The sequence below is a fragment of the Acipenser ruthenus genome, chromosome 15 (assembly GCF_902713425.1).
Source record: "Acipenser ruthenus chromosome 15, fAciRut3.2 maternal haplotype, whole genome shotgun sequence".
Classification (NCBI taxonomy): domain Eukaryota; kingdom Metazoa; phylum Chordata; class Actinopteri; order Acipenseriformes; family Acipenseridae; genus Acipenser; species Acipenser ruthenus.
Genome location: NC_081203.1, coordinates 1228028 through 1332408, shown reverse-complemented (window position 1 = coordinate 1332408; position 104381 = coordinate 1228028). Strand labels below are relative to the sequence as shown.

The following is a 104381-nucleotide window of genomic DNA, read 5'->3' as shown; positions in this document are numbered from 1 at the left end:
GTAAATGAACACAGGAAACCATGACTGCAAAATACTTTGCTTGAGGAAGAGTATCTACTGGACAAGCACAGCAAACATACTACAGTTTGTTGCCACTTCAAAACAAAAACCAAACAAAACAATATATACGTTTCAACAGACGTCCTTCTTATTATGTTAACAGCAAGGAGGGTCGAATCAAAACACTACTGAAAATGATTCACAGTGATAGCAGATTGATGCTTATTAATTATAAACCCGCCAGATACTACTGAAAACAACAACCACAAAATAAAATAACTGAACGCTAGTTCTTGAAAGAAATGTAAAATAAATATATAAAAAACTTCAAACACGAATTGGAGGAACATTCTAGCAACTTCTTCAGTCCTTTCCATCAATTCATTTAAATGCAAAACCAAGAGAAACTGAAAAAACAAAGCTTCTCCTGATGCTAAAATGCTCAATTTACTGACAGGCAAATGGCTTCATGCTGCCACTTAATCTCATTTCTTGCATAATGCCCTCTAATTAGCATATCAAAGTGAATTAATACTTCTAGGGCATTAGCAATGGGAAAATCTGCTCCAGGCCCACAATAGCAGTTAGGAGAGTGCCAAGAAAATCCTCAGCAACCCAGCAAACACTTTGCATTGCAAAACGCTCTACTTACTCCCTCTGAACGCTTTCTTGTGTTTTTTTGGTTGTTTTTTTTTTTAAAACCACACAACGTTTGCTACTGTTCTGTTTAAAAAAAGAAATTAAAAAGAAAGAAAGAAAGAAAGAAAGAAAGAAAAAGTTCTCCCGGTACCACAAGTTAGCAGACTTCTTAGTTGGAGGCCAAGTGAAATAGCCTGACTGCTATTTTGCAAAAGCATTTTTTTTACTCTAGAAAGTTTATTTATAGTAAAACAAATATGGAAATTATAACATTTTTTTTTCTAATTCTCCACTCATTAAGTTCTCCAGTTAAAAAGATATGTTGTTTCTGTTCCTGCAGGTAAAAGCACTGCATGCCTTGGTCACCTAATACCCTGGAGCTGTTAAGCTGTTCGTACACTGCAGAGAAGCTGCGCTCCAAGTGAAATTAGCACTTCATTTCCGAATCACAAATGCTACATAACATTTTTACACAGTCAGAATCATAATGGCACTACAATTAAGCTGTCAAAAAGCATCTAAGAATCGCGCTTGCTCTTTAATCGAAGATAGCGAGTGTTTTTCTTTTTTTTTTTTTTATTTTGCTTCGCAAAGATGTACAAGCGAAACATTTTTTTGTTCTTTTTTTTTTTTTTTCCCGCTGTTACTATTTACATGGTTGCCAAACAAACATTTCAGTTTCAATTTACTGTTTAGGAATTTAAGCCGTCATTAAACTAAACAAAACACAACACTGGTTTGTCTCTAATCCTCTTCCAGTTTTTTTTTTTTTTTTCTGGGGAGGGGGTTTATATTTATTGAAAGTATTAGTGCCTGAAAGGATGACAATCATTCATAAAGAATTAGATTGATGCGATTGTCACTCCTTTCCCTTTTGAAGTCAACGCTGGGAGTTGAAAAGCATTTTTGAAAATCAGTCAGGATAAACATTCACCTAGTGCCAAAGACTTCTCCGGTTTATGAGGTAAAGAAGTGATATTTATGTCAAGCTTAATAAAGTTCAATAAAGGTGAAGGACTGTCCCACTCCAAAGCATGATCAATCACACAAATCTGTATTGAATTTTTCCCCTCTTCATTTTGAGTTTGTCATTTTTAATACCAACTAATGCAGTCCAGAGACTTCCGTTTCACCCGAGTCTGTACAGAATAATTACCAGCATATATTATTTTACCATTTCTATAATCAACCTAACACACAAAATAATATAGTTGCCCAAAATATATTGCAGTTTTAGGTTTTGCATTTTTTATCCTAGTTATACCATTATTTTAAAAAAGCCAAAGCTTTATAGATACACAATAAGCCTTGTAATTATGAATGAGCCATGATGTAAATACATAGAGTGTATACAGTATGCAGCTTTTCATATATGGAATAATAATGGTGTCTATACAGCTGCAGATCTAAATAGTCATAAAAAATAATTTAAATAACTTTCCTGTGTTTTTTAAAAAATTTTACAGACAGAAATAGACTAATATGGACTGTTGTATGTTTGGCAAATCCCATATATTTTACAATACATTGTTTCATAGATTAATTATACTGTACATTTAGTGATCCATAATATACTGGACTATCTGAACCCATTTATACTATTACACTATGTTTTTGTATTGCAATATATTTGTGTTTCCAGAAAGGTTAAAGAACTGATAATGCATGAACATGGACAAGAGGTCAGTATCGACACACTCCCACACTCCCTCCCAGGGTTTTGTAAGAGGAAGGTGTATTATCAGGTGCATCGCTTATCACCTGTATAAGAGGATGTCATTCAACAGAGTCGCTGAGAAAACAAACACAGCTTTACTCTCATAGTGCAAATCTACTCAATAAACACAAAGAGTGCAAACACTGTTTTACTGGGCTCTCAAAAAAAAAAAAAAAAAAAAATCAGGAAGGTCAGTTCGTAACCCCTCGCTCGTTCGATAGGGTTTAGCATTACTGGGGTTAAACCAAAAGGTGATAAATTTAACAGATTATCAGTGGGGAAAAAAAATAAAACGTGTTTGTTCTTTCAATAAAGCTCCTGAACACACTGTGTCAAAGGGATTACCACAGCTTACAAACAGCTCGTCTGGTCTCCAATCGTAAACAAGTGCATTTAAATAATGAGCAAGCCTACGGACTGAATGCACATGCATATTAAATACATTTCTTAATATAATAAGGCATATGTGTGTGTATGTGTGTGTGTGTATGTGTGTGTGTGTGTGCGTGCGTGCGTGCGTGCGTGCGTGCGTGTGTGTGTGTGTGTGTGCGTGCGTGCGTGCGTGTGCGTGTGCGTGCGTGCGTGCGTGCGTGCGTGTGTGTGTGTGTGTGCAGATAATGAATGCATTTGTTTATGTCGGTGTCTGTCAGTGAATAAACAGAATGGATTTTCTCTGACCTGATTTCTAATTCTACCAGACATTAAAGCTTGAAGGCCCTAAACACGGCCATGCCAGCTCTAGCTCTGCACAGCGTTATTGTGAGTTATTCTACTGGACAGGCTGAATTCACAATGTTTTACTGTTTAAGAGTTTCTTCGTATTTTTCATAATAACTTCTATATAAGTACCATTATGAAATGTAAGGAAATGTGATGATGCTACTTACTTAAAAACATTTAACATACTACAGTTTAAAATGAGCTTTATAACCCCCACCACCATTCAAAATAACATCAGTTTATAAAACATTGTTTCAATTAAACGTCCAATCAATGTCTTAAAATGCAGTGGGAAAACAATATGAAATGCATTACTGTACACACATTTTAAATATATATTATATTTTATATAACCCCATCTCCAAAACAGCAGCTTCATTTTTTTTTTTTTTAAAGATCCTCTTTTTTTTTGTTACATTTTTGTTTCGCTTCTCTGTGCTACAGCAGAGCTTGCATACGACACTCATAACCTCCTTCTGCTGCAGGCAGCATCAGGAGTGACATTGTGGCACAGATAGGGAAAACGCAAGTGTGCCGGAGGTAAAGGGAATGCACACAAACCGGAACGCCAACAAGGTGTGGATTTGAATAAAAGTCCAAGAATACGAATTAAAAAAATAAACGACAATAAGAATATAGTACAACGGTCCTCAGTGACAGGAATCTCATCTGAGTATAAAACTGGAAATGACTGTGGGGCACACGGCATGCAGATTCTGCAGGCTGTCACCCGGGGCTAACACATTTAGGGATCATTTTCCTCTCTCCTCGACAGACATAAAGAACACCTCAAGCAGGCCGAGCAGCTCCTTCTCCTCTCCCCCTCTGGACACCTCCCGCAGTCGAGAAGTTCATTAAGTTTTATGATCTTCCCCGAGTCACTTCGGCTTACAAGCCTCACAAGACCACAAATCTGGCAAGCCCATCATGTGGGCCATTAGGAAGAGACAGTGAATGAATGGCATTTAGGGGTTGTGGTCTGTGATGGCAATATATCTTGCTTTGTTTGACAGCTGTCATATACATATACATGTATGTATGTATGTATATTTATTTTTTACAGTGGGTCTTTAATAAGTAATACAAGAAAACATGCCTCCTGCCAGAAAAGCATTGTTGGTCCTCTTTGTTATTGTCAGATCTTGACCTGTGCGAGGCTGACAGGAGGAGGTCTTTGAAAATCAGACTTTTCTTTGTCACAGTAATTCACCTGAACAGTCTGGCTTACAAACAAACAGAAGCAAAGCGGCCATGCTGTCGCGCAGGCCTGAGTGGCACCCTGGTTATTACTTTACATTCAGAACGAAAACATCATTTCACAGCATGTGTAACAGTATTCTGGCTACGTAATGATAAAACACTACAGTATGTTAAAACGCCATTCAAACTATTTAGAAAATACATAGGAGATGTGACTACACTGTATGCTTGCTGAGCATCCACATTTTTCTTTGTTATTTTCCTCTAATGCATAACAGCATAGCCAGACCACTTTGCAATCAGTCATTAAACAGCATTCAATTGCTTGTTCACATCAACAATATATATATATATATATATATATATATATATATATATATATATATATATATATATATATTGATATATTTAGATATATATAATATTGTAATCATTCAAAACATTCTGCTACCTTGTGTTTGCATAAAAAAATGGTTTGTTAAAAAACACACAAAAAAAACTATAATTCCTCATTTTTCCTTTACACTTCAGTGCTATAGTTGTCCTAAAATACAACCTGCAACCTTATGCAATACGTTCTACAACCAAGCAACTCTCCAAGCCCGACTAATTAACTTTATTCCTTCTACACCTCTGCGACATCCCTCTATAAAAACGTAGCCGACAGCCCAGTAAATGAAAAAAAAACACTTTCTCGAAATAATGTAAACTTAAAACAAGAGTCAACTGCCAAAATCCATATTTAAAACCTCCTATTTTAAACACGTTGGATTCCGTTGCAACACTCTGGGCAGGCTTCAAACCAGCAAGACTGCTCTGTTTGCACTGAACTCACCTCTTGAACTGGAGCTGGCGTGCGTTTCCAAACAAAAACGCTGTGGGTTGAGCCCACACTGTAAACCGACTTATCTCAATCCGCATTTTCCTTTCCTCCAGAAATTAAGGAAACGTTTTTTTTTGTTTTCTCTCAACAGTTTGAAATATACAAGTGGTCGGTACAGTGGTGTTTTCGATTCTGTGGAGGCATTCGGACGTGCAACGCTCTGCTCATTTCACCAACTCTGTACTTTTTAAGGGAGGAAAATGCCAGCTGTTGTTAGGGTGAAAGATATATCCATGTATATTAGCATCGCCCGCATAATGAGGACCTCAATGAAGAATCGGACTCGGATACAGTAACGCATGTTAATCCCTAGTGGCTTCACCATCTTTAAATCTCAAGACCTCGTTCCCCTGATTTCTGATATCATGCTGTTTAGACGCATGCAATTCTCACATAATCGATAGTGCCCATCGTCTCGGTATCAAATACTATAATTGATCCCATGTATCCATAACACATACAAAAAACTAAAAGGAAACAGAAATTTAAAAATCCACTGTAGATAGCCCTTACTAAAAAAAAAAAAAAACGCTGAAGTGCTTCATATATTATTGCTGTATAACCTATATTTGTAATGTGTGTCAACAGGCCCTGTGCTATTGTTAAATAACTCAAGAGGCATTCATAAACATTAACTATGAAATCAATATATTACACCCTATTAGTCAGCTCTTTTTAAGATCCTAAACAAAACAGTTAACTTTTTTATCTTTTCACATAGCATTGCTGTTTTCTTAAGGGTTTGTTTGTTTGGACGTTTTTTAATTAAGCTTAAATCTATACTTTAAAACATTAGGGAATTTTCTGCTACACGGCAATGTAGCTAAAAACGATAAAATCAGCAAATTAACAATCTATTTACTGGACAGTTTAAAGAAGAAAAAAAATATTGCCATACTTTTCGAAACAAAAACAAATACTCGGTATAAAATATTTACTGATGCTATGATGACCAGTGTAGTTTATATTTAAACACTATATTTCAATACTTTATTTCAGAATTGCATTAAATATATGTACGTGTTTCCATATACTTTATATGAACTTACCGCTCTGTAAATGATGCTTTGTGTGTGTGTGTGTCTTTTCCGGATTTATCATCGCTTATCTCTTATGTGATTGCATAGAGAAACCCTATCCGCATAACTCTCAATTCTGAGCTCCCAGCTCGTAGTACATACAATACTGCCTAATTTACCCAAAGAAATAGAGGCACCTACACAACAACTTCGGTGTGACAACCGACAATGGGGAAACGCTCACACAAAATCCAAGTCTCCAAGTGCAAGGGTCTGCAACGCGAGTTTGCAATCATCTTGATTTCCAGCGGCACAAGCGCGGATCATTTATATTAAAGATGATCTGCCTGGTGTATATTTGCTTTTAATTCGTTTTATTTTGACGACACATTTGTGCGGCTATGCAGTTGGGAGACAGGGGCAGATAGGGCAACAAAAGACTGCTTTAGCTAAAGAACAGATGCCAATCTTGATCCTTTAAGAAAACGGACGTACAAGGATCTGTACATCTTGGGGCTACCGTGGGAGCTGCTGTTGCTGCCCCAACAACGTTATCGCCTAGGGGAGATTCCCCAACAGGATGATGCACGACTGTGTTCATCCTCAGTTTCATTGCACAGTGCGCTTATCAGTTGTAAAATGTACTTTAACTGTATTAGGCTTGCTAAGGGGAGAAGGAGGTGTTGCGTTCAGATCAAAGATGGCGGTGCACAAGCCATTTCAAATGAAGCACGAGAAGTAACAGTGATGTATTTTTTTTTTTTTTTAGTTAGCATTGCAATGAAGGTTAAACCAGACTTACCTGTTTTCTCTTTGATTTCGCATAGCACGCTGAACAATGCTGGCTTCATTCTGTGACAGTTGAGTCCGTGTTTCCTGTACCGTGAAGAAGGCAAACAAAAATATAACGATAGCACATTATATAATATTTGTTTTATTATAAGCAATTAAACATAATGCTGTAATTAAGTAACATGGCGTGTTTTATCTTATCTAGTTACGTGTATAGTGATTGTAAACACGTCTCTATTGCTGTTATAAACATTGCATGCGCTCATAAAAACGTGTGAGAATATTGTTGACAAGATATAATTCATAAATACTTCCAGTTTCCCCATACAGTTTAGTTTCAAAAGAAAAATCTGGATTTAAATACCGAATAGTATTCAATTTAAATAATAGTTTAGCAACTTTTACTATAACAAAAAAAGCCACCGGCATCAACGCTTTGAATACAAACAGAGTTGCAATATAGCAAATGACTGAATAAACACCGCAACTTGTGTAATTGAACTTCACATTACAGTTCAACGATACTGCAATCAATTCGCAATTCATTTTGACGCTGGGTGATATTAATATTCAGTGTTTGAGCAAGCGGAATAAGCTACACTCTGTCCGGTTTATTTTGAGCCACATGTTCGAATGCATCCGCCCGCTGGTTGGGAAAAATATATAAACTATTATGATGGGAGCTGGTAAGCGGTTACATTATTCTTATCATAGCTTAAAGACATTTGTTAAAAAGAGGATACGCGTTTGATTATTCCTCAACACACAACAGACTGTTACGAGAAAGAAAATAGAAACATGAATTGAGTCTAGATAGAATATCTATCCGTGTGAAATTACTGTTTTTTTAAAGACAAGTATCAGTAGCATTTATTATTATTATTACTGTTAATATTATTAATGATAGCTATTAATTAATAATAGTAATAATAACAGTATTAAGACTAGTATTAATAACAATGATAAAGTGCGATGTGTGTGTGTGTGTGTGTGTGTGTGTGTATTTTGTAGAAGAAACCAACTTTGCTTGCGCCTCGTCCAGGCTTTGGTCGGTGATGGTCATAATCTGGTGAAGAATATCTCCGATGTCCTGCTTTCTTCCATCGCCGTCTGCACCTTCGTGTCCGTGGGGAGGAGGTAGTGCCATGCCCCCTTGGACCGAGTGGCAAGCCAGGCTTACGCCCGCAAGAGTCTGCATGATCCGGGCTTGCTCGTCCATCCTTTGCCGCAAGACAATCAATGTACTTTTACAAATCTCACAAAGCGAAAGGATCGTCCACAAAAAAAAAAAAAAAAAAACAATTAAAAAATTAAAATCACATACAGAGAAAAAACAAAAAATCTGTACGCGCAAAAATGTCCAAAACAAAGATAATAATAATAATAATAATAATAATAATAATAATAATAATAATAATAATAATAATAATAATAATAATAATAATTGCGTGTGCTGCAATCGGGTTCTTGCAAATCGTCCTCGTTATAAAATACAATGTATCACAGGTATTACTGGTACTGTAGAGGTGTAGCACAGTCGCACTTAATTTCGTGCACTCTGTCTATTTCTGATCCTGTTGAAATCTTCCTGCAAATTTGTCTCTTTTTTTATGATTTGACGTCTTGGATGTGCCGGCTATTGATCCTTGTAGCTTTCTTGGTATGTTTGTAATCTTCTGGCAATTCTTTCTCCCCGTGAAAATCTTCTTCCAAACTTGTCCAAATCCTCATTAAATCAGCAGGATGCGAAAAAAAAAAATGCAAAGCTGCAGGGGAACAGATTACACACTATCTCTCTCCCGCTATAATGCTATAGAAATAATACATACAAAAATAGAAAGCAAAAACTTAAATTACTATTATTATTATTATTATTATTATTTAACCACAAAAGTTTTGAGTTTCTTTTTTGGAGGGGAAAAAGCAAACACACACAAAAAAAAAGATGACAAAAAAATAATAATAATTGCAAAAAATAAATTAATTACACCGCTCTAAAGCAATGTGCGAAAAAATACCTGCTTGCTGAAATTTATGAGCTCAAGTCCTGACTGTGTGTGTGTGTTTTATGGTGTTTGATGCCCGCTGTGGTGAGCGATTGACAGCGTGCCAACGCCACTCAGTCAATGCAGACGTGTCAGAGCGATAGGAGGAGAGAAGGACAAGAAATAAAACTCAGAAATGCACGCCCGCCCACCAGAGGAGGGGCTTCGACCAAAGCACTAATCCTCTTAGAAAATCACCAAAAATACCAAATAAATTCAAAACATAAAGTACGCGCGTGTAGTTCCCCCCTCTATATTCCGGCTACCTGGGCGTACAGTAAAAATGACATTAAGGCAGTCACATTTACAATAAAAAATAGGTCTGCTACACACATAAAGACGAGTTTTTATAGTGCTTAATACAAAACTGATAATGAATAGCGCTTGCTCGCAGCTTTTCAAGACATGGTGCGCGGACTCTCTACCTAGCCTTGATCGCAGTGGGCAGGCAAAGCCGGTTTGTAATAGTCACATCAACACCTGCTCCCATCCAATCTGAGCCAGGTATGTAGAGATTGATGGGTCAGTTACCCTACCAGCGCGCCGCTTGGAGGAATTGATCCCGCCCTCTAGATGACAACCTCCAGCATGGTCGGCCAGGCTCAGTGAGACTTCTTATTGGCCGTTGCCACGGGTGACATCAGCGACACACACACAGGTGGGCGGCGCTACTGGGTCCCCGCTCTGCTCTGTAGTTGCTATGGCAGCAGGCGAGTTGAAAGCAGCGCGGTGTTCGGTGTTCCCTTTTTTCTCTCAGCTTATAAAGTCGTCTCTCTTCCATTGTAGAAGAATATAAAATATATATTTGTATCTTTTGCATGACTGAATGCGTTGTTATTCTAATGCATATGTGGCAATAGAATACAGTTTTCAAAGCCGTGGTTTTAACTGGAACCTCCGAAGTGTGTAAACTACTCAATTTGAAAGCATTGACTTGCTGCTTGCAACCTGACTTCGGAGACCTTGCAACACCGCTTTTTTAAAAAAAAATTGCTACAGGTGACGGCCAGTATACAGTAGACGTTTACTTAAAGCAAAACAATAGTAACAAGTGACTGAAATGCATGCGCTGTTGTGTTATATACTATGGGGACAGGAGCAGCAAGACTGAAAGAAACAACCTTTTTTTTCCTGAGAATTTGCAATGCATATAATAAAATAGACATTAATAAACTTGTTACTTCGCTAAAGTAAAAAAAAAAAAAAAAAAAAAATCGGTTTGTATTTGTGATGAATTGCGATAGAAAATAATAATACTTATTTTAAAAAAGATATATACTGTGTTACAATCAGGGATGCTTGTTATCCTTACCTGTATTTCCAGTAAAATAAAAAATAAAATGATCACAGCTTTTAATCATGAGCAATAAATAGTGGGGTGTTTCAAGTCTTCAAAAAAATAATAATTTACTTAATTAATTAAAATAAAAATGTTAGGCGAAATATATATTTTGAAAGTAATCAGGTGCAGTTCTGCAAGTATATAAGCACAGACCGGTATAGTGAGAATATAAACAATGCCGGCACCAATTCACATATCGTGGTGCATGAATCGATTCCAAAACCCTGCAGGCACTCTATCATGACACACTGTTACGCGGGAAGTAGCATTTGATAATTACATAGCAAATGATCACATATGCATGGAATCAGATCTTGTTGAAAAAATAAAATCTATTAAGAGAAACGCAGTACACATTTTTTTTTTGCAAGTCCATTAAATGCCCCACCCCCATTTCCCTTGACCTAAGAGGTTGCAATACGTTTAATAGATACAACATTTAAACCTTTTGTGTAAACTGGGCTACACCGTTTAATCGAAAAGCAATGCCTTTACCGGACAGGGCATGTTTGGTTTAATGTTTAGTTTAAGATTCTTAGTATAGTTTACAGTGTAACAGTTTAAACCTTTACAGACTTATTTATGTGCAAAAATAAAACTGTAAAGCGTTTAAAGATTAACTATAGCAACTATAAACTAAAGGCAATCTGCTGCTTTTGTGGGAAACATATTGTGCCCCTGTATTTAACAGCACTCAGTACAACCCGATCGGTGCTGTAAGCATGTCACAGCTCTGCCTCTGGTTATTCACTGAACAACAATACAGGTCTTTTGTGGAGGTCAAACAGCCCTCGGCTCACCCTGGTGGCTTCTAATTTACCTGAATGTCTGTAAACAACACATGGCAGGTGAATTCATCTTTAAAACGCTGCGTACTCACCAAGATACATAGATGCGAGCGCACTTAAAATATTAGGGATTTATATTGATTCGACTGTTCAGACATTGATTAAACGGCGTGGCACGTTGTTTGGACTATGTATTAGTCTATTTTTTGTCTTTACAAGGTTCCCCTGGCCCGGGCAAGAATAACGCATTTCTCCGTTCCTTGTATTTGTCACATTACACGAACACAGGCAACGAGAGAAAGAGAGTTTTTTTAATGTATTTTTTTTTTATCAGACCATCAATGCAGATTCATACTTTATAACCCTCCCCTCACTTGGGACGGTTGCGTGTTGTTTGTTTCTTAATTGATTGACTGTATCACTAATCTGGAAATATGTTTCAAAACCAGCGGAATACACTCAATTGAAATTGCGTAGCAGAGGTATGCGGGCGAGCGGCACGCAGGGGGACTGGAAGAGCCACTTAATTTGGTTTTCGCCGCCTTCTGCTTTTAATGAGACTGGCTGTTTGAGACTGCAGTTGGAAAGAAAAATATAATAATAAAATGAGCTATTTCATAGCAGTAATTTACAGAATGTTGAATATTGCAACAATATCTATCTATGATAGATAGATAGATAGATAGATAGATAGATATACATTACACTTTATGTAAAATAAATTATTTTCAATAAGTACCAGAATTAATTAGCTCTCTCTGTGGGCTGGCTCCATCATAGGAATGACTCCTAAATCAAGAATGAAACTATATGAAAACAATTTTCTTAAATTAAAAATTAAAAATAAAATGAAAGCACACACTACCATGGCTACAAATCATGGTCTAGTAGTATGTTTTTTTCTTTTTTCTTTTCAAACTTAATGTCTGAGAAATAAATAACCTAATTAACTGTTGCCCTGCGTTTCGGTATTTTTGAGTTTTCTATCCTGTTGTAAATAAAAACACTGTACTGTTTTTCTGTGTGGTTTCATCAGTGCGCGTTTCATTAGTTGAAAGTGCATCAACATATAGTATTTCATCATAAAACTGTGAAACGCAACGCAAAAAAAAATAATTTACTATTGAAGAAAGTGAAACCAAGTAACTACGGTAGCAACTTTTCATCACCCCACCAAATAAAACAAACATTGCGATTGGTCCGCCTAGGAAAGCGTCGCTCAATGACTTTCTACTGCATTCTGTTCCGATAGTCCACTCCCCTCAAACACACAGCACCCGCCTTCAGAATGCACGATGGCTTTTTCCATTGGTCCGCTCTAGTGTCAATCTAAATACTCTCCCCCCATCCACTGGCTGCCAATCAAAGAATTGTGCGCTTACTATTGGCCGCATCGCGTACCTGTCACAGCTGTGGCCTTCCACTTCCGCTGTCAAGGTAAGCCAATGAGAGAGGTGCAGATAGACCGAAAAAGAGGAAATAGGTTTTTTTATGGAGTTTAACAGCTAAACTGGTAGTGCAAATAAATTGTTGTGTCGGGGATATGCACAGCTGATACCGTGTCCCTCTCTCTGCTTGCTCCCTGCCTTGGACAAGGCATGCGATACGGTATGTGGAACAAAATAATAAGGAAACTGGCACACATACACACGCACCCTTTACACTAGAGCAAGGCCTTTCTACTGTCTAGGGTCTAACTGTACATCAATTTTATGAGGGGTATGTAGCACATTCAGATGTCCTTAAGTCAATGTATATTATATCGGGATCTTCTCTTTTTTACCAGTTTCTTTAATCAATGCGTACAGTTTTAATGTGCAACGTGCATAATGTAATAATGTACTAATGCCACGAATGTAAAGAAAAAAACGTAAACCTGTTATCAATTTTTAAACAAATGCTTGTCTGCCAATTTCAGGAATACGCTTTATTGTATTCTGGTTAATGTTAAGCTGTGTGTTTGCTGCTCCTTATCTGGGCCCTTATAAAACTGTTTCAACACGATGCAGGCAAGTGTATCACTACTAACTCCCTTTATTAATCGTTCCTGTAAAAGCTTCCGTTTCAAGGGTAAATAAGAAGACGATGATGGTGCGGGTAAAACTGACTCGCTGATGATGCGCATCATTTTGGACAGGGCTGTGTGACCTACACTGATCGAAACCAGAGAGAGAGGACCTTTTGCGGGGTATAATAATATGCTGTTTACGGAAACGATGGAACTAAACTGAAAGCGTTATGGTAGGATTGTACGAGCAAAGAAAGAGACACAGTGATGACAAGTCGGACCGTACTGAATTGATATTAATGATATCAAGTAGTATTGCCAAGTGGCCCCCATCATCCCGGGGCCCTTTAAAGACAGGTCAGGGTTTTTCAACTCGCTTCTCTAACCGCAAATGAATTGTTTTTGTATTGAGCATGTAGCCTGATCTGTCGCTAAAGGAATTGAACTGTGCTGCTGACGAGTCACTAAAACAAAGCACACACCTGTCCGGACGAATTACTTCCTGTGAGGGTCGTTTCCATTGAACAGACTACAGTTGTTTGTCTGATTGACAGAATTCCACTGTTTTGCTTGGTTTCAAGTTGGCACTGTGTAATGTACCTGGTGTTAAGACACATGCATAGGACTGGAAAAAGCACTCTAACTTGGTGTCGTTCACTCTTAAGATCTTGGAGCTGAAATAGTAACTGTCTACGTGTTTTATTTTCATCTGCTGTGTTTTAAGATGGTTCCGAATGCAATGGGCACGGCTTGCACAGCCTTATGGAGAAATTTAATTAAAACCAGCTCTGCTGCTCAATGCACAGACCTTCACAAGATAGATAGAGGTTTACTTAACAGTTTATGTCAGATAGACGTCTGTCCACAGCCGCCTATTAAAAGCTTGATGAGTCTTGTTTCCCTTCGAGACTTCCAGGGATGGAGATAAGGCTCCTGTTGCATAGCAGTTTGGTCCATTCCTGGTTTTACTATGAGTTTAATAAGACACAGCTGTGTTACCCAGGCACTGTGGATAATCAAGTAGTAAAACCTGGAATGCATGAAATTGATATGCAATAGGGGTCTGATTTTCATCCTTGAAGACCCCTCAAACTTTTAGGGCACTTCTAAAAATGGTTAAACGGTAAAGCTATTATACTCTGTCGCATACTGACAAATAATAATTCTGATCCACTTCTGTAACAGTAGTCTAAGCGCATTGCAGTACCCCGCTAAAACATGTTTGAGCTCAAGTACTTAAACATGACCGACTATTGTGAAAGCACACATTTCTGTCCTAGCGCCTCAACCAAAAATAAAAAATAAATAAATCAGTGCTTTGAACTTGTATTCAATAAAAATCTCCTTTTTTTGAATGCATATGGTAGGGATTATATGGGTTTTTTTTTTAACATAAATATGAAGTGACCTGATTCTAGTTTTGTATTTAATTTTAGTTGAAACTAGCATGAGCTGTCAGTGAAACAGCCTTTGTAGTTTTTTATGTTTTTTTTTTTAAGATGTAGTTTTTATAATGCAGTAAGTGCATCTTTTCCAGCGTTCTCTGCTTTATTTAGAACGAGGGATCTCAAGTTCTCAAACTAAAGACACGTGTCTGATGTAAAATGAAATCCAGCATCTATGAAGAAATCAAACACTAAAGCTGAAAGTTATTTTCTCTTTATTTTTTTCTTTATTTTTTTCCCCCATCACTACTAATAAAGTGAAGTCTTTGAAGCCAGCTCAGACTGTCAAGTACTTCCATACTATGCTGAAATGGGAAAAGACAACACTTTGTCAGCTGTGTAAATTGATATTGCACTTTTTGCAGTGACAGCTGAAAAGACCCACAGGTGTCAAATAAAGCAATGACTGTGTTGTCATATTTTATTTAGGCATCCCTCTGCAAAGCCGTAATTACCTAATTAGCTTGTTAATTAGGAGAGATTAGCATTCGTCTGTACTGATAGAATGCTTTGCACAGGCATCACGGCTTGAATTTATGTTTAAAGTCATGAAGTTTCAGTGCATTTTCCTAACACCCTTCCTTAGAGAGAGAGAGAGAGAGAGAGAGAGAGAGAGAGACAGAGCCCCTAGGAGGCTAGGCTGATGATAACAATGGGAACTTGTAATATCGGATCATGTCGCTAATATCGCACACCAACTGTTTAATAATGCAATTATTTCCATTACTGGGTGCTACCTCCGGGATCAGTTTCCCAAACGTCCCAACATTGATCATGATACCAATAGACAGTAGATCAAATCTCTGTTCTTCATTACTGAGAAAGAACAAAGTTAAAAACAAATGCTTTGATTTTTTTTTTCTAGCCCTAGGGATACAAAGTTCCTCTCCCTTTTTAAAGGCCTGCTTGCCACCATGCCAACCTGTAAGCCAAAAATGGAATGCTCTGGTCTTGCGACTACATGCAGCAGTTGGAGGTCATGCATTACATTATCAAGTTGTAGATCTATATTTAAAAAAAAATATAGAGGATAGCTTTTTATTTTTTTTTATAAACGCTCTACTGTATGCATTATAAAATAGATACATAGATAGGAGCCATTTATTCTCTTGATCGCAGTGGCTCTGGATGGCTATTATGAAAGCTGTTTTGTCAACACTGATTGTCGTTCAAACGTCAGGAGCATGCTTTAGCAGCAGTTTCAGTGGGGGTTGCAGTAAGGGTTTTGACACTTGCAAGTGTTTTTTTTCTGTTTTATTAGCAGCGTGTATCTGGTGGTTATTTCCTCTGAGGTCCTCTAGATTACCCGTCAATGGGGATGCTAGGGTACTCCTTAAATCTTTGCAGCTACAGACGCCTGTCACAATTATTTACACTGTTATTTACTGTTATTGTTGGAATACAGTACAGTACGTGGGGGGTGGGGGTGGGGGAACAGTATTAAAGACAGCCTGTACTATAGTGTCTATACTGACCACTCTATTAAAAACAGTATTAAAGACAGCCTGTACTATAGTGTCTATACTGACCACTCTATTAAAAACAGTATTAAAGACAGCCTGTACTATAGTGTCTATACTGACCACTCTATTAAACAAAGTATTAAAGACAGCCTGTACTATAGTGTCTATGCTGACCACTCTATTAAAAACAGTATTAAAGACAGCCTGTACTATAGTGTCTATACTGACCACTCTATTAAACACAGTATTAAAGACAGCCTGTACTATAGTGTCTATGCTGACCACTCTGTTAACTCTTGTGCAGTATATTCTTCTCATGTAAGTTATTTATACTGTAAAAAAACAAAACTACTTTACGGTCCCTTGAGTGGTCAAACACGTTTGACTGTATTTTGGAAGGATGGGTGGATCGGGGAGGGGGAGAGTAAATTCTATAATCAGTATTAACACACTTCTGGACTGATATTTGCAGGTAAGGAATGCACAGTAACATCGCAGACATGCTCTTGCATTGCACTGTCTGTGATACATCCTGTGTGAGGTTTGGCGACTCTGATGTTTTGCGAGACGGGGACTATCTCCTGTTTCCGATGAAGACTTGAGGAAATGAGCTGAAGCATCCTGGAGATTCTAACCAAGTTAGGGCCAATATGTTTTTCTCTCTGTGGCCTGTCATCATTATATGATAACATTTGGCTTGAAAGAAACCCGTTGCTTCTGGTATTTCAGTTGCGTTCAATTTCTATTGAAGGATACATGGTGGTAAATCCTTGCGGCCGCGAGGTAAAAATAAACACAAGCTGGACTTGGTGTAGCGTTAGTGTGCCACTCTAATAGCTGCTGCTTCAAGTCCGAATACACCCAGGCAAAATGTAAAAGTCCTGCATCTGTTAGAGCATGTTGTTAACTCTCCCGGCAGACATTAAGTCATTTCAAGTACAATAATAGCGTGGGAGGTAAATTAACAGACCATTAGCAATGTTCTAAATGCACAATTAGCATGCCGACATTTATATGACACATTGATGGGGCAGCAATCATTTTTGATTGGGAGTTTGTAGACATACTTTCCTTTTTTTTTTTTTTTAAAGGACCCTTCAGTGGGTAGCTTGTTTTAACAGGTTCTGAGCTGTGACTCCCTTCGTGTCCGAGAGCAGGGAGAGTGATTTAGTGTGTGGGGGGGGTGGGGAGAGAGATTGAGTATCTGGACTGGCCTATGTAACTGTAAAAGGGAGTCTGGGTTATTGTAACCCCATTCACGTCCCAGTTAACTATGCTATGCTGCTGTGCGAGTGACATGGGCAGGGATGGAAATAAGACCTCTGTTGCATAGCAGTTTGATCCATTCCTGGTTTCACTAGGAGTTTAATAAGACACACCTGAGCTTGTTACCTATACACTGCGGCTAATCAAGCTCATTTTAAAACCTAGATTGGTAGAAACTGCTACACAATAGAGGTCTTATTTCCATCTCTGAGGTATATCACAGAAGAGTGGTAATAAAAGTGAGAAACTATATATATATCAAATTTTATTTGTATATAGCTGTGTTAAAAATCAGTATTATCTGTCGCTTTGGCTATTTTTCCATGTGAACTGATTTGGAAGGAGTCTTCATCACTTGAGAACGTATGGAAAAGCATGCACAGGGTCCCATGTATGATTTCTAATTACGTTGTGACCATTTTTAATAGAGAAGGCGCGAGTCTTGCAGCACTCTTTGATTGGGGAAACTGCATGCGTTGATGTTGGGAGAAAGAGGAGTCCCATCTGTCAGGCTTAAATAAGGATAAGCCTCCAGGTGCATTGGATTTATTTTTTTTAAATACCAGAGGATTTCAAAGTGTAAAGTAATAGTGCTTTCCAAACGTACATAAACATCTTGTGAAAGCCTGGGAAGGGGTTGTGGTGGGATGAGGGGGGGAGGGGGGGCAGTGTTTGTAAGTTCTTCTCCCAGAAGGTGCTGCCTGTCCTCCAGATGTTGCAGTGACTGCAAATTAATCACAGGCTGCTGGCCTTGGTGCAATGAGAAGCTTCAGACCTGAGTGATTGTCAGCATTTCCTGTGTTAGAAAGAAAGAAAGAAAGAAAGAAATCTTCGGAGAAATGTTCGCTTTACCTGTTTGTTATTAATGGAGCTCCTCAAAATGTTCACAGTTTAATTTCAATGAGAAGGACAAGGTACCATCAAATCCATGCAGGTCTATGTGTAAAATACAAAATAAATAAAAAAAAGAATGGTGTGATTCAAAGCAAAGGTAATCTTTGACTAATTCTGTTAATAGTCAGGGAAGCATAAGTTTAGATAAGAAAAATCTCATCTAAACTCTTATCTAAGATCCCCAGCGACAAAGATGTACAATAGTGGAAGCACTGTGTTAGTCGCATGTACTGTTTTTTAATTTATCTAGATAACTGGTCAAGAAATTGTATTAAAAAACGTGATCTCTGAATCCACTTGCTTATTATTTTAATGAACTGTTCTACTTTTTAGGTACGTCGAAAGGAGGTGGCAGAAGTTAAAAGATTCAGCAAAACCTCATTAAAGCTTTTACCTTTGCCGTTTTATGCAGGAGGGCACGCATTGTACAAAATGGAGAAGAGAAAATAACCCAGGCGCAGAGAAGAAGCAGCAGCAGCAGCAGCAGCAGCAGCAGCAGCTGATTGATTGAGAGAATGGCCTTTCTGGACAACCCGGCCATCATCCTGGCCCACATCCGGCAGTCGCACGTCACGAGCGACGACACGGGCATGTGCGAGATGGTGCTGATCGACCACGACGTGGACCTGGAGAAGCGCCTGCCTTCCTCGGTGACGGGCAGCGCCGGCTCAGAAACGCAGGGCGAGGGCGGGGACCCTCAGGGCTGCGACCTCTCCCAGTCCGTCGACATTACCTCAAGCTGGGACTTCGGGATCCGCAGGCGATCAAACACGGGTAACTTGACGTTCACGCTCCCTGTGTCTCCTGAATCTGCATAGCACCTCTCACTGCTTTCGGGGGGTGTTCGCTTGCTGATGCACTCTGTGGGTGACGGGATCATTAGCAAAGGGGTACTTTTTAGGTTGATTTGTTTTTGGCACTTTTTTACGCACTGTATTAGTATTGATTGAACCCTTTCATCCCTAGAAAAGGCTACAATTGGCTTTACTGGTTCTCGTCTTCTGCAGTACTCTTTATGCACACTGGAAACCATTTGTGCACATTTCAAATGATGACGATAAACCTCCAGGCTGACAGAAACAAAAATAAATAAATAAATAAAGCTGACAAATGAAGTCTCAGGGTTTGAAACTGTCCCTTGCCCTGCACCCAGTCCTGTGTCTGAGAACCTCTGGTTTAGGTACATTATTGGAATGACCAGGTGCCGGCGAGTTTGCTGAATCGGGCCACCGGCACAGTAAACCTGCTGTCAACTGATCACACTTATCACAGCACGAATAAGTTGCACCCGAGTCTATCGGTTTACTAACAGGAGTTGTTCATGCAGCTATAAGGGAGGAACAGTTGATTTAACGTCAGACTCCTAGCTCTTGATTATTTCAAAAATATACTTAACTGAGTTTCAAGCCGTGGTGGGACGTTTAAAAAAGGTGCTCCTTCAGAAAGGGTTGCACAGGGTGAACAGGGTTTCAGTTTGGTGCATAGTGGTTGGCAGCGTAGGTTTTTTTCTTCCTCTGGTGTCCGGTTTCTTGGCTGTTCTGCAGCAATCAATAAATAGTCTTTTTCACAATTGTTTGAGAAATGCAAAATGCAGTGATTGTCTCTCCAGGATGTCAAGACAGAGCTGAAAGATCAGGGACGGTCCTCAAGCCTGAGGGGTGGGTGAGAGGTACGCTGGTATTGTACACTGTGAGTAGGGCTGGACTTTTTTCACGGTCTAACAATAGGTATGTCAAGATGTTTCACGATTTTAAAAGTAATGTTTATCAAAGCAGGACAAAATTGCGTTGTCGCATTCAAAAAATCATTTTCTCTAGAGTTATTGTACAACAAATGTTCCTAAATATTTAAATGCTTACCTGAAAAACAGTAGATGCTAAATTGAATTTTTTTTTTCTTTTTATGTCCACCTTTTAAAGGCATTCTATTTTCACGATCAGTGAATTAGCAAAAACTAAAAAAAACACAAGAATAAATGTAAAAATAACAACAGACATGTGAACTGTCCTCTCCTTGTACTGGACAAAGCGATCTTTAGCAGAAATATGTCCTGTCTTTGATGCAGCTGGTGTCTTTTCCATTGAAGACATTTGAAAGAAATCGTGCAGCTCTATGCAGTGTGTGTTCAATCATTTACCGGAAGCAAACTAAACCAGCTGCCTGGTTCCTAAATGCAGTGTAACTGGTAGTGCGTCGATTAGGCAAATGTTAGCTGTGTGATTTTATTTATATATATATATATATATATTACACTATTCTTTCAAAAATTGAATATTTTACTGCAATGGGTACATTTCACGGAAATCTTGACAACCGTGAAAAAATACAGCCTTAACTGTGATCAATGATACATGTGTACTGTAGGGTCCGCAGAGACACCTCTGGTCTGCAGCTGTGCAGGAAAAGAGTTGGGATACTGCAATTCGGGTCGGTTCATTTTGCTGTCAATGAGTCGATGTGATGCACTACAATTCTTAAGAGGCTTCTAGACTGTTTGCGTTGTAATGTGGATTTCTTACAAAAACATAAACTATTGTCTATGCTGTATTTAATGCCATCAACGAGTGAATAATATAATGTTGCAAAACTTTTAATTTCCCTAACATTTTTTTTTTTTGCAAACAGAGTATGGTATCCAGTTTAAAAATAAATAACATCTGTGTAAATAAATAAATATATATATATATATATGTATATGTATGTGTGTGTGTGTATATATATATATATATATATATATATATATATATATATATATATATATATATATATATTCTTTGCAGATATTCAGCACTTCAAAAGCTACTAAAGAAAACAAGCAAGCAATCCAATACCATGTGATTATCAGGCTATGGGATCTTGAATGTTTTCCATGCTCTGTTCTTGACCCCTGAAGTTTAACAGAACGCATTTTTTACGACCACTTTTCTGATGATTAAAGTTTCCAGGAGTGACTCTTGCGCGAATATATTTCATGCAAAGGTCATCTTACTTGGCTGCTAATCACTGTATCCTGAATGTCTCTGGTTTCGATATTTTAGAGCGGCTCTATTGACATAATGCCAGATGTGACACAGTAATTCAGATTACCGCGATGGTCAGCTGATAAATAGTATCATAAATTGTTGACAAAACAATTTGTCATGTATTATGTTTCTGGTAGGTTGTAGTACTTTATCAAATCAAGTAATCTGCAGCATAATCTATAAATCAGAAACCTGTTGAGTTGCTTTCAGTCCTTAAGTCTTCAAAGACTGGCTAAGAGTAAGACCCATTTAGTGAGAATAAGATGAACCCTTTTCTCTGCTGTTTTTCACAGTGGGAGACTTGCAACAGGGAGATGCAGCTTGTATATTTAATACATTGCCAGGGATGCAGCTTGATTAGCAGATTACAAATAATGTGAGCCCATTTACCCCAAACTGTGTACACATCAAAGCTTCTGTATACACCCCTAGAATAGCCCTTATACTCGTATCTCCTTGCTGTGGTTTTCAAATGAGTTCCATTAGAAAACCTGAAACGTTATTATTAATTATGAAAAAATGATATGACACTTGGTGGGTTAAGATTTTGTGTGTGTATTTATTTATTTTAATTTATTTATTTACTTTTTACATTATTTAAAAAGCGATTCCACTGAAAGATTAGTTTCCCCTTTCTTTTAAAACCATTTCCATAAAGTTGCATTTTTTTATTATTTATTTCTCTATCTGAAAATTAATTTGAGTCACTTGTGCATTAGCATTTCTCTAGGACCATTAATAATGATTTACACATCGAAACATCCTATTCATCACAGGGAGGTTTACATTTTAATATTCTCCCCTGTGTTAATATTATCTTTATGATAGATCTACAAATGGTTTATGATTTTTAATGTCAATAGTAAATCATGATCAAGAAAAGGGGGGGGGCAGGCATATTTGTGTAGACATCACTTTTTCTTCCTGTTTTATTGTTTAGAAGTCTGAAAGTCTTTGGGTACTGTGTTTCGTGTCATATGGCATGGAAGTGGTGGGTTTCGGAATCAAAAGGTAACATGCGGGCATTCCCTGCCAAATCAGCTAGTCCAGACATGCCGTTACTGTAAGTCACCACCACAATATGGTCAGGGATTGTCAATTAGTTCACTGCTATCATCCCATTCCACCAAACCCCCAAAAATGCAGGTTTAAATGAGGTAACAGTGTGTGAGTGGGAAAGGGTGAATCTGAATAAAAAGTAACTGTCCGACCGAAAAATTGAAATTCTCACACCCAAAGGTTTTCATGCAAGTAGGTATATAAAGGATATAAATGACGAATCTTGAGGTTCTGATAAATTTGCACGCTACTGTATGTGACGAGTAACTCAACCCGATTCTTTTTTTTTTAAGGGTTTAAATCTGTGTCTTAACATGCTGATATTTGCCCCTTGTTTCTGACGTCTGCGTGGCACACGCTGCAGAAGAGCAGGGTGACCAGCTGCTCTGACCTTCCTGCCTGCTGTGTCACTACAGTAGATTCTTCAGAGGCATCAATGAATGAATGAGTGTTTTCTGAGGTCTCGCTGAACAGAGACAGGCGACCAAGCTTGCTGTTCGCTGCTCTGAAGAATCCTTGCGATGTCGACGGGGAAGGATGTCAGAAAATAGAAACCAAAGTGTGTGAAATCCCCCCCAGTACTGTGCTATTCCCCGCAGACATCGCACTCTGCAATATGTTGTTTACAATGATCCAGTAAGGTAACCGTCATCTGGATGTTAGTCTGAAGACAAACTGAGTCTGAATGTGAACTATGCAGCGGGATAGGTACAGGCTACGCTAGTGCGCGTGGACTTCCTATGATCAGTCTTTTTCTTTTTTTTGCAGCTCAAAGACTCGAAAGGCTTAGAAAAGAGAGGCAGAACCAGATCAAATGTAAAAACATTCAGTGGAAGGAAAGGAACACTTCACAATCAGGTATGTGTTTTACTCCTTGTCTGCTGTGTTTGCTTTTGCTTTGGTTTCAAAGTGTTAGTTTTGATTTATTCTGGAAACTCCCCAAAAGGAGCTGAGAGATGCAGGGCTCATGTTTGGCAACACAGAACAAGACATGTGGATTTCTCATTACAAAAGTAAAATAAAATAAATAAACTGGTCTCCAAATGCCAAACATTCTTGAAAAGGTAAATATAACAAACACTAGGAAATAAATATTTATAAAATGTTCCCCCAGAAGCCCTTTTGTCCCTCAACAACAGCCAATTTATCCAACTTGGTTTAGTAATTTTGGATTGTTGTTCCGAAGTTCTGAGATTATGAAATACCACCATAAGCTATTACAACAAGAAGCTTGCCCAGCACTGTCTGTCATCACTGTGAGTACACCAGAACCAAATCCAATCCACAATTAATTCAACAGATACATTGTGACATTTTTAGCACTTCTAGAACAATAATCACAATTAATACTGAAGATTGAAAATCAAAAGAGGAAAACTAGCGAAGAGCCACGTACAATACCTGGCCGTCTTTTCTGTGTTTTTGGTCACTTAAGAGGTTTTTTCCTGTTTTGATCTGCTCTGCAGTAGAGGACTTGGGCACGCTGTTTGAGAAGAAGGACTTCAAGGACAGGCCAGCGAGCTACGGGAAGCAGTCAACGCTGTCACTGCGTCTGGAACAGTGCCCACAGCAGCTCAACAACCCTTTCAATGAGTATTCCAAATTCGACGGCAAGGTGGGTGAAACGGAGAGAAGCAGACACGCTGTCACAGCCTGGCTGGAGCCTCTGTGCTCTAGGGTATGTGCAAAACACAACACAGCACAGCACAGCACAGCACAGCACAGCACAGCACAGCACAGCACGCTCCCTGCTGAATATCTCTCCTTACTAGCGCCACGTTGAAACGTCCCGAATGCCAGAATACAACTGATAATATCACTAGGGTTGTATCCCACATTGCTTGACAACAATCACGTTTATCAGTGGTACATCTGTCACCATTCTGCCCGTATGAAGTGATATTAAAAGGGTTTAGCTGTAAGGAAACACTTCGTTCCTTGGTAAGAATAGAGACGGTCCTCATAGGAGCCCTGCATTCACCTCGTCTTCCTTCTGGCACTCTTAGTTTTCTGCAAATACCCTAACAGGCACAGTGCTGTACTGTAATGTTTTCCAGTTGCTGTGACCAAAATGACTTGCAAAAAGTTTTTGATATTGTGTGTGTCGTTTTTTTTTAGGCTCCGCTCCACATAAGTTATTTTTAAATTTCAATGTATTTTGTCACATGAACATTTTCTGATTTGCCATACGAAGCATTTATTCAACCAGCTGTGCATTTGTCATCATTAGCGCACTTGCTCCAGCTTCTGAAAATAAGACGACATCTGTTTCTTTTGTGTATAAATGTGTTTTTAAACGGCACGATTCAGCTCTGTGAATAGACTGTCACGTTTCTATCTTCATAACACATAGGCACAATAAAATAATAACAGTCAAAAAGAATAATGCAAGAAGTAACGCTGTCTGTCTACATTGAAACATGTACAAAATGAATGAATAGACATTGCGGTCTATTGAATTGATGTAAATGGGGGGAGCATCTAATTACTGAATGTCTGACAATGTATTTGAGTATCTTCGGTTGATTTACATAATAAGTATGGTCCTAATTGCAGTGCATATTTGAACAGTGGCAGTATTTAGACCTGACGTTGTTCAGATCAATTTGATTTTACCCTGTTTTCTCTTTCCTGTAATCTTAAAATAGTAAAATACGGTTCAATAAAAGACCTACTGCAACAGGTATCAAGTACTGTTCTCTGTCCAGATTCAATACAGTCGCGGAAATGGAATTCTGCATGCTGCTGATTGCTTCTTAGCCCGTGGCCTGACCTTTACAGTGTGTTGTAGCTGGCCAGGCCAGTTCGCTTTGTTCCCGATAATTACCTTCTCTGTGTTAAAATGAGGAGCATAAACCTGACATCGACCCATCAGCATCTCCATGTGAAGCTGCTGTCTGACTCTTAGAAGTGTAGGTCCCAGCAATAGAGAGGAAAAGAGAAGGCACTCTGTACTCTCTCAATCAGCTGCTTGTACCCAGAGGGCAAGAGATATACTGATGACATGGCTGTTCTGGCAGGCACAACATGACCGAGAAAATGTGTGCTAGTGTATGAGAGTTTTAGAACCAGTTTTAATGAGGGGGCTACAGCAGAATGAAGGAGATTGGTGGGTGAGGGCATTTTTTTTTTTTTTTTTTTTAAGGAGTGCTAATTGCTTTGCTGTTAATTTTCATAAGTGTTGATAGAAGCAGTTCCTTTTTAAATTAAACTTTGTTTTTAAATGTTATCTGGGGAAATATTCTGCAATGCCAGACCCCGCAGTCGAAATTAATATGAATGCTGTGGCAATTAACGCTTAGTGGTTCATCGCCTTCAACTGCATTCTGGGACGCCTCGTGCCTTAGCTACGCTGCCTGCAGATGGCTCTTGTTTAAGATGACATGATTGTGTAATATGAGGATGAATGTGTTTCAAGCATATGAATCTTTGGGATATCTTTTATGAGAGCTGGAATAATTGAAGATGTTTCCCATCTGTGGCACGTCGTGGTCTTTGTTTCCGTGGTGGTGCTTTGCTCAGAATAAGATTCCTCAAACGAAGCAGCGTTGGTAGGAGCAATAGAAGTAGTCATAGTCTTCATAGTATCGCCTTTATGGTGTACATCTAACAGACAATTAAAACTAGGTTAATGTTCTGCATTTGACACAGTAGCGTTACAAAATGGGAATAGGTTTACAAAGGTCAGATTTAAACATATTAGAAAATAATTGTAAAAGGTTGTAAAAGTTGTGTTTTTTTGTTTTTTTTTAAGCATACAGTTTCGTCACCCTAAATCTCAAAAATGATGTATGTTGCTGATCGCAAAATGCATCAGTGTGCGGGTGGGCTTATCTTCATAAAATAACAAGATAGCCAAGAATTTGTCTATTGATGTAAAAATAAATAAAGCTCTTCTCCACTGGTAACTCGGGTGAGACGTGGTCGGAGTGTGGACGTGTGTGCTTTTAACAGGCAGTTGTGTGTTTTATTGCTGTGTTTACGGGAGTGCTCTGTGTATCAGAATGCTGCAGACTGCGTGGAGTCGTGCCCTGGTGTTGTGCCTGTGCAGCGACCGGCAGATTGCATTATAAGGTTTTATCCGGTAAGGAAATACTGTAAATAAAAAAAAATAAAAAAAACGTCTCTCCATGGCTTCAAGGGCTGTCACTTCGGAGCTGTGTGCCGACGTCAGAAAGCATTAAAAGTGTGTTGCTACTTGAGGTTCCAGGTACAGCTTTTGAAGCTGTGAGTGAGTGGGGCTCATCTTGGCACTTTTTCTCCAGCCTGTCTGTTTGCATGACTCTTGTTCCTCGAGGGTCTTTGCTTTATTTGCTAGGTGTTTTCCAGAAGGATTTAACACCTCTTTCAGGGACCGTTTCTGTTTTAAAAGCAGCCGGGAACCCTTCAGACCCAGAGATGAGAAAGCAAACTCAGAACAAGGTGGGGGGGCGGGGGAAAAGCGCAGTAAATCCTGAAGGTTGTGTGCTGTTTTCTTGTACGAGGAAACGGTGGATTACTGAGATTGTAGGTACATTGGCTTTTCGAACATAAACTAGAGCACCCCTAATAGTGCACAGTGGAATGGAATTCAACATGACATTTTGTGGGATATACAGCATGCTATCTTTCTAGTGCAAAGATCACTAGAACTATTCTGCTCATAATTTTCTGCACAGATATAATGCATAGAAGGCCTGTCAGCTGAAACAGGGCTACAGTGCTTGTGCCTGTACGTCATGGCTGCCTGCATATCACATCTACATACATCTAAGAGCCGCTTATCTGGTTGTGATTAAACTCGCTGATTTGTGTTTTGTACAGCACTGTGCTTTTATTTTCTGGAGACTCCGCGGAACGGTAAACTGAAACATTTGGTCTGTGGCAAAGCATAAGTTGGAAGACAACAGCTTAACGTGATTTTGTTCTGTAGGATTTAGTTGCAATTCATTTTAATTGTGTGCATGACGTTTAAAAAGTATTAGTGTCAGATAGAGATTCATTGCGGCGCTTTGATTTAAGGCTGGTGTTACAGGAAGCAGGCATGTGCTCTGGCAGATGTTTACAGAAGGCTCTGTCGTTTCTGACAGCAGTTAAAAAGTACGGTTGTGGTAATCAAATTGTGGCGCACCCAAGTCCGATGCAAGAACCAGATCGAATTAAACTAGATTTAAGATTTATGTGCGCAGCAGTTGCTGACTTAAAACTTCACTCGTTTTTTTTTTTTTTTTTTTTTTTAATCCATTTAAAACAATGCAAGGTACTGTACAGTTACACCAGGAATAGTTAAACGGCATTTACTTTGCATTGTTGTTATTTTTTAAACTACTTTTAAAAGCATTTGGTAAGAGCTGCTGTTTTGTCAACATGAAGACGGTACGATGACTACTTCTGTTGCCACTACCAATGTTTATATTTCTTTATTTTAAAGTAGTGTTAAGGGTGTGTGTTTTTAGGAAGCTGTTTCTAAATTTTAATCAGGTGTGCGAATTGTTTAGAGTTTAAACATTTAAATATTAGCCAAGTGTTAATTGTTTATCGTTAAAAAAACCAACAGAAAAAACACCTTAGTATTTACATAGCAATAAGTGTACAATGTAAGCCGATTTTTATGTTTATTCACAGTCTTTTGCAAATACAATTAAGTACTGTAAACTAACTTTCTTCTACGTAAATACATTTAAAATTTAAAAATGCATGATGCCTTTTCTCATTGGTAACAAACATTCCTGCTATGTTCACGGGTAAACATTTAAATGTGTTTAATGCTAAAGGTTAAACGTTTAGGGTATTAAACGGAATCTGTCACCCCTAATGCCAATACGTTATTAAAAAGGTTTTTAACCACAACACCGTCTACTCCGAAGATTAGGGGGAAAAAACACCACTCGCCCCTAATAAATTAACATCTGACTATTTGAGATTGTGTAATTCAGAAAGGTTAAGTCTTATTCTTGCAAGTTTGTTTATATACATATACATATACATCATAGACCTTTCTGGGTGATTGCAGACACAAAGGAATACTATGGCTGATAACTGCAGTACACCTTACAGTCGTGCTCTGCACATCCAGCTTTGCTATGCAAAGAAAAAGACGTTCTTGAAAAGCGGGTTTTCAGGAGGAGGAGACACCGGGATTGTCACTTTGAAAAAGTCGTCGACATAAATAGGACTGTTGCCCATGAATACATTTTTTTTTGTGTGTCAATGTTGCTACTCTGGCAGATCCTTCCTTCATTAAAGGTTCAGCATTAAATTAAACGAGAACCAGTTTCCAATAGTAATTAACTTGAGTATATCGGGAGGCCATTATTCACGTTATAGTAACCTTTTAATAGCTCGGTGTGTAACTTCACTGCAGGTAATGACTTTAAAGAGCACTTATTAAAAGAGAAATGGTAATGAGCTTTAATAAAACTGAGCAACTTGGAAATGAAGAACCGTTTTCGATGGGAAAGGACGTAGGGGTTCCACTCTTGCTATTCCATTAAAGGCACCGATAACTCTTTTTCAAGTCTCCTATATGTGGATGAAGTTAACATTAACAGTGATTGAGAACAGATAATTGTGAAGGGAAAATGAATCTTGCCACATTCAGGATGCAATCTCTTTGGAAGGACTCAGCTAAATACAATAAAGGATTTTTAATTACACAGTTCCACAGACAGTACCAAAGGATACTACGGTATTTGAATTTCAGATGTTACAGATCCTGGTCTTGGACATGCGTATCTCTGTGGGTTATTCAAGGGAATGAACTGAGGTGGAAGCTATAGACTCGGTAATCTGTGGGGTTTTTAAATCCTCGACACATTTAAAACAGCCCTCACTTACTGAAATGATTCTTATTAATTATGTCTTTAGAGAGGTGCTGTGTAACGACCCAGATTAATTGTTAGCCTTTTGAATGGTTTTTACATTTTCTCTACTGTAATTCGTACAGTATGTTGGTTGAATTAACCATATATGATGAAGGAGGTGCATAACGCCCCAAAGTTATGTTTTGAAATTGACTTCCAATGAATGCACTATTTTTATTTATTTATTTATTTATTTTCTCTCTTTCATTTGCTTATTTGAATAACTCTACCGTGCACACCTCAGTGCTGGTCTTCTATTAGGGGACAGATAACTCGACTCAAAACAGCCGGCACTGAAACTGTTTAAACAGCATACTTTTAGTATTCCTTTAAAATGACTTCATGCAGAAAGAGTGATAATAATCTAAGAACAACGCACTGTTTAAAAATATCTAAAAATATATATATTGTAGAGTCAAGATGCGCGTTCAAATGGAACAGAAGAATAGATCCGAGTCCAAACTAACGCAGTTTAAGGTGGAAAAATAAAAAAAGAGGGAAAAATATCCAGGACTGTTAAATTATTAAATAGTGGGGGGTGTGATTTAAATGATTGCTTCTGTAATTACGAACAGTACCAAGAAAACAGGGAGGGGGTCACTTTTGCCTACAATGTTTAATAAGAAAAAACCCAAAGAAGCGACACAGCCTGCTTGTTTCAATTGCAGTGACTTGAAATGTATTTGCTTACGATTGTAAGTCGCCCTGGATAAGGGCGTCTGCTAAGAAATAAATAATAATAATAATAATAATAATAGCCCTTTGCGGGGGAAACTATTATTCTAAACCTGTAGCTGACAGGTATACCTACTTCACTACTACCATATGATACGCTGAGACTTTGTAGACCGACAAACTGTGTCCCCCCCTCCCCTCCACCTCTTAATTAATGACAGGCAAGGTAATACATCTCTGGAAACACTGAGTTCTGTTACACAAAGCTCGTTGTCTCAGGCCTCTTATCAGGCCTGTCTTTTTTGCAGTAACTGCACTTAAGGAAACTTGTAATTTTCTCAAAGAAGCTGACAGTGACAGAATTAAAAATGAAGGTCCCCCCCCTCTGAAAAGCCAGTTCATTACAAATTAACAGCGGCCCTAGCAAAAGCAGCGGGCTAAGGCGTGTCAAGTAGAGATATGGATAAAGAAACCCGGCATTTCAAACTGTCAGAGCCGGGAGCCGAAGCCGTGCTTGGAACAAATTAATCACAGCGTGTCAAACGCAAAAGTTGCATGAAGTGAACACATCGGGTTCTAGCACGTCCATCTGAGTGTGCTTTTACCTGCTTATTACTGCTAACCATCTGCACTCTCTTTAATGTAAAGATATCATTAAATTGCAGAGGGGAAAGGGCATATTATAAATATCCTTGCATGTGTTTAAGAGCTGCTTGGAATGTATTTGTTCAGACGTGGTAAGTGTGGCACCTGCCCTGTGTGTGTGTGCGCGTGTGTGCGTGTGTTTTTATGTATAGATTCATTTTTTTTATTTTATTTTTATTTACCGCTTGCATTTCTCTTTTCCATCAAATCTGTCTGTGCTTTCCTCTTTTTAAGTGTGTGTGTTTTTTTTTATTATTTTTTCTCCTTCACTTCTAATTCTTTTTTTCTGTGATATATTTATTTACAGTAATATGATCAACTTGACCTTTTTTTAATAGTCTGAAAAATGTAATGAACACTTTTTTTTTTTAATTCAGTAGAAAACAGTGGAAACTTTAGCTGAACAAACGAAGCAAAATACAGAACATGATTGGAAAGAGTAATGGTGCTTTTATTTTCTGCTGGTTTCAAGGTGTACAAGGCACAAGAACAGTCCCTTTTCTTAAATTGATTTAAAAAAAAAAATCCCCTCTATACAGGATAATTTAGTTAATAATTAAAGATATATTATAATATGTACTGTTGAGTGTCTTTGACAGTTAAGGAAAAGCAGGAGCAGCCTGGGTGAGCTGGGTTAAGTGAAAGGCTTTCCACATCTGAGACCTGAACGCTTAAATGCTGTAGCCATGCTTTGTGCAGTAAGCTGAGACAATTTAGAAGTGACATAGGAACAAAAAAATAAATAAACACATCGTAATAATGATGTCATACCTTTCCTTGGGGAAGCTCTGAACGGGACACAGCGCGAGCTGCAGATAATGTTTTTAACGCAGTGCTTGCAGTAGATGTAGCAGGAATGATGTGTGTTTCTCCCCCCCTCCTTTTCTTTCCATTCAGAGTGTTCCTACATGGTGGCAATGTCAGAGCTGGTTTTCAGTGAGGCTAGCTGCTGTGTTTGATGTGTTGGTGGTTATTCACTGTAGCTGTATCAGTTTACCTGAAGGTTAAGTCAGCATGTTTACACTTTGCTGTGAACCTGAACTCCAGGAAACTGTGGAGAAGGAGAAGCTTTCTAGATAATCTGGGGAAACAGCAGAGAAATGCTTTCTTTCTTTCTTTCTTTTTTTTTGTTTCTTTCACATTGTCTCCACTCAGGCCATCAAAAAGATTTGATTTATGTTCTTATTGCCAAATATCTGTTTTGTAAGAACAAAAATGTAGTCGGTATTAAACCTCTGAATCATTGTAAAGTTTACTTTAAAACTTCAGACATTTCAATGACATTTTTACGGTGCAATAAAAATACCACCAAAAAAAAAAAAATGACAATCTGCACGACCTAATGGTGTAATGAAATATACAAATATTTGTAATTTGTGTCTCCATGGTTTCTGAAAGAGCTTTTTAAATACAGACACGTTCATCCATTTATGCTGTAATACAGTAAGCATCGAACAACTGGTGAGTACTGCATTCTGGAAAACATGTACAAATATATATATTTCATAACTGATTTGATGTGCAACAAAAGAGACCTCAAGTCAGTGAGGGCCATGTGTGTCTCCTGTCTCCTCTCTCCTGTCTCTCCTCTCCTCTATAGTAGTCAAGGACGTTTTCAGGTCCTTTCTAATGTTAAGCTGTGTGTTTCAGTCCCTGATCCTCCATTCCTTTCCCGCTTGCCTCTTTTGGGGAGCGCGACAATAATTAAATGGAACATCTTCTCCGAGCAGCTGGAGTGGAGTTCCAGCTGACTGCAGCACCTGTGAGCGCTGTGGCCCAGCCTCGGGGGCCCCACGGTGCAGCACCGAGCCCCCCGTTTCCACGCCGGAGAGGCGACCGGCATCTCAAGGCACCGTGCGGCTGCTCCGGCCCTTCTGTGTGCTTCTGATGGTGATGGAGCCTGGGAGTGCCTTTCCAGACCAATTAAAGGGATGATTTGTGAAACGCCAGCTATTTATTTAATTAATCACCAACACAGAGCCATAAAACCCATCATTTCAAAAAAAAAAAAATTCTTGTTCGTTTGCCATGTGCTTAATAGATTACGGCGCATTAAAGAAGTGACACAGTGATGTATTTACAATATTGTACCGAAAGCTGGCAAACTTCCCCATATTTTAAGCCTGTCATTCCAGCCATTGAGTGTCGTCAGCAGGAATACAGCATTACAAATTATCTCCGATATTTATTAGCGCTGCTTATGTTTTTTTTTTTTTAAATGCATTATGTTTCAGGTTGTTTAATTTGATTTAAGTGGTAAGTGTACAAATAAAAATTCACAAATACTGTATGCAAGCCCTGGTTTTTATTAACGGGAGAATGCGCTGGTAAAAGATGACTTTTTTTTTTTAAATGGGGCTGGTGTGCACTAATTCTACAGCAGACCATTAACAAAAACTATCGGCAAAAAACGTTGTATGTGTGACATCCAAAGCATTCATTGTTAGTCCCTACAATGCTGCAGCAGTTGCATCATCGTTGCTGAAAGATTTTTCCTGCCTGTACCTCCCTGAATGTTTATAGAAATTCAGAGCTACTGAAGCCAGTCGCTGCAATCCAGTAGTCCTTTAAACTCTTATTTTTTTTTTCCTGCTTGAAAATCTTTCAATTTTCGGTCAGTAATCGGTGATAGACAAACAACAGTGTGAAAATGTTACACCACTGTGTGCATTAATTTAGCATTTAAACAACTTCTAAAAAAGTATTGTGCATGTTACCATTTGTGGCTATGTGTTCCTTTTCTCTTACTATTTTTAAAATGAATTTCATGTGTGGCCTATTAAAGTCATTAATTAAATTAGTCAATCACTAATTTGCCTATTTTGACAATTTTACAAGATTTTCAATTAAAGTGGTTTTGATTTATATATGCACAACAAATCAAAACGGAAGCAATGAGGTGTTCTAATAAAATTTGCACACTGCTGTATGTATTTTTTTTTTTAATAATAATAATTTGTATTGTTGTCTTCGGGGTGTGTTTTAACAGTATAAACCGCATCGGAGCAGAATACTGTATATTAATCCTGGTGTATCCTCCCAGGGGCGATTTTTATTCACCTACTTATTAACTTTAATAAAAATACAATGAAAAAACATCCACATGTTTATAATTGAGGGAGGGTGGCATTCATATTTGTTGCTGTTTCATTAAAATGGAACCTTTTTTTTTTTTCTTGACAAAGAGTTGTGTTTTACAAGATAAACGATCTCCCTGTTTGCGCTGGCTGTCTCCGTAGATAAGTGTTTTGAAATGCACTAATAGAAGTGCAACAGCTATTTATTTGTAAATTTAAGAATGCATTATGCCAGTCTCGCTCCCAGGTGTACAACGCATACCACATTACCCGTGTCTGTGCCACAAGATCGCTTCTTCAGAGGAATGAGAAAGAGACGCCAAGAGCAAAGAGTAGAAGTGAGCTAGCTCCATGTGATGGCAGTCTGAGGGGCTGTGAATAAAATCTGCATTATTGAAGCTGGAGCTGAAAGAAAAAACACAGGGCATCAAATTAACTGTTGTCTTGATTCAGGCAAAATGATACTTATTTTTTGCATTGCCTTGTATGTGGATGGATGCATGGGCAAGAGTTTAAAGAGCATCGCAGTCCGTTTTTATTGTAAGGCTCAATGTATTGCTCCCTCATTATTGCACCTTTTGATAATTGTTATTTCACTGTTAGGCCACGCTGACAATCAATTGTAGAAGTCTTGTTTTCCCCCGATAAGGAATTACTTTACTGTTTTCAATATTTCACCGTAAAAAAAAATAAAAATAATAATTATAAACGTGGAAGTCAAATAGTGAAATAAATCTACAGGTATGTATCAGGTTGTTGCTCTCCAGAGTTTCAGTAGGTATAATTTAATTTTAAACAATCAGACACTCAGTTAGTAGACCGAAAAATAGAGACAGGGGGCAGATGTCTGTGTTTTCCTGCTAATGCTTTTGTATAGAAAAAAAAACAAAAAAAAAACACTTAACAAACGATAAAATCTCATTCGCATTAGGGAAAGTGGATCTGTTTCGTATTTGCATAAATGATCTGCATTGCTTGCTGGCAAGCTTATTTTCTCATTGCGGATTACCAGTCGTTATCCTGTTGTCTGAACTGTGTGACTTGCACAGGGTAACAGAATTAAGATTTCTATCTTTTTCTTTTTAATTTGCTGTTCCGTGTTTAATTTCAAAGAGGGACGTATCTTACCTGTTCAAAACCACGATACTGTAGTTGACCCCCTCTTATTGCCTAGATCAGGGGTGCCCAATCCTGGTCCTGGAGGGCCGATGCCCTCCTGGTTTTTGTTCAAACTGTACACTAAATTGATTAATTGGACCAATTAAGCTTCTAATAAGGGCATGATTGGTCCAATTAAGTAATTTACGGCACAGTTGCAACAAAAGCCAGGAGGGACATCGGCCCTCCAGGACCAGGATTGGGCACCCCTGGCCTAGATGAATAGATTAATAATTTTTTTTTTTTTTTTTAACAATTATTTGTATTCATTCTCCAATATTCTCCCAGTTTTCTCATGTCCAATTATTATTCAAGCTCCAAAACGAGTGCCGTCAGCCGTTTGCTTTTTTTTCAAGTCCATTGTGCAGCCATAACCAGAACTTCGGAGGACCATGCAGTTCTGAATTGCGTACAGGCAGGCCCGCAGGCTCCCGGCTAGCCACAGGGGTCGCTGGTGTGCAGTGAGCCAAGGACTCCCCAGCCGACCTAACCCCTACCCCGCCTGGGTAGTGCTTGGCCAATTGTGCGCCGCCCCCTGGGTCTGCAGTGGCATAGTTTGGATTTGAACTGGCGATCTCCAAGCTTATAGGGCTATCCGTCCCAGAGTGCCTTTACTGGATGCGCCACTCGGGAGCCCCCAGTGGATTCATTGTTTATTACAACACACGTAAAATATGGGTTAAAAAACACAGCTCCTCTCTATGTTACTTTAGTGTATTCGCTGATCATTTTAAAAACCTGGATTTGATTTCCTTACTGTTCTGCAAGAAATGTTTTCTTTTTTCGGGGGTGGGGGGGTTTGTCGGTGACCTTTTAAAACCGCAGCAATATGCACTGATTATATAGGAAGTGTTTTTGTTTTTCTTTCTTTCTCTCCCAGGCTCAGGGTATTGATTGAATCCTTTTTAGCATTTACAGTCCCGCAGATGTCTGGAGCAGTACTTGCAGATTACATTCTCCAGCTCTGCCGGTCTAGTCGTTGTCTTCCGTGCTGTATAATTAAGCTGTACATTAGAAGGAGGGGTGGAATAAAACATGAGTATGTAAATGCAGCCTGGAGCTGATGTTCTAGTGATTATTACAATGCAGATAAAGCATTTCTCATAACTGCCTGTGCCTACTGGAGCCTCCGAAAACATCTGGGCCTTTTTAATTGAAAAATAGCATGGTGCTCTACAGTGGTGGCGTTCACGCTAAGTGAAGTCAACAATTAAGACACAAATATAATTGATACAATTGCATTACGTTCCTATTTGTGTTCCAGTTAGCTGAAACATTTATGCATCATTATTTATGGGCAGAGCGAGAGAGGGGGAAATGGCGAAGAGGTGTTTTTTGTGTTCTTAAAAATAATAAATACATCATTTCAAAGAGAAGTGTAATGCATGCATAAATAACTATTGTGAGGTAGAGGGCTATTAGAAATTGTATTTGTTTTTTTAAGCTGTGTAAACATTAGAGAGAAAAAAAATGTTACAGTGGACAAGATTCACTAAGCATTTATTTACTCAAGGAGGTTACTTACATACAAGGCTGGTTAAAATGTGAAGACACATAAAACACTGCTAAATTATATTCTGTACAGAACTGGAGATATTTCACTGAGATGGGTTATACTCTGGGTATGTTAATCCGGCTTAAAGGCGTCATCTTGAGGGGGGCTGATTTAACATTCGGAATGTAAGAACATTCACTGTTTCTTTACGGCTTTAACAGAGTCCTGTATATTGCTAACTTAAACAAAAAAATATATAATTCACCAAAGAGGATAGGACAGGAGCGTGGGAAGTGGGAAGGTGGTTCTGACGGTGTTCTCAAAGATGTAGTTGGTTGTGAAGTCTCTTTCTTCAGTTCCTTTTTCCATGCAGTGAGGGGCTCATGCTATTTTAATGCAGATTCTTTATAAACACATACCGCTGTGTCTTGCCGTTATATATATTTCATTGTGCCACCTTTTAAGGGAAGAGTTCAGTGTTGTCTGCCTGGAGGGAATGTGTTTTTTTCAGAAGAGGAAGGTTCAAGTTATAATCCTTTTGCTTCTCTGCTCGTGTTTTAGCAGTGCCTGCCCTATATTTCACTATCCCCAGTGACCATGCTTCTGTAGCACTCAGCATTTTGCTGAATAGTCTCCCGACGACCTCTATTTTATGTGTTAGATACTCTGTCAAACTGGCCCCCCAGTATTACTTAAAGCTTTCCAGGTTGGGCTCCTAGTGGGGCCGACAAAGTGTACCATTGATTGATGATTATTATTATTATTATTATTATTATTATTATTATTATTATTTTCATCAAACATCCCACAACTAATAGTTAAATAAATGATCTCCTTTTAAAATAAAATGTCAGATTTGTTTCTTGTTTCGTACAGGGGCTCCATTGTGTCCTACCTACCTGTATTTCGCACGCTGTTTATGTTCTGTATGACTAGTGTTCTTTACACTTATGTGGCAGATGTTCTGTTTAGGTGAGCAGATGTAGCCTGTGCTTTCACCTTGTCTGGATAGTTACAGTTCTCCACTCTTTGATCTTCTGATGACCACTGAAACGAAGTTCAGGCTTTGTATATGTTTTTTTTTTTTATAACGTTCTTTAGTAACTCCAAAGAGCTTGCTGCTGGTAGGAGTGTTTGATAGATAATGATATTACAGCTTGATGGATAATGATATTACCCTTTTGTGATTTACGATTTATTCCCCCCCCCCCCCCAGCTTCCCTGCCAAGTAGGCTTTTCATCCCATCAGTGTATTTAATCGTCTCTGGACTGGCTTCAAAATGCTGAATATTATGTTATTTTTTTATTTTATTTAAGGTAAAAAAAAAAAAAAGCTTCAATTACTTTGGTAATTTAAGAGAGTGTTAATGACTATATGGTAACCTTTCCCTTTCGTATATCATCCCGTAATGGAGAAAAGGGTGGCTTTTTCCAGTACGCCTTCATTAAAAACATTCGATTAAATCTGAATATGACGCCATGTACTGATGAAATTAATAGAGTTTGAGGATGCGTAATTCATCCTTACGGTGTTAAAATCCTCCTGGAACATTAACGGCATTGATTTTGTTATATAAATATGATTTAATAAGACAGAGGTCCTTAAAAACTGTGTCTGAATGGTAAAAACGTTCAGCCGGAATCCACTGGCACTGATGCTGCATCATTAGTATAGAATCTGACATTAACATTACAGATCACTGTACAGTCTGAATTATTTATATACTAAATAGCCCCTTAATACGTCTGCTTTATATTAAAGGGAAAAACAAACCCATTTAGCTTTTCACCTCCGCAGAGAGAGGGGCAGGGTGACACAGGACGGTGAAACTGCATTAGAGTCAAATACAAGTCGTGAACCAAGCTGTAATTACAGTGTGTAATGCATTGTAGGCATTGGTAGTACCCAGGCCACTGTCTGTTACCCTTCCCCATTTTTGAAGGGTATTAATGCGATTATGGGCCCTATTCACAAAGCTGTAAAGACTTTGTTTTTAAGAAATGTTTTTAAGGACTGATTTTTGTCTTAGATTTAAAAAATGCTTTGAGAAATTAAGAATTAACTAAGATATTTAGGTCGGAGAATGGAGATCTATCACTGCTTTAGATCAGTATTGATTGTACTGTGTTATCAATAAAGAGGTAGACACAGTATCAGTTTTAATGTCAGACTGGGGAGTGTGGAGATGGTACAAACTTGTGCAACAATATTTATTTCTGATTAATAGGTCACCCATAAAGCTCTAATTAATTAACTGAATCAGACATTTAAAAAAAAAAAAAAAAAGCATCAATCAAATTGTAACCCTTTATTTATTTATTTATTTATTTTTTTTAATTACAGATTCAATTTCCAGTGAGTATACTGCTCCATTCATTGCACAAACTTTGGTTTCATGCCCCTGCTAATAAATCAGTTGAATTGAGCTCTTGACTTAATAGTGATCATCTCTCGGATGTCTTGTCTTCTCAAAAAACAGCAAGGCTGGGAGAGCAGAGCCGTGTTCCTCTTCCCTGCAGCTGTTACCTGCCAAGGCGAATGCCAGTCTTCTATGGCACTGCATGGCTCTTAATTAGCAGGTTTCATTCAGCGCGGTGACAATTTACCTGTCGTAGCCAAGGCAGCCAGCTAACTGCGGATAGGGTGAAATAGTTTCAGAATCGGTCGGCCAGATTGGAGGTGACTTTAAAAAAATATATATATATACACTGTATATATATAATGTATTAACAATAAGTATATTACAAAATATACCTTGTTGACAGGTATTCCCTGCCGCGATTCATTTGAAAAAAGGATTTTACTATTTTACTTGGCCGATTCTAGTAACTTTACTAAGCTTGTTAAGGCCATATTTAATAAAAACATCTCTGGTTTATTGGCACGGCTTGTTTTTTTAATAATTATTTTTCTGCTGTGACAAGCTAATAAGCCCCTTTCAGTTGCGTTTCAGTAGTGCTGTACGTGGTTTCTAAACACAGCTGCCCCTGGTTGTATGTTTGGGGTAATGTTATTTCTTGAAAGGATGGTTCATGATGAATGAAAAATTCCTTTTCTCTCTATTTTATGATGATAAAAATGTTGTGACACCAGTTTAAAACCGTCAGCATTTATTGGCATAAAACACATATTTTCAAATTGGCACTCGTAGGATAGTAATTATGTCTCTGTCTCCTATCTATGTGAATGGGGTCTGTTTTAATGATAAGCAGTATTTTAATTGTTTTCAGAAAATATGATGGAAATCTAACCCCAAGTTTTTTGCCCCATTGTTCACATTTATTAGATCATGTGTATGCACTGGAAGTCTGCATAGCATACATAGTCACTTCTAGCTGATTTCTAAATGATCTATCATAAATGTTCCGTGTGCATATGAGGCTGGATTTAGGAACCAATTTTCTTGATGTTGGTTCATTATTATTGGAGTGTTGCTGTGTGTTGCTGCTATGCACATTCCACGACGTTGAGAAAGACGTCCAGTCGAACACGTGGCTCGCTGTTTAACAGATGTGGATGTTATATGCATGTTCATCAAGTACCGTGTTCTCATTTTCTTGCTGTTTTCTTTTTCCCCCGACAGGGCCATGTTGGTACAACATCAACCAAAAAAATTGACGTCTACCTCTCAATGCAGTCGGGCCAGGAGAAGCTGCACCCGATGACTGTGGTGACGATGGCCAACGCCAGAGTGCAGGACCTGATCGGGCTGATCTGCTGGCAGTACACCAGCGAGGGACGGGAGCCCAAGCTGAAGTAAGACAAAGAACCGCTGCCTTCCCTCCATTCTTTAATTAACTCCTATTTAAAAAAAAAAAAAATGTATTGATGTTAATGTTACAAAATGAGAAACAAACACCTTGAGACGGCTCAGGAGAACTCTGATTATGTTGCTGAGCTGTTCGGGTTCCGGTTCTGTCAAATTTAACAGAGGTTTTTACCTCTCAAAAAAAAAAATTAGGAGTTAATTATACTGGCGTAAACGCTTTGAAAATATGGCTCTCTGTCTAATTGTTCAGCTTTTTTATTTCAAGTGATGGGTCATTCCAGCTTCAGTGGAACATGAGCTGCCAGAGTTTGGAGACACCTGCTTTCCGTGGCTGTTGAGCTTTCCTTCATTTTTTTTCATCTTAATTCCGCACCTCTCGGCTGAAGACACTCTGGACCGTGTTATTGAACCCTTGCTGTGTGGGCCTGTGACTCATAACCCAGATCTCGTGTAGCTTTGACTTGATGGATGTGCTCTGCAGCTTTTGTCTTTTAACAGCTCACTAGAATTTCATTTCTTTAAGTATTTAAAAAAAAAAAAAAAACCTGTAGAGAGAGAGACACACAGAGAGAGGGCAAGAACGATCCATTAAGCTTTTCATTTACTTGTTTGTTCTTTTTATTTTATTTCACGAGTTGGGTCCCGGTTTAGACGCTTGCAATAATCAATTTGTTTGTAATGCAGTCGGCAAACCGCAGAAGCAATTCAATAAGTACACATCATTTAGACTTGTGTACAACGAGTACCAAACATCGGCATGATTCGCAATAAAACCCAAACGCGAACCAAACGGTGATAATATATAAATGAAAAGAAAGGATAGCAGTGACACTTCACCGGCTAGGGGCCTGTTAAATGGAGCTGCCTTTTTCACACTGACAATCTACCTATAATATTGCATTATACTCTGTCTTTCTTATTGTAGTTTTAGCTTTATCGTGATACAAAGCCTTGTGTTTTTACTTTGCTGTTTTAGATTATGGATTTCTTGTGTCCCAATGCAGATGGTCCGTGAGGAGATAGAAAAATGAAAAGCAACTTTAACCGGAATGGTACATGGAAGGCGAGCTCCCAGTTTCCCTTTCATGTCATTTCACATGCACAAGCATTCTTATCGAAAGCACAACACACATGTAAACTGTGGCTCCCATCTATTGACAAACTACCACGTGAATTGTTGTCCTTTACATTTCAGTGGTCGATGATGCGTCGTACGATGTGCCTTCATCGATTGCAGTGCACAGGTAGAAAATTCAGATTGGTGCACCAACTCCTCAGATCTGTCAACAGATTTGAAAAATGAATTATCACCTTTTGATGGCTCTCAGGCCACTTTAGGTGACACGTTACTGGGGTTGCCTGTAATAGACACAGCTGCTGTCCTGCACAGTAGATGAGGGGCACACTTCTTGGCACGGAGATGAGCGAGTGGTCCCCAACCCCCCCCCCCCCCCCCCCCCCAAAACTGCTGCACCTCCTCGGGTGCCAACAATGTGGCAAGGACTGGCTGCTCAGACACAGGCATTAGCGGGAAGTGGCCAAGGGGAATCCTGCAGCAGATGTGGCGCATTGCTCCCAGAGACTGGAGAAGCCGCTGTTATTGTTGGCCCCGGCTTCTCCACTTTCCAGAACTGTTCCATGAATCAGATGGCAAGAGGGCCGGCAGCTTGCGGCTCCCAGCTCCTTTCCAACTGCTAGTTTTAAAATCTTGCCATAAATCAGAGGGAAGGGATCTTAGTTAGATTTATCGATGCTGAGCCTTGTAAACAAATATTGAAATAAGCACTAATGCACATGGTGCAATAAGCTTTTAAAATGTTTTTGTGCCATTTATCATTCTTTTGTTTTGTTTTTTCTTTCTTTCTTTGGCTGGTCAGAAGAGTGCGCTATAAAAAATGTTTTAATAGACAAAACAGAAGGTCATAAAATTGATTTAATTTTTAAATTTAATAAATATCCTTCTTTCTTTCTTCATCACCAGAATACCGATGCTAACGAAATTGAGTAAAATGATGTTGCTTTTAATTATCGAAAGCTGACCTGCAAAGTTTTCCAGTTGCTCACCTCAATCTGGACTTTTTTATCTGGGATTCAAACACGTTAGCCCCAGTCCTGGTGCCTATAGGATTATTGACCAATTAATTATCGTGAATATCCCACTTTCATGTGTCTGGTTAATTGGTTGAAATGTTTTATTCCACTGGGTTTTTTTTGTGTTTTTTTTCCATTACACACCCTTGACCGTCATGTATCCAGTATTTACAGCTTGAACCTTTAGCTGCACTAAAAACTTAAGGAAATTTATAGTGACACATGCGATCAGATTACTTTCCTGTAAGTCCCCCTTTTAGAAAATTTACAGTTTACATTAATATTAATGCACCATTATTACCTGCTTCATTTAATAAATAACTGCTGTCGTGACGGCGCAAGTATAGATCACTTGGATTGAGCACTCTTAAACAAAACCAGCCTTATTGGAAACGCTTGCAAGTTAATTGGGGAAAATTTCAAATCAGGTAGTCGGCAAAATAACTCATTGTCACATCCAATCAATAGACTTTGTAAATCAACTCATTTAATGTATAAATGATCTATAAAGATCAAGCGACCAATTAAACAATTAGCATACATTTTGCAATTAATTAATTTTGCCATCAATCACGTAATTAAAGTTCGAAATGTAAACTGCCGAGTTTGGATACAGTCTGGCAATACTTCATGCCTTTGGAACGCTGTTCTGACAAGGCTAGATTTACAGTGTTAAAAAGCACTGCAATTATAGGGAAAAACTCTGTGGATGGAGTTAAGAGCTCCAAGTTGAAGGTCTTTTACTTGCCAGCTTTAGTGCTTTTAAAGGGGCAAGTGTGTCGTATTGGGAGATCTGGAATTATCGGAAAATCTGACAAAAGTATAAGGTGAACAAGTCTGAGTGCCTTATAGAGCAGCGCCCTCCGCAGCTGCCTCAAGTTCCAAACGGCTTCTCCCTGCTGCTGCGGGCTCGAGAGGGTGAAGGTGTGATGCTTTAGCACTTGCTTACCTTTTCCTGACTGTCAGAAGAGGGACGGTTAACCAGAGCTGACAAGAAGGCTGACGATGCATCCTGATCAGGGCCTCCCTGCCAAGGGAACTGCAGATCTGCGTAATTGTAGTAATTATGCCACAGCAGGGCAGACCCGCAGTGGCACGCCGCTCATTCACGCTTTGGTATCTGTGCAGAATATTTCTTAACCCCCTCTGGTTCAGCTCAAGTATGACATGTGTTGTTCAACACAAGACCTGCCCATAGGTTCATAAAAGATTATTTGCTTCGAACAGGGCTTGAAACGCCGGTTTGCGGGAGTATTTTAATTAACATGAAGTTTGAGAAGCATCTGCATCCTGTTTTACAGTGGTCCCTCATTTTAACATGCGAGTTCCACCTTCTACTGAGAGGACAAGTGCAAGGTGACGTGGCCATGCTTCCCTTATAACCGCTGCTGTGCCGTAAAAAACTTTCATTCAAACGAGAGAATGTGCTGTGATCAGGGAGACACTGCTTAACTACAGAGAGTAAGAGGTTTTCTGCAAACAGTAGCCAGACCACTGATCTCACAAGTAGACCAGAAGTATCACTGGCACAGTCAAGTAGTCCACCTCACTACTTCTATACACATAATGAGGACACATGCAACTAGCGGACTAAAACGGACGTTTTTTAAAACATTTTCATAGCATTAACTTAAAGTAATTGTCAAACTGAACTGTCAACAAAGCAGGCTACCTGGTGTGTGTTAGTTCAGGTTTTAAAATTAGATGGCAGCGAGTTCCTTGTACCGTCAGCCCATTTCACTTAAAAGCCAGTGGGAACGGTGCCAGAGGATGCTGCTGGCACATAATCTCGTCAACGGCATAGCCTGTCTTCTCTTTTATATTCAGCAAAAACTCTTCCTAAACTGAGGCATATGCCAAAGGTGGTTGGGGGGAGCTGAGGATGAATCACAGGACCCTGACTCTGTGGGTTTGTACTAATACCATAGGAGTTGGCGCGGTCAGGGGGGTATCATCACTAATTGTCCAATCAGGATTGTCCATCGGGAGGTCTTTGTGCAGGACTCAGCTGACCACATTTCAGTGTGATGTGTTCTCTCTCTCTCTGTCTCTGTCTCTCTGTTTCTCTCTTGCTCTCTCTTTACCTTTTCTTTGTTTTGTTTTATTATTTGCAGTGAGAATGTAAACGCTTACTGCCTCCACATTGCCGAGGATGACGGGGAAGTGGACACAGACTTTCCTCCGCTCGACTCCAACGAACCCATTCACAAGTTTGGCTTCAGCACCCTGGCGCTGGTGGAGAAGTACTCCTCACCTGGGCTGGCAGCAAAACAGTCGCTCTTTGTTCGAATGTAAGAGCTCGGGGTAACCCATTTATTTATTTATTCATTAAACCCTTATTTCCAGGTATGTGTGTGTCTGTGGGTATATATGTTATATGTTGTGTGTATGTATAAAATATACAACCAATGGGTTACAGCAAGAAAAAATAGAACATAAATAAGAATTTCTAACTCTCTTAGTTTATAAATGCTGTAGTTTAGACCTGATAGAAATGTGGTTGTAATGTAATTTCTGGTGTAAATAAGGCAGCTAAGGGGATATTTAAATATGATACATATTGCTGTAATGTGCATATGGATCAGGAAGAACAGTAAGTATAGCAACTACAACAACAACTCAATTATTTGGTATTGGTTTGATTGTTGGTATGTATTTGTATTGGCAGGTGTTGATGTGCATTCATGACACAGCTGTACAACAGCCATGAGCACACACAGTGAATAACATAGATAAATAAAACTTTTTTTAAAAAGAGTTCGAATTATGAGTGTTATTTTTTTTTTTTTTTAAATAAGTGTTTTTGAAAAGCCACAGTATAGCTGCACAGAATAATAACATCATGTCGTAATAAAGATCCTAGCTGGAACTAAACTAAGCTAAGCAGCAGCTACTTAGAATAGCATGATTACTGCAAACCAACTTGACTATTTCAAATAAACTATTTGGAATGAAGAGAGGGAGAGGGAGAGGGAGGGAGTGCAGTATACACTGTTTGGGATGAGAAACGTTAGGGAATCATTAACCTGTCTCGAAAAAAACACAGTCATTTTCTTTTCTGATTTTGAAAGGGGAATTAGGGGGTCTAAAAATAAATGAGAAATGTGTCTGTCATCTGCTATTAATGCAAGCAAGGAAGTTACAAGCATTTGTTCCCTCCTGTAAACATTTATCACTTCAGCAGAGATTATTAAAATGCAGATGTCTGTCACAGGCAAATATATATGTTGGATTATTGTTAAAATTTTAAAATCTGACTTGGTTTCCTTTCTGGCAGAAGGGCCTGTCTGGAGAGATACTGTTTTTAAATTACAGAAATCTTGATTTTTATTTAGGACATGTTGTAAAAGTGCAAAAGATTTTATTTTTTATTTATTTTTAGGGTATGTCTGTTTCAGTGCCTGAGGAATATGTGAATTACTCAACGTCAAACAAATAGACCACAAAAAAAGGAGCCTTTTAATATCTTAATCATTTTTTGTCTGTGGTGATTGATCATTTTGCACTAAAAGGTTTTCTCTTTTATTCCCCATCATTAAAATTTGATGCATTTTACATTTGCTATGTCTGCGATCAATTATGAAAATGTATTTGAATCCCCGTAGCTGTTTTATAAGAATGGTGGTGTTAGCAAATATGCGTTGCTTCTGTCAACCATCTCATATATGAAAAGTGGAGGCTCTGAAGAGCAATTGGTAGCTATTGTTCACTTTTAAATATAACATTTCAATTTAGAGGAGAGTAAAAAAAAAACTTTGCAAACTTTCTACCTCTCTAATGGTTGCCTGAAAGGAGGAAAATGATTTTATAAACCAGTTTTAAAAGCGTTGTTTATGTATGTATGTATGTATGTATGTATGTGTATGTGTGTAATATATATATATATATATATATATATATATATATATATATATATATATATATATATATATATATATATATATATATATATATATATATATATATATATATAAAATGTATGTGATGGACTAGAATTCCTTTCTTTTGACGTTGGCCACAAAGCATTTGACCTCTGGCCTCTGGCCATTAAGATTTGTCTACGAACTACCGACACCCGCTACTATTACATTTCAGACACACTGATTCTTGGCATATGTCAAGAAATGCAGCATTTTGTTCATCCTTTCTTTCTTTCTTTCTTTCTTTCTTTCTTTCTTTCTCCTGCTCGTTCAAACCATTCCCAGCTCCTACAGCTTTGATCCTCTGAACTGACAGTCAAAAGTCTGGCTTGGGATTCCTGTTCAGCAGGACATGTTGGAGGAAAATCTGCTTGGGAAACTTTGCACAGTGCATCTCATGCCAATGCAAACTGTCAGCCACTTGAGTTTGTAAGCAATGCCCAGCGGCAGTCGTTTGGAACCAACTCCTAGAGTGTGTGTGTGTTTTTTTTTTTTTTAATCTTTTTCTTTCTAGGCCCATAGCTACGTGCGGCGGCCTCCTTTCGGTTGTCATGACTGGTAAACAATTAAGTTTGAGGCGGGAGAGGGACCTCATTATCCCCCACCTGTGCCCAGCTGGAAAGGGAGGGTCGAGATAAAGCCATTAGCTGTCTTTCTACTGGCACCGCAAAGAGTTCAAATACATCTGTGTCTTATTTTCTTTTCTGGCACAATCAGTCGAGCGAGCTAAGCAGGCATGACCGAATTTGGCAAGTTCCAAGGACTCTGGCAAAGTTACACAAGGAGAAGGCAGAGAGACGGGTAGTTTTGGCTTCTCGTTGCCCATTAGTTTTGCTGAGCTTCGTTATTGGAAAGCGTCTGTTTAGCATAAAGGAAGCCATTTGGTCGCTGTACTAAAGGTAATTAAGAAAACAAAAAAACACCACCGACAACAATGTACTCTGATGCGTTTTCGCATTCGTCAAGATAAATTAAAACAGATTGTGAAGCTCATGTAATTGCAGCCCGTCAGACAGTGATGCAGAGCCTGCCTCTGCGGAGAAGCCACCAATCCCAAAGCGCAGATACACGTTCCTAATTGGAAGCTGGGATCTTCCGTACGCGCAGTGGCAGCTCATAGTCCTTTAGGAAGTGCACTCTGCAGGAGTCGTTATTGGGGTACAGGACGAGAACAAAAAAAAATGTGTACTAAAAATGCACTGAACTTTGAGATTTTTAAGTCCCAAGTCCTGATGACTGGCCCAAGTTGCAAATGACTTGAATCATCACTCTGAAGCACAAGATTTGTAAGCTTTAACCTCACCTCCAACAGCATTAGCCATTATACCCTGTTTCCGTGGGCAACATGTCGTCCCATTTATTTAATTTGTTTAAGGTGTACATAAAAGAGCATTAGAGGTAGAAACGGAACCAAGCGGGCCGGAGTTAGTCAGAGAGCTCAGCTGGCATAGCACCTTGGTTTTAGGCAGGAGAGGCTGGCATGGAAACACCGGCTGGGCAGGACGTGGGTTTCTCTCACAGAAGAAATGCCTCGTAAATGAGAACACCCAGCCATAAATTCTAAACCCTCGCTCCTAAATCCTGAACTAATAAAGAAGTGGAACTTTGAGAACACTTTGTTCCAACATTCTCCGGAGTGCAAACTAAATAGAGCTCTTTGTTGGATTTCAGAACTAAACTCCAGGGAGACGGGACAGTCTGGGCGACTTCGAGAAACACTGGATGAATATTTCGCTTCTTTAACCTTTGTGCCGCCAGTCTTCTAGACAACCGCAGGCCCACATTGCTGGAGACCCCTACTTCCTGCTCGTACATGCAGATTGCATGGCGGGTTTCACCTGCTTATAGAACCCACTATTTCTTTTTTCTCATGAACAATAGCCCAGCGTAAAACACGTCATCGCGTTTTTTGCCTAATGATGCCAATTTTTAACAAACTTCTCTTGTAATGATCACTACAACACACGCACTCTGCTTTACCCGTACGTTTATTCACAGTAACGTATTACTCATAAAGCATTGGACTAGTAGCCTGTGGGATTGTTTTATAACCAGCATTGCATTATAAAGAGAGGATGCATCCTATTAAAAAGAAATAGAGGAGGAAAAAAAAGGTTAACCGCGTCCCGTGTCACGCACGGTTGTGTCGCCAGAGGGTTTTTGTTTGTATTACAATTTGCCCGCCACGGCTAAATAAATGGTTTGTTTTGAAGCTACCCATCCGTGGGTGGGGGGCCCTTTTTGTTTTTGTATATTTATTTTACTTTTACCTTCAGCGTTCTGTTTTCATATTCCTCCCATGAACCTTGCCACCCTAGCGCAGACGCCAAGGCTGTAAAGGAAGATGGAAAGCCAGGCTCCCTCAGAATGATCACTATCATTAACATTCAAGGTGGGTTCACTTATCATTCCTGACTGCAGAGACATGGTAGCCATTATGAGACGTCCGCAGGTGTAGCACGATGATACATATTGCGTTGTGCCACAACGGATTTATGTATTGGGTAACAAAAGGAAAGTCTAATGAAAAAACACAGAAGGCAAGCCTTTATTTCCTGCGCCGCTCAAGTTCTCAGTAATGCCTTACAATGAAAAGTGCCAGGGAATTCCTTTATTTGCAGTAACCCTGTCACTCTGCTAGCTTTATTGAGAGCCACATTAAACCAGCCGGGACTGTGCTGTTATCGCTGCCTGATTTTCTTTTAAAGCCCTGCAATCTGCATCAGTAGCAGGGAGCTGTAAACCAGAACTATTGTGATGGCTGAAGTCATGTATTCTGTACATGCATGTGTATTTACATTGATTGATGTACTCGCTGTACAGTGTAATAGTCTTACAGTTCGTGTGTGTGTGTGTGTGTGCTGCATGTGCTGTGTGCATTCTAAGTTTCTGCTGGGCTGTGAATTTTAATAGGAGTCACCAGGTAACATAAACTGTTTTCTGTTTGGAGGCACTGAGATTGAGTATACTTGCTAGTGGTGCATTTACAGCTGTGGCCAAAAGTTTTGCATCACCCTGTAGAATTGACACATTTTGCTTTCACAGTCGAATGAAACCTGCTGAAATAATGTTACGTTAACATATTGAATTACATACCGCTTTGTAGTTTTCCATATACTTAATGAAAAACTGACAAAAATTGAAAAATTTGACATTTTGAAATATAACATGAAATACTGTACTACTATTATGGCTTTTGCAATGTAATGTTATAGTTTTGTTTTTTGTTTTTTTTATATTACATGATGATAAATAAAAGATCAAAATTATGTTCATTATATATTTGTTTGTTTTAAAATTCTCAATACAAACATTCTAGGTGATGCAAAACCTTTGGCCATAGCTGTCATCCCAGCTGTTGATTTCTCAAACGGTTCTCAACCTCATGAAAATCCAAATAAAATTCCACCCCTGACCCCTCATCTCTCCCTGTTTAATTTGACCTCTCTTTGCAGTACTGGGGATCTCTTTTTATCCCCATTTTTCAGGCAGTAACCTAATTCTCTAAACAAACCCCTCGATTCTGCTCCTCCTCAGTGGGCCGTTGTATAAATAGAAAGCATAATGATCTGGAGCGAGGTATCGTCATTTATCTTGGCTCACGAGGAGAGACCACAATCAAGTCTTTACTCACATGTTGCTGTAAGGTTAGTGGCACGTTCCTGGCAACTTGCAGAAAACTAAAGCAAAGCATTGACTCCAGTGGTCATTCTGGTCTCCCGATCTCCTAAAGATATTTCTTTAAGTGGTACGTATCCGAGAGGGATATAACTATAAGACTCCCATTGCAGAACGCTTTGATCCAGTCCATGCTTTACAATGAGCTTACCACTGTGGACTTGTTAACCAAAATTAGGTGTTTCTAATCAAGCTCACAGTAAAGCACAGAGCCGTGCTGATTTGCATTTGGAGCTATAGAGCATTTCCGCTCCTATACTAATTCTGTCCTCCTGCATGCATGTTTATTTATCTACATGTATGCACCTGAACAGCTACAGAAGAATATTGTATACATTTATTTATTTATTTATTTGTTTGTTTGTTTGTTTCTCGAGAGGGTTAATTCTTCCCTGATGGCTGGACAGCCTGATGCCAGCAATCTGAAATGCAGCACAGCGTTCCCCCCTCCTGCATTTGAAATAACAGCCTCCCCACCCCCACAAACGTGAATAGTCGGACAGTTTCTTTCAGATTAGGTGGGTTTGCATGAGGGCAGCTTGCAGCTCCTGCTAGTCGGTTGTTGTGGTGTTAATTTATATTAAAGAGCTTTGTGAAGCTCTTGTTAATTATAGCTGCTAATCGGGTTTCAGAAGGGTTTCCTTGCCAGCGATTACTGGCGCTCCGCGACGAGAGTGGCACAAACAGCTTTCAAAGAAAAATCTCGGAGCCTCCAGTTATGCCATGGCCGGCGTGCGGTAGATTTCACTTTGGCTCGGAACCAAAAATCCTGCGTTTTTTAACCACTGGTTTTCTCATTCCGGCTGCCAGCTTCCAGAGCGCTCTGCCATCCTGCAGCAGACCTTAAAACACATTGTATCCCAATAAAACAGCTGGCACATTGGCTTGGGATGCGGTCTTGAGGAGAACTGGGAAGAGGAAAATCACTTAAGAGGAAACCATTTCTTTCTTTGTGTGTTTGTTTTGCTATGTCATTGTTTCAACAGGCAATTTACAATACAGTACATTTTAATACGCATATTGGTTAAAGAAGAATATAATACAGTACCTGCAGCAGATTGTTCTTGAAAGCCAGCTACTATAACCATGAAAAACTCTTTCTTTCTGCTATACAGTGCTTAATTATTTTGTGTTTAATTATTCATACAGCTGAGATCAGAGTATAATTTACTATAGGCTCAAGTAAGGAGCGTTGTCCATATGTGTTGTACTGTGGAGGTATAATGGGGGCACTCCTGTCACCATTTGTCCCTTTAGAAAGTTGTCATTATTATATATATATATATATATATATATATATATATAATTTTATTTTTAGAGCTGGGGTTTGTGCAGTAAACTCTCATACCCCAGTCTGGGACGAGCTCCGTCTCCCGAGGTAGAGTGGTCTGGATCCAGCTGTGATTCACTGATAGAATGTGCCGTGGAGTTCTACTGACAGGCCCTGGGCAGCTGCTCGCTCAGAAGGAATTGACCAGGTTCAAATGGACTGGCTGACTGGCTGGCTGGCTGGCTGGCTGGCTGGCTGGCTGGCTGGCTGGCTGGCTGACTAACTGGATGAATTTAGGCTGCTTGGCCGTGAATTGCTTGCTGATGTGCAGGCTGGCAGGGGTACCCCTAAACGTATTTGGACAGAGCAGTGTTAAAACCAGCCAAGCTGGTAAGTTAGGTTTCACATTCAGAGCGCTGGCAAAAAGTGTTAGTTAATTACTTCTGTTAATTGTCCAGCATGGCAGAGGTTTGCAATCCAGATCATCTAGGTCTGCTAACAGTTCATCATGTTTTTTTTTGTTTTTTTTTATAAACTCCATAGGTTTTTTTCCTGGTAAAACAATGAACGAATTAATGAATGATTGAATAGAAGAATGATTAATTCACACATCAGCTGCCCTTGTAGTTTTTTATACACAGACCCTTTTGAGATTCCAGACCTCATAACGGTTGACAACAGCAGTTACAAATACAACACATCATGCAGACAGCTAGCAACACCAAACACAGGCCAAATCAACGCTGTAGATCTGTTTAATTACAGCAGCCAGGCTCAGCAAGCACATGGTCTGTTAAGTTTGTCAGGGTTGTAGCTGGGAGAGCATTAAAGATTGAAGGTGCACAATCAGGAAATGCCCTACTCCGACCCTGTCCAGTCTTTACTGTAGCTCCAGGTTGAACTAAAAACCTGGTACTGTTTGCCTGTGGAATGGAGTTGATAACTGCAGTAGCTGACAATGCAGTGGAGTTATCAACATGAAGTACCTTCAATCTCATGCTTCACGCTCACTGCCTTTCGTCATGATCAGTTATTTACCCAGTGGGTCCACATGCAGCGTTTCCACAGGGATTCTACCTGGACTGTGTCCTGCCAGGTTAATCGTGTCTGGTACTGAGTCAAGGTGGTAAGGTGCAGGCCTAGCATAAACTTTTCTCTTGGAAGATTATAAATGAGATCGTGATCTTCTGGTCCACAGAAGCGGTTGCAAAGTTTCCAAAGGCTATGTCTGTATCTGATGCATTCCTGGTGTCTAACGCAGCGAAAACTTCCTGGTTTCTTCTGTCTTGTCAGCGGCTCTTGATGTGTAACAAAAGCTTCTGAAGCATCTTGGCGTGTTATAAATACTTTAAAAAAATGTATCTTCTTAACATTTTCTTTTTTTTTTTCCCCCGCAACTTGCGTAGAAATGCTGCCCAGGGTTTCTCCCTGATTCCAGTGGACAGCATGAAGGTCACCATGAAAGAGATCCTCCAGAAAGCTCTGAAGAAGAGGAAAGGATCGCAGAAGGGTTCAGGTAAGGAGTCTTGTTTGGAAAGGCAAACCCTGAGCCTAACTTCTGACCACTCTTTCAGTGTGCTATTCAAACAAGCTGAGTTTTGTCTCGGTACTCAGGGTTATATTTATAATACTTTGCATTGGTTTAAAAATATATATAGCGCTGCTAAAAAGCATTTGGGAGGCAATTCATTTTTGGATTTGCATAATACTAATCCCACTGTTTAGTTTGATAAATGCAGCTGTCATTGTCCAGCGCTTGGACCTTCTTGCAGGGATGGCAAACAGACCCATTGGGTAGCGCTTTGAGCTATTTCAGGCTTTACAACGAGTCTCATTGGTCAAACCAGAGCCAATGACTGACTGATATGACTAATTAGGATCTCGGTAAAGCCATGAATGGGCCAAACTGCTGTGCAATGGGAGTCTTGCTGTTTTGTACTAGGCTGGATATAAAGAGTATGCTTCTGTTTGGGTGCAATCAGGCATAGGCTGCAGTGTTTGAGTGGCACAGAGATGGAGACTTGATTTTAAATGGCATCTGTAATCTGGGCCTTCACAAAGGTTAATGGTAGATGTACATAAGCAAGCATTAAATATTGTCTGGACGGATCGGAGAGGTGGGAGGGGAATGAGATCCATAATAATTAGACACTGTCAAGAGTAAAAAACATTTCTATTATCTGTAAGCTGATAAAAGCTGAAGTTTTATTAAAAGTTGGAGGTGAGGATAAGGCACAGAAGGACACTGATAGAGCTGTCTCAAGGCCATATTTCCAGCCAATGATAAGACTCTGCAAAGGGAGGGGAAAAAAATTGTTGAGCCGTGCAGCCGAGGCAATAAAAATCAGATTCGCATAGAGAAAAAAAAAAAAAAAAAGCAGAAACGGAGAAGTCGGCTGGGGGCAGGAACAGGATGAGACCTGCAAGCGTCTGCAAGCAATTTGGCCGTCTGCCAGAAGCCATTGTTCACCCTCAGCTGTGGCAGTACAGTCCAGATGTGCCAGTGACACGTTTCGGATTTTGCCAGCTGACTGCGCCGTTTGATAACCCGCTCTCTGGATGCCCATCACCGGCCGCAGAGATGGAATTAAATGATGATGATCTTCCCACAAGTTGGGAGAGGAAACAATGCATATAAATCTTGATTTCATCCCAGCGTGAGAAGTCTTTATCCATCATTACTCATAATGAACAAGTCGTTAGCCGCGATGAATGGCGCTCTGGGTACCCTTTCACCAGCATTGCTTTTGTTCACTTTTCGGGTGACTCTACGCCCTTTCTGGGGGTCAAATACACCCCCCCACCCCCCCCCCCTTAAAACCGACAGATAGCGCCTTTGTTGTGTCTGGGGTCATCTTTAAACACCAGTTATTTTTTTTATCCAGATGGTTTTGTGTGTGTTGGTTGTGCATGAGTCCCTTTTGAACAGGTTCTGTGCACTTCTGCAGTACTAACAGAGTTCCGTCTTTTTAGACTTCCACACGATTGTACTTGTTTTGTATGTTAATCTGAAGAGAGGCTGGCTTTCTGATGGTAAGACTACTTTTTCTCTCTCTCTCTCTGTCTATCTCTAATTTCTAAGAGGTAATATTTCAAGGCTGCTGTGTTTTATATACACTTCTCACTTAATAAGATTGCCTTACGTTATCGCCGTGGCTGAAGAGAACGCATGACTGGTTTACTGAATTTGCCAGTAAATTGTATTGTAAAAAATAAATAAATAAAGTAACTCCTATTTCAAAACATAAACCGTTTCTTGAGTGCCTTTGATTGTGAAACTCGGTTTGACTAAAAGCTTCTTAAAGAATGTAATGGTATGTCTGCCCTCAGGCTGTGAAACGCAGATCCTGGGCCTCGGGCATACAATTTGAATGAAACAATTCTTAAAAGAGAGACCCGGTTTGGTCTGTGAATCTGTGTGTGTGTGTGTTTTGTGTATCAGATGCTAATTTCTCAGCAGCGCTTCTGGAGTTTGTATGAAGTACAGTTTGACTGCAACTGGTAATAACTTCCCACTGCTGTCGTGGAAGAAAGCACTGAACGCAGATCAATAAAACCTGGGCAGTGGAGCCCCCAAAAGAGTGTCAAGGCATCACCGGCTTGAAATTGAGGTTCCAATATTCGACATTAAAAACCACCCGGTGCGACTCGGTTCAGTTGCATTTATTTTCCTACTGTAAGAGCATTCAAATACTGTATATGTATGCAAATTGTGAAATTATATATATATATACACAAACATGAAAAATCATAATGATATTTCCCTTTGCTGAAAACATGTTTCTGTTTAAAGACTGGTTTAATTTTGAATTGATCAACATTTTTAATGAACGGATGAATACATAATTTTTTGCATTGCAGCAGTCGTTGGACGCATCAAGCCCAGAAAATCTGACTAGACACCGGTTGAGAAAAAAATAAAAAGTGTGTTTTAATAAACAGCGTTGCATGGTGCTTGTAACCCTTGTGTTATGAACCTCGAGTTTTTATTGCACTGTCACACATCATTTTGCTTGCCTTCAGCTTAATTGCACCCGTCACAGATCCACTCTTTAACTTGACCTAATAAGGAATTATGCGCTAATCTGATAAATCAATACTTTTATTCTGTAATTAATCAATTCTAAAAAACTGACAGCTGATTGTCGCCCCATCGCTAGAATGCATCCAGATGTATTTGTTTAAGATCTCTTGTCCTCTGGATGTCCTGCGAGTTCCTTCTCATCCCCGAGTCGTCGTATTTGCTGTTGGGAAGAGAGCCCCTTGGATTATTTGCAGAAAGGACAAACACCCATTACGGCGCGCGTGTCAGCTTCATAAACAACACTAATCCCACTGAGGACATCAGTAGGGGGTTAATGGAAGCACTGCATCACTGTTTGCCACATGGCCCGTGCTCACGACTTGAAGAAAGTTTACCTGAACAGAGAGAGAGAGAGAGGACCAGCTTCTAGGAGTCTTTGCCCTCTAGCAGGAGGTGAATGTGAACAGGGATGAAAGTTGTAAAGACAAATGTAAAATTACACAGGTTGGATAAATCAGGAGATCTCTAGAAGGGGGCGGGGGGGGGGGGGTCGCTTTTTCAATGGCTGCAGATCTTAATGACAGCCTAAAACTTGTAAGCCTCCTCTATCGCGGACCTCATTCAAATGTATTGTATTTAGTGAAGCTATAAGGAGGAATACACGCCAGTGGGATTAATATAGTTCAGAGAGTACTGGGTTTAGATCTGTGTTTAAAGTGTACTCCAGTGATGATATAACATGTTGTACTTTTTGTCCTGTACAGTACGAGGGAGGAGGTTCTGCTGAAAGCACTTTGCCATTTTCTGGTATGATTTTAAACAGTATGAAAAGTCTGTGTTAAATACTGCATTGATTTAAATCGGAAGTTAAGAAATGGGAATCGGTATGGATCGGTGCTTTTCGCTGGCCGATCACGAGTCCTGGAATCACTAGTTGGCTGTCCAGTAGAGCAAGTTCCCTTGTGTTTTATGTACAGTGGCGCAATTTTCGTGAAAAGTTGGACGCAGAACTAGGCAACAAACAGAACGGTCTGAGACTGCCCCTTGAGTATTATGTAATGACAAGAAGGCGGCAGATCTTGGTAATATGGAACCACTTTAGAAACGTTCTTAAAAGACTCTTTCAGAAAGAAAACTCAATTTAAATGTTCTGTTTTTACTGACATCAAGTTTGGCGACGACATCAATAATAAACAGCACACCATCCTAATATGATGCCAGGCTCCATGAAAAAAAAATAAAAGCTGGTACAGCTAGCCTAATTATAACGGTCGACATGGCATGCAGGGCTTGAAAGATCAACATCCGCATACCAGAAGGGTTAAAGTGTTGTGAACATCTGGACTGGAAACCACCAAGTCATGTTTATCCACTCACCCCTTCAAAGCCTGCATCTGTGTAATCTGTGCTGGGGCACACTCGGCCTGTAGCAGCTGCCTCATGAAGATTTCATATCGGCTCCCGTTAGCATTCGTTTAAAGGAATCTGGTTCTGCAGGCCAGCCAACCGGTGTACTGTACACTACACTGATTCGTCTTGCCTATGGTAGCCTCTTCGGATTCTTGTTACTGCATAACCCTTAATATCAATCTGTTTAGATGGGTCCTGGGCATATAGAACTACGGCAGTCTCTTCAGCGTAGCGTAGGAAAAAAACATTAACTTTCTGTCAAGTTTTTTTTTTTTTTTTGGCCTATATTTTAAAGTCCATGTGAACTTTTTTTAGTTGTTTCTTTCTCTATCTGTCAGTAACATCTGCTGAGTGGTATTTGGCCCCTGGGTGCAGGAAAGATGAGGTTTGCTGCACTAAACGATCAATCAGGTAGCAGTTTCTTAGTAGAAAAAGAAGATTCATCTCCTGGTTCTGCTCTACCTTCTACCTTCCCTGAACCTGCGCAACAACCTTCCCTGTTAAACATCAGAGGCAAAGTCAGCACCCCTGTTGGGGCATTTGAAGGTGGAAGGTGGATGTTTCCTTTGGGGAAAGCCAAGGGAATGCATTAGGGATTGAATCTACAAGGCCCAGCTCACCTTTTACAGCTCTAAAGGAAAACCTGTTCCGTGGGTCTGTGACAGTACTGAATGGAGAGGGCAGGGTAAAGAGATTTGTAATGCATCATGTGAAGCTTGTTACCACGCAGGATAAAAAAGGCAAGGATGTTCTTCAGATTTAACATGCGGTGAAAATGTGATCCAAAGGCAAGTGGAGCACAGTAGCCTGGGCTGTGAGGACCAGAGGATCGCACAGAGCAGCTAGGAGAGCTGGAACAGCGTAGCGTCTGATGTCACTGTGCTCTGTGTTCATCACAGCAAGGCTAACCGTGTTGGGAAGACCAGACAGCAACACTCAAGTCTGGTTTCCAGAAGCTGTATTCTGTCAGGGTGTGCATTTTTGGGCGGTGTGTCAGTAAGTCGTCTGTGGTGCTATTGTGTGGATTCAGTCATTTATAACAGGGTGTTTGGGAGCCTCGCATGCTTTCTCAGTACAATTTTAACGGTTTTATTTGACCTGTTATTTTACTTGGAAGTAACTTGAGATTTGAAAAAACTTGTTTACGACTTGGAGTCGTGGAATGGTGGTTGGAATTATTATTTATTTCTTAGCAGACGCCTTTACCTAGGGCGATACAGTTGTATACAAAAAATACATGTCAAGAATTACTGAAAAATTAAAAGCAAGCTATAAAATACAATGACTTCGGAATGTATGGAATGTATTCTAGATGCTTCGATGTTGAGTTAGATTTAGGAGTTAGATTTTTATATATATTTTATTTTTTATTTTTTATTATTTAGCAGTCGTCCTTATCCAGGGCGACTTACAATTGTTACAAGATATCACATTATTTTTTACATACAATTGCATTATTTTTTTACACATTATTTTTACATACAATTACCCATTTATACAGTTGGGTTTTTACTGGAGCAATCTAGGTAAAGTACCTTGCTCAAAGGTACAGCAGCAGTGTCCCCCACCTGGGATTAAACCCACAACCCTCCGGTCAAGAGTCCAGAGCCCTGACCACTACTCCACCCTGCTACCCTACATTGCTACTGTTATAACATTTAAGCACCTGGTGTCATTGCAAAATCAAAATCTGCAGTTGCAACACCTAACCCCCAGGGGCACTGTGTGCTATGCAAAAAATACTATTAAGAGTAAATGTAAACATACATACATACATACATACATACATATACATACTGTGGTGCATATCCGCTGTCTTGTTGGTCCTGTCTTTGTACAGTGTGTGTTTTTATTACAGCATACATCAGAGTCTATATAGATACGCAGATACCATTTTATAGCTCTGAAAGCCGGTCAAAACAAGATCAATACTGTCACTTACATTACACAAAGAGCCAGATAACATCTTGCTGGTGGAAAAACATAATACTAAAAGATAACCAGCAAGCTGGAGACGAAGGCTGCATCACAGAGGTCTGAAGAGACATCCCCTGAATGCCTTGGAGACTGTGTGCATATGGATCTGGTTTAGGTAGCTGGCTGTTAAACACACGGACAGCACTGTCACATTTCACTGCAGCATGGTACAAAGAAAAACAATGATCTTAAGCAGAACTGCCTGTGCACATTAAACTGTGCTGTAATGATGCCTTCACAAAACGCCAGACTTGTGTGTGTATATATTTTTTTAAACGGCAGACAACCTTTGAAAATGTCTAATAGAACATGATGATTATTGAGATCATTGAGCTGTAACAATTCAAAGGCATGACCTTTATTTTCCGCAGACCTTCCTGGCTTTTAGTGGCTGGCTGGCGGGCTGGCGGGCAGGCGGGCGGGGGGGGGGGCGCTGGTTGTGTGCTGTTTTTTAAGAATGACGATGACGAATACCTTGGGTTTAAATGGAAACAGCTGCTGTGGAGCAACATTAGGGCCCCTTCTTGCTGTCAGGACTGAGGATTTTAATTTTTTTAAAATTGTGTGAAGTTTCAGCAGAAAATGGTTGCAGGAACCGTCTCCAAACCTCGCTTGAGCTGCAGATTAGGCTACAGCCTGCAGGAAGCCAGAGAAGAAACTGAAAACCATTTCCAAGAAATTGCTAAGATATGACAAGACCAAGACCAAAGGCGTGAATATTATTTTAAAGTTGTTTTACTCCTACCCCACGTTCTCTCACCAAATAGCCCACTTAAGACCTTTTGAAATGATCTCATTTGACGTAATCTCTATAATTGACCATTTATATCTACAGACACAAAGAAAATAAGGGTAATTGTAAACTCAACTGGAACAACTTATCAAATCGTCCCCTTATCCTGCCGAGGATCGTAACAAAGACATGGTTAAAGATGAACATTGTGCTAATAGGCCCTAATGCAGCTGTTTGCCGAGCACTCTCTGTGTGTGGAACCTGTGTCTGTCGGATGTTGACTCTTCGTATTGATGCATTCAGCTGCTGTTAGGGGTAAGGTCTGACCTGGGTGCTGGAAGCGGGGATGGAATTAAGACCCTCGTTGCATAGCAGTTGATTCCATTCCAGGTTTTGTTGTGCTCTTCCATTAGTCACTGTGTATAGGCGTTTGTGTCTTTAATTCAGCTCACCGTAAAATCTGGGAGGGGTAAAAGTGGTAATACTATATAAAATCATTGCAAAAATGTTTCATGCTTTGTTTTAATATGTTAAGAGGGGCCCGTACACGTGCATTTATACATACAGTACCGCTGGCTGAGGGCAAGGACATCGTAGCTACAAAAAAAACACTGAAAAAATGCTCATATCACAAGACTAACATTTGTTGTTAGTTGCAGTGTCTCAGCCAACTATTCACATTCATATTCTCTCAAGTGGCTGTTTCTTAAAGAGAACCAGACAGATTGACTTTTTTTTTTTTTTTTGACTCTCATACACAGATCTATAAACCCTCTGTTTGTAAAGAAGGAGCTTCACGTACAGCTCTAGAGCGACAGCATTTTTATGTGCGTTCATCACACGGGTCTCTTTACAGATTCCCCCGGCGCTCGTCTACATGTTTGACAGCTTTGTCTGTAAACAGGTGTCTCCTAATTTTGCTCCGTGCCTCCTTGGATTGCACATTTGAAATCTGATGAAGGCTCTCTCGTCTTTGGACTCGATCCCAGCAGATGCTCCAGTGTTCTATCCCGTTCAGCTTAGCTTCTGTCACCTGCTGCGTGTCTTGGAGCTAGGCTCTCGGTATCTCCAAGTCACATGCTGTTTGCACAAAGAGAGACCTGGATTCAGAGTCGGCAGTGCAAGCGGTTTGCAGCTGTTGACATTTAAGAAAATGCTGAGAAAAAAAAAAACAGCCTTTTTTAATATATTTTTATGAGCTTACTGTTGTAAATGTAATAATAAAAAAAAAAAAAAAAAAAAAAAAAAAACACATTTACAGTTCATAATTTACTGCAGGTCTTGCAACAACAGAAAATATTCCTTTCCACTTCTAACTGTGGATAACCGAGACCCAAAGAAATCAACTGTTAAGTTTTAAGAAATGGTAATAACCAATGGAAAACAATGTATATTGTATTAGAATGTACACAGTGTTGCATGAGGTTCTATTAAGGATGAGGATGTTTTTAATAACCAATGCAATATTGTTTAACAGTAAGATATGTGATGACTGACAACATATGACCAGTATGGGGCAGGTGTCCTTTGAAGTCATGTTGTCGTGTTTTAAAATCTGAGTTTGAGGCTTGTGAACGGTTGCTACAGGAGTGTCATTTCTTCTAGGATACCCATGAAATTGATAACTCTCCATGGGTTGATACACTGTTGTACCAGACATTGCTAAATTAACAAAATAGCAGGCATGTGCTCCAGTTTAGAATACGCATTCATAAGAGGACCTTCATGAAAAAAAAAAAAAAAATCTGTAAAACGCTAACAAACCAACCAAGGGGAGGACTGAATGACTTTCTTCCCCACAAATAGGGCTAACTTAGTTGATCTCAGGTGATCGCTCCAATTTAGTTAAGATTTTTATCCATTAAGAGAGGGCTGAATGATGGTGATTTGGTTGAGACTGTGTCTGTAGAAAATTGAATCGTTGATAAAAACCCTGTTATCAAAGGGGGCTAACTTTCTCATTTACATTTAGATGACTATTGATTATTTATTTACTCGGTGAAGTGGGATTCTTCTCCAATCTTATCTCTCTCGTCTGCGCTTGTCACCTGAAAAGAGATAAGAGCTCCCTGACATCGCTCTGAGAGAACTGCATTTTGTACTAGAGATGCAACTTCCAAAGGGGCTTTTTTTTTTTTTTTTTTTACTCTGGTTTTTGACGGAAAAGGAAAGTTTTCAAAATCAAAAGTGACGGCTCATGTGTTGAGAAGCTTTTCTGAAAGACTCTCAATTTGGCCCGGGGTAACGAGAGAGATTGTCTGTCCAGTAATGGTCAAGGCCCTTTCTGGAGAGCGCATTCGTCTAAATTGTCTAAATCTGTCTTGGAAATGGGCTATTTTTTTTAATCATCTAATGAAAGTGACTTTCTGTGAGTATCCTGTAAAATAAAGGCTGTGGGTAATGTTTTCATAGTGTCAGCCCTTTACTCTGTGTGTGTGTGTGTGTGTGGAGACCAGAAGTGTAGTTCATGTTGCAGTAACACCTTTTGTGTAAATGGGCTGCCCTTATTTAATTTGTTATATAAAACATCATCCTCCTCTTGCCTTTCCGTGATGATTTGATAGAGGGCTTAGAAGATGCTCAGTTGGAAAGTGCTTTTGAAGTCTCAAACTCAAACGAGGAGACAACCCAATGGGCCTTTCTGGACATCAGACTTCCCAGATTCCCTGAAGGAATCTTATTTTGGGGTTGGTTATCATTGAGAAATGCTCACGTTCGAAATTTCAAACAACCTTAATCGCAGGGAAAAAAAAAAGCAATAGGGCTGGAATTAGCACAAAAAAACAAAAACATTTGCAATTCTAAAACCAATAGGAAGCAACTTGAGACAACTCACAAGCCCCTATGTTAAATATCCGAGTTGTTGGGTTTTTTTCAGATTGTTCTATCTTTTATTGGCTGCATTTTTATTTAATTGTACTAATACCCATTTGGAGTGTGATAGCTTTGAGAATCTAGCCTGTAGTGTCTTATGTTGACACCACTAAGGGGGCTAGACATATTGTGTTTTAAAATCTAAAAGGTCTTGACATTCCTGGCCTGCAAGCAGTATCTTAAGTGCACCTCTATTTTGGTGCCAGCACGCCTTCGTTTTTAAATGATTGCCTTTTGTAACAATCCTTTTCTTTGGAAACAAAGAGGGGATTCTGTTTATCGTTGTTCCCCATTGACAGGTCAGGTAGGATTTTACAAAACGCACACGCATCCGTCTGCAGAGGGGGGTGTCTGTATAAAGAGGGGGAAAACGAATCACAATGGAGGTTATCATTAATGCCCACTCAAGAAGACAATCCACTCCACTTAGAAAGGTCACGCATGCCCTAGTAATATGTCAGCCTAACAAAGTGCAATCAAAAGACAAATACCGGCTTCGAAGCTTGATGACTACCTTACATTTCTGCCCAGAATAATTCACCCCTCACAAGTGCACACTGCACAATAACAATAATTACTGTAATTTGATGCCAGATCTGTCTGAATGCAGCTTGATAGCTTAATAGCCTCCCCCTGCAAGTAATCTGTGATGCATGGTCTTAATGTTCCACTTTCAGTGCTTTTCTTTTAGGAAGATCAGATACATACCAAGCCCCCAGTCTCGTGCATAAGAGAGGAGACACAAACCCAGTTGGGCAGCCTGCTGCCTGTTCTCGTAGCAAGCCCTAAAAGGCTCCCAGATGCTCAACAAAAATATAAATAAATGAACACAAGTTTGGAGCACTGCCCTGTTTCCAGGACAAGTGGTATGGAGGGAGGCTCTTTGTGCTGGGGCCCGATGCATTGGGAGCCTTTCAGATAGGCCTTGCCACATCTCTTCAGTTCTTTTGATTTGAACATGTTAAGATCTCCAGAGGTAGCTCCTGTCAGTTTTATTTTTTTATTTTGCTTCAGAGTAGACTTTCCATATTTCAGCAGGGGGCGCCTTCCCCAGCTGTGTGCTGCAAGAGCTTCCACAGCCAGCGGGATTCAAGCCCTGGGCCTTCGAGGTGTGCAGTGCTGCAGGAGTCCTTTCGAAGGTGAACCAAAGTGTTTGATAGAGAAGTTGGGTTACGCAGGAAATTCTGATCTGGTGGGAAAAGAAAGGAAGCATCCACCAGGTGGTGCTATGCACTAGGCAGAAAGGATTTACTGATTTAAGGGATCACATAGTAATGCCCAGTAGCAGGAAGTTTGATTTTGGTGTTAGAGGGGATTGGCTTGATCATGGCAATGAAGGATCTCCATTCCTCCTTGATTTCGTGAGTGGGATGCATTTTAGATTGGGGATAAAAATAGGGATGCAGATAATGAGACCATTTTAAATTTATAAATGTTAACATGTTTTCAAAATTGAAAACCCAGCACAGAGTTCAAAGGGCATTTATGTGCCCTTTTTTTTCCCCCTTCAAAATGACGGGCAATATATACACCTGCAACAAGAAGAAGAGCCGTCCTGGCAATGACAATGTAACACAGAGACGCAGCCGGAAAGGTCGTTCACGTTTCACCATTTTTCATTGTTAGCTCGTCAGTCATTAGCCTACTTGAACATCTGGAACGCCACTGTAGTGTAGGAAATATGGACCCTACATTCAGCAGTGCTGCATTTTATTAGCCCAGCTGAAAATCAGCATCTTGTTTCCCCAGAAGGTTTGTTCTGGCTCACGTCACCGGGTTGACTGTTTTGTTGAATCTACACTGATTTATACTACAGCCACCTGGAATTAGTCACACGTACCGGTAGTGAAGTTTCTTAAGGACACAATGGAGCTCGTCTGTATTGACGCCTCAGCTCAGTTCAGCTGGGCACCCTTAATCACTTATTGCGCAGAACCCTTTTTGCTCAGTATTTATCTTGGCTTAGTGTAGTGCGTTGTTTTCACTGTTGTTCTAATATACATAAAGTAAAACTAGCAATGTCACTTGCGAGAAACAACATGAATGCCTATTTTCCTTTGCGGAGGCTCTTTGGAATTCTACATGTATCTTCAGAACCACTTATCCAGTTGTGATGAAACTTGACTGGGGCATTCACTAGCGACAGTATGAGAGTCTATGATGGCAATTGAACACATGCATACTCCTGGTGTACTGCAAGGTCCTGACAGCTCTGACTCTCTGGAGTTCTGAGGTGTATGTTCCTGTGTATGAGGCTTTGTTTATACACAAATGCAATGCAAGATTAATAATAAGGATACAAAAACAACAGTTTTTGATATGATGCCAAATGATGCCCAATTTCTGTCACTGCGGTGTAGTGTTGCTTTTTTTCACTCTCCCAGTGACTGTCAGACTCCTCCCTGCTGTATCTTTTGAAGGCCGTTTCATCGCATCTCCAATCCACTGCTTTTTGTTATTTGCAGCCCCATGAGCTCCAGCTAGGCCTTTTTTTAAAACAAGTTCTTACACAGATTAAAAAAAGCAATAACTGCTGTGTAGGTTTCCCCCCCTGGAGGGTTCAACAGCATTTCAGTTCCTTGCATAGAGGTCATGTACCTTTTATAGGTTTCCATGACATTTTGGAAACTTATTTACAAAAGGGTAAACACTGCCCAGAGACTTTGCCTTTCTTATTATTATTTATTTAATTTTTTTGAAAGGGGGGGAGCGAAACATTTTACATGTTGTTTTTTTTTTCCCCCATTGGCTCATACGCATATTTCTGTAAATTCTGTAATAATAATTAAAAGCGTTGATGGGTACATGCTTAGAATGACGTCTGCAATCAGAGCTGTCATTTAAAAATAATACGTATTGATTTCTAAAGACAGTTGGTATTCAATTATATATCCAGATATAATGCAATGTTCCAGGAGCTGGTCTCCCTGGAGTTCTTTGCTAATTCAGTCTCTTGGGGTGGACGCTGCTACTTCGATAAAAAATGGTATAGCTGATGGCACGAAAACCACGTAGAACTCGTGTTTAGCTAATGATACTAAATGGTGTTAGGTAGCCGGGTTCTTTGCAGTGCATGCAAAATAAATGTGCTTTGGTTTCATTGCAGGTTATCAAAATGTTGTGCCTTGAAGAAAATTGAATATAAATGTTTTATAACGGCATGTTACATCCGTACCTTTAATTAAAAAGCAAAAAGAAAAGAAATGAATAAAAAACAATAAATAAATAATATAAGATTTGATACAAAATATTACCTGTGAAACTGTACTGTACTTTTTAAAGCCCTGTGTTTTTCATACAAAAATGAAAAATGAAAATAACTGAATGGTTACATTCAGGGTGAGTTAACTTTCCCTATATATTTATATATATATATATATATATATATATATATATATATATATATATATATATAGTTTTGTACAGGACATACAGCCAAGGTTAGGCCATTCAGTTTGATCTAGTACTAATGATATGATTTTCAAAAACTGTTGCTATTCTACACCCTTACATATACAAATATGACAAGACGGTTTCTGCAATATCCCATATCCCCTCGTTTCAGTTTAAAAAGCCTTTTTTTATTAACCTAATTTAACTTCAAAATTCGTGACTTGTGTTTTCGTCTCACATCAGATTGTGTCTTTTTTTTTTTTTTTTTCCTACATAATTACGTCTGGATTCTTTTGAGAGCCGGTGAGGTCAGAAAAAATGCTTCCCATTTCCATTGAAAAGGCTCCCTTTTTAAACTGAGTGAATCTAATTGGGCTCCCAGTTACAGCCCTTTTAATACTAGTCCCTGCTGACCTTGACTTGCACAAAGGGGAGCTGAATAGGAAACCGGGAACGTTTGCAAACAGCTAAAACTCTCCCGTTGTAATTTGTGATCAAAAAGAGCAGCCAGACAGGGCAGGCTTGTGTGGAATGAGCCTTGTGCCCGCATTAGTGTTGCCCTTGGTCATAATGAGAGTACTGCATGCCTGCAAGCAGGGGTTCAGCTTTCAGCTTTGAGACATAAAGAGGATTGCTTTTAACAAGCTGTCCTGCTCTGAGCAGGACATGCATTCTAATAGCGGAGCACTTTCAGGACATCATGAATCACTGCAGTTTAAACACATACAGACGTGCTCAAATTTGTTGGTACCCTTACAGCTCATTGAAATAATGCTTCATTCCTCCTGAAAAGTGATGAAATTAAAAGCTATTTTATCATGTATACTTGCATGCCTTTGGTATGTCATAGAATAAAGCAAAGAAGCTGTGAAAAGAGATGAATTATTGCTTATTCTACAAAGATATTCTAAAATGGCCTGGACACATTTGTTGGTACCCCTTAGAAAAGATAATAAATAATTGGATTATAGAGATATTTCAAACTAATTTGTTTCTTTAATTAGTATCACACATGTCTCCAATCTTCTAATCAGTCATTCAGCCTATTTAAATGGAGAAAAGTAGTCACTGTGCTGTTTGGTACCATTGTGTGCACCACACTGAACATGGACCAGAGAAAGCAAAGGAGAGAGTTGTCTGAGGAGATCAGAAAGAAAATAATAGACAAGCATGGTAAAGGTAAAGGCTACAAGACCATCTCCAAGCAGCTTGATGTTCCTGTGACAACAGTTGCAAATATTATTAAGAAGTTTAAGGTCCATGGAACTGTAGCCAACCTCCCTGGGCGCGGCCGCAAGAGGAAAATCGACCCCAGATTGAACAGAAGGATAGTGCGAATGGTAGAAAAAGAACCAAGGATAACTGCCAAAGAGATACAAGCTGAACTCCAAGGTGAAGGTACGTCCGTTTCTGATCGCACCATCCATCGCTTTTTGAGCGAAAGTGGGCTCCATGGATGAAGACCCAGGAGGACTCCACTTTTGAAAGAAAAACATAAAAAAGCCAGACTGGAATTTGCTAAAATGCATATTGACAAGCCACAATCCTTCTGGGAGAATGTCCTTTGGACAGAGGAGTCAAAACTGGAGCTTTTTGGCAAGTCACATCAGCTCTATGTTCACAGATGAAAAAATGAAGCTTTCAAAGAAAAGAACACCATACCTACAGTGAAACATGGAGGAGGCTCGGTTATGTTTTGGGGCTGCTTTGCTGCGCCTGGCACAGGGTGCCTTGAATCTGTGCAGGGCACAATGAAATCTCAAGACTATCAAGGCATTCTGGAGCGAAACGTACTGCCCAGTGTCAGAAAGCTCTGTCTCAGTCGCAGGTCATGGGTCCTCCAACAGGATAATGACCCAAAACACACAGCTAAAAGCACCCAAGAATGGATAAGAACAAAACATTGGACTATTCTGAAGTGGCCTTCTACGAGTCCTGATCTGAATCCTATCGAACATCTATGGAAAGAGCTGAAACTTGCAGTCTGGAGAAGGCACCCATCAAACCTGAGACAGCTGGGACAGTTTGCTCAGGAAGAGTGGGCCAAACTACCTGTTAACAGGTGCAGAAGTCCCAATGAGAGCTACAGAAAACGTTTGATTGCAGTGATTGCCTCTAAAGGTTGTGCAACAAAATATTAGGTCAGCGGTCCCATCAAAAGCAAAGTCTGATTTCTATTAAATATGGAATAAACAATGGCGGATGCCAATTACTTTTGTCAGTTTCAAGTTATTTCAGAGAAAATTGTGCATTCTTCGTTTTTTGCGGAGGGGTACCAACAAATTTGAGCACGTCTGTAAGCATATATGTATGCATTTGGCTAAATCTCTCTGACCAAGCTCCGGCCTCGACCGGCATTCAATTCTCATTAGCTCTAATTAAATCAGAGCTGTGTTGGGGGAAGAAAACACAAATATCAATTAGCCTGATTAGTGGTAAGAAGAAAAATGCCTAAACGTTAATCAGTTTTAAAATTGTTCAATACTCCTGTACTCTTTTATTAATTTAGTAGGGCTCTTGCATCCGGGAGTGAGGTCTATACAGCGTGCTGTTTTCTGTCCCGTCCCTCATATATCAAGAACTGCTCTCCACCCAGCCTTGGATGCAAGTCTCATTTCTGCAGACTGTGTGACCTGTAAAGGGATATATTAGCAGCAGGACTTTAATTAAACCTCAGTAAAATAATGAAATACAGCTAACATAAAATGTTTTGCAATTATTGCCTGCCCTCAATTCACATTGAAATGCAGGTACAAAAAAAACCCCAATAATATAGAACAATATTAAGTTCAGGGTAAAGTCAATAAAGTCATTTTTGATACAACATTGCTGTTTAGTTGGCAATGCTGAGTTAGGTTATTGCACATCTTCTTCCCACAGACAGTACAGCTTCTGCCCGACTAAGGCACATGACACGGATTCTGGTCGCCACAGGGCTGTTTCATGAGTTCCAGAAGAGCCTGTTTTGGGAAAGGCTGAGTGAGAAAGCGTGCTCTGGTGATCGGTGTAGCAACCGCGAGCGCCGGAACGCCGGTCCGGTAGAAGCCGGTTTCTCATTCTGGAGCACGCAGTGAATTGAATCCTGTTTTATTTCTGTCCTCTCTTTTCTTTTCAGGTCCCCAGTATCGTCTGGAGAAGCAGAGTGAGCCTAACGTGGCTGTAGATTTAGAGTGTACCTTGGAGAGACAAAGCACGCTCGAGTTCTGCCTGGTCAGAGAAAACAGTGAGTTTAACAGAGGAGCAACCTTCACATAATGTACTGTCCTTGCATTCCTTTATTTGATCAAATACACACTGCATTATACCAGCTCCAAACTGGTCAACAGTAAAGCCTTGCTGCTCAGATTGGGGTCACACTTGTACTGACCAGCCTGCAGCTGGTAATTTTAATACTCATCTGTCCCAGGTGTTGGTCCGGTTGTCTCCAACATGCACAAAGGCTTGCTGGGTTTGCATTGGAACTGCACTAAATGTGTTTTTCTGTCTCTTCCTCCCCCTCAAGGTACCCGCGGAGAGGAGAGCTCAGAAGAGGACCCTCCTATTGATATAACCACAGTGCAGGACATGCTGAGCAGTCACCACTACAAGTCCTTCAAAATCAGCATGATCCACAAGCTGCGCTTCACCACTGACGTGCAGTTAGGTGAGCACTCATGAATGCATGAAGTCCACAGCGTATTCTTTAAGACAGGATGATTTGGTCATAACTGTAGATGCCCTTCTTTTGCATATAAATAATAATCATGCACATAGACACAGTAGTGTGAACATTTATTAGAACCTCAAGATTTGTAATTTATATCCTTTTGTATACTTACCTGCATGAAAACCTCCTTCCTGAATTTCCATTTCAGTCAGTAATCAGTGTTATAGAAACAACAGGCATTCATGTGTGAAGACGTTACACCACTTTGTGCTTTAATTAGGCATCTTAAACAACTTCTAAAAAGTCTCCTGAATTTTACCATTTGCGGCAATGTGTTCCTTTTCTCTTACTGTTTTTTAAATGAATTGCATGTGTGGCCTTTTAGTCATCATAAATTAGACAATCACCAATTTGCCTATTTTGACAGTTTTCCAAGATTTTCAGTTGCAGTGGTTTGATTTCATATGCACAGTAAATCAAAACAACAGAAGCAGCAATGGGGTGTTCTGATGAATTTGCACACGCTGTACACACTCTATATTCATGCAACTGTGTCCGAGTATGGCTATGACGAGTGCAATGGCAAGACATGCATGCTGGGACAATTTATTTTATAAATATGCATTACCATACAGCAGCATTTATAAAAATGCTTTCCTTTTAACCTGCAGATTTTATTAAATCTGCAGGCTCCCTATCCAGTGTATTTTCTGTCACCCCAGCGCAGTAGTCATTATTAGATCTGGTTTTGATATAAAAAAACAAAAAAATACTTTTCAATTAAAGCAATCCTAGAATTGTGTTTCAGATAATAGGACTCAAGTCAAAATGCGTATTTTAGATTGCTTTATTTAAGCATGTATTTATTTATTAGTACAGTCTAAATCTCTCTTAATAAATAAATAAATACACTGAATATCCAGTCGGTCTATCCTATGAACTGAGTGAGCCGTAACATTTAAACAGCAGAGGGTTGTGTTTTGGAATTGGGTCAGTTGTGGGTCACTAGGTAATTCCTGAAGATCACTGCAGTCTGACTGTTTACACTAACTTGTCAAAGAAATGGGGAGTGTCAAGCCTGTGTTGAGAGGGTGTAATTGGCACTAATTTGACACTGTCGTCTCTGGGTAGGACTGGGGTTTGAAGGGAGGGGGGTTCATGCTGGCACCATGGGGGATTCTCGCACTTGGCGAGACTGGAGCAGTCTCAATTCACTAATGGTTATCCAATCTCATTTTCTGGGATGTACTGTACAGTTGAACATACAGACGTGCTCAAATTTGTTGGTACCCCTCCACAAAAAACGAAGAATGCACAATTTTCTCTGAAATAACTTGAAACTGACAAAAGTAATTGGCATCCACCATTATTTATTCCATATTTAATAGAAATCAGACTTTGCTTTTGATTTTTTATTCAACATAATATTGTAAATAATAAAACAAATGAAAATGGCATGGACAAAAATGATGGGACCGCTAACCTAATATTTTGTTGCACAACCTTTAGAGGCAATCACTGCAATCAAACGTTTTCTGTAGCTCTCAATGAGACTTCTGCACCTGTTAACAGGTGGTTTGGCCCACTCTTCCTGAGCAAACTGCTCCAGCTGTCTCAGGTTTGATGGGTGCCTTCTCCAGACTGCAAGTTTCAGCTCTTTCTATAAATGTTCAATAGGATTCAGATCAGGACTCAGAGAAGACCACTTCAGAATAGTCCAATGTTTTGTTCTTATCCATTCTTGGGTGCTTTTAGCTGTGTGTTTTGGGTCATTATCCTGTTGGAGGACCCATAACCTACGACTGAGACAGAGCTTTCTGACACTGGGCAGTACGTTTCGCTCCAGAATGCCTTGATAGTCTTGAGATTTCATTGTGCCCTGCACAGATTCAAGGCACCCTGTGCCAGGCGTATCAGTTTCCCCTAGTGCAGGAATGTTTTGACTGTTTTGAACTGCATCGTTGAAGGAGGATCTGTACTCCTGCGTCGGGGCTGGCCGGTGTGAGGCGATATATATTTTTGCTCTTGACAGTTTGTGTGATAGTTTGCTTCCAGTGAAGTTTGACTCGGTGTATCTGGAAGCTGTCAGAAGTGAAAGCTTGAAAAGGTCATGACAGAGCAGTGAAGATAAATGGTGAAAAGGGAGGATAGCTGTTCGGGGAAGCAAATGGTTCAACATGTTTGAAAGTGAAGGGGGGCTGACCCATGTCCTGAGTTACAAGGGTCGTGTCTCTTTTAATCGGCCCTGTCTGGATATCCACCTTTACAGATGCATTAAACAGCCTGGCAGTTCCTTGCGAGAGTCGAAACCGTGTAAATACAGTACGCCACTGCACGCCAATTGGAAAACATGGTTTAGGATCCTAATTGAAGTAAATTGTAAAAAATGGCACTGGAATTAATATGATACTGCTATTTAATAAAGCCTGTTAACTGCCTTGCATGAAAATAAATGGCTGAGTTAACATTATACTTATTGGAAACGTGTCTTTTCTTATTAAAGTTAGAACAACTTACTCACTTTTTATTCAATTTATTTATTTATTTTCCTCTCAGCCTATCGGAGAAATAACGACCAATAGGTTTTGAAGACAGAAATTGAACGCTAACACAGTTCTGCTAAAGAGGTGGATAGTTATGATCATCATTTTGAAATTAAAGAGCTGAAGCAGGGGTTTCATTGTTGACAAATACTTGTATCCTTTTTTTTCCACGAAATAGCATTGTTTTGATTTCATAGCCCCCCCCCCATCCCCCAATAGCAATCTTGGCCCTCCTTAATTTATGTGAGGTGTAGAAGGTGTCAGCGTTCTGTGACGTTGATGGGCATCTAGGATCCAGCTGCCACTTGGATGCCCAAGGTTGTAGTAAATGCTTCTGTATGTTTTATTTAGTGCCTCTTTTCTCGCCTCTAGCTCTCTTGCATCAGGGTCTCAGTATGTTTTACTTCATGCAGGCTTGCTGACAGACAGGCAGTGAAGTTGTCAGCTGTTTTTGAGTGACACCTCTCAAGTTGGCCAGGGAAGATCCTGATTTTTGTCTCTCTCTGACTGTCAGAGTTTATCTGGAGACCGGGTCTACTGAGAGAAGCAAAAAAAAAAAAAAAAAAAATGGAATGGACAGATCAATTCCTGAGCAGATACGGGAGTGCAGATTCCCTTGCAGGAGATACATAAGTAAAAAAAATATGTAAAGGATCCTTCACAGGGCGATGGGAGAGGGAAGAATGTCACTCAGTAATAGTTTATCCGAGCCTTTAACTGTGCATTCAGGCAGATCATTATTTATTGATGTGCATTTATATATTTCTTTGCATGTTTACCCAAGTCGCATATGTCCCACACCGGAGCACCTTTGCAGTTATAGCAGAATTGCAAATCTTCATTATGTGTTACACAGGGTATAAAACAGTGCCTTTGGAGTATGATGTCCTTTGTGGTACGTCAGTGATTTGCAACATTGCTTTTTATAGTTTAGTTATTTACTAGATGCAGTAACAAAGAAATCAATCTTAACTGATGTGCATTAATAAGTTATAAACCAGTGTTAACGATCTGGACACTAAATGTCTCTTATTTTGTTGCCATACGTAACGGGTCTTGGGTTCACTAGCGTGCCGTGTATTTCTGCAGAACCTCCGCGTGATTTAGGCTTCGCAGGAGCGTCCTCTTTAAGTATTTAAGTGTGCTAGATTAATGAGTCGCGGGGGTTAACTATGGGGACTGACACAAAGCAGCATCAGCCAATCGGTTGGAAGGATGACCAAACGCTACTCTTGCCCTCTGCGTGGCTGTTGCTCCGGTCTGTTCTGGATTGTGCTTTGCACTGTGGGTAAACTGCTCTCTGTTTAACACAAAGACCGCTTCTTATCCCCATATCCCCCCCCCAGCGACAGTTGTAATAAAGTAGAGGAGGCATGTGCACGTACATCACACGTTACACTTTGTACTTTATATCTACCTTAAATCCAGTCCAGTTTCTACACATTTCTTTACTACTCTGCCAGCACTAGATGCTCCCCCTAACTCCCGGAGTGGGGACTAGGCTCCTTGGCCAGGGAAGGCGTAATCTCTTCAGGATCCTGTGATGTATTTTATTGTATTGTGGGCTTTTAAAGGAGTGGGTTATTAGGAAGAGAAGTCAGTGTGGGGATGTATAGAACTACCTGTGCGTCCGTCTGCATGTCTCACTTACAGAAGGTGTATCTAGGTCATGGTTGTCTACTTCATAATGATTGCAGTATTAAGTTGTTTCTTATGTGGCTGGCTGTGCATTCCAACACATGGTTCTAGAGACTACAGGGTCTCCTCATAGCCCACTGAGCCTCACTAGTTTGTGCTTTACCTGTTGTGCCCTGTACCTCACGGAAGGTACATGGAATTCACATACAGCCAGAACCTGATTTATGTGGCATGTTCAAAATGAAGCTGCATTAATCTTTCTTATTTATTCTCCCGGCAATAAAAATGCCATTAAATAATATATCATTTGAGCAGAGTTTTTGTAGAAGATGAAAATAATTATCAAGCAAGTACAGCTAGAGTTCATTAATAAAAGCAGATTATGTCATAAGTTCATTCTGGTAAATATTAAAACTTAAATGATTAAAAAAAAAAACAAAAACAAAAAAACAGCTTCGTTTGAACAGCGAGTAATAAAGCAGATGATCGTGATGGTTGTGGCTGATTTGATTTATTTATATTTTTGGTGGAATTTTAATTGGCATAGAGGATAATTTATTTTGGAAAATATAAATCCATACAGATGTGAAGCACTGCTTACCTTGATTCATTTGACACCTCCTCAACAGTGAATTACTTTCTTATTATTAATAAATAGATCCACATGTGCTCTGGTGTCCGAAGAAATACATCTTTCTAGTGGAAAGATAACAGTATTGGGTCCATAGATTATTAATTCAACGACAACAAAAAAAACCTGTATCTCTAGGTGGCATAAATAGAACAGGAGTGAGCTGCAGGGTGCGTTATTGGCATTGCATTGATTTTTTGCAAAGTCTAATTGTTTGTAATGGGACTCTACCTGAACTGATTGCCTACCTTTTAAGCCACTTGCCCACACGATTCTGACAGCTCGGAATGACATGTGCTTGGGTTGAGGGCTCCGGTTCTTGCACTTGTATTGACTTGTACGTCAAACAACTTGAGTAGCTGAATATTTCAATGCGTTTCATTAATGTTGTCTTTTTGTGTCATTGCACATCTCTGTGGGTGCTAATGGAAACTGTGTATATATAATAAAAAAATAATACTACTGTTGTTGGGGGGGGGGGGGGGAGGGGAGCGTCTCTCTTTCTTCTTTGCTCCAGATTTCAATTTTAACTTCTATTCTGTGAATTTTACTGACGTGTGTACACACATATACACACACACACGTGGTTGCTGGCAGACTGTATGCAATGTGTAGTGACAAGCCTTGCTCATGCTGTAAGCTCAGTGATGGGAAGATTCTCAAATGTTGCATTTTGTGTAGCGTTTTAAGCACGAGTTTGTCTGTGAAAGGGACCTCTCGGATCGGATGAGCGCAGTTCCAATGCCTGGGCTCCATTTGGGATTGTCAGAATGTTTAATTCGATTCCAGCCCAGCCGTACAGGCACGCAGTGACAGTAATGGCATCATCAACAATCCGAATGTCACACATTCCATGTCATCTACATCAGTGGAACACTAGCTTACAGGACCAGTGTTCTGAAACCGCAAAGGAAGGGATTTGGATTAGGTCTCGGTTTAGACATGCTAGTACAAACTAGAAGTACTGTAGGTGCTGCTTATAGCAGCATATTGATATAGTCTCTTCTCAATACATGTCTACTATTAAACATTTAAAGGCGCAGTATTGATGGTTTGTAACAGATCCTTAATGATTTCGGGTTCCACAACTCCCCACGTCCCCACACTCAGCCATGAGGAGTCTTTTCAGAAGCGTTTTTTTGCTGGAATAATTTTTAAACATGGGGATCTAGGCAGAAACCGCAACAGAGAATGATAGCGAGCACACATGAATCGATTTTAATCAGAAAAATGCCGGGGATATTAAGTGTACTTCCAACTCCTCTGGAGCCGCTGCAGCCGAGGGAGACTCTGAAAGCATTAACGCTAACCTCCACTTGAAGCGAGCGGCGCAAATAAAAAGGATGAGGTTCGAGGAATGTTGTAAAGATAAAAAGAAAAGAATAGAATAGAAGTTGAATTTATATTTCACATGATAAGGGAAAAGATGAAGCGAGGGGGGAGGAAAGATTCTATTACATCTGAGACAGTTACAAAAGTGGTGCTGTGTGAAGTAGCCTGTGCTGAGAAGATTGATGCAATGGGGAGTGACCTTGGCTTGGAGCAGGAGTCAGTGATGTATGTACAAGCATCTCCCTGCTAAATGGACCCAGATTTGTAGCACTAATATACATGGAAGCCCAGTCCCAAACTCAGGATGGCAATAAATCAACAGCCACTTTGGGTGTCATTTCTGGTTTATATGCTAGTATTGTTCTATTGCTTTAATTCATGTCACTATCATCTGTTCATCTGGAACAGTTTGATGTATTTTTTGTCCAGCAAAGTTACTTGACAAATCCCATCAAATTAACAAGATGCATTAACAATATTGACTGGCTCTGTGGCTTTTGAAGCTACCAGACCATACGATGAAACAAGACCCCCAGTCAGAAAGCCACGCCCGCTGTCTTCCCCGCCCCCCACCGTAAGGGCATGGATGGCTAAAATAATTATATATATATGTATGTGTATATATATATATATATATATATATATATATATATATATATATATATATATATATATATATATATATATATATATATATATATATGTGTTTGTTTGCCTGCATGTTCTGTATTTTACTTTTAAAATGAAGGAGTATTGTATCTGCTGTACAGTGAGCAGTGTGGGGTTTAAGACGGGTTCCAAGTTTAACACACCCCCTGAACTCGCTAACTAGTGCAAGTGAAGTGGTTGGAGTTGAACTCTTGTCTCGAGTATTGTGACACACAACCCCCACGCCCAGCTTACAGTAATTCAGTTTTCATTTTGCAAATGCATTCTTGTAGCATTTGTGCACCGGTAAATGCATTGTATTTCTTGCACAGTTATGTTTTATAATATAAATAATCTACGATTTTACCCCCCAGCCGTGCAATAAATCAAAATAACAAAACAAAAAAAACACCCACAGTGTTTTATCTGTGCTATTTATTAGAACACGTATTCTTGTTGGCTGTCCCTTTTAAACTGTATTACTGTTTGTTTGTTTTTTTTCAGAGGTTTATATTGAATAATTTTGGTAAGGCAGGGCACTGCAGGAGTCAGCTAACTGCATAGTATCAGTATAATAATGTAACCTCTGTCTCAAATCGGGCATTCCTTGATTCCTCAGTAATGCATTGAAGCCAAGCGGAGTTAATGGCAGCATTTGGCTACCTGGTTAATGGGTATGGAGGTCACTGCGGCTTTGTCGTCCATGCTAAATCTTAAGCTGGAGCCCTCAGTCACTGTGCTAATAACCAATCTGTAATGCGGCAGCTTCGCAAGCGCTCTCTCAACTACGCTCATTGGGTTTCACACGCAGTAAATTGGATGGCACAGTTTGAAGCACCATTAATGACAAATTATGCCGCAGCAACACCATTAATGACAAAGCTACAATCATTACAATGATCCACGCTAAATTGATTAAACAACTGATTTTACTTGTAATTGACTGCGGGGATATCTTTTATGAAAATGATCTCAAAACACATTTCAGCGCTTTTGTATAAATAGGTTATACTGTTGCGGTCTTGCAGTGCGTTTTTTTTTTTTCCAACACTGACAGCTGACTCTGGTTCTTACCCAAGACAGACAGTGAGGGTCTTTTCTGTTTATTGAATCTACTACACCGTCACTGTTTAAAGCTACCTTTTTCACACACACACTGTTAGAGAGGTTAGTTTTCATATTAATTACACTGTATATGCATGGGAGTATGCAGATCCAGAACTGTTTAGATCAATTGAATCGACTCCCAAAATATTTCAATACCTTTTAAGAATATTTTCGTCTGCCTACAGTTAATGTTTCCAATTGGTTTTGCTGAGAAACAAAAAATGTGTCGGCTTCTAATCCTTGTTCAGTCTGGAAATCCTGACCTCTGGGTCGCATTGATAAAATTCTGTGCTTGATCGCTCTCTAACATTAGATAACCTGTGTGGTCCAGTGGTTAAAGAAACGGGCTTGTAACCAGGAGGTCCCCGGTTCAAATCCCACCTCAGCCACTGACTCATTGTGTGACCCTGAGCAAGTCACTTCACCTCCTTGTGCTCCGTCTTTCAGGTGAGACGTAGTTGTAAGTGACTCTGCAGCTGATGCATAGTTCACACACCCTAGTCTTTGTAAGTCGCCTTGGATAAAGGCGTCTGCTAAATATACACATAATAATAAATAAACACATAATAATAACCTGGACTCCTGACCCCAAAAAAGGGACATCAATTACAAACAAATTGGAACACATCACATATTTTTTAAAGATGGATTGGCCCGGATATCCAAATCCGTTGACATTGCTATGCGCTGCTAGTTTAGCATTTATTATTTTTTTTTAATTCTGATATCCTCATCTGTGATACTATTCCACTATTTGCTGACTTCTAGAGCTGTGGATACATTTAAAACATAACTGCTTATATGGTTTTCTGCTCCAAACACACTGGTCACAATGATATAAAATCACTCACGCAGCCCACTGGTTTTCTGTCCCCTGTCGCCCCCTCCCCACCCTGTTCCTCTGCCTCGCAGGTATCTCTGGAGAGAAGGTGGAGATAGACCCTGTTACTAATCAGAAGGCCAGCACCAAGTTTTGGATCAGACAGAAACCCATTTCAATCGACTCTGACCTCCTCTGCGCCTGTGACCTTGTGGAAGAGAAGAGTCCGAGTGAGTAGCTCAGTTTATTTATGACCTCTGTCTCCCGATGAGAACGCAGCGCCTAGTTAGAGAGTTGCTTGTGCCGGAGTTGCACAATCCTCTCTCTCTCTCTCTCTCTCTCTCTCTTTCTCTCTCTCTCTCTCTCTCTCTCCCTCTCTCTCCTCTCTCTCCTCTCTCTCTCTCTCTCTCTCTCTCTCTCTCTCTCTCTCTCTCTCTCTCTCTCTCTCTCTCTGTTTTTCCTTTCTTTTTAAATTGGCTTGGAAATTTCCAGTGTTCTGATTGGCTCGCAGCATTACAGCTTTAACAGTTAATTCTTAACGCAACAGCAATTTTATAAGCCTTAGAACACACTCCAAGCCTTACTTTTGTAGTGAACTGTAGGGTTACAGGACTGCGAACCTCTGTGTATGTGGTTTAATATCAGCACAAATACAAGTGAATGGACCAAGGCTAAAAGACAATCATATTATTATTGTGTATTATTATTGCTTACCATGACAAAGAAACATATCCAAGAAAAGAAAAGAAATCCGTTTTAAAATCAAAGCTAAGCAGTAACACCCTAAGGGAGGTCATTTTTGTCACAATCTTAAAAAAAAAAAAAAAATTGTTTTTAGTAAAAGATTGGAACATGTCATAACTATCCAAAAGGATAGCCAATCCAGCCACTATTTATAAGTATTTTAAATCTACCCATACCTGTGTGTAATTCAACAGTGTAACTGCTCAGCAAAGCCCACAGCGCTGCTTTCCAAAGGGTGTGTGATAGATTTGTATTCTCCTTTTATTTTCTGTAGCCATCGCTGTCTTTTAACTTTTATTTATTTTATTTTTTTACACTGCCTGTAATAACCCAATGATAAGTCTCCCTTTTTCTATCCTGTGCCACTTCCACTTTTACTGTAGCGTGGAAGTAATTTAATCAGCGATACAGTCTGCAATTCACAGTATATTGCCAATCCTGCCTGTGATTTCTATCAGCGCAGTGATGTATGTATGTGTGTATGTATGTAGTAGATGTTACACCAAAAAAAAAAAAAACATTCGGAGGGCATCAATGAATGAATTATTGGAAAGCAGGAATGGGAGTGAATAGATATGAAATTGTGAGCCCTGTAATATGTTTGGTCTCTGGATTGTATCTCTCCAAACAAAAATATGTGTTATCTCGCCTGCTGGGGACTGCATAAACACTATGACTTTGAACCTGCTTTTTCTTTCTTTCTTTATATTGTTTAAGGTCTCTTAACTATCAGTTGGTGATGCTGTCTGTCTGTCTGTCTGTCTGTCATTGCCTTAAAGGGACAGGATTGCAGAACAAGTGTTGGGTTTGCATTACAAGCTGTATTTAAAAACAGGCACATGATTAAGTGCCGCTATAAACTTCCATGGGCCACGTCATTCTCCGTGCAAAAGGCCCTAAAGTCACGAATACAGTGCCAGGCAAACTCGATGTCCTTTCATTGGTGCTGCCATCTAGTGCATACTGAGGGACGTGCGCGTGACTCCGGTGTGTTCAACAGGAACCAATTGCATTCCAGGGCTGGGTTTATTGATATGGGGGTGGGGGTGGGGAAGTAATATATAATGTACATATTTGTGAGCGCTGAAGGGTTAATTGTGATCTTACTTGACTATACAGTGCCTGAGGGAGAAGTAAATCAACCTTGATTAAACATTTTCACAACCTGTTTATATATAGGTTCTGTTTTGTCCTAGTGTTTGATGGATAGTAAATACTGCATACAATAATCTGTTGGTAAATTTATTGAACAATAGTGACACCTGCTGGTGGCTATGATGTGGTTTATCTCAGTTTTTGCCTATGGGTAGGGAGGGGAACAAATAAGACATTTTTGAATTGTAGCCCATTTTTGTTGTTGTGTTTTTTTGTTTGTTTTTTTTAAACTAGTTTAGGGGCTTTAAGACACCCCTTCAAAAGACAAACCACGCAGCTGCAAGTAAAAATGATTTTACGATGTTGGATAATGGAAGTGCCTCCACATCACTGTAATATTATCATATTCCAAACTCCTTGCGCGTCTTGTATGCCGGTGTGACCTTTCCATTTTACTTGAGTTTAATCTTGGTCTTCTAAATAAAACTGTAGCCTGCAGGCCTCACCCAGCATCCTGACCTAGTCCCGTGTTAATCAAATGAAATTAAATAACTGTGCATTACCGCTGCACTGGCTTTGACAGCTGGCATGATGTGTGGACGGGAAGCCGTAGTCCCTGAAGAAAGAAAGAAAGAAAGAAAGAAAGAACGAAAGAAAGAAAGAAAGAAAAGATTAAATAATGAAGATACTGGGCTTTTTATACTAATTTAGCCCATTGAAGAATGGCTGCAAGTGTGTGTGTGTCTGTATGTGTCTGTGTGTGGTTTTAATATGCTGAAACTTGTATTGCAAGTAGCGGCTGGATTTTTTTGACATTAAGAGGTGCTGTCAGACCAGCAATACGTTTTCAATCTCCACAATCAACCTTTCAGCACGGTCACGCATGTATACAGTGATTTCTCATTTTTGGCAATGGCGGTCATCTTTAAAAAAAAAAAAAAAAAAAAAAAAAAAAAGGTTCTTTTATAATGAAAAAATCATTTTTTCCTCCTACTAGGATGTTGATGAGGTTGTTTGGCCACGTGGTTGCTGAGGAGGAATGGGGCTGGGTGGGGTGGGTGTTTTAAACCCCAGCACGATTCCTTCTATCTTAATGAAGTTCTGTGGGGGGAAAACGGAGGAATAAAGTCTGCTTCCTAACCACATACTGTACACCTCTAATTGCCAAAGCACTATCAACAGCTGGTCTTGCATTACATATCATATAATACATACAGAAATGATATGACATACACATATGTCTGCAAACTGACAACCAGTCACCCCTTTGACGCAGTGAGACTTCACAGTGTCGTCATTGAGTGCTCTTCATATAACAGGTCAATAAATATCCAGGTAGCCCACAGTAGTAGTGTGGTCGACATGCTTTTTTATTATTTTTTTTTTTTTAATAGCATGCTTTGCTCGCTGCAACCTAGATATCCTCTCAAGTTCTCATTCCTTTGTTGCACTGGGGCTGAACAGAATGTTAACCTGGTAATTGGCATTGGGCCTTCCCTATTATATGGCTTTCCATCGAGCAGTTCTGCATGGCTAGTTAGAAGAGATGGCAAGAAGATTAATGAAGGCAGGTTAATACAGAAGGGGGTACCTTTCCAAGACTTCCACTGAGGAGATATTACAGCTGAACTGGAGCTTGGCTTTTTTCTTTAACCTGCGACCTTTGAACCCGCCTTTCTGTTGCGAGCTGCCACCTCGCGCTTCGCTTTGATTGATGTCACTGCACAAGTCAGTCTTTCCCTTTGAATTGGGAGGCTGCACGAAAATAGCTTTTCCAGCACAATTCACGCTGGCTGCCGGTGATAGGCGAATTGATGGCAGAAAGGCTTTTATGTAGTTTTCATTTAAAACCAGAGGTAGCTGACATGTGTTAATTCAGTGTCTGCCTCCTTTCTCCTACATCCCCTCCTCTCTCTCTCTCTCTCTCTCTCTCTCTCTCTCTCTCTCTGATGCTCTGGGTTTTCATCTCTGCCTGTGTTTATAGATCATGTCGGGGGAGATATTAAAATATATATATACGAATATAAAGCGTCGCCCATTTAAAAATTAATTTTTACCTTTTTTTTTCTTTTATAAAAAATAATTAATTAAAAATGCCAGCACGTCTATTTTAAAGTACATCTTTTTCACAGAACACAACCAAGTGAAACTGACTAACCCAGGGTCGAAAATGAAGCAGCAGTATGTATTTTAGAGTAGAGTTCACGTGTGCAACAGCTATTCCTTAACCAAAGGGTTAATATTTGAATTGTGCTGTGGCTGTAAGAAAATGTATCCATTAAAAATGCAAAAGTCCAATTCAGAGAAACTGCAGTTACAACATGCTATCACCGGCTGGCGCTGTCTGCCTGGAAGCCTTTGTGCAGAATACATATTACATTTTGCACGCTACTGGTAGATACTTCTAGTCTTCACAATTTGTTAAACTTGAACTAATAATAATAATAATAATAATAATAATAATATAACCCAGCAATAGAGCAACTAAACTGTGTTCCTGCACGGGAGTTTTCTAAAATGCTTTTTTTAGAAAGTTAAATCGGGGAGGGGTTGTGTTCTGTATTAGAGTAGGCATCTAGTCTAGCTTCTTGTACAATACCAACATTCTGTATAAAATGTTTTAAGTATCTAAAGAATGGCTTTTATATTGCTGTAATTCCTAATTGGTTCATTACACAAACAGTTAAAACAACTGATGCATTTAATGAAACAGAAAGTTCCTGGCCCTTTTTTTATTATTTCCTTTTTTTTTCTCTCTCTCTCTCTCTCTCTCTCTCTCTCTCTCTCTCTCTCTCTCTCTCTCTCTACCTCTATCTTTTTTTTTTTTTTTTAAATCATAAATAAAATTGACACAAAAGGGCGCCCAATCGTATGCTACACATTGCCTCATCCTTTTAGCAAATACGTTTTCATAGCCCTATTAAAAGGGGTCTTCATCTGTCCTGTCAAAGGCAGCAGTCTACCGGGGTTGTGTGTGTTTCTTTTTTTTTTTTAGCTTAATTACACTATCCAATTAAAAAGTCTGCGGCGTGTTTTGATTCGCTTCTCCTTGGGTTTGAGTGGATATGACATTTACAAGGCTCGCCTTTCAAGCAGACAATGGGGTGATTGATGAGGTGCCGATGCAATAAAGGAGGCGATTGCCATGTGGAAGCAGCGCTTAGTGCATTCTGATTTATTTACCATCTCTTCCTAAAGCAAGGCTGCTGCTGCTGCTGCCGGTGCCGGGTTCGGTACGCAGTTTGAGTCTTGATTTACTGGACGAACTGGGGAAAAAACCCCCCCAAAAAACACCTTCGAGAAGCCGAATTAAGAAACTGCTCCTTCAGAGGGACAGCCTGTGACATTCTGTACAGGGGAAAAGCCTTTAGGCCACAGACCGAATGAATTCCCCGTTCTCTCTGGGAATAAATTGTTCATTAAGAAGGATGTGGATGGGGAACTGGGTGGCACAGCGTTTTCAGAGTCTGAGCTGTTAATGTAGCCGGCAGTTTACAGGAGATAATATGTGGGCTTTTTTCTCAGTACCTCCAGTATGGGTGCTAATTCTGACCTCGCTTTATATCTGTAGATTTCAAATCCAGTCCATAATGTTTAATGTGTGCGTTATTTTTTTATTGTATATTTTTTATTCAGGTAAACCATTAAAATTGTCAATAAGTTTTACCAGCAAAACTTGCCAACAAATAATATATATATATATATATATATATATATATATATATATATATATATATATATATATATATATAATATGTTATTGCATCCAGTTTAAAATCATATTCTTGCATGCTTTGGATCAGACACAAAAATAATCCTTTTAGAAAGAAAGTAATCCAGCATGTTAATATAACTTTAAACCTAATTAATGTTACATCGTTTCTCCAGCTGTTCTTCAGTATTGGATCGTCATCCTTCTGTCTATCTATTCATAAGATATGATAGTAACTGGTTTACTTTAAAATCAATTTATTTTTCCTTTTAGGTGGCGTTGCGTAACAAACTAACACAGAAAGAGAGGGTGGATTAGGTGAGGTGAAAGCAGATTTATACCTGGTTTTAGGATCGGCACTTGCTCCAAGGATCAGGAACCCTGTTTTTTTATTTCTTCTTCTTCTCCTTTATAAAATAGGGTCTCCTAATAGTGCTTAACGTTTTAAAACATTAAAAACTGCTCTGCTTTCCAGGAATGCTCTTTGCCTAAATGAAAAACGGGGAAGACGCAGGTCGCAATGGGAAGGAGAGAATCATTTGTTAAAATTCATTGCTATTGATGGTGAGACAGACAGCCTGTCTCTGGCAGTTTGGGTGCTTGCACCTCCCTAGCCTGACAGGCCCAGAATGAAACAGGATGGATTTGTTATTATTTTAAAGCTATTGATACGAACAATGTATTCTATATTTTATTGATTTTAAAATATTATACCCTCCCACCCCCCTACCCCCTTTTTTTATAATGCTACAGTACTTGCAGTAAATTCTGATTTTTTTTTTGTAAAATGTGTGTTTGTGTGTTTGTTTTATATTTATCTAGCGTGTGTATTTCCACTTCAGTCACCGCAGAGCTGTAGAGTGATGTTTGGTTTCCCATCTCTGCTCTAGTTCTAATACATATATCCTGGTTTTGAAGGGCAGCTTCTCATACCCCATAAACAGTGTAAAAAATGTGTGTGTATATATATATATATATATATATATATAATATATATATATATATATAGGTAATTGGAGTTACAGTTCCAAGCTGGTCCAGGCTCAGCTTTGTTGAATCGAATTAAATCCGCAGTCCCAAGGGTAGCACCTCACTGAATGTCAGGGACGGTACAAGCACTTTCAATATCTTGTTCTGGGGCTGACAGAGGTGCCGTGAGAGTTAACCCCAAATCTGGAACAGATGAGGACTAATTAATGCATTGCATTCAGTCTTCAGGGGGGAAAAGTATCTTTTGTAACGTTTGTCAACCTTCTCAGAGGTCAAGTTGGCATAGTACAGTGTAAAAACCCAGGCATGTTTAATAACCTCATTCATAACAGCTCTTTGTGACAAATTATAGAGATGTAAGGGTGTAATTCTGTAGAACAAATCGCTATTTATTGGAGGCATCGACCCAGAGAGAGGGCATCACTTCAGCGTAATGTGTTTTTTTTTTTTAAGCCGTACTTGAGAATAACAAAAGTTTTTGTATTTTATTTACATTTGCAATTTAAAATTAAATGGTTAATAATGTAGCTAAATGCAAACGAGCTGCTATAGTAGTCATAGCATGCAGTTTAAAATCTGTAAGTAGAGTGTGCTGCTACAATTCCTAAATGCATTGCTTTTGCAAAATAAATGGCATGAAAGTAGTGGCACGTAATAGCCTACTCAGTTTTATTACAGGTGGGTGTCCTGTGTATATGGTATTAACATGTCTGACACATGACTGGCACTCATGCATTCAGCGTTGCTGCAGATACAGTAACTTCTCCTGTAAACAGAATGTAAAAGAATGAGCTGTTTTTTTTATTTTTTTATTAGTAACAAAGGTAGGATATTCGGCTGCCAGTATTTCCAGGCTTTTGCATTGGTCCTGGACCCCATTAAAATAGGCAGGGGAAGGTGGTTGCTTTGTAGAGGAATGGCTCTGCTCCGTGGGCCCTGCACAGCCCAGGGCTCCTTTTTAATTAAAACAGAGCTCCTTCTCCAAACAGAGATGTAAACTCCTCGAAAGTGTGCGGTAACTTTACACTTCACTGGAGACTTTCATTAATTAGAGAGAGAGAAAGAGATGAAATCTTCAGGTTTTCTCACATGGTTCAGCTAGCAAGCTAGCTAGTCTCTCCTATCTGGGGCTCTGCAAAGGGAGTCCACTTCCAAGAACCGTCCTTTTTTTAAAAACTACTGTACATGTCAGTGCTTTATATTATAGAGTCAAGTTAGCAACAGTAGCACATACTGCTCATCATAATTCCAGTTGTATATTTTCCTGTTCTGCTTTTCACTCTATTTGTCATGCTTAGCTGCAAATTGTCTGCCGTTTCCAAGGGGTTTCTTTTCTTTTTTTATTTTATTTCCCCGAGCAATAACGGTAACATCTTGATCGGGAGCAGATTGAAAAGCACAGCTGCATTGTGAAGCAGTGAGGCATGAATGCTAGATGCACTACCTGCAAATGCCTAATCACATTCTACTGATGAACTTGCCTTTCTCATTCCACAGCTTGCAATAGAGTCAGTGGTCTGCAAGTAATGTTCTCTACATACCTGTACATAGGATTCAAAGAAAGCTGTATAGAGCTTGTTTCCTATAGAAGAACACAGTAGAGGCTTCATGTTCTAGCTGCTCGGTTAAAACATGTGGTTTCTGCAATAAAAGGCTAATAAGCTATCACTTTGCCTGCCCTTCCTCGCTCTGTCGGGCTCATTAGTACAGAGGTGAAATAATAAAAAAATGTGAAGTTGTTACAGTGTGCTTATTCTCCTGCAGCCTCTATGAGAAAGTAAAAAAAAAAAAAAGAGTCGTATATATTGTCTATAGGTGGGTATTTATAGCTGAAGACATTCGGTCTTGCTGGTACATTAAGTGGTAAATGTCAGTTTTGCTTTTGAAATGCGTGCCGTTTTAATTGATGGGCAAGGAGAAGCCGGCACCTGTTTAACTCTGTTCCTGCTGGTGGTTTTGAGGAAGATTCAGGTCCCCGGGAGGAGGGAGAGGGAGGGGTGGGGGTCATGTTTCCATGGAAACCGTGTTAACTCTTTCATGTAAAGCGGGTGTTCCGAGTGTAGATGGAGTGAAAAGCTATATTGGATTGCTTGATCGGGATCCCCTTGTGAACTAGCCAGTAGAGATCAGAACATGGTCAATATATATATGAGTTAAAATTTCGATAGCTGAGGAGCTTCCTTTGTAACTTTGATTGCTGGTTTTCCAAACTGGTTTGGGAAAGGGAAGCGTTAAAAAAAAAAAATTAAAAAAAATCAAAACATAAAATAAATCATTGTCACTGAACGATTACTTTTATAATTGAGAGTTCTTTGAAAAGACTGATTTGAGTAAAAGCTGTTTTCAGTTGAAAATCCATTAGCAGAACCATTTTTTAAAATTTTCATCTGACGCATTGTCTTTCAGTTTGTTTTGTTTTATTTCCCAAGACACTCCGGTTCTGTAGTTTTCAAGCAGTATTATCTGTACCCTCTTTAAAGAAAAAAAAACCAAAACATGGAACAACTTAATTGCCTTAATTGATTTATCGTCGACTACAATCAAACCAGCATATAAAGGCTTGCTTTTGGGAATTAGGAAATTGCGTGCAGTGGGTACTACTATTGGAATCTGGGTTGCTTTTAAATTTGTATTTATTAGCGTGGCAATTGTTAAGGCTGTGAAAATGACCATTGAAGTGAAAGCATTGACACTGTGTGTGCTGTAGGTTTCAGACTTGTCTAGAACATAGACCATTCCCCCCATAAAAAAACCAGCTCCTCTGTCACATAATCTCCCATCTAATCAGTGTTATTCTTTTGAATGGTTTCTAAAGCAGCTCTGCATTCAAATCTCTATCAGCAACCACAAAACACGAATACATTAACATACTAATTAGCTTTCAATTAGGAATTTCTGCTTTTTTTTCTCCTCAATGAGACTTTTAAAATAGATTGGACATTATCACCACCAGAGGCTAATTTGTCAAATGCTTTTAAAGGTTTTTTTTAATTATTAAACAATTTCTGGATAGGGAATTTATGTTAATGATTAGTGGATCATAGTGGTGTTTAATTAACATATTATGATAGAATGCTGAGGCCTCTAATTTGCTGACCGCAGATTTATCTAGAGAAAATATTAAGGTGATGCTTTAAATGAATGTAGCCCAATGTATGTCCTTAATATCCGCGGGGTGTGGGATAGACGCTGACTCTTAGAAAAAGAAACTTTCCTTGAAGTTCTGTGCTAGAGTGGCTTTCTTTAGCTGTAGTGTTTGAGTCTCTGTGTTCTTGTACTGTCCTGGAGCTCTAACAAGTCATTGTGTGCTATTAGAATGGTTTATTAACGGAACACCGGGTTCTTTGATACATTCTTAATGCTGTTTTATTAAGTAAGCAGTCCGTGCCGGTGTGACTCTGTAAACACGCTGGCCTACCCTGGTCCCGGAGAGCCGCAGGGTCTTCTGGTTTTCACTCCACCTTTCAGTTACTTCATTGGTTGTAATATTTGCTTAAGTAGTCGACACTAACTTTTTTTAGCCATTGATGCAAAAAACCTGCAGTGATTGTGGCTCTCCAGGACCAGTGTTGACAACCCTTGCTGTATTGCATAAAACCTAGAGCAACAGGCTCTGTACAGCACTGCTTTAAAAGAGAAAGAGAAAGGGAACGAGGAAACGAAGGGGCAAAGTTTAGAACGGTGGTCTGACACATCACCCCCCCCTCCATCTAAAAAACTGTGTGTGTGTGCGTGTGTCTCTATATATATATATATATATATATATATATATATATACATACACACACTGTATACAAAATCTAAGTGCCATCTTTAGTGCTGCCTGCACTTTAGCTTCCATTATCCAGTGAAGTTGTGTGGTGTGCGTTCCTCCATTCAGACGGCTCCCAGTCTTTTTCCCTCCAGGATTACACAGGGCCCTAACTACCCAGATGATTGATTTTGCATCTCCTGCATTGTGACAAGCAGGGATTTTATCTTTTATTAAGAAAGGGTTCAGCTGCCGCATAGACGAGGTTTACCTCCAATTGAAATGACAGGAGAAGCTTGTCGCCATCTCTCCACTTGCTTCTGTTGCGCTGAAGGGACGCTCGTGCCCTCCACCTGTTCTGTTCTGTTCCCTGTCCGCAGACGTGGCGTCTGAAATGCTTTCGGCGGCGCACTAACGCTGTCGTTCTGTTTCTTGCAGGTCATGCAATATTTAAACTCACATATCTCAGCAGTCATGACTACAAACCTCTCTACTTTGAATCCGATGCTGCTACCATCAACGAAATAGTGCTGAAGGTAGGTGCTGTGACACTTGTGATAGTCCGGGGTAGATATAAAACCTGAAGGTAGGTGCCTGAGCGTGCTGAGACACTTGTGAATAGTATATTATAATAATATTATTATGATTATTATATCTGACCTACAGACTGACAGAAAGACAGACAGGAGAGAAAAAAACAAATAAGCACGACTCGTGCAATGCTCAAAATTAGACTGATTACTCATGACGATTTTTATAATAGTACGAGTAAAAAATAGTTGTTGTAATGATAATGATGGTGATGATAGTAATAATAGTTTCTTTATTTTGCCCTAAAGCATATCTGGTTTTAAAAAATTGCTCCGTACTTGCTTGTGAACTCAAAAGTGGAGTGTGTGTACTCATTAATAACAAAACCGCGGAAGCTCATTTATCAAAATATTAAAAGGGTTTAAAGTAATTCTTTCTCAGACGTGCCCGATTTTTAAAGTCATTGTAGAGACAGCTGAAGCTGCTTGTTTTTCACAGCAGTCTTCAGCACAAGCACAGCGCTAGAGCTGCTGCATGGAGGCTGGGATTCTGCATCCTGATACCCGAGAGGAAAATACAAGAATGTCATGGTTTTGCTTGATCCTGTCCTCCTCTGCCCGCTGCAATATCACTTTTTTGTTTCCAGTTGCATAGTATGATCCAGCCAAAGACCCAAGGTTTTATTGGCCATGAAAATATTCACTATATTTTTATGCCTTTGGCCATAAAACGTAATGAAAGCGTAACACCCTACAGTGCATAAAATTGTAAAGGTTCAGCGCCTCAAGGTATTAACCAGCTAAGACTGGGCCAAAGGACCGTTTTTATCGTTTGATTCTGACATTAACCTTCCATTAACAAATTATCTATGTTATCATCACCCCCCGGATTTGAGCTACTAAATCCAGGCTTTATGAGCTGTCTTAAACCAGAATTATTGTTATGTTATAGTTTTAAGTAACATCTGTTCTGATTTAGTGACAGTTACTGGGTTTGTCTCGGCAAGACCGGTTTTATTTCAGTGCGTCTCGGTCCGTCCGTCACAAGCCACTCAATGACCTGGAACAGGAGAGGAGGCTCTTGCGTTTCATATGGGTTCAAATGATTTGGGGGAAGCCAGGATTAACTACACACACAGCAGGGATGGAAATAAGACTCCTCCAATTGCATAGCAGTTTCACCCATTCCAGGTTTTACTACAAGTTTGATTAGCCACAGTGTATAGGTAACAAGCTCAGGTGTGTCTTAGTAAACTCGTAGTAAAACTAGGAATGGATCAAACTGCTATGCAATGGGAGTCTTCTTGCCATCCCTGCAGGCAAACTTCTATGTGTACAGTACATATACTGGTTGATTTTGCCATATTACAATTACTATAGTAAGGTAATGTAGGTTTTAATTTCACACACATACAAACACACACCCTTCCAAGATAATATTGACATTTCCAAGGTATTAATTAAAAACTATCTTTATCTATATCTCACCTATTTCATGCTCGATCGAGGTCTCGCTATAACTAGGAATTGAACCTTTACTGCCGTGGGTGAAAGTCACTCTCTGTTCTGTAAGTGTTGGGTGAAAAGTAACCCATGCAGGATCAGTTATTAGATTTACATGCCATGCTCTGAATAGGTAGATGACACTACTGCCAGCACTCCTCAGCTCACCCTATAAAGAGCTTCAGAGTTGTTTTTTTTCCTTTTATTTTTTTGGGGAATTGGCTTCACCTTTCTTTTTCTCGATTTCCAGGTGAACTACATTCTGGAATCGCGTGCCAGCACGTCTCGGGCAGACTACTTCGCTCAGAAACAACGGAAGCTGAGCCGGAGGACAAGCTTCAGTTTCCAGAAGGAGAAGAAATCGGGGCAGCAGTGACCTCCCCAACCCCCCCCCCCCCCCCCCCCCACACCCACACACACGGCCAAGACAGGGACCTGTCCAGACAATTAGGAAGAGGAAGAGGGAAATACGGGGACCCACAGTGAGAGAGCGCGAGAGAGAGAGACAGACTGACCGACTGACCGACCCACCCACCCACTCCCGTTCCGCAGAGCTGTGACGAGCCCGGAGATGAAGCCTCGTCGTGTTTATGCACCTCATGCCCTGGGGCTCTAGCCATATCAGAAAGTAACAGACAACTTTTTTTAGTAAAGAAAAACAAGCAGTTGGGACCCCTTTCCTGAGATTTGAAGGAAAGGGTGTTTTGTTTTTTTATTTTTTATACAGATCCCTCTCTTGAAGACTAAAGGCAATGGTCTTATTTGCTTGAACCTTACAGACACAGTGCTCACCCACTGCCTACAAACAAATTGTACATAAATATGTTCCTGACATCAGAAGAGTTAATATGACAAGGAGGAGGGGAAGGGGGAAAAGGTATGGGTATTAAGGTGTAAGCTTTATCTTTTTGTAACACACAAGGAACAGACTTGTGTGGTGTTTTCTTTTGTTTGTTTGTTTTGTTTTTGTATTTGTACATAGCAAAATCACATCAGGTTAAACTTAAATAATACGACAAACCTACTCTGGCCATAGTAACTTCAGTGCCTGTTCTGTGGAGTTGTAGTGTGTGTGTGTGGGAGTGTTAGTAAAGATCGTAAATGCTCCTTCGTAAACGTAGCTAGCGAAGAGGAAGAGACACAGTACCAAACTTCAGAGCTTTGATAAAGATTCCACCTTAATATTGCATGGAAACCACCTTCTTCTTCTTCTTGACTGGTTAAATAAAGCATTGTTATGACCAGAGAATTAAATAAATCCTGTAATTTTTACTGTGACCTTTAAATGTTTCAGCATTGTATTTGCTAACTGTCCTACAATGTAAAGAAAAAAATCACTCTTTGTTCAACAGGACAACTTGGGTTTTTTGCTCAGACTGTCATTTCAAGGGCAGTTAGGGAAAGTAGATATTTTTACAAGCTTTTTTTTTTGTTTGTTGTTTTTGTTTTCTTTTAATGTGATAACATTATATAAAATCTTTCCATTTCCAGATTTCTTCTTTTTTCTTGTTTTCGATCTCGTTTCTTTTACTACTGCGTTCCCGGAAAGACTATAGTCATTTAAAGCAAAAGGTGATGTATTAGTGCGGGGGGGGGGGGGCGGGGGGGAGATAAATAATAAAAGCTAACGAGGCTTGAAACATCAAACACTGACACCTGAAAACAAAGCAGTTCTCCAAGCTGTTTACTCCAAGTCGTCATTAGCATTAGAAAGGAAAAAAGCACACAATGATTTAAATTCAGGGGGATTGTAAATGTTCTTAGGTGTGTTGTATTCCTTTTAGAATTGATTTTGATGTTTAGTGTTATACAGAAGCTACAGATGATATATGTTGTCTAGGCTTAGAACACATGAACTTGTTCTACATAGCACCGTTTAGTCCAAGTTATATTCCCACCCCAGTTTCTCTAAAAAGCCGTTGCAATCTGCAGTCCATTGCAAGACATTCTGTAGTCTTAAGAATGAATTGGAAAGACCAGCCCAATGGTTTAACAGCAGAGATTCGTGTCTGGGGCTCCACTGAAACACTTCAATCATTCTGTCAATTTATCAGTTCAGAGGCCTCTTTATTCCAGCCAGAAATATCTCTATATATTGGAAATGAACTTGCCTGTCGGCAGCCGCAGTAATCACTTGAATAGATGTTGTCCCGACAGCAATTAAAGCAAGCCCCTTATTATGGCTGCCTTCCAATCGATTGGAAACTTTCACTTAATAACCGCTGCCCTGGCCTCTTGCCCTCGCCCAGCGGTCTGGATTTGAAGAGCGGGCAGGAGTGAGATTTATACGGATGGCTTTAGTAACTCCAGAGGGATTCCCCGTCACTCTTTTCATTTCCAAGTGATGAAAAGGTGCATGGCTCTACACTTCACTAGTAAGGAGGCAATTCCAGGGCCATGGGGCAAAAATGAGATTTGTGGCGTCAGATACAGCAGTGGTTCTTGTATCCCATCTTGAAAAATGAGAAAAATGTACTTATTTTATGTTTTGGTTTCTCTCTAACCATACATTCTAAGCCTGAGACTTGGCAAAAGTCTGTTCTCCCAGAATCTTAAAACAGGTGTGCTGTTAATATATATATATATATATATATATATATATATATATATATATATATATATATATATATATATATATATATATATATATATATTAGTGGCTACAATGAAATAACCTTTTTTTAATTCATTTCTAAGCCATTAGATGACACATTGTTTTGCGGAAGGGGATGCAGAGTATAACTCGCCCTTCGCCGTGCTCCACTCTGATTCATGCACCTGTTTGTCTTGGCGTGCCAGTCGCCCCTCACTCTACCCCTGCTCGCCCAGCTGAACAAAGCACTGTGTGTGCTCAGCGTTGCCCCCAGGCAGCGCAATGTGTTCAGAACCCAGCCTCGCTGAGAGACCCCCGTGCGTTTCAGAGTTACAGACACCTGTCTGAAGAAGCTTGGCTGTGAGATGATTATTATTATTATTATTATTATTATTATTATTATTATTATTAGTAGTAGTAGTAGTAGTAGTTTATTTGGCAGATTCTGTTATTCAAGGTGACTTACATGTGTTACAGGGCAATACAAGGTTACAGTGCAAACATCTATATTTAAATAGTGCAGTTTACAGCAAGTGCAAATACTGCTACACTACAAAATGAGGTAACAGTTTAGGATTAAGACAATTTGTATCTTCGATGACATGCATCAGCTGAGCGTCCAGTAACATGGTTCTTTGGTCAGGCAAGTCCAGTGCATAGTACGAGGGGTAGATCAATCCTGTTGAGAAAGACACTAGAATTTGGATAGATGCTTACTTTAATCATGTAGAAAAACAAAAACTCTGTAACAATTTAGCTTAAAATAGCGTTCTTCGATACGGCTGTTCACTCCGCCAGAGCTTACACCACATTTTCAGGTCTCAATAATTTTCTTATCCGCCCTCGTTCTTCTTGCTGTCGTTCGGGTTGCATTCTCAGAGTGACTGGAACATTTATCAGAAGGATCAGCAAAAGGGTAAAACAATAGCTAATGAGCGTTTGCTCCCTGCTGTATTGGCGTTTCAAACAATGCAGAAACATCTGTGCGTGTGTGCTGATACAATATCCCATGGGCTGGATAATGTGGCAAGATATTATATCATTTTTTATTTATTTATTTATTTATTTTTTTTAAACAGCAGTTGCAATGGCTTTGCCTGTTTGTGTATTGGTGCAGTAGTTGTGTTTCTATAGGAGCTTGTACACTAAAACAATTCTGGATTCGTTTTACAATCATTTTGCAATTAAGCATTCATTTAGCAGTAAAAGTAGATTCCTTGTGCATTCTTATTCTGCAACCAGTAGTTCCATTTAGAATTGGAGTGCATTGGGATGTCTAAATCTAGATGCTACCAAATGAATGAATAATCAATCCTAAGCAAATGTGATTGTATTCTTCTCATGATCACACAACCCTTCCCATATGTTTAATATTAGAAGCAATCTTGAATTGAAACATAATGTAAATGTGGTGAAACAGGTGAAAATGAAATCCGAAAAGCATGAAGACATGCAGTTATATCGCAAGCGATGTCAAGATTGTTTTTTTTTCTTCTTCTTCTTTTAAGTTAAAAATGTAACATAATAAAATGAGAACTTATATAAATTGAATAGAATGCCATCTGGGGTTGTTTAAAAAAAAAAACAACAAAACAAAACAAAAAAATGACACATCCAATGTCATTTATTTCAGATCAATCTCATTTGGTCTCATCTACAAAAGGCATAATTCAACACAGATTTAAGAAAACTCGAAATGCTGTATTAAAATTCTATGCAGTACAGTTTTTTTTGCCAGTTTCTCCAGAGGCTGAATGCCTGCAATAATAATATTAAAACCCCAGCATTGTCTTTGTGTCACTGACGATATTGTCTGTGTCTCTGCCAGGGTTGAATGAGTGAGGTTTCATGTGGGTACAATGAAATCTTAAGCAGCTGTAGAGAAAACTTGTACAGAACAGTACTAGACTGTTAGTTTTTTATTGTATTTATTTATTTATTTCATTTTGTGCCCACAGGGTCAGCACAGGTACATCTCAGCAGTGCAGCACTAATACAAAGAGAGACCTATGTGGACCATACTCAATAACAAACAATACAACAATTATACATCCACGCAATATCGATAAAAACACACACGTATACACACAATACACAAATATATTAAAAGATACAGATATTTAGATTTAAATTGCATTCCAGCTAAAACAAGTTCACCTCAAACACAGATGAGACTGAACAGCAGTTTTAAACCCGGAGAGGCTTGACAATGACACAGTGGAATCCGGAAGAGCATTCCAGAACCCCGAGGCTGTTCCAAAGAAAGAATGACGACACAACTGAAGAGATAAGGGCTGATGGACAGAGCAGCTCTGCGGAGACCTCTCAGCCCAGGTCTTTTACGAGCACAAACTGACAGGTGGGTAACACTTTACATTGCGTCTCTAATCACTGTGTATTTACATAGTAGTTACTCAGTGAATGCATGTGTACTTACACATAATAACAATGCTATTATGCATAGTTACAACTTCATGTGTAATTCTTTGTGCACGATATATAGAAGTACACATTTGTATCAGAAAAGGGTGAGGGTTATATCATGCACAAAGTACATTGCAACTATGCATAATAACATTGTAATTATGTGCCAGTACACATGTATTTACTGAGTAACTACTATGTAAATACACAGGGATTAGGGATACTTCATGTGATGTGTTACTGAAAGGTGAGTGCAGCACACTCTGTTGTAACTAGTGCATTGTGTTTAACTAATGGAAAGGCAGCCCTGTCCAGGTGACCCTCTACAGGAGCAGCGTGAACCTGGAGCCCAGGGGTGAGCGATTGCACCTGAGCCTGTTTTGCATTGCCTTCCTTCATTACTCAAGGTATTTATAAAAAAAATCCTGCCAATTCTTCATGGAGCCCGCGAAGCAGCGCTTTATTAGAATTAATGTGGCACTTCAGAGAGCAGCGCCAGGGCAGGCTCCCTCCGCGCGGCTGTGAGAATGCATCCGCGGCCCTCCACTGTCACATAGAATAAAATCTTAAAGCCAGATTGAGTGTGAATATGAAGCTGGACAGAACTGGGGGAGCCCCCCCCCCCCCCCCGAGACAAGGAAACAAAAGTTTATTGTAGCGTGGAATATCATTTTTATCTATCATTATTGTCTTGTAAAAATAGAGAGAGAGAGAGAGAGTGGCATCATTACTGCCCATCTGCTTTGAGCCCTTATTCTTTACTGTTTTAGATTATTTAAATGCTAGTTTGTTCTCCCTGCTTGCAGTATCGAAGACGCTTGGATCTGAAGAGATTCAACCAAGGCACCAGTAGGTGTTGGAAGTGCCACCTTTCAAATGCATCCTATTTTACTACAGTGTGGACATTAAAGCATGTAGTGAAAATAAATACCAGGTAATCACCTGGTTATGCCCTGCACTAAGCCCAATATATTTGTTTTTGTTTCATGCAAAAGTATTTTTATAATTTTTATATGTTAATCTAATTTGATGCAACGTCTTCAAACCGTTGCAATTGATTACCTGAGGTTTTACAAAACCCTGATTGGTGCCAATCTTGGACTAACTATCTGGTAAGAGCCTTTGATTTGATGCTGATCTGGTTCTGAAACTACCAGAAAGGACCTTGACTTGGGCTTGGATTAAACAGCAATTACGGCACCGCCATAACCAGTTTCGCTATGGCGGGTGCTATAAACTTTGATTGAATTCAGATGTTGGAAATAAGAGGGAGCTGAACTTGCACTTGCATGCTGATCTTCAGAGCAGGACTGAGTGCACCTGGAGAGGCTTGTGAAGTCTCCTCGCCCTCAGAAGAGCTGGGGACAGTCAGCAGCTGCTCAGCATGAACTCTGTGGCTCTGCTTCTCCCTGTATGCTTGATGAGCCGAGGCACACAGCCCCACGAATGAAGCATTAGCACAAACAGCCAGCAGCAGGGCGACCAGAGCAGCACTCCCTGCTCCCAATTAAACACCAATAACCAGATAAAAAAAAAAAAAAACTTTTTCACATCTTCAGGCATGGTTGATGATCTCCAGACCACCATGAGATTTTTAAATGTACTGTAAATAAACACAGTACCTCTCATTCACTAGCATGCACATTAATACAAAGGATTTGAAAGCCTCATTCGCCGCACATGTCTACGTTTTTATCAGGCTTTCATTGTTTCCAGTTTAACAAAGTTTGCTCTCGATAGCCTTGGAATTTCTTTGTCCAATAAAAGGTATTTATGACTTTTCCAATTCTGGTATGAAATATTATGAAACGTGTTTCTTAAAGTGTAGAACCCATTATTTGAAAGTAAGGAGCTTGTTGGTGCAAAGATGCCGCTGTTTATATTTGACTAGATTGACAAATGTAATAATTACCTTAAAATGAGAAAAATCGCACCTACAGCACGTAATTAATACAAATGGAAAAAGACAGTGTGGCTACAGACAAGTTCATTTCTGCAACTATACCCTATGGTAGTCCCATTAAAGGTGGAACAGCTTCCATAGTAAACATTTCATTTTTGGCCATCACTACGACTTTCAGGATAGACCCTTGTTCTTCAGATCCGTGGTACCTTCTTCACACCTCCCTCCCAGTCTCGAAGCCTGCGATGAGGAAGGATAATTGATCCAGCTTCGTGTCTATGAAGGTACACCATGGAGCCTGTCTTAAATTGTGTTACGCTTCTGTCACTATTCATTCATGGAGCACACCTCTGCTTCACAGTAAAATCTCAACAGGGCCTTGTTCATGATAGGAAACAATGAGCGTGATTTGTGAACGCTAGCAGTCTTTGTAATCTCATCAGTGTAATGGGATTATATTTCAGATCACCGTGCCTTGTTCATTATGCATTTAAACTCCTTTGACAGAGAGGGAAAAAAAGTTAAATAAAACGTACACGTCAACCCTGCTTGACTTTGCCGGCTCTTTCACTTGATTAGACAAACACTGCGGCGAGCTCCTGAATGGGGGGGGGGGGATGTGCTCGTTTTATTCATTTTTCCGACCAGTCACAACAGATTTTTAAGTAGCAATGTGTGACCTCCCTTAGGTACGCCAGGCTTACAGGGTTAATAGGCCTGAACGCTCGCAACTGGATTCGACTGCCAAGCGCAATGAGCGAAGAACCAGCTGCAATGAAGCACAAATTGTCCTTCTCAATGGAGACTGCGGAACACCACTTAGGTAACATTCCCAGGGTTCTCTAAGGAATTATTAAAGGCAAAACTAGCCTAGGAATTGTTCTCCCTCTACCCTAATATAAGCTTACCAGAGTAAATGCATAGTACAGTGTGATAAAGCATGGGAAACATGCCAGCTAGGGCAACTCTTGCTACAGTCTATTCAAGTGATCTTTACCAGCGACGGTCTTGAGATCAGTGTCTTCAATCAACAAAGAGCCCAGGCTGAGCGCAAGCAAAACCCTGTGAGTGCGACGCAGTGTTCCGGATCCGTATGTAAAGCCCCACACCACGTGGCTTGGCTCTCACCTCCTGCAGTAACTCTCCAACTTCCAGGGCTGATGCAGCTTAATCCCCACTCCTAGCCTGTGAGTCCTGCAGGACTCTTCCCTCATCAGGTACAATAAGCTGGAAACACAACAGCCTCTGGTAGCCATTAATCACTCCCTCCTCACAACAAAGCAGCCCTGTTTAAGACAAAACCTTGTTTAGGTTGCTGCAGACAGTGGAGCGTGGGTCAGAGCCCTTCGCAGCTGCCAGCAAGCGACTCAGGTGTGAGAGAAGCTGGGACGAGGAGCCGGGATGATTTAGCAGATCACTGACGCAATTCAGCTACTCTGTGACATCCTTCTCGCCTTGCCAGGAGCCCGGAGATTCAGCAAGGCAGGGATTTGAGTGTGTGTGTGTGTGTGTGTTTTTCTCTTCTACTTCTTCTCTCGTACAAAGACTTTGTTTGAATGCCACTTGGGGAAGAAAGAAAATTACTGACTACCTGGTAATTAGCAAAGTTTGGAGGGAAAGGGAATGCGCGCTTCACAATTAGAAGCTTTCTCTCTTAGCAACTAATTAAGTCTGCCTTTGAGGGGGTTTTTTTTTTTTTTTGACAGAGGTGGTGGGATGCTGCAACAGCAGAACTAAAAAAGAAATGAGACAGCATCGCCCGTGGGGTTCTTATAGTTTCACGCTTGAATACGTTTTTTAAAATAGAAATAACAGTGGTGGTCACCATTATACCCAGTCCCAAGATGCTCTGTTCTTAATATTTAATTATTATTGTGATGTCATTACCCATGTCTGCCAATGTCCCATGGAAATAGGAACACTGGCTTGCTTGATATTAAGAGCAGTGTTTTTTTTTTGTTTTGTTTTTTTTATTTCTTTTGATTGCAGAATTAAATAGGATTTTTGAAGTGGTTATTATCATTATTGTAACTGCTAAATTTCAGCTACATTATCTTGCTTCAAGTGTATTGCTTTTTTATGTTATTATTTGATTGCACATTTACACCATTTATTTTTTTATTTTATAACTAGGCAAATGTGCATGTTAAGGCAGGGGCAGCCAAAGTTGGCTATTCCAGTCCTGGTCTTTGCTCCAACCCTGTTCTAAATTGTTTAATTGAACCATCCAGACCCTGAAGTAGTTAATGATATCAGTTTACCTTTTAAACCTGGAGTGGAATGGCCCTATAGGACCGTGATTGGACACCCTTGTGTTAAGGAGTGTCATTTATTGAGGTTATTCTAAGTTAGCACTGGATTTATCATATCACAGCACCAGGTATACACAAACAAAAGAAGATCCATGAATAAATGATATATAATGATGTTGTATATATCGCAGCCCCTAATGCCTGCCTCTCCACACAGCGATATACTGTACATAAACCACAGGACATGTGATTGTGCATTGCATTGTTAATAGAAGGTGGCAGACTCTTGTGCCTCATAATGTCCCTAGGAGTGTGGGTATCTCCTGGAAACCCACTGTAACCACAGCTGCGCCTCCTTGCTTAAGTGTATCAGAAAGGACCGTGGTATTATATTACATTTAGCCTGTATTGAAAGGCTCAATAATGCGTAAGAGTGTAGGAGGCTTCGTTCATATGTATTTAAAAAAAAAAAAAAGGCTTTTGAAATTGCTGCTGTGTTGCGGTGCTGTGGAATTTAAGAGAATCTCTGGTCGCAGGGAAGGTAGTCATTATTTTTTCGTAATTAGGAAACCTGAAGCCCCTGATAACGAGCTAAAAAATGCCACATAATTAGAAATACACCAGCAAACACCATTATTGTCAGGAGAACACAACAGTATAATGAAGCAATTATAAATGAGAGGCTGTGTGGCTGTCATTAATTTAAGCTTTTAAGGATCACAGGATAAACCACAAGTGAATGTTAGAGTGGAACGAGAAATGCTAAAGTTATAAACAAGCTGGGCCGCTGGAGGTTACCTCTGCTCCAAGGAAACTAAACTAATGCCCCGAGTGAGGGGGAGACAGAGGCATTCATGCAGCAGGTTAGAGGATGAACCAGTCCGTTTGTTTGAAGGAGCTATCCGTGCTCCATTCCCAGAGCTGGGTCAGCTGCGAGACCAGTGCAGAAGATCTGTTTTAAATCTTTAAAAATTCTGAGGAGGAAGGCTGTCGATATATTATAATGTCATGGAAATGTTCGAGATTGGTGAATTAATTTAGAAATAGCAACTGTGCAAAAATGTGATCCATACGGGTGATCTTTGACTCCTGTGTAATGCCTGGGTTGCAGATCGGATTGTAGATTGTAGAATGCAGATGAAACCGGCTGCAGCCCCAGTTTGATACTGTAGGAAACAGTGGTCCTGAATCTGAAGGTACCGGAATGCCACTAAAAGAAAATACATATTCTTAAACAAGAATGATTATGTGAATTCACATAGTATTTGTACAGTACACTACAGTAGCTGCTTCACTGTATGCCATTCTGGGAAGAGCTTCATTTGTGTTTGTGACCACAGTGCTAGTCAATGCACTGTCACTGTCGAGATGCGAGTCATGTGACTTAGCTTGTCTGTATTATGCTTGTTCCAACTCGACTACACCACTGCTGCCTATAGGCAATAGTACCGGAACGACTTTCTGATGCGTTCCGCCACGCTCCAGCTTGACTACACCTCTGTTAGGAAAGCACATGGACTTCTAAGAACCGCATTCATTGCTGAGAGCTATATGCAATGCTTCAATCTGCTTTTGTCTGATTCCACACCTTCCTTTTCATGTTCCGCACACATTCCAACTGGGGGCGACATGGCCCACCCCACCTAGATTTCCCACAAACCATGTGAGGTGGCTCTCCTGGGTCCTCTCTTTGCTCAAGCCTCCATACATCAAACAACAAACACCAGAGGGAAGACAGGGATGAAACAGCAGCTCCTCTTTCTTCTACACGCAGGGAATTCAGACCCAAAGTGATTGCCCTCTTCAGTTACAAAAATTCAGTCTTATTAATAGGGGGGGGGAGCACTACTGAGCAATACTACCTCATAATTGTCTGGAGAATGCAGCTGTACAGAGAAGCAATTAGAACCGAGAAGCTGTGAGCTTGCCATTATTTTAGCATTTAATGACCATGCAATAAGGCGAAGCTTGATGTTGAAATGAAGGGTTGAAACGCTGAAATGATGCATAATCAGGCAGATCTGAAGTTTTTCTCCTGCGCTGCTTGAATAAATTTACATGGAAATGTTTATTTCTTTAATATGGAAAAATAATTAAAGTAGACATTGCTGTACCGCATAATGATACACTCCAAGCTGGGGAAAAAAAGAGCTTTTCGTTATCGGGTTTGTCTGTGAGAATGGCCTTAAATACCACAGAGAATCTGTGTCTTAGTAAAGGCAGCGCAGTAAAATGCCACATCTTCAAACAGTGAAATGCCAGGGAGGGCTCCTACTTGAATCATTTCAACTGTGGCTCAACCTTCTTTATTCCCTTTGGTGTTTCGATCAACCAAATAGACTCCACTGTCTCCAACAGCATCACTTTCAGATGGGAGTCTGTATTTAATCATCTGTTTATATTTTCTCTTTGGCACCCCGCTCAACGATTCTCATGCTTTCTCAGTGAACTGGATTTTGGTCAAAACCATTGATGAGAACGGGTGTAATAAATACATCTCTGATGAGTCGAAGCAGGAGAGCGGGCCAGGACCAGAGCGTTCTATCTGCTGCAAGCACAGTGCAGCAGATCGAGCGATGGATAGGGCTATGCTGTGGATATTAATAAGATCAGGTGCTTGTGGTGCCCCAGCCCGTCTCTGCACAGCAGTACCAGTTAACTAGAACTTGTCAAGGCTGCTCCAGTAGTGGAATATGTACCTCATGTATCTCCTGTCACCGGGTGTAATTCCTTCTCGCTGGCACACTGCTGATTTGCACATAAGTGATGGGAGCAATCCAGGCGAGTTAGGAGTTGGAGATTTTTGCCGCTGAAAGATGTTCATCATTCTTGATCTGGGCCTGTCAGACCCGAGTGTTTTAGTGCCTCTCGCGATTAGGCAGAATTGACAGGCCCTGAAAACGGGGAACAGCAGATACGTGTGAAATTAACAGCGGGGGAAGTGAAGTGGAGTGTGGCAGTCATTTAATCTGCAATTTATCATTTTACACCGCGGCGTGCAGCGTTGAGGGATATTACAATCCGAAAGGATGTTCTTTCTGGGTGCTAACCCCACCTGACAGCACGGAGGAGGGGGTTCAGGGATCCGGATTTTATTATTATGTTTTTTTTTTTTTTTTAATATTATTTTTGAAACCCTCGATAAATGTATTGTACTGGCTGCTCCTCTGTGTGTGTGGATTCTGTTACTCGATGACAGCCAGACTGTGACTGACTGACATTCTGTATTGCTGTGTTTTTATGTACAGCAACATTATTGTCATAGACACTCAGCAGGGTATGCGTACGTTGGGCCAGTTTGTCACAAGGCAAAATAAACAATTGGCTTCGCTGTAGCGCTATTTATAGGGCTGGGTGGGAGAGCCAACTTTTAACCCTTTTTTGTTTGTTTTCACTCAGCCCCGACAGTTGAGATTATTTTCTTTAAATATAATTAATAACAAGCCTTTTTTAAATGATGCTTCTTATCACGACTAAATACCAGCATTTACAGAACATATATTTGCAGAGTGTAGTTATAAAGACTTGCCAGCAGTATTTGTATAAAATCTTCAGTCTGCTACCTAAGCGTGGGTTGGAATGAATTACGAGGTTACCAGATATCAGTGGACCCCCCTCAATCACCCTATCAATGGCGCTGGAAACAGAGACTGCTACTGTCATGGTCCGGGTTCACAATTCGACTCCTCCCGCTCTTTCCTTTTCTGTTCTCTTCTGTTGAACGGCCTAGTTAACGTACGGGGTGCACCCAGCAAATTGCTTGTCTTGAGGGCCGCTGTTCATTTGAATGGAAACCGGGGGTGCTAATACTGTAGTTTACCGCTTTTAAAAATACCACTGTGGTTTGACAGTTTTCCCATGCTTTCCCCATGGTTATGCTCTGCATTTACCATATTTTATCTTGGCTTGCCATGTTTATTAATGAGCTTTACCATACCTTGCTATTCTTTACGGTGCTTTGCCGTGCTTTCACTGTGCTTTATTGCACTTTGCAATGCTTTTACTATGGGACACTTTTCTAAGGGGCAGTGTAAAACTTTATCAGGACTGTGTGTGTGAAATACAGTTGTTGGAGTCTGTGTTTATACAGTGTGAGAGTATTCATTTAATATCCAGCGTTTATTCCATACACATATGCAATCTCACGCACATTCATAGCCCCTTATGTTAATCTCTTTGTTCTTGCATTGGGTGGTTAGCAACGTTCTAAATATGTTAATCATTTCAACATGTTGAATCTTCAAGTTTAAACATGGTTGGATCTAAACGGCGCTGAATCATTCTGTTACTTTGCACTGTAAACGCTTTTAGAGACTGTAATGAGACTAAAGAGAGTTGCACGCAGTGTTGGAGATGTTGTTTTTCAGAACTCAGTCAATGCAAACCAATACCCTCTCTCTCTCTCTGTCTCTCTCTTTCTCTGTCTCTCTCTCTCTCTCTATCTGTCTTTCTCTCTCTCTCCCCCCTGTTTTTTTTTTCTTTTGATCTAGCTCCACTCCCCATTCCTCACCCTTCCAGCACGACCCTCGTCTCTCCTCCCTGCTGTAAAGGTCTGCCTCAATCTCCTCGCTCTTTTTCTTCATGTCTCTGAAATCTAATTGATGTAAACTCCAAGGCCACTGGAGAGGGCTTCTACTTCTGATAGTCTGAAGAAGGTTCAATTCCACTGGGGCGTGTTGTAATCCTTCAGGTTTTATTTCAGTTTTGGATAATATGTAAATATATCCCATTCGCTGCTCAAATGAATTATTCTAGCAAATGTCTGTTTTGCAACTCAAATCTTCGGAGTGTTTTTTTCTTATTTTTTTGACTGGGAATCAGTCTAATAACTTGAAACTTGTTTTCGGGGCTACTAAACTGAAGTAAACTTTAGGATTTGGATAATTGGAAACTCCAGCCTGATTGCTGTGATCCTTACACACCTTCTGGGATCTTAGGGTGGCATTCTGCATTGCTCTCGTAGCATATCATGCAGAGTCGAGTGGAGTGCATTGCACAGTAGGAATATTTTAATAAGAAGTGCAGTTACTGAGCAAAAGAGATGGAAATAACGCAACTGCTACCCAGAGCACACCTTATACCTAGAGCATGCTTTACATGGAAGTGAACATTATTATTATTATTATTATTATTATTATTATTCCTGCTCAAAAGAATTACTGTTTTTTTTTTACTGTGCTCCAC

The 104381-nt window shown here is 39.8% G+C and overlaps 2 protein-coding genes across 7 annotated transcripts in view; one reads left to right on the top strand and one right to left on the bottom strand.

Moving 5' to 3' along the window:
- Positions 1-9405, bottom strand: part of LOC117962282 (pre-B-cell leukemia transcription factor 3) — a 78826-nt gene extending 69421 nt beyond the window's left edge. The window contains exons 1-2 of one of the 4 annotated variants that reach the window (XM_058986741.1): positions 7993-9405; positions 6981-7054 (exon numbers count right to left, since the gene is read on the bottom strand). In XM_058986741.1, coding sequence (XP_058842724.1) covers positions 6981-7054; positions 7993-8189 — 271 coding nt within the window. In that variant the 5' untranslated portion in view covers positions 8190-9405. The remainder of the gene's footprint in view (positions 1-6980; positions 7055-7992) is intronic. The other 3 variants (XM_058986743.1, XM_058986742.1, XM_058986744.1) reach the window with 3 other exon arrangements.
- Positions 9406-12564: 3159 nt separating this feature from the next.
- On the top strand, positions 12565-91517 carry LOC117396930 (target of rapamycin complex 2 subunit MAPKAP1). 3 transcript variants are annotated; one of them, XM_058986739.1, is made up of 13 exons: positions 12565-12582; positions 18634-18995; positions 19831-19890; positions 23072-23161; positions 23770-23918; positions 39780-39952; positions 44171-44347; positions 52331-52440; positions 68451-68558; positions 68838-68978; positions 77793-77930; positions 88431-88528; positions 90276-91517. In XM_058986739.1, exons 2-13 carry the CDS (start codon positions 18737-18739, stop codon positions 90399-90401), a joined length of 1629 nt encoding a protein of 542 aa, XP_058842722.1. In that variant the 5' UTR covers positions 12565-12582; positions 18634-18736; the 3' UTR covers positions 90402-91517. The 3 variants fall into 3 exon arrangements, with proteins under 3 accessions (XP_058842722.1, XP_058842721.1, XP_058842723.1); XM_058986738.1 differs by lacking the exon at positions 12565-12582 and adding an exon at positions 12594-12753; XM_058986740.1 differs by lacking the exons at positions 12565-12582; positions 19831-19890 and adding an exon at positions 12594-12753.
- The last annotated feature ends 12864 nt before the right edge of the window (positions 91518-104381 follow it).

Bases quoted from the DNA above. Each gene is read 5' to 3' on its own strand.
- LOC117396930 (XM_058986739.1), top strand. From the start codon at position 18,737: ATGGCCTTTCTGGACAACCCGGCCATCATCCTGGCCCACATCCGGCAG. The intron at 18,996-19,830 runs GTAACTTGACGT...TTGTCTCTCCAG, and splicing joins CCGCAGGCGATCAAACACGG to GATGTCAAGACAGAGCTGAA. The intron at 39,953-44,170 runs GTAAGACAAAGA...TATTATTTGCAG, and splicing joins GGACGGGAGCCCAAGCTGAA to TGAGAATGTAAACGCTTACT.